Raw genomic sequence first — 111,736 nt, forward strand, 5'->3', positions numbered from 1 at the left:
GCTTTTTGTGTTTAGTTCGTTGTCCTTCCCCCACACCTCCAATTAGCACGGTTGGCTACGTATGGTCCGAAAGAAGTTCAATATACACACATACAAGGCTATATGGGCCTCTTTGTCTTTGTGCATACGGGGTCAAATATCGTTGTCTTTTCACGCTGTGTGTACACAAGCTAAAGCCGAAGATTCCCCATATAGCTTATGGACTGTTGGGGCAAGTGCTTTTAGTGAGAACCTATAAGGGCAGGCACAGCACACGAGGAGATGGGGGGTCAACATCACGCCCGGCCGCCTTTGTCTCCCAAGTGGTAATGTTTACACCGCACCAGGTACTCATTTGAGGCTGAGTCGACCTAGGGGAGGCTCAGGACCGGTTCAGATAATCGTCATTGGTGTTGGCCGTGAGCGGGAATGGAATCTGGGTCGCCAGGTTGATAGCGCAGCGCTAACCACGACACTACACACACACGCACTCAAATAGTCTACGTGTGTGCCACAGTGCCGGCCTTCATAGGCAGTGCTGCTGCTGCTAATTTGCTACTAAAATCAGGGCTCTGTGGAGGCTAAGACTGTTGTGACCCTTTTGTCTCCGTCTGTAAACCCTGTGTCTGCAGATTCTCGGGAAGCCCCCAAGATTCTTGGTGGATGGAGCCCTCCACAGAAATCAATACTTTGGTGAGTTGAAAGATTGGTGGTGGGCGGGAGGGAGCTAAAACTATAAACTTTTTTTTTACCAGGGTAAGGCCCCGACTGAGATTCATAGCTCTTGTTTCAGAAGCGACCTGGCCATCACAAGTGATAGCAGCTCAACGAAGTGGCTGATATCATAATCATCATGGCATGGGAATTTATAGTGGCAGCCAAATACCCTTAAATGCACAGTTATACAGACATATACAGACCCAGAGACCCATACTCATAGACACCTATAGAGATAGAGAGGCATATAGAACCATAGACACCCACAGCAACCCACAGACCCATACTATTGTAGTGACATAGAATGGGTCACTACAGTGCGTAGCGCTGGTTACTGACAGAGAGGAAATATGGGCGTAACAGCCGACTTGCCTGCCGAGCATGGAATGCCACGGAGTGGCTCACTAGGGTGCGTGGCGCTGGCTGCTGGCAGAAAGGGGCATATGAGGACGTAGCACCCCGGCTGGCTGGCGGAGTACTTGATAGGCCGGGGTAAGGGATGTGAGGTAAAGGTGACCAAGGGGACACGTGCGGTATAGCCCAGACCCTTCTGGTGGGTTCCAGAAGGGGGCGTAGCCAAGGGCGGGGCCAGGCAGGGGACACGTGGAAGGTGGCCCAGAACCTTTTGGTAGGTTCCAGAAGGAGGGTGTGGCCGGGGGTGGAGCCAGGCCACTCCGGAGGGCATAAAAGGGAAGACCCGAGGCTGGATAGGGGCTGTCTGTCGGTGGAATGGAACCCAACGTGCTAAGTATTCGTCTCCGGCATCGTGGTTAAAACAGCGTGCCGGCTGCTCTGACCCGTTTGTAGTTATTTTGTGTGAACAGTGTCTAAAAGTGTAGAATAAACGTGTGTTGCCTCCTACTTATTAGTGTCTCAGAAGTGACTCACTACACTAACACTGAACTATTTTTTATTTTAAAAGGTATAAGGCCCCCCTGAGCTATGCAGCTCTTTTTTTAGAAGTGACCAAATTATAATAGCTCGACAGAAGTGGCTGATATCTGTATGTGGGAATTCATAGCAGCAGTCAATTACTCTTAAACGTGTGATGTTGATTATAAATATGGAGGGGAATAAACCGGAGGACCTGGAGAAAAATCAACGCGATCACCAAGGGGAGAGAGAGAGATGCAAACTTAAAATATACAGCAGGCATTGTCAGGGTTGGGATTGAACCAACAACCTCCTCCATACTATGCGAGGTAGTCAACATCTGCTAGCCACCGTGGCGCCCGGATTCAGTTTCACGGGGTGGCACTGGGGCTGTTGTTGTTTGGGCCACTCAGTAACCACCTATGGTCATCAATAACCAGACGGTAGGTGAGTGGGTGAGTAGGTGAGTACTTTGGTGAGTCGGTATGGTCGATGGGTGAGTGGTTGAGTGTGTCCGTAGGTGGGTGAGTGCGTGGGTATATGGGTGAGTGGGTGTTTGAGTGAGTGGTTACGTGGGTGAGTGGGTGTGTCGGTAGGTGTTTGAGTGAGTGGGTGTGTGGGTAGGTGGGTGGGAGCGTGAGTGGGTCTGTAGGCGGATGATTGAGTGAGTGAGTGCCAGCGGGCGTTCGACACTTCACGTGGCCTCAAGGTGCACATAGCCTATTCTAGATTTGAAGCTTGCGTGACTGCAAGGATTCATACTCTTAGGTTTTTTCGGTAAAGTCATGTAAGTGACTTTACCGAAAAAACCTAAGAGTATGCACATAGCCTGGCACAAGCGTCGTGGTGACGTCACCGCCACTTAATGGCGAATGGCGGTTGTTGTTGAGTGCGTGGGTATGTGTGTGAGTAGGTCGGTAGGTGGGTTGGTGAGCGGGTGTGTGGCTAGATGAGTGGGTGAGTCGGTAGGCGGGTGGGTGAGTGAGTCGGTGGGTAAGTGGGTGAATGGGTGGTTGGGTCGGAACATGGGTGGGTGAGTGGGGGAGCGGGTGGCTGAGTGGGGAGTGGGTGGGTGAGTAGGTGAGTGATTAGCTCGGTGGGTGAGTAGGTACGTGGATGGGTGATTAAGTCGGTAATTAGGTCGGTGGATGGGTGGGTGAGTGGGTAGATGGGTTGGTAGATTAGTGGATGGGTGGGTCGGTAGGAGGGTGAGTAAGTGAGGGAGTGGGTGGGTGAGTGGGTGGTGGAGTGGGTGGGGGAGTGGGTGGGTAGGTGGGTGGGTAGGTCGGTAGCTGGGTGGGTTAGTGGGGAGGTGAGTGGTTTGCTGGGTAGGTGAGTGGGTTGGTAGGTAGGTGAGCGAGTGGGTTGGTGGATAGGTGAGCGAGTGGGTTGTTAGGTAGGTGAGTGGGTAGGCAGGTCAGTGGGCGACGTGGTGGTTGTTGACTCTATGTCTCTCTCTGTCTATCTCTTTCTCTGTGCCACCTGCAGACCGTCGGCGCAAACCGTACAGCCCAGAAAAGCGGCGGATACCGGGAAGGTACCCCCTGGAACGCATACTCTGGGGACACAGCCAACAGCTGATAAACTTCATCAGCTGCTGCCTGCGGTAAGAACCACACCCACCAACACCCTGCCACCCTACCATCCCCACCCACACCTACCCACCCCCTCCACCCCCCAACAATTACCCCCCACCCACGCCCATAGAGACCCACAGAGACCCACAGTGACCAATACTCAGAGAGACGCATACGGATCCACAAAGACCCATAGAGACACACATAGAACAAACGTTTAATGAACGTTACCACGCATCTGTCCTTCCCCTTCCTTGATCCCTACCCCCTCCACCCCCATACCCCTTCCCGCGATTCCGCCCCCTCCCTGCATCTCTCAACAGATGGGATCCCAAGATCCGCATGACGCCTGAACAGGCGCTGCGTCACAGCTGGCTGCAGACCACGGCCACGACCACCACCACCAGTGCCACCACCAGCACCACCACCACTAGGATCCCCAGCGCCACCACCAACACTGCCACCACAACCGCCACCACCGCCAGCAGCACCAACGCCACCACCGCCACCACCACCACTGCCAGCGCCACCACCGCCAGTGCCATCGCCGCCAGCACCACCACCAGCAGAAGGATTGCCAGCGCCACCACCAACACCGCTATCACCACCACCACCGCCACTCCTGGCTCTGGAGCTGCCGACCCACGGTAAGCCTCTCTCTCTGCTGTGTGGCATGGAGATGTTGACTTTCTCGCCTGGTATGCAGGGTCGTGGGTTCGATCCCGACCCTGACAATGCATGCTGCTGTATATTTGGAATCCGTGTCTCTCGCTCTCTCTCTCCATGGTGGTTGCGTCCATTTTTCTCCACCTTTAGAATTGACATCACGCGTTTAGAATATTTGGCTGCCACTATAAATATCCAGACGATGATAATGATGATGATATCAGCCACTTCGTTGAGCTGCTATCACTTTTGATAGGCGGGTCACTTCTGAAAAATGTCTACATTGCTCGGTGGGGCATTACCTGGTGAAATAAAAAAAAGTTTACTTTCAGTATGGGACTCTGTGGGTTGCTATGGGTCTGTATTGTTTCATATGAGTCTCTGTATCTCTAAAGGTCTCTGTGAGTATGAGTATTCGTGGGTATATATGTGCCTCTGTGAGTATGGGTCTCTGTGGGTCTGTACGGATCTCTATGAGTATGGGTTTATATGGGTCTCTGAGTCTGTAGAAACATGCATGTAGAGGATTTGGCTGCCGTGATGAATTCACAAGTGACAATGCTGATGATATCAGCCACTCGTTGAGCCGCTATCACTTGTGATGGCTAGGTTGCTTCACTGAAAGATAGCGACATAGCTCAGTGGGGCCTTACCTGGTCAAATAAACTAACATTTTTTCAGTTTTACAGTCAGTCAGTTAGTCCACCCACGGGCGATGGCGGGGGGTGGGGGTGCGAAAGGGACCTCTGTCTGTAGTCGCGGGATGCTCGAGCACTGCTGTGGTGCTACATCTCTCTCCACAGAGCGGAGCCGGAGCAGCCCCCATCATCATCATCATCAACATCCTCACCGCTCGCCCAGAACTCGGGAGAGAGGGCGGAGGATGTGGAGGAGGAGGTGAAGGAGGAGGTGGTGGCGACGGAGGTGGAGAAGAAGACAGGGGATGAGGAGGAGGTGGAGACAGAGAAGGAAGAGTCTGAGGACGAGGAGGGTGACGAGGAAGACGACGAAGATGACGACGAGAAGGAGAAGGATGATGACAAGGAGGATGATAAGGAGGACGAGGAGGACGATGACAAGCAAAAGGATGACGACAAGGAGGAGGACAAGGAGAAGGATGACGACAAGGAGGATGACAAGGAGGAGGATGAGGAGGACGATGACAAGGAGAAGGATGACGATAAGGAGGATGACAAGGAGAAGGATGACGACAAGGAGGAGGAGGGGGAGGACGACAAGGCACAGAAGGATGACAACAAGGAGGACGAGCAGGAGGAGGAGGAGAAGATGGAGGAGGTGCAGCAGCAGCTGGAGAAGAGAAAGCGAGGGGACCTGGAGCGTGTGGGCAGGGCACTCCGCTCACTCCGCTCGCTTCTCCGCCGCATGCTGCGGTATAGTGGCCGGCCCACCACACAGTAGGGGGTGGCGGTGGTGGTGGAGTCGGTGCCAACCACCACCACCACCACGAGCAGTCCACCACCCACCACCCACCCCCGCATGATACCACACACACACCACACACACAGACACACACTACACTCACTCACCACACTGACAACACTCACCACCATGGGACAGGCTGTGGCAGAAGACTGAAGAGCGGACACCAGAAATAGACTGGACACTGCACTCACTGCACTCACCACACGCACCACACACACACCACACGCACACACTACACTCATCACACTGACCACATGCAGCACACACACTACATGCACGAACACCACGCTAACCACTCACACCACACGTACACACACTACATTCACCACATGCACACCACACGGGACTAGCCTAGTAGTGTATCCAGGCACCGTTACCCCAGGCTCCCACCCATGCGGGTTTTCATCCGATGGCAGTCCTCAAGGGGATGACCTCGCCAGCGGTTTCCAGGACATGGAGCGGTGGGGGGAGGGGGGCAGCCGCCCTCCAGAGAGTGAAGACGAAGGGGGAGGCCTGGTGCAGACAATGGCCAGAGCCTGCCTAGCCATGTGATGTGTTAAGAGTTATGATCCATAAAAAGTTACAATGTAATAATATATAATTGTTGTATGTCGTTGCTTGTATCTCACTTTTATAAACCCACGAGGACTCTATAATGTTGCAATGTTTTGCGAGTGCTGCCTGGCTCGTGGGGATTCACGATGGCCGTGTGGGTGGGGTTCACTATGGCCGTGTGGGTGGGGTTCACTATGGCCGTGTGGGTGGGGTTCACGATGGCCGTGTGGGTGTGGTTCATAATGGCTGTATGGGTGGGGGCTTACAATGGTCGTGTGGGTGGGGTTCACGATGGCCTGTTCAGGGGGTTCATAATGGAGAGTAGGATGGTGCGAGGATATATGGTAAAGTGTGTGGGTTGGTCTGTGGCTGGATGTGTTATTAGGTGAGTGAGTGGCTAAGTGAGTGGGCAGGTATCATGATGAATGAATGGGCAAGGGAGTGAATGGGTTGGTGGGGGAGTGAATGGCTTGGTGGGAAAGTGAGTTAGTGGATGAGTGAGAATGTGAGCGGATAAGGGAATAGGTGAGTGAGTGGGTTGGATGAGTGGGTGTGGATGAATGAGCGGCTGTGACGAGAGTCAGACAGAGCAGAGTGGTGGCATTAACATCGTCACTAACACCACCACCATCATCACCATTGACTCACCAGACAGAGACCCACAGACTCACCACACAGATACCCATAGACTCATCACGCAGAGACCCATAGACACCTCACAGAGATACATAGACTCACCACACAGAGCCCATAGCCTGAACACACCGATACACGTAGATTCACACATAGAGACCCACACACCACACAAAGACTCATAGACTCACCACACAGAGACCAATAGACTCACCAGGAAGAGACTCATAGACACAACACAGAGATCCATAGACTCATCAGATACCCATGAATAGAGACCCATAGACTCACCACACAGGGACACAGAGACACAAACTCATACATAGAGGCCCACTGACTCATCACACAGAGACCCATAGGCTCATTACACAGATATCCATAGACTCCACAAAAAGAGATTCATATACTCACCATACAAAGACCCATAGACGCACCACATAGAGACCCATACACTCATCAGTGACCCATAAATAGAGATACATAAACTCACCACACAGAGACTAATAGACGCACCATACAGAAACCCATACATTCATATATAGAGTCCCATAGACTCACCACACAGAGACACCGAGGCCCATAGACTCACACATAGAGACCCACAGACTCACCACAGAGACCCAGACACACAGAGACCCATAGACTCACCACACAAAGACACATAGACTCCGCACATAGAGATGCGTAGACTCACCACACAAAGACCCTTAGACTCAACACACATATACTCATATACTCAGACATAGAGACACACAAACTCACACATAGAGACTCATAGACTAACCACACAGAGAATGATAGAGCCACCTCACAGAGACCCATAGTCTCCTCAAACAGAGATCCATAGACGCACCACACAGACACCTATACACTGCCCAGCGAACCATGATTAGAGATTAAGACTCACCACACATAGAAACACAGACTCGCCACACAGAGATACAGAGACCCATAGACTCACCACAAAGAGACTCATACACTCATCAGAGACCCATAAATATAGATACATAGACTCATTACACAGAGACTAAAGATACTCACCACATAGAAACCCATAGACTCCTCACACAGAGATGCCTAGACTCTACACACAGAGACCCATAGACTCACTACAAAGAGACCCATAGACTTATCACAAAAAAAACATAGACCCATGAATATAGACCCATATACTCACCACACAGAAACCCACAGACTCACCACACAGGGATACACACTCATAGACACACCACACAACAACAACCGCCATTTGCCACGAAGTGGTGGTGACGTCACCACGACGTTTGTGCCAGGCCATGTGCACCTTGAGGCCACGTGAAGTGTCGAACGCCCGCTGGCAGGAGCTCACGGGGCAGACCCAGGTGCCACGGGTCGACTGACTGAGATGACTGAGATGACTGGCTGATGCACCACCTGTGCCCCTTACTGTGCCAACTTTCTGTGCTTTAGCCACTCGGCGCTCCGCTCGTTGTTGTGAGCGTCGCTTCTCTGCCCTCCGTTGTTGTTGGAGGGCGACTGCCTCCAACTGCGCAGTAGCGTCCTTCACGAGCCTCCTCCACTGAGGCCGATCTTGACACCGCTGCTACCGGGCATCGGCAAGTCCACTCAGCTCCACGTCCTCCTGTACCACATCACTCCATCTCTTCTCTAGCCCGTGCTGCGCCCGTTTAGCCCCCTCGATCCGGCCAAACAAAAGCTGTTTAGGTATGCGGTTGCTGAAACACCACACAGAGACCAACAGAGACATCACACAGGGACACAAAAAAACCCACAGACTCATCACACAGAGACCCATAGACTCACCACAAAGATACTCATAGACTCATGGCACAGAGACCAATAGACGTGTGGTGGGTAATTGTCAGGAGTAATCCACCGCCACCACTACTGGAAAATATGTAGCTCCAGTCAGGGCCCAACAGGGGGCAATAGAGGGTCCGGCCTGTACCAAATAGGACTGGTGGGTCAGGCAATCTGGAGGGTGGTTAGGAACTGGAGGTGAAAACCCCAGGCCTCCAGTTGGGGATGGAGGATTGCGCAACAATCTAGGTCCCTCCAGAAGGTTCCAGAGAGTGGGCGTGGCCAGGGGCGGAGTGACCCTGGGAGCCTCATAAAAGCAGGACCCCAGAGCGGCTCCGGCAATCAGCGTCAAGCCGAAGATCGAAGAGCTCGCCTGAAGACTAGGACCCTGAAGATCCCTGGACCCGACATCCTTATTCGGGCCGGGTCTGAGTGGGCCAGTGGTCGAGACCCGAGGACCTTGGCTGGGTCGGGTCAGCCTCCCCTAGATCCCGTTAGCCGGAGGGCTAAGTTTAGGTGGTCCAAGTGACTAGGCACGTTCGCCCGGAGGCTATACCTTCTCAGGTCGTCGGGTAGAAAGGGCTATTACCCCTTCGTGTTAGGGACCCCATGTGTTATTAGTTTTTGGTAAATTAATATGTTGCCGCCTTAAGAAAACTCCGTCTCCATACAACCCACTACAACTGGCGACAGAATTGGCTAAATAATTCGCCAGTATGGAGACCAGAAGAAAAACACTTGCCAGGGCTCCGGACAAGGACGAAGACGAGGCGATGGCTCCAGAGGACCCTGAATATCCCCGGACCCGATGTCCTTATCAGACTCATCAGATACCCATAAATAAGAGACCCATAGACTCTATGTATGAGTCTATGTGTCTCTGTGTCCCTGTGTGGTGAGTCTGTGGGTTTCTATTTATGGGTCTCTGATGAGTCTATGGATCTCTGTGTGATGCGTCCATGGGTCGCTGTGTCATGAGTCTGAGTCTCTTTGTGACGAGTCTATGGGTCTCTGTATGGTGAGTCTATGGGTCTTTGTGTGGTGAATATGTGGGTCTCTATGTGTGAATATGTTTATCTGTGTGTTGAGTGTATGGGGCTCTGTGTGATGAGTCCATTAATCTCTGTGTGAGGTATCTATGAATCTCTGTGTGGTGAGTCTGCGGGTCTCTACGTGTGAGTCTGTGTGTCTCTATGTATGAGTATATGTGTATCTGTGTGTTGAGTCCGTGGGTCTCTGTCTGGTGAGTCTACGCATCAATTCGTGAGGAGTGTATGTGTCTCTATGTGGTGAGTGTATGGGTCTCTGTGTGTCTGGGTCACTGCGTGGTGAGTCTGTGGGTCTCTATGTATGAGTCTATGGTTCTCTATGTATGGGCCTATGGGTCTCTGTGTTTCTGTGCGGTGAGTCTGTGAGTCTCTGTGTGGGGAGTCTATGTATCTCTATTTATGTGTTTCTGATGAGTGTAGGGATCTTTTTGTGGTGCGTCTATGGCTTTCTGTGTGATGCGCCTTTGCGTCTCTGTGTGGTTAGTCAGTGGGTCTCTGTGTGGTGAGTCTATGAGTTTCTGTGTCCCTGTGTGGTGAGTTGATGAGAATCTGTGTGGTGAGTCTGTGGGTCTATATGTGTGAATCTGTGGGTCTCTATAAATTAGTATATGGGTATCTGTGTATTGAGTCAATTGGTCTTTTTGTGAGTCAGTGGGTCTCGGTGTCTCTCTGTGAATAGTCTGTGGGGATCTATGTATGAGTGTATGAGTCAATGGGTCTCTATGTCTCTGTGTGATGAGTCTATGAATCTCTGTGCGGTGAGTCTATGTATCTCTATTTATGGGTCTCTGATGAGTCTATGGATCTCTGTGTGATGGGTCAATGGGTTTCTGTGTGATAAGTCTATCGGTCTCTTTGTAGTGCGCCGATGGGTCTCTGTGTGGTGAGTCTATGAGTCTCTGTCTGGTGAGTCTGGCTCTCTGTGTGGTGAGTCTGCGGGTCTCTGTGTGAGTCTATGGGTCTTTGTGTGGTGAGTCTGTGGGTCCCTATGTGTTGAGTTTATGGGTCTCGCTGTCTCTGTGTGGTGAGTCTGTGGGTCTCTGTGTGGTGAATCTATGGGTCTCTGTCTATGGGTGTCTGATGAGTGTATGGATCTCTGCATGGTGAGTCAGTGGGACTCTATGTATGAGTTTATGTATCTCTGGGTGGTGCGTCTATAAGTCTCTGTGTGGTGAGTCTATGGATCTCTATGTATGGGTCTCTGACGGGTGTATCGTTCTCTATGTGGTACGTCGATGGGTCTCTGTGTGGTGAGTTTATGATTCTCTGTGTGGTGAGTATATGGATGTCTGTTTGAGGAGACTATGGATCTCTATGTGTGAGTTTGTGGGTCTCTATGTGTGAGTATATGAGTATCTGTGTGTTGAGTCTATGTGTCTCTGTGTGGTGAGTCTAGAGACCCATAGGCCCATTACACAGAGACGAATAGACTCCTCAAAAAAGATCTATATACTAACCACAACGAGAACCATAAAATCACCATACAGAGACCCATAGACGCACCACATAGAGACCATACATTCACCAGAGACCTATAATCACATTCCTGCGGAGGGAACTGGTAGTAACGTTGGGTTGCTCGGTCACTGGCCGGGGTCAACGGCGGCTTGGTGTATTCCGCAAATATGCCCGACTGTGAGGGCGGGCACAAAAGCCGGCATGAGTAGGTTACACGTTCCTTCGGAGTGAATAGGTCGGAACTTGGTTGGACAGCGTGGCGTTCAGGGGGGGGGGGCAGTTGGATGAATGGCCATGTTTACCCTTCCCCCCCACACTCCCCGACATCGTCAACCAATCGCGGCGTAGCTCGGTGTTCGGTGGGGAGGTGCATGGGTGGGCGGAATTCCGGATATGCACGACAGACAGACAGACAAATAATCCCTGGTGTGCAGTGTGGAACCTGTTGTTCCTACCTGTATACCACTCTAGGTAACTAAGACTCACACACACATAAACTCACTCTCAGACTCTTAGACACACACACACACTCACACTCTCAGACTCACACACACACTCACTCTCAGACTCACACACATACACTCACGCTCACACTCTCAGACTCACACACAAACTTACATCTCACACTCTCATACTCACACACACATACTCACTCTCAGACTCACACACATACACTCACTCTCACACTCCCAGACTCACACATACACACACTCACTCTCAGACTCACACACACATACACTCACTCTCAAACTCCCAGACTCACACACACACACTCACTCTCACACTCTCAGACTCACACACACACTCACTCTCAGACTCACACACACACTCACTCTCACACTCTCAGACTCACATACACACACTCACTCTCACACTCTCAGACCCACACACACACTCACTCTCAGACTCTCACACTCACTCTCACACACTCACTCTCACACACACACTCACTGTCACACTCTCAGACCCACACACACACTCACTCTCAGACTCACACACACACACACTCTCACACTCTCAGACTCACACACACAAACTCACTCTCACACTCTCAGACTCACACACACTCACACTCTCAGACTCACACACACACTCACTCTCACACTCTCAGACCCACACACACACTCACTCTCAGACAACAACCGCCATTCGCCACTAAGTGGCGGTGACGTCACCACGACGCTTGTGCCAGGCCATGTGCACCTTGAGGCCACGTGAAGTGTCGAACGCCCGCTGGCAGGAGGTCACGGGGCAGACCCATGTGCCACGGGTCGACTGACCGAGATGACCGAGATGACTGGCTGATGCACCACCTGTGCCCCCTACTGTACCAACTTGCTGTGCTTTAGCCACCCGGCGCTCCGCTCGTTGTTGTGAGCGTCGCTCCTCCGCCCTCCGTTGTTGTAGGAGGGCGACTGCCTCCAACTGCCCAGTAGCGTCCTTCACGAGCCTCCTCCACTGAGGCCGATCTTGACACCGCTGGTACCAGTCATCGGCAAGTCCACTCAGCTCCACGTCCTCCTGTACCACATCACTCCATCTCTTCTCTAGCCCGTGCCGCGCCCGTTTAGCCCCCTCGATCCGGCCGAACAAAAGCTGTTTAGGCATGCGGTGGCTGGGCATACGGGCTACATTACCCAGCCAAAGCAGCCTTGCCTGCCGGAGGAGCTCACCGATGGGACTTTGCCCAGATCTTTCAAGGATTTGTGAGCTCCTCACACAATCCAGACTCACACACACAAACTCACTCTCACACTCTCAGACTCACACACACAAACTCACTCTCACACTCTCAGACTCACACACATTCACACTCTCAGACTCACACACACACTCACTCTCACACACTCAGACTCACACATACACTCACTCTCACACTCTCAGACTCACACAACAACAACAACCGCCATTCGCCACTAAGTGGCGGTGACGTCACCACGACGCTTGTGCCAGGCCATGTGCACCTTGAGGCCACGTGAAGTGTCGAACGCCCGCTGGCAGGAGGTCACGGGGCAGACCCAGGTGCCACGGGTCGACTGACCGAGATGACCGAGATGACTGGCTGATGCACCACCTGTGCCCCCTACTGTGCCAACTTGCTGTGCTTTAGCCACCCGGCGCTCCGCTCGTTGTTGTGAGCGTCGCTCCTCCGCCCTCCGTTGTTGTTGGAGGGCGACTGCCTCCAACTGCCCAGTAGCGTCCTTCACGAGCCTCCTCCACTGAGGCCGATCTTGACACCGCTGGTACCAGTCATCGGCAAGTCCACTCAGCTCCACGTCCTCCTGTACCACATCACTCCATCTCTTCTCTAGCCCGTGCCGCGCCCGTTTAGCCCCCTCGATCCGGCCGAACAAAAGCTGTTTAGGCATGCGGTGGCTGGGCATGCGGGCTACATGACCCAGCCAACGCAGCCTTGCCTGCCGGAGGAGCTCACTGATGGGACTTTGCCCAGATCTTTCAAGGACTTGTGAGCTCCTCACACAATCCAGCCTGGTTAAACCCAGGATGGATCGTAGGCAGGCCAGCCTAAATGTTTCCAACCGGCGAAGATGCTCCACTAGGGGGGTCCACGTTTCGCAAGCGTAGAGAAGGGAGGGAATGACCGTGGCCGAGAAGACCTGAAGCTTCGTGCGGAGCGACAGACCAGGTAGCTTCCACACAGCGTTACGCAACCGATGAAAAGATATTGCCGCTCGACTGATTCGGAGTGAGACCTCTGCTGATAAACTGGAGCCGGTCATGAGCACACTGCCCAGGTATGGGAAACTCTCTACTCTCTCCACAACTGCCCCATCACCGATTGGAAAATGTGGGGGCGGAGTGCCCGATGGTACAAAATACCCAGGCAGGTGCTCAGTTTTGGTGGGGCTGATGGTAAGGCCCCACCTCTTAGTGGCACACTCCAGTCTCAGCAGCAGCGTCTCCAACTCCTCTTCTGAATGAGCAGCTATTACCAAATCATCGGCATACATAACGTGGTTGACCAATAGGGAGCCATCCCTTGATCGCACCCGGGCGTCGATCAGCCTCCCATTATATCTGTACCAAATGGTAATTCCCCCGGTACAGCTATTGAAGGCTTCACGAACTACGCAGTCGAAATAGATGTTAAATAATGTGGGAGCCAGAGGACATCCCTGTCGCACCCCAAGGTGTACAGGGAAAGGCTCCGACTCCCGGCCACGTAGTTTTACCCGGGCCCGCTCACCATCATGAAGGTCCTTAATGATCGTGAGCAGAGGGTCAGGGACTCCGAAAGCACGAAGAACAACCCAGAGCCCAGTCCTACACTCACTCACTCTCACACTCTCAGACTAACACACACTCACCCTCACACTCTCAGACTCACACACACATACACTCACTCTCACACTCTCAGACTCACACACATACACTCACTCTCACACTCTCAGACTCACACACTCACACTTTCAGACTCACACACACAACAACAACAACCGCCATTCGCCACTATATGGCGGTGACGTCATCACGACGCTTGTGCCAGGCCATGTGCACCTTGAGGCCACGTGAAGTGTTGAACGCCCGCTGGCAGGAGATGACGGGCAGACCCAGGTGCCACGGGTCGACTGACCGAGATGACCGAGATGACTGGCTGATGCACCACCTGTGCCCCCTACTGTACCAACTTGCTGTGCTTTAGCCACCCGGCGCTACGCTCGTTGTTGTGAGCGTCGCTCCTCCGCCCTCCGTTGTTGTTGGAGGGCGACTGCCTCCAACTGCCCAGTAGCGTCCTTCACGAGCCTCCTCCACAGAGGCCGATCTTGACACCGCTGGTACCAGTCATCTGCAAGTCCACTCAGCTCCACGTCCTCCTGCACCACATCACTCCATCTCTTCTCTAGCCCGTGCCGCGCCCGTTTAGCCCCCTCGATCCGGCCGAACAAAAGCTGTTTAGGCATGCGGTGGCTGGGCATACGGGCTACATTACCCAGCCAACGCAGCCTTGCCTGCCGGAGGAGCTCACCGATGGGACTTTGCCCAGATCTTTCAAGGATTTGTGAGCTCCTCACACAATCCAGACTCACACACACAAACTCACTCTCACACTCTCAGACTCACACACACAAACTCACTCTCACACTCTCAGACTCACACACACTCACACTTTCAGACTCACACACACACTCACTCTCACACACTCAGACTCACACATACACTCACTCTCAGACTCACACACACACTCACTCACTCTCACACTCTCAGACTAACACACACTCACCCTCACACTCTCAGACTCACACACACACACATACACTCACTCTCACACTCTCAGACTCACACACATACACTCACTCTCACACTCTCAGACTCACACACTCACACTTTCAGACTCACACACACAACAACAACAACCGCCATTCGCCACTAAGTGGCGGTGACGTCATCACGACGCTTGTGCCAGGCCATGTGCACCTTGAGGCCACGTGAAGTGTTGAACGCCCGCTGGCAGGAGATGACGGGCAGACCCAGGTGCCACGGGTCGACTGACCGAGATGACCGAGATGACTGGCTGATGCACCACCTGTGCCCCCTACTGTACCAACTTGCTGTGCTTTAGCCACCCGGCGCTACGCTCGTTGTTGTGAGCGTCGCTCCTCCGCCCTCCGTTGTTGTTGGAGGGCGACTGCCTCCAACTGCCCAGTAGCGTCCTTCACGAGCCTCCTCCACAGAGGCCGATCTTGACACCGCTGGTATCAGTCATCTGCAAGTCCACTCAGCTCCACGTCCTCCTGCACCACATCACTCCATCTCTTCTCTAGCCCGTGCCGCGCCCGTTTAGCCCCCTCGATCCGGCCGAACAAAAGCTGTTTAGGCATGCGGTGGCTGGGCATACGGGCTACATTACCCAGCCAACGCAGCCTTGCCTGCCGGAGGAGCTCACCGATGGGACTTTGCCCAGATCTTTCAAGGATTTGTGAGCTCCTCACACAATCCAGCCTGGTTAAACCCAGGATGGATCGTAGGCAGGCCAGCCTAAATGTTTCCAACCGGCGAAGATGCTCCATTAGGGGGGTCCACGTTTCGCAAGCGTAGAGAAGGGAGGGAATGACCGTGGCCGAGAAGACCTGAAGCTACGTGCGGAGCCACAGACCAGGTAGCTTCCACACAGCGTTACGCAACCGATGAAAATATATTGCCGCTCGACTGATTCGGAGTGAGACCTCTGCTGTTAAACTGGAGCCGGTCATAAGCACACTGCCCAGGTATGGGAAACTCTCCACTCTCTCCACTACTGCCCCATCACTGATTGGGACTTGTGGGGGTGGAGTGTCCGATGGTACAAAATACCCAGGTAGGTGCTTAGTTTTGGTGGGGCTGATGGTAAGGCCCCACCTCTTAGTGGCACGCTCCAGTCTCAGTAGCAGTGTCTCCAACTCTTCTTCTGAATGAGCAGCTATTACCAAATCATCAGCATACATAACGTGGTTGACCAATAGGGAGCCATCTCTTGATCGCACCCGGGCGTCGATCAGCCTCCCATTATATCTGTACCAAATTGAAATTCCCCCGGTATGGCTATTGAAGGCTTCACGAACTACGTGGTCAAAATAGATTTTAAATAATGTGGGAGCCAGAGGACATCCCTGTCGCACCCCAAGGTGTACAGGGAATGGCTCTGACTCCCGGCCACGCAGTTTTACCTGGGCCCGCTCACCATCATGAAGGTCCTTAATGATCGTGAGCAGAGGGTCAGGGACTCCGAAAGCACGAAGAACAACCCAGAGCCCAGGCCTACTGATGGTATCATCGGCCTTGACCAAGTCAATAAAGCAGAGATGTAGGTCTTGTTGGAATTCCCTACACCTCTGCTGTAGCAGACGGACATAAAATATGGCATCAAGTGCAGGACCGCCCTTTCCTGAAACCGCCTTGGGGCTCCGCAAGCCTCTCCTCAGCGTGCCTAGCAAGGCGATGTTGAATAATCCTTGCCAGGACCTTTCCCGGCAATCTGAGGAATGGGATGCCCCTGTAGTTGTTACAGTCTGTGCGGTCCCCCTTCTTAAAGAGGAGGACCACCAGGGCATCCTTCCAATCCTGCGGAACCCGTCCAGTGGTCCAGCCTGTTGTTATGATGCCATGTAGGGCAGTCTGTGCACAAACGCCACCCTCCATGAGCATTGCGCTTGGGAGATCATCTCTGCCCAGTTTCCTTTCCTAGTCTCAGACTCCGGATCGGCTTCATTACTTCCTCAACAGATGGCACCTCAGCCAGCCACTCACAAAGGGTGACCTCTTCCAATATTTGAGGCACCGCAGCCTCAGCAGGGTTATCCCCACTTTGTGCCATGATGTTTTCCTGGCTGAGGGATTTCCCCTCCCCCAGGACCTCACAGAAATGCTCAGCAAATCTGCAAACCTGTTCCTGGGGGTCGGAGATTGGATCACCGTTTTTTCCCCTAATTATGTAATAGGTGTGGTGCTGCAGGTTACTTTTTTGATGGAATTAAATAGTGATTTCTGATCGCGGACCACTGAGGCAGACTCCATCTCCTCAGCAACCCGTGACCACGACCCATCCTTGCAGCGCCTTACGGCTCTCCGAACCTCCGAGCGAAGGCTGCGGTAAACCTCCTCATTCTCTGACGTGGGATGCTGTAGCCGATGAGAGTGGGCCTGTCGCTTTTTCTCAATTAACCTGAACACCTCTTCTGTCAGCAAGGAATTCTGGGGAGGTCTGGACCGCGTACCCAAAGCAGCCATTGCCGCTGCATGAGTCACAGTCCTAAACCTCGCCCATTTACCCTCGACATCAGGAGGAGTGGGGGACGATGCCAAACCCAGCTGCAAGCGATGATGAAATTCTCGCTTGCAACTTTCATCAGCTAACTGAGACCAGGCCACTTTAGGTTGGAATGGGGTCCTGGGTGTACACCCACCACTGGAGTGGAAGAATGGCAGGCGCATTTTACAGATGACTAGTCGATGGTCAGAGGGCAGATCAGCTCCACGGTAGGTCCTGGTGTCAAGGACATGGGCTCGCATCCGCTGGTCCGTCACTATGTAGTCCAGCAGATGTTCTTGCTTGGACCCGGCATGCATACATGATGTTGTGTGGATGCGCCGATGCCAGAAGAGCGTGTTGGTAATTACAAGCCCATGGGCTGCACAAAAATCTAGCAGCCTCCTACCTTCTTCTTGGTTCTTTCGGTAAAGTCATGTAGAATGGAAATAATAAAATAATAAAAATAAAACATAATAAAATAATTCTCACGACGTTTCGGCCACAACGCAAGCAGCCGTCCTCAGGTGGAGAACAGGTCTGTCGAGAAGACAGAGTCTGAAAGACACGCCCCAGGCTTGGAGCGACTATTTAAGCTGGGATGGAGGGGCGAAGAGCGCCTTGACAAAATAATTTGCATATCAAGAGGAAATTAGCATATTTATGGGAAATGCAGATATGCGATTAGTACTACTTGTGAAATGCGTAGGAGGTTTGGCGAGGGGTTTAAAGTCATTATGCCCGTGCATTATGCAGGATTAGCAGCATCAAAGGGAGGGGATAGGGATAACATTAATAAAGGGAAAGAATGTTAATAGTATGTAGCTGCAGTAACTAAACCACCACGTAAACAACTAAAGTATAAACTACATAGTATCATCAGTATACTAAATATACTCTCCAATAAGCTGAGCTACTAACAGTAAGTAATACATTACAATTCTACGTCGCAAAAAATATAATATGCTTCCAGCTAAACTTTATTCTCTTACATCACACGAGTCTACACCGTACTATATACTGCCGTAGACAAACCCAACATTAAATTATATACTGTATTGCTATACACCACCCCTATACCTTATACATTGTAATATTACACTATGTATTATTTTACCCACCCTAATGTATATCACATTGCTGTATATTCACTATACAATTACGATACTATATATTACTTTGTACATTGTATTAAGCATTACAATTTTATACTATTTATTATTATACAATCCGCTATACACCGTACCATTGACCGTCGTGTGAAAGATACTAAGAGGAAGCAACGAAATATGTCAATGGGAGAGTAGTGAAAGGAGACTTGCAGCGGAGCAAAGAATCCATTCCCTGCGGAGAATACAAGATATATAGTCAATGCCAGTGAGTGGAACGCGGTCTGTTATTGAGCTGATCTGGCCCATGCCTTCCAATCACTCCAGACCAGGTGCCAGAATCATGACCAACTCGGGCATTGAAGTCACCCAACAAGATGACTCTGTCCCAAATGGCCACTTTAGCCAGCACCTGTGACAGGAGGTCATAGAAGGCATCTGACTCATCGGCTTTGCCTGCATCCCTCCACAGATGTTCGTCTTCGGTGGGGGCATAAGTAACCACGACCACCACTCCTCGCCTCCGGTTGATGGGAAGGCGAGCCCAAAGTATCCTGGGGCTTACAGCTTCCCACACCTCACCGCCACGCTCCCACGCCCCCTTCATTCTTTTGTTCAAAAGAAGAGCCACACCCTGTTGTTTGGCAGTCTCCTGCCCCGAGTAGAGGACTGTCCACCCTCATGGTGGCAGGAGCCAGAACCGGTCCACCGGACCTCCTGAATGCCACAGAGATCCAGGCGGTACCGGTCCAGCTCCCGACAAAGGAGTGGCAGCCTCTCCTCCGCAGTGAGCGTTCAAACATTCCATGTGGCCATCCGTAGTGGCTTTTCATTGTTTCTGAAGGAGCCCCGAGGGTGAAGATTCAATCTCCTGGCTCCGCCAATTGAGTTTTGGTCAGGAGACGTCATAGACGCCTGTCCCACCGGGGCCTCCGGCACAAGCTTATTTGCTACAGATTTATGTTTAATTCGTAGTTTTGTGGTAATAAATTGAGGGTGGAGGGGTTACCAGCCCCTCGCACCCGTCCAGAGCCCCCGTTTAGCCACTGTGGTGGTCACAGAAGCCATGAGGGGAGAGGCCAATGAGGCATTGGCCCTCCCCCCACAGCACTGTCCACTACAGGGTTGCCCGTCCGGCACCGCGAGGAGGTAGGAGGTTGTTTTTCTGGACACACACACACACTCTCAGACTCACACACACATACACTCACTCACACACTGTCAGACTCACACACACACTCACTCTCAGACTCACACACACAATCACTCACTCTCACACTCTCAGCCTAAGATACACTCACTCTCACACTCTCAGACTCACACACACACACTCTCAGACTTACACACACATACACTTACTCTCACACTCTCAGACTCACACACACATACACTCACTCTCACACTCTCAGACTCACACACAGATACACTCACTCTCAGACTCACACACACACTCACCCTCGCACTCTCAGACTCACACACACATACACTCACTCTCATACTCTCAGAATCACACACACACACTCAGCGCGGCGTTCAGGGGGGGGGGGGCAGTTGGATGAGTGGGCATGTTTACCCTTCCCCCCCACCCTCCCCGACATCGTCAACCAATCGCGGCGTTGCTCGGTGTTCGGTGGGGAGGGGATTGCATTGGTGGGCGTGTTTACACCCCACCTCTACCAATGGCGGCCCGCTCGGCGTTTGAGTTTCATAAGGGTACCACGGGGTAACCAGCCCCTCCTCACCCAGCCCCACCCCTCCGTCACCCCACCCAGCCCCACCCTCCCCACCCAGCCCCTCCCCACCCAGCCCCTCCCCACCCTCCCCACCCAGCCCCTCCCCACCCTCCCCTCCCCACGCAGCCCCACCCTCCCCACCACTGGCCCCTCCCCACTCTACCCTCCCAACCAAGCCCCTCCCTCCCTACCCTCCCCTCTCCACCCAGCCCCAGCCACCCCTCGCATATTTGGAATGCATGATGGACAGAATAATCCCCCGTCGGCTGGTGTAACCAGGAGGTTACTACCAGTAATAGAGATACATATACTCACCACACAGATATGAATAGACTAATCACATATAAACCCATAGACTCTCCACACAGAGACCCATAAACTCATACATAGAGACCCACTGACTCACCACGCAGAGATCCATACACTCATCAGAGACCCATAAATTGAGTCCCATAGACTCACCACACAGAGACCCACAGACTAATTACACAGAGACACCGAGACCCATAAACTCACACATAGAAATCCACAGACTGACTACACAGAGAACCAGACTCACACAGAGGCCCACTGACTCACGGCACAAAGACCCACAGACTCACCACACAGGGACACAGAGACTCATAAACTCACCACACAGATACGCAAAGGCTCATCCACAGAAACCCATAGACGCACCACAAAGAGACCTCTACACTCACCAATAAAGAGATACGTAGACGCCCCACACAGGGACTAACAGACTCACCGCACGGAAACATAGAGACCCATAGGCTCATACACAGAGACTCATAGACTCATACATATAGACCCACAGACTCACCACACAGTGACCCATAGTCTCCTCAAACAGAGATCCATTTACTCACCACACAGAGAATCATAAACTCACCACACAGAGACCCATAGACGCACGACATAGTGACCCATACACCCATCAGATACCCATAAATAGAGATCCATAGACTCACCACACAGGAACCCATAGACGCATCACACAGAGATCGATATACTCCTCAATCAGAGATGCGTAGACTCACCACACAGATACCCATAGATTCATACATAGAGACCCACTGACTCACCACACAGATACCCATAGGTTCATCACACAGAGACTCATAGACTCCTCAAACAGAAATCCATATACTTACCACACAGAGACCCATAAACTCACCACACAGAGACCCATAGACGCACCAAACACAGATCCATACACTCATCAGAGACCCATAAAGCGAGATGCATACACTCACCACACAGAGACCCACAGACTCACCAGAAAGAGACCCAAAGACTTATCACACAGGGGTCCATAGACGCACCATACAGAGACCCATACACTCATCAGAGACCCATAAATAAAGATCCATAAACTCACCACGCAGAGACCCATAGACAGACTCACCGCACAGAGGCACAGAGACCCATAAACTCACACGTAGAGACCCACATACTCACCACACATCGATACATAGTCTCACACGTAGATACCCACAGACATACCACATAGAGACCCTTAGACTCGTCAGAGACCCATTCATAGAGACCCATATATTAACCACACTGAGACACAGAGACTCACCAGAAAAAGACCCATAGACCCATTCATAGAGACCCATACATTCACCACACAGAGACCCACAGTCTCACCACACAAAGACACAGAGACCCATATACTCACTTCACAGAGACCAATAGACTCATACACAGAGAACCACAGACTCACCACACAAAGTCCCATAGACTCACACAAAGAGACCCATAGACTCACTGCACAAAGACCCATAGACTCATACATAGAGAACAAGAGATTAACCACTCAAAGACCCATATACTCCTCACACAGAGATGCATAGACTCTTCACACAGAGACACATAGACTTATACATAGAGACCCATAGACTCACCACACAGAGACCCACAGACTAACCAAACAGAGACACTGAGATCCATAAACTCGCACATAGAGACCCACAGAATGACCAAACAGAGACCCAGACTCACACAGAGCCCCACTGACTCACCAGACAGAGACCCACAGACTCACCACACAGGGACACAGAGACTTATAGACTCACCACACAGAGTCCCACTGTCTCACCACACAGAGACGTAAAGGCTCATCCACATAAACCCGTAGACGCACCACAAAGAGATCCCTATACTCATCAGAGACCCATAAATCGAGATACATAGACTCCCCACACAGAGACTCACAGACTCACCGCACAGAAACACAGAGACCCATAGACTCATACATACAGTGAGGGAAAACAGTATTTGACCCCTCTGCAAAACATGACTTAGTACTTGGTGGAAAAACCCTTGTTGGCAATCACAGAGGTCAGACGTTTCTTGTAGTTGGCCACCAGGTTTGCACACATCTCAGGAGGGATTTTGTCCCACTCCTCTTTGCAGATCTTCTTCAAGTCATTAAGGTTTAGAGGCTGACGTTTGGCAACTCGAACCTTCAGCTCCCTCCACAGATTGTCTATGGGATTAAGGTCTAGAGACTGGTTAGGCCACTCCAGGACCTTAATGTGCTCATTCTTGAGCCACTCCTTTGTTGCCTTGGCCGTGTGTTTTGGGTCATTGTCATGCTGGAATACCCATCTACGACCCATTTTCAATGCCCTGGCTGAGGGAAGGAGGTTCTCACCCAAGATTTGACGTTGCATGGCCCCGTCCATCGTCCCTTTGATGCGATTAAGTTGTCCTCTGTGCCCTTAGCAGAAAAACACCCCCAAAGCATAATGTTTCCACCTCCATGTTTGACGGTAGGGATGGTGTTCTTGGGGTCATAAGCAGCATTCCTCCTCCTCCAAACACGGCGAGTTGAGTTGATGCCAAAGAGCTCCATTTTGGTCTCATCTGACCACTACAATTTCACCCAGTTGTCCTCTGAATCATTCAGATGTTCATTGACAAACTTCAGACGGGCATGTATATGTGCTTTTTTAAGCAGGTGGACCTTGCGGGCGCTGCAGGATTTCAGTCCTTTACGGCGTAGTGTGTTACCAACTGTTTTCTTTGGTGACTATGGTCCCAGCTGCCTTGAGATCATTGACAAGATCCTCCCGTGTAGTTCTGGGCTGATTCCTCACAATTCTCATGATCATTGCAACTCCACGAGTTGAGATCTTGCATGGAGCCCCAGGCCGAGGGAGATTGACAGTTATTTTGTGTTTCTTCCATTTGCGAATAATCGCACCAACTGTTGTCACCTTCTCACCAAGCTGTTTGGCGATGGTCTTGTAGCCCCTTCCAGCCTTGTGTAGGTCTACAATCTTGTCCCTGACATCCTTGGAGAGCTCTTTGGTCTTTGCCATAGTGGAGAGTTTGGAATCTGATTTATTGATTGCGTCTGTGAACAGGTGTCTTTTATACAGGTAATAAGCTGAGATTAGGAGCACTCCCTTTAAGCGTTTGCTCCTAATCTTAGCTCATTACCTGTATAAAAGACACCTGGGAGCCAGAAATATTTCTGATTGAGAGGGGGTCAAATACTTATTTCCTTCATTAAAATGCAAATCAATTTATAACATTTTTGACATGCGTCTTTCTGGATGTTGTTGTTGTTATTCTGTCTCTCACTGTTCAAATAAACCTACCATTAAAATTATAGACTGATCATTTATTTGTCAGTGGGCAAATGTACAAAATCAACAGGGGATCAAATACTTTTTTCCCTCACTGTAGAGACCCACGGACTCACCACACAGTGACCCAGACTAACCCAGAGACCCATAAACTCACCACCTAGAGACACATAGACTCCTCACACAGAGATGCGTAGACTCGCCACACATAAACCCATAGACTCAACACATAGAAACTCATATACTCACACATAGAGACCTATACACTCACATATAGAGACCCACAGACTCAACACAAAAAGACCCATAGTCTCCTCAAACAGAGATCCATATACTCACCACACAGAGAATCATAAATTAACCACACAGAGACCCATAGACGCACGATATGAAGACCTATACACCCACCATATACCCATGAAGAGAGATCCATAGACTCACCACACAGGAACTCAAAGACTCATCACACAGAGACCCATAGGCTCCTCAATCAGAGATGCGTAGACTCACCACACAGAGACCCATAGATTCATACATAGAGACCCATTGACTCACCACACAGCTACCCATAGGCTCATCACACAGAACTCATAGACTCCTCCATATACTTACCACACAAAGACCCTTAAACTCACCACACATAGACCCATAGACGCACCCCACACATATCCATACACTCCTGAGAGACCCATAAAGAGAAATGCATACACTCACCGCACAGAGACCCATAGACTCACACGTAGAGAACCACATATATACCATTAAGAGACCCTTAGACTCTTCAAAGACCCATTCATAAAGACCCATAGATTCACCACAGAGAGACAAAGAGACTCACCAGACAGAGACCCATAGACCCATTCCTGGAGACCCATATATTCACCACACAGAGACCCACAGACTCACCACACAGAAACCCAGATTCACACAAAGTCTCACCACACAAAGACACGGAGACCAATATACTCACTACACAGAGACACATAGACTCATACATAGAGAACCACAGACTCACCACACAAAGTCCCATAGACTCGCACATAGAGACCACAGACTCACTGCACAGAGACCCATAGACTCACACATAGAGACTCATTGATTCACCACATAGAGACTGATATACTCACCACACAGAGACCTATAAACTCCTCACACAGAGATCCATAGACTCACCACACAGAGACACAGAGACACATATACTCACTACACATAGACCCATAGTCCCACACATAGAGACCCACAGACTCACCACATCGAGACCCATAGACTCATTACACAGAGACAGCAGCCTTGTCTCTGCCACCAGTATCAGACCAGAGAACAACGTTAAAAGACGAACAGTACAAGGACAATGCACGCATCAGAGCATTTGTAGCTCCGGTCGAGCATCAGCTTTATCTATAAAATCCCTCTATGCAAGTGTAATAAAGGACTCTTGTACTGGGTCTGTCTCCGTTGTCCTTTATTGGTTCGTACAGTTGCCCGCACGGCGTCTCGCTCAGAATCTCCCCCGTCTCCCGCTCGGCAGCCTCACTGCTGCCGTCGCTCCTGCAGCCTCGTTGCTGCTCCCTAGGCAGCCCCGCTGCTGGCTCATACTCAGCCTCTCTGTCTCCGACCTGCAGCCCCACGGCTGCTCGCTGTGCAGCCCCGCTGCTGGCTCGTACTCAGCCTCTCTGTCTCCGACCTGCAGCCCCACGGCTGCTCGCTGTGCAGCCCCGCTGCTGGCTCTCCGTTCCTCCATGCCCGGACACCGCTGGCCAACGGTGCCGAGTCCCGACTGGTGACGACCACGCCACCTTCCTGCTCCTGTCCTGCGTGGCCTCCTCTTGTCCTTATCTCCACACTCTCCTCGAGCCCTTCCGGTTCCCCTCCTTAAAAGCTCTCCCTCTCCCCACGTGACCCTAACTCCTCCCACCTGTTACGTCACATCCCGCGAGGCCGTTTATGCTCGCATTACACCACCCTCCCCCGTAGAGAAAATTCCAGTCGTCCTCGGCTGAAACAGAACAAGCAATGCGAGCGACCTCCCACCATCAGCAATGACCGGACAACGGAGAAATATAACAATACTCAAATAACAACAACACCAAGAACAACAACAATCAACGAAAAGAAAGAGATTTGGAGCGCGTGCGGGTCGCCGGCCCGTCCCGGACGAGCAGCGGCCCCCCTGCAGACCGAGAACGCGACGGGGTTTTAGGAGCGACAGGATCAAAATGGCCTGTCGCTATTGGAGGCCCGCCAACGCCAAGGTCCCGCTCCCCCGAAGGACCAGAGTCCGGAGTGTCCCGCAATCGTGTCTGCGGTGGGGTTGGAGGGGCGGCGGGGTCAGGCGTGCCCGCAGCCGTGGTAGGCCCACCCAGAGCAGAGTCCGCTGCCTCCTGCAGTGTCACGGCCGGTTGGTCTGTAGGAGGCACGACAGGCGCTCTGGCAGGGTCAACAGACACAGGCAAGGGTGCGTCGGCAGCAACAGACACCGGCAAGGCAACCTCAGGAGATGACGCATCCGTTCGAGGGGCCACGTATGGTTTCAACCGCGATGTATGGACGTACCAGCGCCGAGATCCGAACCGAACGCGCGCGGACTGCGGGTTAGGAACCTCAATGAGCCTAACAGGCCCCTGCCATGGCTTATGCAATTTAGGGGAGGTTCCTGCCTGCACCTGCGGGCAATGCAGCCAAGCCATGTCCCCCACCTTCCAGGGGCACTTCCCCCCCCGAGCGTCGAGCACAACGTTCGTTTCGGGCCTGGGTTTTGGCAGTAGCCACCCGGGCCCCCTCCCGCGCCTCAGCGACGCGGCGAACAGCGTCCTGAATATAGTCAGGGAGAGGCTTAGTAGGCCCTCTCACTCCTGTACCCAACTGCACATCCATCGGTGGCACGTTTTCGCGACCGTACATGAGAAAAAACAGAGAATATCCTGTGGACGCGTGAGGCGTCATCTGGTATGCCGAGAGTACCCCAGGGATGTGCAAATCCCAGTCCGCTTGCTTTTCATTAACCGTGTGACACAGCATGGCTGACAGCGTCCGATTCAGCCGTTCCACCATGCCATCCGTCTGCGGGTGGTAGGGGGATGTTCGGATCTTTTTGGTCTCCAGTCCAGCGCACACCTCCCCCAACAATTTAAAAGAAAAATTCCGGCCTTGGTCTGTGAGCAGCCTCTCCGGCGCCCCTTTATCCATGACATATCCAAATAGAAAGGCGTCCGTAATAGACGCCGCCGACTGGTCGGGAAAGGGCCAGGCCATCGGCCAGCGGGAGAGATACTCCACCCCAACTAGCAAGTATTTATTACCCTTAGCGAATGGCAGGAAGGGTCCCAAAATATCCAACGCCACCAACTCGTTAACTCGAGACACCTGTATGGACTGTATCGGCGGCACATATGGCTGTTTAGGCGGCTTCCGCCGGGCACACTCGGGACATGCACAAACGTGCCCGACGACATCCGCCATCATGCCGTGCCAGAAGTAGTCTCGCTGCAACGTCAACAAGGTTTTCTGCACCCCCAGATGTAATAGCGTGTCGCAATGCAGAGTCCTGATCAATTCGTACCGTAACGACGACGGTACAACCAGACGCCAGCGATCATGTAACCCCTCCCTCCACATTAGGAGTCCGTCGCGGAGAGCAGTCCCCGGCGTCCCATCGGAAACCAGTCCGCCCCCTCCCTTTGCAGCCCGACTCCGCAGGGTTCCCAACGAGTCGTCAAGCATTTGTTCACGAATCCACACTGGTCGTGGAAGGTTCAGAACCCCATCGGCCGGTCCCGGGCACACAGGAGCCTCAGGCACTTCGACCGCTAACGCAATAGGCCGAGGGGGCTGCTGGGTCGGCGTACACCTATGCGTACCCGACGCGCAAGCGCAAGGGGATCCCTGCGGCAACCTAGAGAGCGCGTCCGCATCCGCATCCGCGTGACGCGCCCCCTTCCGATGCAGAATTTGGAAGGAAAACTCCTGCAGAGTGTCCAACCATCGTGCCAACTGGCCAGATGGTTGGTCCACCCTCAGAGCATATTGTAAAGCCGCATGATCTGTGCGCACAATAAACGAACGGCCGTAAAGATACGGCCGGAATTGGCGAAGAAAATAGACAATGGCCAAAAGTTTGCGGCGAGTGACGCAGTAGCGGGTTTCCGCGGGGGACAAGACGCGGCTACCGTACGCCACGACGCGTTCCACCCCGCCTTTGGACTGCGACAGAATGGCCCCAATGCCCGTGGCACTCGCGTCCGTGTCCAGAATGAAGGGGTGATCAAAATCGGGATAGTCCAATGTTGGCGCCGTCGCCAAACGATCGCGCAGGCCCTTAAACGCCGCCTCCTCTGGCGGTCCCCAACTGAATTTTCGTCCTTTACCCGTAAGGAGGTGCAGAGGCCTAGCGATCGTTGCAAAATTTGGAACGAATCTACGGTAATATGAGGCAAAGCCCAAGAAGCGACGTACATCCCCCACTGTGGCCGGGGTTGGCCAGTTGCGGACGCACTCCGTCTTCTCCGGATCAGTGGCAACCCCGTCGGCACTGACTATATGTCCCAAATAGCGCACGGACCGTTGCAACAGGTGTCATTTCTTAGGTTTAAATTTAAGATTGGCGGAGCGCATCCTGGCGAACACCGCCTCCAGTCTCTGTAGATGTTCGTCAAATGTACGACTGAATACGATGACATCGTCCAAATATATCAGGCATGTCTCCCACTGCAACCCCGTTAACACCAGCTCCATCAACCTCTGAAATGTGGCGGGGGCAGCATTCAACCCCATCGGAAGACAATTAAATTGAAATAGGCCCTGCGGCGTACGGAAAGCTGTCTTTTCCCGCGAGGACTCATCGAGGGGAAGCTGCCAGAATCCCGAAGAGAGATCCAGCGTCGAAAAGAACTTCGCCCCCGACAAGACATCGAGGGAATCATCCATACGCGGCAGGGGGTACGCATCCGCCACGGACACCTTGTTTAATTTGCGAAAATCGACGCAAAATCACAATTTTCCGTCTTTCTTTTTGACCAAGACTACAGGCGCGCCCCATGGGCTGTTAGACGGAGATATTATATCCGCAGCCAACATGTCCTCCACTGCACCCCGGACATGGTCTCGCTCCGCCGGACTCATCCGATGCGAGTTCAACCGAATCGGAGCAGCGTCCCCCGTGTCAATATGATGGGAGAGCAGGGAGGTGCGTCCCAAGTCCAAATCGTCGGAGCTAAACACATCGGAATAACTCAACAATAACGCACGAAGCGCGGATCGCTGTTCCCCGGTCAGGGAAGAATTTTCCCCGCACAATTCGGCGACCCAGCGATCATCTAGGCCCGCAGGCTCCGAGACTCCGCCAACCACATCCCGGCGGCCCAGATCGTCCTGGGCCGTGAACGCTGTTGTGGCATGTGCACGACCGTTCCGGCCGACACACAAACATTCTCCGTACTCGCGTTGAGCACCTGCCAAAATGGCTGCTGGTCTGGCCAGATAATAGTTTGCGCCTCGTCTAGCGCCGATCCGCCCGTTATGGTTGCGGACGGCGATAACAAACCCCAGCCGCTCCTTCCCGACCAGGCACCGGTTTCCGATATCGCAACGAGATAAGCATCTGTGAAACAGGTGGAATGTCAACAGATACTTCGGACAGCACCTGCAGACAGGAGCGGGTCGCCCCCAGGGCGACGGCAAGAATGATATTTTTCGACCCCCCGGTAGTTCAATGCAATTTTGATTAACTCTTATTAGAACGGGCATTTTGGCCAGAAAGTCAGTTCCCAACAAACACGGAACCGCAAGGGACCTCGAAATCAACACAGTTCCCGAGGCCGACACCCCCCCGATGGAAATATTGGCGTCCACCTGGCCCACAATGCCCATACTTCACCCGTTCGCTGCTACACAGGAATCGTAAACCAGCCGCACTGCGTCTGGCGGAATGCCCAACAGATGGAAAATGACATCCGATATAATTGTCGCGGACGCACCGGAGTCCACCAAAACGCGCACGTCGACTCCTTGTATAGAACCCGGCACAGTGGACGACCCCGTAGCGGCCGCAACAACCCACCATGCCAATTTACGCCACTGCGTTATCGAGCGACATAGGCCTGTCAGCGGCCGCCCGTTGTTAACGACACCCGAATCGCGCGGCAACGGTGATGGATGAGGTCTCAAGCCTTGCCGGGTGTCTGGTTGCACTCCGACTTGCCTTTTCAGGAGGGTCCTTCCGCGGCACGTCTGTGGTCGAGGCCTCCTGCTGGGGCGGCCCTGGAATACGGGCCCAGCAATCCCTGGCAAAGTGGCCTTTGCGACCGCAGTGGAAGCACTCGACGCCGTACGACGCACAGCGCTCCCTCCATCCCGACGCTCCAGCGTCGGCAGCGCAGATCGCGGCCCCGGCCCTCCGCGGGCAGGCCACTGCGCGGAGGTGGCTGACAATTCCTGCGGGCCCCGCTCGTCAGGAACGTACACCGCCTTCTTGGGATCCCAACCCACGGCACCCCCGGGCACGGTGGGTCCCCCCGTTTACGCCGTCATCTGCTTCCAATGGCGCAGATTAAATTGGGCATCCAAGCATTTCGCAGCCACCCGCGACGACAGCTTCTCGTGGCTGCACACCGGCATAGGGATCCCCAAATATCTGGACAGTTCAAGCATTTTTCCCAAGATGAGGGGTTCCAGTAGGTCAGGCTCCGTCTCAGGGTAGGCGGCCATGGCCAATTCCAGGACAGCACCCCTGTATGCCACCGGCGACTCTTCGGGCGCCCGCTGGCGCTGAACGAATCATCAGTGAGCGTCATCTGGTGGCTCGTATGCATCCGCCATCTCGTCAAAAACCCCTCTCAGTGTTTTCTTCTTCTCGGCCTTGATGGAACGGAAGAATCTGACCGACTCATCATCGAGGAGAGTTGGCAGAACTTCCAGGGCCTCTGCGTCAGTCCATCTGGCGGAGCGTACCGCCGCCAAAAATCGGCAGGCGAATGCACTCCAGTCGCTTCCAATCGAAAATTCTTTAACAGTTGTCAAGTGACGGCTGCGGGTTCTCGCTCCGCTGGTCTCCGCAGACGGCGCGTCGCGTGGCATATTTAAGATGGCATCGCACCGCAGCGTGTCAAAGATGGCGGCTTCCCGCTGTGGAGGGCGCAAGATGGCGGCTTCCCGCGGTTCTTCTCCCGCCACGCCCAAGATGGCGTCCTCGTGCCGCGTGGCGGAGGGTGCTGGCGGCGCAGGCAAGGCCCCGCTCCGTTGGTCATCACCGGGCCTCCCCGAACCCATCGCCAGCGTGACGAGGTCGCACAGTTGCGCCAAGACGGTCTTCAAAGTCTCGAGCTGGGCCGCCATCTGACTCCATCGCTGGTCCGCGTCCCCCGTCGCGGGCGAATCCACCGAAGCGGCGACCTCTTGCACCCCCGGGCCATCACTCGTTCCCACGTCGATGTCTCCCTCCATCGTTGGCAGCGCCACTGGTGGAGGAAGGTCTTCGTCGTCGGAAGATGTAGCAGATGATGGTGCGGGGATGTTCTTTCTTCTGAGTTGTTTTGACATGCCGTTGCACTTCTAACACCAGTGTAATAAAGGACTCTTGTACTGGGTCTGTCTCCGTTGTCCTTTATTGGTTCGTACAGTTGCCCTTACGGCGTCTCGCTCAGAATCTCCCCCGTCTCCCGCTCGGCAGCCTCACTGCTGCCGTCGCTCCTGCAGCCTCGTTGCTGCTCCCTAGGCAGCCCCGCTGCTGGCTCGTACTCAGCCTCTCTGTCTCCGACCTGCAGCCCCACGGCTGCTCGCTGTGCAGCCCCTCTGCTGGCTCGTACTCAGCCTCTCTGTCTCCGACCTGCAGCCCCACGGCTGCTCGCTGTGCAGCCCCGCTGCTGGCTCTCCGTTCCTCCGTGCCCAGACACCGCTGGCCAACGGTGCCGAGTCCCGACTGGTGACGACCACGCCACCTTCCTGCTCCTGCCCTGCGTGGCCTCCTCTTGTCCTTATCTCCACACTCTCCTCGAGCCCTTCCGGTTCCCCTCCTTAAAAGCTCTCCCTCTCCCCACGTGACCCTAACTCCTCCCACCTGTTACGTCACATCCCGCGAGGCCGTTTACGCTCGCATTACACAAGTATTACAGATGATGGAAAACAATTACAAGGGTAACTTTTACACTTTCTGGCAATAAAACAGTTTCGAAGACAATGCATATATTAGCAGAGCATGTTTGTTTGCATGTTCACCACAGCATACTTGCATTGCCTAGTCAATGAATGTTTTGGTCTATCTGGTGTTCTGTGTGAATACCACGTGTAAGATATTTTAACAAGTAAAAACTCGCCTCTGTACCTTTCGCAATTTGGCGTTCTTTTCTGGTCTAGCACCGGTGGTTGAGACACGGCCATCAAGAACAAGCCTACATCTTGACTTAAATCTTTCGTGACTGCAGGAATTCATGTTCTTTGGGTCTTTCGGTAAAGTCATCAGGACGATCGCTTGTGTTGTGATCGAAACGTAGTTTTTTTTTTTGAGCCTATCTACGTGACTTTACCAAAAGACCCAGTACAGCACACCGGTGTGTTGGAGAACAAATCCACAACATTTACAGAGGACGACGTTTCGCCAGTAATTACAACCGATGTCATCAAGCGGTAGCCAGATTTATTCAGATTTTTTATATTTTGATACCGGCATAAAAAGGTATCCTACAAGATAACTACTGGACGTTTGTGAAACTAAGCTTCATAGTTCACGGGATTCCTCCGGCGGTATAAATATAGATTGTGATGGTTCTGTGTCCCTGGCATTTAGGGAGGTGGATGCGTCCTGTCACCGTGCTCAAAAACAAGTTTTGGGAAACACTGACACAGAGTACGACAAATAGCAAAAGGGACAACAACCGCAACACAACTAAAATACGCGATACTTGATGTATTAACCGGCACGCCTGACCCGCTGCTGGATGCATGGAAAACTCACTCCGCATGAACTGGTTTAGCGCTGGTATTTAAATACTGTGTTTATCGTTTTGTGTTCAACTATATTTATGCATGTATAATTTAATGTTTTGTATTTTATTCAATCATCCTTATTCATATTAAATGTAATTGTGTTAATTTAATTCAATAACACTCACGCATCGTTTATTTAATTAGATCTACTTGTATTCAAGTTCATTATTTTAACGCATTTTTTCAAATTTAATTTAAATTCAATTTTTAAATTTTGTATTCAATCACACTCACTCGAATTTTTAATTTTTATATTTTATTGAATCATTTAATGTATATTTTACTTAATTATTTATAACTTAATTTTACAATATTTATTTACCTTTATTATTATTATTTTTATCTAATTTGTTTTATTTTATCTCAGCATTTTTTTTTATTTAGATTGTATTTAGCGACTTCTGTTAATATTACATTTAATTATTCTAAATGTATGTTTAATTTCATTACTTGTTTTATCGAAACTGCGACACTGCCACCCACCCCGCGCGTGTGCGCGCGTTACGGCTGAAGGGGAAGTGTGAACTTCCCCTTTTTCGGTTTCGTTTTCGCTGTCGAAAGTGGGCAGGGTGCTGGGCTGGGTGCGGAGTGGATGCGCCAACGTCGTTCCAGTTTCTTCCCGTTACATTTTTACGTCAACACTCGAACGCTCCACCACCGCCTTTAGCCCACCTTGTAGCAGCAGCAGCGCAACATCTCGCGACCAGGGGCTCCTGTTGCAACTGCTGCTGTTTGTTGAACTTTTTTTCGCACCGTGCATAGCCTACCGTGTTAGTCTGAGGTGCTGCTACTGCTGCTGCGATGGAAGGCGGCAGCGGCAGCGAGGTTGACGTGAGAGGCCTCCCAAACCAAGACAAAGCCGAGGAGGTGAAACTCCTCAAATACTTCCAAAGCAAGCGGCTGTCGGGGGGAGGCGAGTGCGAGGAACTCACGCGGCTGCCTGACGGAGGAGTCCGCCTACGCTTCAAGGAGAGAGAAGGTGACCACTCCATTGTCTCTCACTCGAGCCACGGTGGCACGGAGATGTTAACTCCCTCGCCTGGTATGCAGGAGGTCGTGGGTTCGATCCCGAATCCCTGACGCCACGGTGGCTAGGAGATGTTAACTCCCTCGCCTGGCATACAGGAGGTCGTGGGTTCGACGGTGTGATGACTAATCTGCTTTCATTTTGCACTCAATATCATAATAATCATTGTGTTTCTATAAGTGCAGCGGTGGAAGTTATTCCCCACACTGCACGGAAGCCAAGAGGCATCATCACGGACTAAAGAAAATTAAATAATATGATGACAGGTGCTTGAGAGTATTGCTGGATAACGCCTACCTCTACGTATATGCCTCCTCGCTCACCGCCAGGGCCGAATGAAGGTTATTTAAGCTCTATGCACTTCTGTTTCGTGTGACCTTCAGTGATAACCCTACAGTTGGTTAAATCTAGATTTGAAGTTTTCGTGACTGCAGGGATCCATATTCTTTGGTTCTTTTGGTAAAGTCACGTAGGTATAAAATAAAATAAATTAAATCACTTATACCTAGGTGGCTTTACCGAAAGAACCAAAGAGTGTGTCTACAGTTGGTTAGTGCTGCCCCGTGTTACCACCACCGCCGCTGTCACTCCGCTTGTTTTTCGTTTCGTCCAGCCGCTGGGCAGATGTCGCAACTGCAGACACGATGATGAATAATTATCATTAGTATCTAGTCTGTGTCTTCATTCTATGGCAGAGAGCTGTGTGCCGCAGAAAAGCAGATTCCTTGCTCTCTGCGAAGATATTTATTCTGAACGATATCTTTGTGAAAAATTGTAATTATATAAATAACATTTTCTTTTCGTAGGCCCTAGGCACAGTGTCTCCTGTGGCCTTTTGATTAATACGACCCTGGTGAATGGGCGAGTGAGTGAGTTGGGTGCTGAGTGCGTGGGTCAGTGAGTGAGTGGGTGAGTGGGTGAGTTAGTGGGTGAGTGGGTGAGTTAGTGGGTGAGTGGGTGAGTGAGTAGGTGCTGAGTGAGTGGGTGGGTCAGTGAGTGATTTGGTGAGTTGGTGATTGGGTCAGTGAGTGGATGAGTGGGTGAGTTAGTGGGTGAGTGGGTGAGTTAGTGGGTGAGTGAGTGAGTGAGTAGGTGCTGAGTGAGTGGGTGGGTCAGTGAGTGAGTTGGTGAGTGGGTCAGTGAGTGGATGAGTGGGTGAGTTAGTGGGTGAGTGGATGAGTGAGTGAATAGGTGCTGAGTGAGTGGGTCAGTGAGTGGGTGGGTCAGTGAGTGTGTGAGTGAGTGGGTGATGGGGAGTGAGGGGGAGTGGGTGAGTGAGTGAGTGGATGAGTGAGTGAATAAGTGGGTGGGTGAGTTAGTGGGTGGGTGAGTTAGTGGGTGGGTGAGTTAGTGGGTGGGTGAGTTAGTGGGTGGGTGAGTTAGTGGGTGAGTTCGTGGGTGGGTGAGTGAGTAGGCCATATGCACAGTGTCTACTGTGGGAGTTTGCAGCGTCTCTCTCCCCGTGGTCGCGTGGAATTTTCTCGGGGTTTTTTCCGGTTTTTCCCTCTACATTTTACCCTCCACGTGTTCTCTCTCGCTCACACTTATAAGGTCCCTGGCTGATAGTGTTGTAGTGTATGGTAGTGTAGTGTTTAGTTGGGTAGTGTGCAGTAGTGTATAGTGTAGTGTATAGTAGTGGCATGTATAGTGGTGTAGTGTATAGTGTAGTGTATAGCAGGGGCGGTTTCTTCATTAGGGCGATTGGGCGACGCACCACCAATATCATTCAACCACAGAGTCACGCTAGCCGTCACTGTGCCTCTGGATATATACCAATCAGCGTCATGCTACGTTCTGTGGAGTACCGCCTCTTTTTGGGCGATTTCCCTCCAGCTGAGAATCGCCCCGAGTGGTCCCATAGACTTACATTCAAAGATGTTTTTTTTTCGAACGGGGGCGCTGCAATGCATTCTCTATGGCTTCCGGGAGGGCTCGCCCTAACGTGCTTACGTCATCATACGTGCTTACGTCATCATACGTAAGCACGTTTCATCCAACAATATAATTTGTCGCCACCTAGTGGAATCTTTAATAAAATAAACTTGAGTGGTTTGTTTTAATAGTGAGTATAGAAACAAACAAGATGTATTGTAAGAGTCACTTTATTTTTCATTAATATTAAAGAAGTGAAGTTGCCTTTACATGCTTAAGCTGTTAATTTATCCATTGCATGGGTGGACCTTATCCTTATCAATCATCCAGACATTTGCCCCCCCTGAGAGATTTTGCAGGAGCCGCCACTGCTATGCACTACATTACAATAGACTAAACTACCATACACTACACTACTATACATTATACGACGATACACGACACCACAATACACTCCTATACACTAATATACATTACACAATACATTACGATACACTATACTACTTGAAGCTGCTTTTTTTGTTTAGTTTGTTGTCCCTTCCCCGCACCTCCGATCATCACGGCTGGCTACGTACGGTGCCAAAGAAGTTCAAAATACACAGAGACCCACAGACGCCCGGACCCAATGAGACCCATAGAGATATACAGAGACACATAGAGACAACCATAGGATTAGCACGGTGCCAAATAAGTTTAACATACATACATACTACACTATACACTACATTACATACTATACACCAGTGGCGGCTCCTGCAAAATCTCTCAGGGGGGGCAAATGTCTGGATGATTGATAAGGATAAGGTCCACCCATGCAATGGATAAATTAACAGCTTAAGCATGTAAAGGCAACTTCACTTCTTTAATATTAATGAAAAATAAAGTGACTCTTACAATACATCTTGTTTGTTTCTATACTCACTATTAAAACAAACCACTCAAGTTTCTTTTATTAAAGATTCCACTAGGTGGCGACAAATTATATTGTTGGATGAAACGTGCTTACGTATGATGACGTAAGCACGTATGATGACGTAAGCACGTTAGGACGAGCCCTCCCGGAAGCCATAGAGAATGCATTGCAGCGCCCCGTTCGAAAAAAAACATCTTTGAATGTAAGTCTATGGGACCACTCGGGGCAATTCTCAGCTGGAGGGAAATCGCCCAAAAAGAGGCGGTACTCCACAGAACGTAGCATGACGCTGATTGGATTATATCCAGAGGCACAGTGACGGCTAGCGTGACTCTGTGGTTGAATGACATTGGTGGTGCGTCGCCCAATCGCCCTAATGAAGAAACCGCCCCTGGTGTATAGCGTAGTATGTGTAGTGTATAGTATGCAATATAGTGTGTAGTGTAGTATGTTGAACTTCTTTGGCACCGTGCGTAGCCAACCGTATTAATCCCATAGGTGGCTCTATGGGTCTCTTATACACTACACTACGATACACTACACTACTATACACTACACTAGACACAGCACTACTATACACTACAATAATATACACACTATACACTGCTATAGACTACATTATACACAACACTACTATTCACTACACTAAAATACACGCTATACACTATGCCAACTTGGAAACTAATTTCTTTAGAGCTTATTGTTGTCCTTCCCCTGCACCTCCGAATTGCACGGTTGGCTACGCACGGTGCCAAATAAGTTCACCATACACGCAATATAATATCCATTTCAGTGCAACAGTAGATATCTATGCCACACCAGACGCAAGTGAACTTAACTATGAAACTATTTTATTTCACTTTTTTTCAGAAGCAGCCTAGGCAACAGCAAAAACGACAGCGCAACGACGCGGCTTATCATCGTTGTTATAGCAGATGCCAACATAATCTAAACGCTTGATTTTGATTTATAAATGCGGAGGGAAAAACCCAGAGGACCCGGAGAAATATTCACGTGACCACGGAGAGAGAGAGAGACGCAGACTCAAAATCTACAGCAGGCGTCAGGGTCGGGACCAAACCCACGACTTCTTGCGTTCCAGGCGAGGGAGTTAACATCTCATAGCCACCATCAGCTCCACGCGACTAATCTCTTTTTTTCATCTCTCTCTCTCACTCGATACATTGAAGAACGAAACAGGAAGAGGATTTATTCCTGTTTCGGTTGGTTGTTTTTTGCTGTTGTAAATACCGGCGACGCGTCACACCTCGGATTCTAAATGTGTGTAGTGGGTTTACTCTCCAACACACAACTAAATGGCTGTGTCGGGTGGTGGCGGGTTTAACGACACATTTATATTCACACGATCAAACCCAGAAAAAAAACCTTCGTGGATAATATTGGTCGCGAAATCCTTCCAGAACTGCTACTACCTCCACCACCACTACTGAGTGTTAAACTGTATAATATAGGTGTTTTTGGTGTTAGATCGCGTAAATATAAATTCGTTGTTAAACCCGCCACCACCATACACAGCCAAGTAGAAAGGTTTATCACGTAAACAGAACATGCCAATTCGTTACTAGGACAGCACATCGGTTGTGTTGGAGAGGAAATCCACAACATCTATAGATTGTACATCAAGATTGTAAATGTTGCGGATTTGCTCTCCAACACACAGGTGTGCTGTACTCGTAACAAATTGGCATGTTCTTTTTACGTGACAAATCTTACGAATTGGCTGTGTCGGGTGGTGGTGGGTTTAACGGCGCATTCATATTTACGCGATCTAACCCAAAAAAAAACTATTATGGATGATATTTGTCTCGAAAGCCTACGTGTTGAACTGGTGTTAAACTCAATGCCCGATTTAATCTAAGCGCACTAGTCGATGCTTTTGCCACACAGTGAGACGCAAAATCTGAGACAGGCATCATCGTGCCTCTTGCTGAATCGGCGAGACGTGCCGAGACTGGCCACAAATGATAGCTCAACGAAGTGGCTCGTCGTCGTCGTCGTGTGGAAAACGCGTATCGGCAAAATGCTCTCAACGCATGACACCGAATCTTAATATGGTGATGGGGAAAGAATCGGAGGACCCGGATAAAATCCACGCAGTTACTACCACGGGGAGAGAGAGAGAGACATGCAAGGTCCAAATATACTTCCTGAGTAGCAGGCGAGGGAGATAACATCTCCTAGCCACGAAGATGATGCATAGGGGGGTGGAAACCGCATCCCAGACAGAGGGCGTTCATTGTCGGCAACGAGCTCATAAACACAATAAGCTAATCCAGAGACTCGTAGAGTTACATAGCGACTCATAGAGACTCATGGAGATACATAGAGACTCATAGAGATACGTAGACACTCATAGAGACGCATGGAGACTCATAAAGACTCGTATATACTCATAGATATAGATATATACATACTCATAGAGATTCATAGACACACGTAGCGATACATAGAGATTCATAAAGATTCATGGAGACTCAAAGAAATACATAGGGACTCTACATAGAGATACATAGAGATGCGTAGAGACTCATAGAGATACATAGACGTATAAAGACTCATAGAGACTCCTAGAGGCACATAGAGATACATAGATATATGTAAAGATACATAGCGACTCATAAAGAAACATAGAGATACGAAGACATAAGCAGAGACTCATAGAGATGTATAGACTCATAGAGAAACATAGAGATACATAGAGACGCATAGAGATACATTGAACTTAGGTTTGTTCCCAATCCTGGGCATCTGGCTCGAACACATAAGCAGCTAAACTACACGAGCTCGTGACGCACGTGCCCCGTGGGCTGTTAGTGCGTTTGGAGTTCGTGGGAATGGCAACGTCTTAACAGAGGCGTGCATCCAGCAGTGGATTGACCACAGTAAATGGTGCTATTCCGGACGCGCGCGATGCAGCTGCATTCACGAGCCTGGCTGATACCAAATTTCCGCCGTTGGCCAAAGGGGAGGTTAACTTAATATTCGATCGATCATTTGTTGCGATTTCGCTGATGTGGTGTGCGTTTGCTGCATTTTACTTTGGATGTGAATGAGTTTATGAATGCGTATGATGCTTGTTCGACTATTGAGGGGTGGGGTGGGTGGGTTGTATCTAATACCCAAACGATGTTAACTACCTCGCCTGGTATGCGCTCGCCTGGTATGCAGGAGGTCGTGGGTTCGATCCCGACGCTGACGCCTGCATGTGTATTGGAGTTTGCGTCTCTTTCTCATCATCACGGTGGCTAGGAGATGTTAACTACCTTGCCTGGTATGCAGGAGGTCGTGGGTTCGATCCCGACGTTGACGCCTGCTGCTGTATATTTGGACTTTGTGTGTCTCTCTCTCCCTTTAGTGGTGTGGATATTTCTCTGGCTCCCCTGGTTTCTCCCACCACGTTTAGAATCAATTTCATGCGTCTAAGAGTATTTGGCTGCTTTGATAGATATCTGCGTGATGACGACTATAAGCCACTTCGTCGAGCTATCGTTTGTGATGGCCAGGTGACTTCTGAACAAAAGGGCTCAGTTTGGGCCTTACCTGGAAAAATATGAAGAAAACAGTTTATATTATGAGTGCAACTATTCACAGTGTGCCTCTTTAAACATTGGCCATGAGGCCCCACGGTGTAAATAAATGCAGTCGCAAACTCTTATCTATACCGTCTCTCTCTCGGCTTATTCATGGTGTGTGTGTTCTGCAGAAGGGCGATTGCCTAAAACGTCGCCTGTAACGTTAATTATTTGATACCACACACAGTTGTTTTTTGGCGAATGTTTTGAGATGTTGTTGGTGGGCTAAATTGTAGGTGGTATCTATGGGACCTTTTTTGGCCAGTATCAAAGTTATAAAATATTAAAAAATACTTTTTTTAAACACGCTTTAATGAAATGTAATGCCCGAGCTCCCCCTCCTCCTATCGCCCCTCCCTTCCTTCCACATCCTCCGCCCCTCGGCGTGGCTCCCCGTAACGTAAGGGACCGTGGTGATTTACAGCCAACGTGAGTTGAGCGTGGACAATTAGAGCCGTAAAAAAGATTGTTTTAAAATATATATTTTTAATGATGGAATATAGTATTTCCATCAGTATGACATACCTATACCAAGTTTGCAGTCTATACAACATTGGGAAGACGGTTGAAATTGAGTTACAAGATTTGAGGATATGACAACAGGCAGAGTGAGTTAAATAAAAGCGTGTAAAAAATTAACCCGTAAAAACAAAGTTTTTCACTATAAATCCTTTATATGCGTGGCGGCTAGAGTCCTCTCGTCCTCTGGCTTGAGATGGCTGCCACCTATGGGTCAGATGATTGCCTGCCACCATTAAGCAATTGGTAATTAATTTTTTTTTCCCTAAACAGTGTAAAATTTTGTCACGCACAACGAGTCTGTGTGCAAAATGTCAGCTCGATTGGATCACGGGAAGTGGGTTGAAAAACGACCGAAAGATTTGCACGGTCGTAAGCAAGCAAGCAAGCACGCAAGCACGCAAGCAAGCAAGCGAACTTAATATAAAGGATTTAAAAAGGACTTCGGACGAGGTAAGAATAGCTCAACTTTATGGTTCATTCGCAGATAACGTGCAAACAAATAGAGTCCAGAATGTGCCCCGAGCTCTCTCTCTCAGGCCCCTTATATATTCTCTAGCCCCCTTTCGAGTACATTCTCCTCTTTCTTCCAATTCCCTTTCTCCTTTTCCAACGGTTATCAACCGTTCCTTATTAATTATTTTAATCTTACCGCCTCTTCCCTTCGCACAAATCTGATTTGAAGGCTCCGATGCCTTCCAATCAGCTTGGTGTGTGGTGTCACCGACCAAGTCGGTTGTCAGTGGTTCGGCTACTTTTTAACTTGGCCTGCCTGTGAAGTTGTTAAGACTTCTGGCAGGTGACTCCCGACACAGAGACATAGCGTTGGCCGCCAGGCCCAACCCTTACAAAGTATGAAAAATAAGAATGGGTGTTTATCCTTTCTTGCGGTAATAAAACAGGAGTTGTGTTAAGATGTTCAAACACCAAATAGATAGCTTTTGCAAGGAATCATCAAGTACTGCCTTGACCACACGCGGGACTTGTGGTGAACATGCAAACAAACATGGCTCTGATAATAATGTTATGTGCATTGCCTTTGAAACTGATTGGCCTACACCACCAGAGAGAGCAACCCTTGTTCTTCATTGTCTAGTCCAGGCATGTCCAAAGTCCGGCACGCGGGCCATTTACGGCCCGCGGTCAGATTTCATACGGCCCGCAGCTTCGGTCTTATAATGTGTTATTTATGGCTCGCCAGCTCTGTCAGAATAAATAAATCATAAAACTTTAAAGATGTATTTCCTCCTTTCACCACACGGTGGCAGCACCATTATAATGCTCTCTGGCTCTGCATCTGTGCCGCGAACCCTTCTCGAGTCATTTCTGCCATGGTGACTGCAAAAAAAAGAGAAAAGTTGACGTAACTTTTCTCTGCCCTCAAGCCAGACCTGGTCTCTTTACTGAAATCTATATCTCAGTATCACCCTTCTCATTAGTGTCAGCAAGTTATCTGTTCCTTGATCAATCTGAAATTGAGTGTTCTGAATGGTAACATCTGTCACTATTAACAGTGAAAAGCCTAAAGCACACTAATGCACTTGGACTTATGGCACTTGTTTTATTAAACTTGAATAAGATTTGGTTATAACTGTTGATGTTATGTACCTGTAGATCTGAAAGATCTTGCAAAAGACAAGGGCAAAATTCACTTGTTTTAAAGTTTCATGATAACAGACCACTTTGCATTACTTATAACTCCTGTTTAAAATGTTCTTGAGGCAAATATATTTAACTCATGGAAATGTAAGGTATTCTATACAGTTTGTTCAATGTTATCTGACTGAATGAAAGGCAGAATTGTGTTTTTAGAGTTGTTCACGTCTGCCTGAGTGGGTTATATTTGGTTACATTGTCATTTGAAAAATCAAGGTAATTGTGACAATGACAATTGTTTTATAACAGTGTGTGTTTTCACGTAACTTTTGTGGTAAAAAAATGTCATAAGGAACTTTTGGCCCCCGGGCAAATTCACTTGATCAAATTTGGCCCTCTTTGCAAAAAGTTTGGACACCCCTGGTCTAGTCATACCAGAGAACAATGCCAAAAGGTCAACAGTACAAAGACAATGCACGGATCATAGCGTTTGTAGATCGGGTTGAGCAGTAGCTATATCATGGGATACCTTTTTTGTCAGTAACAGAGGGGTTTTTGGGGGGTTAGATCGCGTAAATATATAAATGTGTCGCTAAAACCCGCCACCATCCGACACAGCCAACTAGGACGGGTTGTCATGTAAACAGAACATGTCAATTCGTGACTAGTGTTGGAGAGCCAAGCCACAACATTTACAACCTGAGTACGACTTTTTGCCAGTAATTACAACAAGCTTCTGGATGGTGGTGGCTTTTGACGACACATTAATATGTTTACACGATCTAAAAAAAACCCCTCTATTATGTCCATTTGGTGTTTGAAGATCTTAACACAACTCCTGTTTTATTCACAATGGTTAAACACCTATTTAAAATTTTCATCATCATTAATTATCGGGCTGTTTTATCTTCACGTCGTAGTAGGAGTCCACTTTGAAGGCCACATCCCTGGGCAGCTGGTCAGGATTGTCTGGATGTATTCGTTGCATGTTTATCAGAATTAGCATATCTATTTAGACTGCGGGAGGAATCATATGAGCTATGAAGCTCTTTCTGCACAGATGTCCAGTAGGGGCACGGGGTCAGAACGTCACAACAACAGCAAACACAATACACAGAAACACAATATGAGTTCAAAGTATAGGAAAGGTAAACAAATCACGAAAAAGAAACTACCAATAAACGATACTTATTCTATCAGGAAAAGTCCAACTGAGCTATTCGTTAATTTTATAGAAGCGACCTGGCTACAACTGATGGCTCAACGAAGTGGCTTATCACGTGGAAATTCCCAGGTTTTTGGCAAAAAATATTTTAGCATAATTTGTTTACATGTGGGTGAGTAATGTTCATCCTGTCTCCCAGACACTTCACTTTATTTGCAGATATATAGTATGGGCACGGGGTCAGAACGTTACAACAACAAATACAATAATCACAAACATAATAGGAGTGCAAAGTGTCGGTAAAGTAAATTAATTACTCAAACAATATATGCAAATAAAACGATACTATATTTTTTTCTTGCCATGTAAGGCCCTCTGAGCTACGGAGCTTCCTTTTGAGCAGCGACTTGGCCACAAATGATAGCTCAACGAAGTGGCTTATCACTTGAGAATTTTTAGCAGCACAAATACGGTAATCTAAATAATCTAGACGTATTGTTGTATCGGAAATGCGGGGAGAAGGACAAAACACTAAACACAAAAGCAGTTCTAAAATGAGTTTCCAATTTAGTATAGTGGTGTTGCATATAATAGTGTAGTATAGTTGTGTAGCATATAGTGTAATATACAGTAGTGTATAGTATAATGTGCATAGCGTGTATAGTACAGTATTGTAGTGTATCGTGCAGTTATGTACGTTTAACTTCTTTCCCAGCGTATGTAGCCAACCGTGCTAATCGGAAGCGTGGGGGAATAACAACAAACTAAACACAATTTTGATTTAATATATAGAAATACATTTTCTATTTACAATATATGCCATTTATAGGCCTCTGTGTGATGAGTCTATGGGTCTCTGTGTGGTGGTTAGTCTATGGGTCTAGGTGTAGTGAGTCTATGGGTTTGTGTGTGCTGACTCTATAAGTATCTGTGTGATGAGTCTATGTGTATCTGTGTGGAGAGTCTATGGGTTTCTGTGTGAAGCGTTTATAGGTCTTTGTATGATGAGTCTAATGGTATGTGTGATGAGTCGATGGGTCTCTGTGTGGTGAGTATATGGGTGTCTGTGTGGTGAGCCTATGGGTGTTGTTGAGGCTGGTGAGATGCATGCTCAGGTGTTGAGGCAGAACCACAACTGGCTACTTAGTTCCTCTTTAATGTTCTCGTGTTGACACAGATAACATTCGAACTAATTCTAGGCTGAGTCATCCTCGGCAAGGTCTGGAGGTCAGTTGCCAGAATAGTTGTGTGTGCTCACGAGCCTGTGTTTAGTTTGTTATGGTGCCAAATAAGTTCAACATACACTACACTATACGCAACAATACATACTACACTATTATATACGGTACACTACACCACTATACTAAATTGAAAACGAATTTCTTTAGAACTGCTTTTTGTGTTTAGTTTGCTGTCCTTCTCCCGCACCTTGGCCACGTACGGTGCCAAAGAAGTTCAACACATTCTTTACAGGCGGCTCTGGCGAGGAGAGTCATTTCAGACACTCTGCATTCGCTCGTTGCACGAAAAATGTCTGACGTGCAATGTCGCTCGGATGCGGTGAGCACGTGAGCGTGGTTCACTCGCCCACTCCAAGAAGGGTGGACGCCTGTCGAGGTGTCGAGGTGTAAGGCTCCACGACTGAGCTACATAACTCTTTTTCAGACGCGACCACGTGGCCATCACAAATGATAGCTCGGCATATCGTGTGGACATTTATAGCAGTCAAAAGATAAGCTAATACCTCACTGGGCTTCACCGGGAAATATAAAATTAGTTTAGTTGTATTTGCTTGCAAATTCCATCTCTAGCCCCGCCCACTTACCCTTGGGTTGTACCCACATCAAAACGTATATAACCTTTGGTTGCAGTAGCTCTCTCGCTACATTCCTTAATGCCTCAGCAGTCCGCCTGCTGTATTGTTTCACCTGAAGACGATTGCTTGTGTTGCGATCGAAACGTCGTAATCTATTAGTTATTTTTATATGTACGTGACTTTACCGAAAGAACCAAAGAGTATGAATTCCTGCAGTCACGAAAGCTTCAAATCAAGATTTAGTTGTATTTGTATATTTAGTTTAAGCGATTTTCTTACCATTCCTATACTTTGCACTCCTATCGTGTTTGCATGTATTGTGTTTGTTGTTAGAACGTTCTGACCCCATGCCTGTACTGGACATTTGTGAAAAAATAGCTTTATTGCTCATCGGATTCCTCCTGTAGTATTTAATACAGATTCTGAGTTGGATGGACACACTGCTGTAGATCAATGCTGCGTCTTAACCTGGGTTTCATCTCGCACCCACTGGGGGTGCGAGATTCCCTTTCTGGGGGGTGGTGCAAGACATGGCCAGATTCTTTCTCGAAGGTAAATAATCGAAACCACACATGAAGCACGGGCCACATTAAGTTACAATTTACTTTGTTTTTTTCAAATCCGATGTGTTTATTAACATTGTACACTTTTTGTAACGGTTGCGACCCAGAGGGGTGCCAGGTTGTGGTAAAGGTTAAGGACCACTGCAGTCGATGAACGCGCAGATTCAAAAACACAGATCCATACCGGACTGCTGAAGGGGCTTGGTCACCAGCACCACGTCCGGCCTTCTTTGTTTCTCCAGCACTTATGGCCATACCCCACTGCACATACACATTTAAGGCTGAGTTTACCTAGGGGAGGCCCATGACCAGTTCTGTTATCACTCGTTACTGATGCTGGTCCTAGACAGGAATTTAACTCAGGTTTCATAGTGTGGAGTACTAACCACTACACAGACAAAGATCACCCCGTATAACCTTAACAGGCCGGTACAGTGGCACACGAGGGTGTGGATGGCCAGGACCACGCCCGGCCGCCTTTGTCTCCCTAGTTGTGATGTTTACTACACACTGCTACACCAGGTACTCATTTTAGGTTGCGTTGACCTAGGGGAGGCCCATGACCGATTCAGATAATCGTCGTCACGCACACTCACTGCCCCTAGACTCAATACTGCCCGTAGACTCAGCATTGCCCGAAGACTCAGCACTGCCAGTAGACTCAACACTGCCCATATGGGTCTACGAGTTTCCGTGAGTCTCTGTGGCTCTCTGTGAGTCTTGATGGGTCTCTGGGTCTCTGTGCATCTCTAAGAATATCTGTGCATCTCTTTGGGTCTGTATCGCAATGTGTCTCTATAAGTCTCTTCATTCGGACGGCTGCTGATGTAGATGCAGAGCAACAATCAAAATGTCACATTTAGGTGGTCAAGCCAGATAACAACTGCGTCGGGAGTAGCAGAGTGTATCATCTCTGTGGCGGGTCTATGGATTTTTATGGAATTCTATAGATGTTTATGCGTCTATAGGTCTCTGAGCCTGGGTCTACATGAGTCTCTGGGTCTCCACAGATCTCTGTGAGTCTCAGTGGGTGCCTACGAGTCTCTGTGTGTCTCTATGGGTCTGGATCTCTATGGTTCTCTATGAGTCTCTTCATCTTCGGGACAGTTGATGATGTACATGCAGAAGAACAACTACAACTTCTCATTTAGGTGGGAATTCCAATGTAGCAACCGCATCAGGAGCAGTATTGGTGTAGTGCATCATCATCGCTCTGTCTCCTTCGTATCTGTGGATTGGGACGTTGTGTCATTCTACTACGGTCCTTTCTGGATGACCACAGTTGCACACAACTGCTGAAATGAAATAGCAGTGAGCCCACAGCGCGTTTTCGAACGGATTCTCGCAGTTTTCAAGAGCGTCTGGCCTCGCTGCAGATTTGGCCAACGTCCCGCGGGAAATTATGGCCACCTTTTTTCGAGTGGAATTTCGATTCATTGTTTTTTCGACAGTTTTTTTGTTTTCATTCCGGAGTGTTTTTTTTACGGCATTCGTCTTCGTGTCCGTTTTTTTTGTCTGATATTCGTGTGACGTGCTTCGTGCACCTATCTCCTTGCCACGGAAGGTAATGGTTAAATAGATAAGTATTGGTGAACTTTAATATGAAGGCTTTCACGACCAATATCATCCATAATAGAGATTTTTTGGGTTAGATCGCGTACATATAAATGTGTCGTTAAACCCGCCACCACCCGACACAACCAATTAATAAGGTTTGTCACGTAAACAAAAATACCAATTCGTTACGAGTACAGCAAAAATCTGACTTTCGCCTGATGAAGCTAATGTAATTACTGGCAAAACGTCGTACTCAGATTGTAAATGTAGTGGATTTGCTCTCCAACACACCGGTGTGCTGTACTAGTAACGAATGGGCACGTTCTGTTTACGTGACAAAGCTTAATAATTGTCTGTGTAGGGTGGTGGCAGGTTTAACGACACATTTATACGTACGCGATCTAACCCAAACTTGTTTGTTATTGTTGATGACAATTTGACATCAAAGAGAATTTCACCACAACTCTTTCCCCACGCATTTTGTAACAAAGACCAAACTCCCCCGAAAAACCTCGACAGGCTGTTGGGGCAAGTGCTGTTAGCGAGAAGCAGGACCTATGAAGGCCGGAACTGTGGCACACGAGGGGGTGGGTGGCCACCTGGCCCCCTTTTTTTTACAGTGGCGATGTTGACTACACATCGCACCAGGTTATCATTTGAGGCTGAGTCAACCTAGGGGGGGGCAGGACCGTGCTCAGATAATCCTCACCAGTGGTGGTGGTGACCGTGAGCGGGGAAATCGCACTTGGGTCTCTGCCGGGTTGTTAGCGCAGCACAGCGCTAACAACGACTGAAAGGCCACATTTAGATACACCTATCAGTCACCATCAGCGAAAAGAAGAAAGTAAATTATTGTTTTCACACTTTGATACGAGCAAAAACTTCCATTTTGTATCTGCTCACCCCGAGCTATAAATGCTCTGATACTTGCATTGTCTTTGTACTGTTCGTATTTTGATGTTGTCTGATCTAACAAAGAAGGCTGTCTCTGGTGGAGGCCAATCAGTTTAAAAGACAATGCATATATTATCAGAGCAGGTTTGTTTGCATGTTTAAGTAAGTGTGGTTAATGCGGTACTTGATTCCTTGCAAAAGGTTTCTATTAGGTGTTTGAACATCTTAACACAACTCCTGTTTTATTGCGAGAAAGGGTAAAACACCTATTCTTATTTTATCAAGTTGTGTTGCGCCTGTCTTCTTGTGACTCAGCAATGGAGAGGGTGCTGGCGAGAAGCGAGCACTCGCTGGAGCTCAGCGAGCAGCAGTACCCGCTGGAGGTGCGTCGGGCCGGCCACGAGTGTCTGGTAAAGCCCAAACCCATCGGACCTGCTGCTGTAAAGGTGAAGATGACAATAATCAGAATGAGAATCATCAGAATATTTATGTGTACTGCAGGAGGAGGAATCCGATGAGCCATGAAGCGCTTTGTTCACAGATGTCCAGTAGGGGAGTACGGGGTCAGAATGTTACAACACGCATAACACTCACAAACACAACTGGGGTGCTATTGTGAACCCCACCCACACGGCCATTGTGAACCCCAAACACACGGCCATCCTGAACCCCACCCATACGCCATTGTGAACCCCATCCGCATGGCCGTCGTGACCCCCACAGATATGGTCATCGTGAACCCCACCCACACGGCCATCGTGAACCCCACCCACATGGCCATCGTGAATTCCACCAACACAGCCATTGTGAACCTCACCCACATGGCCATCGTAAACCACACCCACACGGCCATTGTGAACCCCACCCACACGACCATTGTGAACCCCACCCACATGGCCATCGTGAACCCCAGCGATATGGCCATTGTGAATCCCACCTACATAGCCATCGTGAACTCCTCCTACATGGCCATTATGAACCCAACCAACATACACATAAAATTAAACAAATTTTTTTCTTGCCAGATAAAACCTACTAAGGTATTAACTTCGTTTTCAGAAGCGCCTTGGCCGTAAATGATAGCTCAACAAAGTGGCTCATCATCACATGGAAATGTATAGCGGCAAAATAATCTAAATAATCTAAATGTATGGCGCCCGACTGCATGAATGGATTGTGTGACCCGTCATCGTTTTAGTAGTAGTTGAGCTTTCGCTCCCAATGTTATTCACACTAAAAGGCATTTTTTGGGTTAGATTGCGTAAATATAAATGTGTCATGAACCCACCCAAATCGCCTGATGAAGCTGGCGAAATGCCGTTAACTTACATTTTAAATGTTGTAGTGGGTTTACTCTCAAAACACAAGCGGTTAGTCTGCTGAACTAGTAACCAATTGACACGTTTTGTTTATATGACAAGCCCGCACTGATTGGCTGTGTCGGGCGGTGGTGGCGGGTTTAACGACACATTTATATTTACCCGATCTAACCCAACCAAAACAAACCTTCACCACGAGTGAATTGTTCACCTCCTGGTTCGTCACAAGTTCCTATAAGCGTAAGCTTGCGATTGTGAAATAATTGATCAGTTGAACAACCGCCAACTGTTCTCGTTTAGGTGGAGCCGACTTCTACCAAAACGATGACCCCTGACGTGCGTCCAAAATGTAAGTAAAGCCGTAGGAGAACGTTATTGTAATGTGTCTGTTACGTGATTTCTTAAACGTCTGTGTGTGTGAAACACTAGGGATGCGATTTGCGTATTTTTGTCTATCTCTGGTCGATATTCATCTTGTGGGTGTAAACCCTCATCAGGCCCTAGTCAGTTATATTAATCACCCTAATTCAGACCAGGCGTGGCACATCCAGGGCTGTGGGATTTTAATCGGTCTTCTTAGATGTCAACACGTGTCAATTAAAAAAAACTACACATTTAGAATCGACGTCACGCATTTGGATTATTTGGCTGCTACTAGAAATGTCCACGTGATGATGATAAGCCACTTCGTTGACCTATCATTTATGATGATGACCGCTTCTGAAAAGACCTACATAACTCAGTGGGGTCTTACACCTGGAAAAATAGTCAGTTTTAGTTGATATCTTAAGTGCCAAAGCCCCACCATTCAATTAGCAGTGCATTGACAAAGGGAGGGAGCACGTATTATTTACTCTACCTACTTATTAGGATACATATAGAGGGCGGGTGGGACTAATCAGTAAAGTATTTTTTTTTTTTTACAAATGATAGCTCAACGAAGTGGCTTATCGCGTGGAAATTTACAGTAGCAGCCAAATAATCTAAACACTTGATGTGGATTCTAAATGTGGAGGGAAAAAATTGTAGGACCCAGATTTAAAAAAATACACGCGATTCCAGGGAGAGAGACGTGCAAACTCCAAATATGTAGCAGGCGTTGGGGTTGGAATGGAACCCACGATCATCTGTATACCAAAATGTAGAATTACATCTTCACCCCAGTCTTATGTAAATTTGCACCATAGAGGTGTTAGGTTTTCACCTCCACATTTAGAATCAATGTGCATTGAGAGTATTTGTCTGCTGTAAATTTCCATGCAATAAGCCACTTCATTGAGATATCATTTGTGGTCAAGTCGCTTCTGAAAAATAGTTGCACAGCTCAGTGGGGCCTTAGCTGGTAAATACATTTTTTTTGTTAAATAGTCTTGCCGGATGACGGTAGTTTGGAACTGCTGGATTATAATATTTTCAGAAGTGTTGCCATGCCATCCTTTTGGGAGAATTTGCAATGCTGCCGTATGACCAAGCTACATTGCGAGGCTGTCCCCCTGGTGAAATCTGCATCTTACTGAATTGTGTCAATCTTTTATATTTGTAATACCTGTGGAGTGTAGAGGCACCTTCTATATTAACACACACAATCTGGACTGTACACTCGACACTCGCTAGCCTGAGCACAACACTAGCAGCCTACCATTGACAGCGCTAACTGACTAGACAGCTGGCTGACTATCTAGCAGTGGCGACGTCGAGCGATTGCCAAGATGGCAGCGATGACGGCGACGAAGACGACAGCAACAACGAGATGATCCGACTCCCAACAACAGCCCTGAGCCACCGCTCTCAGCTTCTTTTATTCTACCAGCGTGGCCCGGCTTCTCAAACTCTTATTAGCAGGTTCTAGGAACTTCTAGATGGACCCCCTCTATGACCCTTCTTCCACTCTGCCGGCACACCCCTGGAAACTGTCACTCACTTGCGTGTGTGCTGTTTATACACCGCAGTTGCCACTTCTGGTCACCAGCTGGTGCTATTACACTACAGCACCCCCCCCCCCCCCTTATTAAAAACATAGCCATCTCAGCTAACACTTAGCAATAAACCAGGTGATTAGGGCAGAGTAATACTCCGCAGAATCGACAGCAACATGAATAGGGCAGAACAACAATCCGCAGCAACTGACAACGTAAAGTAACAAGGACATATAGGGCAGAGCAAGTCCACAGAATTAACAACAACGTGGTAAATGAAACACTCAATGAGGGTGAGGGAATACATAAAACGACCCGTTGATTAATGAACACAATCCCGACGCACACGCGAATAGACAATGGCAACAGCATTCTAGCTGACTGCAACACAGCACATGCCGCAGGCAAAACCATCGGGCGACACCCAACAACAATTTACGATCCCCCAACACATATTCCCCTTTCAACCGACCATGGCATTAGAACACACAATTTGGGACACGCTCATCGGAATGTAACGCACTTGGACCAAGTCCTGGACGCTGGCCCCCCATCTTGGGCGGGGCCGTGTACTTCTTGCACAAGCGGCCTAAAGGGCCCGGACCCTCCCTGGAATCAACAGAAGAGTTCGACCGGGCTCCAGCTTTTGATTCTTCATGTGAGGTGGCTTCAGGAGGATTCCCAGACGTCAGTGGCTCAGATCCTGTGGGCGGCACAACACACTTTTTCTGAGGCACAGCTCCTGGGGCCGACTGTCCCGGCTCATCGGACACATCAGACACCGGCTGTACAGGATTTGGAGATGAACTGTCTAACTGGGAATGAACATAGGGCTTCAGGCGTGATGGCTGAATGAACCAACGGTGATGCTCTGCCTGTATCCACACACACTGCGGTTGTCGAACTTCCACCACCTCAACGGGCCCCGCCATGGCCAATGTCATTTCGGGGATGTACCTGGTGGCACCTGAGGGCAGTGCAACCAAGCCATTTCCCCAGCCTTCCATGAGAGCACGTACTCCCGCTGCTCGGCGCTCTTTTCGTTAGCACCCTGCGTTTTGGCGTAAATTTCCCTGGCTGCTTCGCGCGCCTCAGACAATCGTGCAAGTTTAACCTGCATGGGCACAGGCATGGCAGCCTTCTTTTGCCATGGGGGTTCGTTCTCTCACCCATACATAAGATAGAATGGGAAAAATCCCGTCGAGGTGTGTGGGGCCATCCTGTATGCCGCTAGGTCCCCTGGGATGTGCAAATCCCAGTCCTTCTGCGCCTTATTAACCGCCTGACAGAGCATCTATGTTAGGGTCCTGTGCAGGCGTTCTACCATACCGTCCATTTGAGGATGGCATGGTGACGTTCTAATTTTTTGGTGCCCGAAGCATCGCATACCTCCCGCAGCAGTTTTGACGAGAAATTATGCCCCTGATCCGTGAAAAGCTGCGCAGGTGCTCCCTTGTCCATCACATAGCCATGCAAAAATGCATCAGCAATGGCTGCTGCAGATTGGTCTGGTAGTGGCCAAGTAATTGGCCACGTGAGAAAAATATTCCACACTAACCAGGAGGAATTTGTTTCCCCTTTGGGTAGCCGGAATATCAAGTGCAACCAGCTCATTAATTCGGGACACCGTGATGGGCTGCAATGGAGGCTGAGCCATTCTCAACAGTGGTTTCCGGCGTGCACAATCAATACAGCCCTTGACCAGATGGTACACATTGTCTGACATACCTGGCCAATAAAAATCTTTCTGTAGCGTCAACAACGTTTTCTGGACTCCGAGGTGCAGTAATTTATTTTCGTGCACCATCCTCGTCACCCTTCTGCGCAAAGCGGTGGGAACCACTATACAATGGCGCTGCAGCTCCTCATCCCACCTCATTGAAAGTCCCTCACGAAGGACTATGTGGGAGACTCCCACTGGGGCAGAATCGTCGTGGTTCACCTCAGCATGATGCCGCAAGTTCATTAGTGACATGTCCTCCACCTGCAGCCGTCCCCACTCGGCATGCATGAGGCCCAATGTACTGTCCCCAGGCGTGACCACCTCAGTTGGCAATCCATCGCTCGATGCCACTACAACTTGTGGCGATCCAGCCGCAGGTGGTTTACACCTGGCAGCACCCGCTCAGTGGCAGGCGGGACTGTGCATCTGCGTTGCAGTGCCTTAGACGCTTGCGGTAGATTACCGTAAACGAGTACTCTTGCTGCATTTTCAGGCAGCGTGAAAGCTGCCCGGACGGCTGGTCAATTCGAAAGGAGTACTGGAGAGCCGCATGGTCCGTGTGCACTACTAAGTCCCTGCCATAAAGATATGGCCTATACTGCTGGTAGAGGGGCAAATCATGTCAGCGGCCAACATTTCCTCAAACGCCTGTTGAACATGTTCTTTCTCCCTCAGGCTCAGCCTGTACGAGTTTTGCCTAATGGGAGTTGCGCCACCCATATAATTTCATTGCGGTGTTGCAGCAATGAGGTGCGGCCAATATCAAATTTCCTTTGGGTGAAATTATAAATTAACTCCCGCAGCAAAGCACGCAACTTGTCCCGTTGATTACGAGACAGGTCCGGATTCTCGGTGCACAATTTATCAGCCCATGTCTCGTTTGACTCGCCTCTCTCTTCCACCGTGCCCACGACCTCTGCTGCAGCTGTATCGACATACTCGCAACACGCAGCTGCCGCGTGAGCTAAGACCGTACCAGCCTGGACAACCGCTGTAATCAATCCAACATTTAACACCTAAAGGAACGGCTCCTTGTCTGTCCTAACTATCGACTGAGCACCCACCAGCGTGAGGCCCCGAGTTGCCGTGTTGGATGGGGTTAAGAGGACCCCCACCTCGGAATTTGTAAACTGCAGCCATTTTAGGTTGCGCAGGGGAACTAACATTTGCGCACCTGTCGGAATCTCAACTGATTCCTTCACAAAGGCCTGTACCGTGGTGTTAGCCACAGTAAGCCTGTGGCTAACACCACGGTACAGGTGTGGATCGGTACATCGCTCGCTCGTACAAAATGGCGGCTGTCGGCCGCGCCGCACCGAATTGGATAATAGCTCTGCTATTATACAATTAGTGGACAGAGTTTGATTGATTTTGATTGCCTGTGACGCTGCTATAATCAACTCAGTAGGCTGAGTTTGATTGATGTTGATTGGCTGTAGCTCTATTATCATCTACTTAGTGAGCAGAGTTTGATTGATGTTGAATGGCTGTGACGTTGCTATCATCCGTTCAGTGGGCCAAGTCTTCCGCTGGGCGGGAGCAGGAAAGTATTATTATCACTGAGTGCGAGGATCATCAATCGTTAGTTTTTGGCATAGAGAGATCCGCGGAAAATTAATATTTTTTAAATTATCCGCGAACGTCCTCCCCTTCATTACAGCGGACATTCGAGAGTCTCCTGTAGATAATCGATTATACAGTAGATTATTGATTAATTATACAGCGGCTTCTCATATGACATTACATTTTTCGTCATCATTTTTTTTTAGTCTTTGACATGTGTTTACCCTATGAAATTGGCATGAATAAACATACAAATAGACACAAACACCCTACCGTAAGATGTGACCGTATTTACTGTACCGTACTTACTGCTTCAATCTAGAAGACTCTGCATCATGGGGTGATGTATATTATGTGCAGTACTTTTCATTGTTTAAGTTGAGTGTTTTGTCCATAATACAGGTGTTTGGGTTAGATCCCATAAATATAAATGTGTCGTTAAACCCGCCACCACCCAACACAACCAATTAGTAAGATTTGTCACCTTAATTTTAGTTTACTAACACATTTATATTTATGCGATCTAACAAAAAAATACCCTATTATGAATAATATTGGTCGCAAAAGCATCCTTAGTGTTAAACTATGTGTAGTGTATAATGTAGTGCATGTAATATTTCACACTGAAATCAAGCGTAGCTACTTTGTTCGCGAAAACGGTGCTGATCACCGGACTGCGTTGCAGCCTTTGAAGTGGTGTTTGCCTGTTTCGCTGGATTGGCCCGGGACCAGCTGGATAATGTTTGAAGCTGCCGGATAATCCATGATAAACTGTACTTATATATACAGTAAACCTTTGTTAATTTGAGACATATGGGGCTCTGGCCTTGCCAAATTATCCAATATTCCGAATTATGTACAATGGTATTCCCCAGTGCCTCCTGCCCCTAAAAAAAACAAAATCCTATTTTTTCCAAACTCTTCACATACCACACGCATTGACACACTTTCTGCATCAATTCCATCCAAAATGTTGTATTTGTCACGCAGACTAAGGTATTTATGCTTCAATCCCTTTCTATTATCTCTTGATGTAGGTGTAGACAACACTTCTGAGAGGGTTGGCTTGCCCAGAGTGCACAAACAAGGTAAAGTCCAAAGCAACAGGTCTGCACTAATGCTCACCATGCACTTCACCACTAGACTGAGTCGTTGTTTTGGTCGTGGTGCACGGCGTTGCTCCACGTGTATGCCGAAATTGGACCATTCGGTACAGCAATTCAGCTCATGGCAAATTACGAATACTGTCTAAAGCACAGCTGTGCTGAATTATCTCCAATTACAAAGGATCAAATATCGAAATAACGAGGTTTTACAGTATATGTATAATTGAGATATCTTTTGGTTGTTCGTTTCAGTGCCCCCGTCTGGAATTAAAGTGGACAAAGTAGCGCATCTGGACAAGGATTTTGTGTCTATGTATTTTGAAAGTGAAAAGCGGTCTGGTGGGGGAGACATCGCAAGTATGGAGGAGGAGGCCGCATGTTGGATCATCATCTTCGAAGACCCCACAGGTGAATTACAGGACACTCACGCCATGTCTTCATATTGTTTTCTTTTTGCTTACAAAAAAAATTAAATCCTGTTACAAAGATAACAATTTACCGCTTTTGTGCGATGGCGAGCGGTCTCAAAATATATACTTCTGATGTTTACGGCACTCCAGGATAGATGCTGTGAGCAACTGTTGCACATCGAGCAGTGCAACTCACGTGGCTGTTCAACGGCGGGCATCTAGAGATGGAATTTGCATGTAAATGTAAGATCAGAGAGCTGATATACCTCCACGATAACGAAGATGTGGGTGAGAGATTAGCATGTCAAACTGTTAATGTAAGATTAGCATGTCAATGTAAGAAAACCACCGCAACGGTGGCTGTGTTGAGAGATTTAGACCGGGAGCCGCCACATCGAGGGAAAGGAGCAGCAGTGGCTGTGTTAGTGAAATATTTAGCCTGTTAATGTAAAGACATTTAACATGTTTATATATCTCGATGGCTTCATGAACGAATCTATGTTGATAGCCAGTGGGTTTGCAGAGTACCTTCGTCTTGGAAAAATCCATTTCGTGTGTGCCCACAGCGTTGAAACAATTGATTTTTCCAAGACGAAGGTACTCTGCATCGATAAATTTGGCACGAACGATGAAATCTGCGATGGAAAAACCCGCGACGGGCAAGGTTTTGATGTAACAATACATGGAGCATAAACTACCATCACGCAAACTCCGATCATCCTCGCAGCAGAAGAGGATTTTGGCTGGCCATTGAACAAAGATGGTCACCGCATCGCGCGCTTTCAGATGCACTTCTGTGGCCATCTGGAATGCTTTTTTTACGTTTAGTTTGTTGTCCTTCCCCCACACCTCAGATTAGCCTGGTTAGCTATGTACGGTTGCAAAAAGTTAAACAAACATACATATCTAGTGTCAGTGCGCTGACTGGTGGCCATAAGGACTAATCGCGGGTGGCAAAACAGCACATAGTCTAATTATATGAGAGTGACCACAAGAGGGGAAAAACTAGGCCAAGGGCCAACGAGCGGGTCTATCAGGAATCTCCCAGAATCCGAGAAAGACTTCACGAAGAGGGGCATGGCCAGGGGTGGGGCATGGCCGCGCTAGGGGCATATAAGGGAGAGTGTAACGGGGTTCTGGGCGCTCGGGGAGTTCGGGGTCCTCGCCGTCGCCACTGTCATCATCGTTGTCGCTACTGTCTCTTCGTCATTGTCGCTATGTAGCTGTCTCACTATATAGTTCAACATCGTCGTCATCGTTATATAGTCGACCAGCTGTATAATCAGACATCGCCACTGTCACTGTATAGTCAGCCAGTTATATAGTCAGTCAGGGATAAGAATTAGTGACTGTGTCATTAAAGTAATAACTGTATGCCAACGAGAAATAAATGAGAAGCCATCTACAGTCCGTGTCTGAAGTCGCTACATTACACATACATACTACCCAATACACTACACTACACACTGTACACACTACCCTATACACTACGCGACTACACCTTACACTGTACATTACTATACACTACAATACCTTACACTACATTACCATACACTACACTATACATTACTATGCACGACACTACAATACACAACACTACACTACCGTACACTAGACTATACACTACTATACACTACCATACACTACACCGCTATACCAAATTGACAACCAATTTCTTTAGAACTGTTCTTTGTGTGTTGTTTGTTGTCAAGACCCCCATGCCTGCCGATTAGCACGGTTGGCTACGTACGGTGCCAAAGAAGTTCAACGTACACACGTATGTACGTACAACAAGTTGATGATGTTCGCTGTGTGGTCGATGTCTCTGTGATTTGCCAGTGGCGGAGCGGGTGCTGAAAAGGAAGCATGCCTTGAGGGGCCACGAGCTCATGTGCGTCAGCTTTGTGGGTGGGCCCATGGCGGCGGTGCAGAGATCGTCAGAGTATCTGGACCCATGGAGGGTTCTGCTGAGTGGCTTCACGGCTCCCATGAACGTGGACATACTGAGGATGTTCGTCGAGAACTGCAGTGGCACCCAAAGATTTCAACTTCACGAGACGGACGACGAGCACTGCCGAATCGTCACTTTCTTCGATGATATCAGTAAGTCGGACAAACGCCGAATGCCGGCAGGGTGGGCGTTTTTTTTGTCTGTCGTTCTAAAGCTCCCTCCTGTGCATTTGACTCCAAGGCATTTGACTCCCTAAAAACGGGAAGCCTTATGCCGTGTCCTCCACTGTCTTGTATGTCCAGAGAAGTTGGTCACCATCCTGAGGCTCCTGCACGACGACACGACCACCACCGTGGCGAGTTGGGGAATCTGAAATAGACGCCTTTCAGATCCGAACGGGTGTCAGACTGGGTTGTGTGATCGCCCCACCTCATTCACCAGACAGAATAAAGTGAGGGCATCAGCATCCAGTACCGTCTGGATCGGAAGCTCACTGAAGGCACTTAATGACGTGGCTTAGAATGGAACGGTGGAGTTGCTACGAGGGTTGAGGAAGGAGTGACAGCGGTGATAGAGGGGTGCTTAGAGGGGATCATGGGAAGGCAATCAGGGAAGGAGTGGAGGGGTGAGGGGAGGGAAGAGGAAGGGAAAGGGTGATGGAGAAGCAGTGGTGAGGCTTAGAGAGAGGAACGGTAAGAGACGAAGGAGGGGGATTGCTTCAAGTCCAGGGGCAATGTTGGGTCATAATGTTGGGTCAATGGGCAGTGTTGAGTCTATGGGCAGTATTGAGTCTACGTACAATATTGAGTCTATTGGTAGTATTTAGTCGATGGTGCAGTACTGAGTCTATTGACAATGTTGAGTCTATGGTGCAGTGCTGAGTCTATGGGTAGTGGTGAGTCTATTGGCAGTGCTGAGTCTATGGGTAGTGTTGAGTCTATGGGCAGTGGTGAGTCTATGGGCAGTGCTGAGTATATGGGTAGTGTTGAGTCTATGGGCAGTGTTCAGTCTATGGGCAGTGTTGAGTCTATGGTGCAGTGCTGAGTCTATAGGCAGTGCTGAGTCTATGGGCAGTGTTGAGTCTATGGGCAGTGCTGAGTCTATAGTGCAGTGTTGAGTCTATGGTGCAGTGTTGAGTCTATAGTGCAGTGTTGAGTCTATGGTGCACTGCTGAGTCTTAAAAAAAAAAAAACCTAATTTCATGGTTGGCAGTCGGTTATATATAATTAAATACACACTCTTTCATGCTCACATAATAAAGGCAAAAACCTGTGAGTGTTTCATTGGTCATGGCCTCATATCTACCAGGCAAGATATAAACTAAAAGTAAAATATTGGACAGATCTGCTAGTGGAGAGCGTTACGTTTTTTAGAGCAATTAAATCTCCGCTATGCTAAACATCGCCTTTACAACGTGTAAGAAAGCAGACAATGGAAGACCTTGGTTCTTAAACGTCGAACAGTGGATTGGAGAAACACTGTCCAGGCTGGTGATAATAATACAAGAATAGGCTGTACCCTTTCTGAGAATAGAACAGGTGTATTAAGATGGTCAAACACCAAATAGATGATACCACACACACTACTTGTGGTCATCATGCAAACAACACAAGCTCTGACAATAATGTTACATGCGTTGTCTTTGAAACTGATGGGCCTACACCAGAGACAGCAGCCTTGTTCTTCATAGCCTTGTCTCACCACCGGCGTTAGAGAACAACGCCAAATGCCAACAGTACAAATGCTATTTTGATTTAGAGAATGCTTTTACAAGAAACATAAATAAATAAACAATTGCTTTTTTATTATTAAACAGCCAATGAAAGCATCAAAGTAATAATACAATTAAACTAAAGTATTTTTATATTCTTAGGTTTTTTCGGTAAAGTCACGTAGGTAAAACATCAAAATTAATTAAAAAAAAATCACGACGTTTCGGAGGCAACACAAGTCTCCGTCATCAGGTGGGACCGTCACAGCCAGATTAGCTGCATCAAGTGAGGCAATGATTCAAGATGTAGCCATTCATTGGCTACCACATTCTGATGAGCTCCCCCCCCCTCTCCTCCCCCCTCAACTTGCTTTTAAGGGATTACATCTTGAATCATTGCCTCACTTGATGCAGCTAATCTGGCTGTGACGGTCCCACCTGATGACGGAGACTTGTGTTGCCTCCGAAACGTCGTGATTTTTATTTTATTTTATTTTTATTAATTTTGATGTTTTACCTACGTGACTTTACCGAAAAAACCTAAGAATATGAATCCTTGCAGTCACGAAAGCTTCAAATCTAGAATTAAAGTATTTTTTTTACTAGGTAAGGCCCACTGAGCTACGAAGCTCTTTGTTGAGAAGCGACCTGGCGATTATAAATGATAGCTCAACGAAGTGGCTTATTATCATGTATACATTTATAGCAGACAATTATAGCTCATGTTGAGCAGCTATATCTACGGGACCTTTTATTTCCCAGTATCAAAATGCTGAAAACTAAAAAAAGATTCAGCCTTCCCTGACTGCTTTTGGAGTCCCAAGATAGCGACGATCGAGTCATCCTGACAATCGAATCGGTCACGAGGGCAGTCGCAGACTCTATGATTCGGTTTTGTACTCCTCTAAAGAGACTCAGCAGCATACGCGAACCAGAATAAGTCGTTTGATTTGCTGACCTTTCCTGCTTTGCCACTCCTATCGTGTTTGTGAGTATTTGTGTGTTTGTTGTTGTAACGTTCTGACCCCGTGCCCCTACTGGACATCTGTAACGAAAGCGAGGTGTCTTGGCGACATACTCACCCACATGTAAACAAATGGTGCTCAAATATTTTTTGCCAAGTCGCTTCTGTAAAATAAACGAATAGCTTAGTGGACTTTTCCTGGTCGACTAAATATAGTTTATTGGTAGTTTATTTGTCATTATTTGTTTACCTTTCCTATAGTTTACACTCCTATCGTGTTTGTGAATGCTGTATTTGCTATGTTCTGACCCCGTGCCCCTACTGGCCATTTGTTCAAAAAGAGCTTCATAGCTCATCAAATTCCTCCTGCAGCTTAAATATTGATTCTGATTAAAGAGCCTCGGCACCATACTCGACCAGAATATGTATATTGATCACCAAGTGCAAAATGTAGTCAGGTTCTGCAATTTTCATATCAGGGCTCTACGACACATTCGGCTACTAATGAGTTGTGATGTAGGAAACACGGTTGCGTGTAGCGTGGTATATTTATAAGGCTCGATTATTGCAACTCATTAGCAAGCTGCAGCGTGTACAACATTATCTGGTGCGTGTCTTGATGGGTACTGCAAGATCCGACCATGTTCGTCTGGTGCTCGTCGAGCTGCATTGGCTTACGGTTGCCAAATTAATAAATTATAAAGTCGTGCTCATTACAAACAAAGTGCTTGCCACAAATGAACCACAATACGTTGTTGATCTTGTCAAGGAGCATAAATCATCATCATACAAACTCCGGTCATCCTGCCAGCAGCGGCTTTTGGATGGCCATCCTGCGCTTTCAAATGTGCTTCCGTGGCCGTCCGGAACGCTCTTCCTTCCGATATTAGGAAGCCGCTGGAGCCATGCACTTTTACATCATTATGGAGATTGACAAAATAATTTCTATAGAACTGATTTTTGTGTTTAGTTTGTTGTCCTTCCCCCGAACCTCCGATTAGCATGGTTGGCTATGTACAGTGCGAAATAAGTTCAACATACATACACGATTCACTACAATACATACTATACACTACATACATTATACTACTGTAGTGGCGTCACACACGAGGTTTGCAAACAGCGGGTACATTTGAGGGCGAGCAAGTGCAAGTGTCAAGACATGGAGTAGCCTCTAGAGAAGCGCCAGCAATTAGGGGGAGAAGCGGTAATTAAGCGGGTGCATTTGAGGACAGGCAAGTGCGAGTGTGAGAACACAGGGTAGACGTCGGAGAGGCGGGAGATGATAAGAGAGAGAGAACACGTGCAGGAGCCGCCGCTGAGGCGCCAGCTTAATGGGGGGTAACTGAGGACCCTTAATGAGAAGGGGGATATAAGGGTGTGCGCGGAGTAACACGGGGAGGTTGTTGGTTGGAGCTCAAGGGATGAAGAGGACAAGAGTCGGGGAGAAGCCTGGGATCTCGCCCTCCGCACCTCGTCCTCAGCAGTGTTGGCTGATCCCCTGCTGGGGGCAAGGACGAGAGTGGAGGTGTGAGGGAAGCAGGACAGGCTTGCAGAGTATAGGGTAACAGGCTAGCGGAGTACAGAGTGACAGGCGCGGAGTATAGAGTGACAGGCTAGCAGAGCATAAAGTGACAGGCTATCGGAGTATAGAATGACAGGCTAGCAGAGGATAGAGAGGGAGTTCGGAGCAAGGGTGTGTTGTGTTTGTGTGAGGAGCATCCCCACGGGATATGAGGTAATCAAGTGAAACAGGAAAAAATCTTAAAGTGTCCGTGTGAATACACGACTACACTACTATAAACTGCACCACGATACTAACATTTAAAAATAATTTCTTTAGAACTGCTTTTTGTGTGTTAGATTGTCGTCCTTCCCTACAACTCCGATCGGCGCAGTTGGCTACGTACTGTGCGATGTAGGAAGGAGATGACTGCGGGTTTTGTGAGCAATGGCAAAAAACTGCGCCCCACTTTCTGCAGACATGGGGTGTTTCATCAATCGCTGCAAAGCGAGTGGATTCGCAAACATCGTCATCGGGGCGGAGCAGCTTCCCATCACGAAGGTGGTGCGCGTCGAGAACCTTAAAGAGGAGGGGAGCGAGGATCACCTCATGCTTTATTTAGAGAACAGAAGCGGGCCGAACGTTCAGGTGGAGGCGGCAGAACGTGGATCGACGGCCGACACGGCACTTATACACCTGTCCAGTGTGCAAGGTAACGTGATGCACTGATTTTGTCTGTGTTGGGTTAGATCGCCTAAGTCTCCTATGCACTTTTAAATCTAAATTGAAAACGAATTTCTTTTTGTGTTTAGTTCATTGTCCTTCCCCTCGCACCCCCGATTTACATGGTTGGCTATGTACGGAAGGATAGAAGTTCATCATACATTCAACTACAGAGACCTACAGACACTCATACTCATAGAAACTTACAGAGACCCACAGATTAGCACGGTTGGCTACGTACGGTGTGAAAGAAGTTCAACATACATTCGACTATAAACTACAATGCACACTATACACTACACACACTATGCTGTACACTACACTACACTAAATTGGTTCTTTCGGTAATGTCACGTAGGTAGAAATGATTAACCAATCAAAGTCTTAAATTGCTGTGGTGCTTCCGTTATTCCCTGCCGTTTCGCTGTTATCTCCGATTCTCTGAGTTGCATTGCCCTGTTAGGTGCCTCTGCATTAACGGGCTGGGGTCTCACTAACATGGCCACCTCTGCTCTTTTAGCCTCGATGTATCGATGGTTCTGGCTGCGTGATGGGCTGTGTGTCTCACTGGCGCGACCACCATTGCGGTGGTTCTCTTGCGTGGACGCACTTGCCTCACAGCGCAGGTGGCAGCGCAGCAGCTTGTGTTACACATAGACGTGACATTAACTTGCTAATCTCCCTAATCTCCCTGCATAATCTCTCCCATCAACATAGTGCTAATCTCTTATACGGCCACGGAAGCTCATTTCATGCTAATCTCTCTCCCTAATCTCCCCCATTAACACAACTGACGTGCTTGCGTCCGGGGATGGAATTCCTTTCCAGCTCAGACCCTGCTTGCTTGCCCATCGCCACATAAATAACCTCTTGTTGTAACAGCTCTCTCGCTGGTTCAGCAGTTTTACTGCTGGATTATTTTTTCCGCCTGAGGACAACCGTTTGTCTTGCGATCGAAACGTCGTGATATATTATTTTGGTTTTATTTTCTTTTTCTACCTACGTGACTTTACCGAAAGAACCAAAGAGTATGGATTCCTGCAGTCACGAAAGCTTCAAATCACTTCTTTTTGTGTTTAGTTTGTTGTCCTTCCTCTGCACCTCCAATGAGCGAGGTTGGGTACGTATAGTGCCTAAGAAGTTCAACGTGCACGGCACATTTGAATGTAAATGTGTCATCAACCCACCTCTAGCCGACACGGCCTATCAGTGACGTTCATCACGTGGACAAAACATGCCAATTTTTCCATAGTACAGTTTTTTTGGGTTAGATCGCGTAAATATAAACGTGTCGCTAAACATGCCACCACCCAACGCAGCCAACCAGTAAGGCTTGTCCCGCAAGCAGAACATGCTCAGATTGTTTATCTTGTGGTTTTGGTCCCCAACACACCGGTGTGCTGATTTGTGATATGGCTGCCGCCTGACGATGCTAGTTGTAATTCCTGGTGAAACATCATGCTCGGATCGTGGATGTTGTGGATTTTCTCTCCAACACACCGGTGTGCTGTACTACTTACTGATTGGCATATTCAGTTTGCGTGACAGGACTTACTGGTTGGCTGTTTCGGGTGGTGGCGGGTTTGGCAACAGATTGATATTTATTAGATTTAACCCAAAAAAAACTGTTTTGTGGATATTGGTCACAAAAGCTTCTGTGTTAAACATGACAATTTATTTGTCACTTGAGCACGCAGGTTGCGCGTTGGAGAACCGGCAACATATTTTCAGTTTTGAGTTCACAACGCTTGATTACATCAACCAACTGCATTACCAATGAGAGCCATCACAAAGCAAGGACTCTACCGTGACCGCAGACATATAATGTCAGCTTGTTTTCAACAACAATAATGATTGTCACCATTTTGCACGGGTCTATGTGTCAAAAACAACTTATAGGTACAAATTAGTGTTTAACTTAATACAATAAAAATTGTTAATTAACATTTGTAACAGAGAATGTATTAAATACAAAAGTCAATAAAAAACACACACTCACACTTAAACGGGTTTTAAATTCCTAAAATCGGTTTCAATGAACTGGCTTCATAAGTTAAAACTCACGAAATAAATTATCGGATGAATCGCTCAAATCTAAATACAACTGACAATATCCATTGTTATTCTTTCGATTTCGAGCGAATAATAACGATCAACCGATTGATGATGCACATGCTCAGTGATAACACTTTCCTGGCTGCCGCCAAGCAGAACACTCGGCCCACTGAGTAGATGAAAGCAGCGTCACAGCCAATCAACATCAAACTCTGCCCACTAAATGGATAGCAGAGCCACAGGCAATCAACATAAATCAAACTCAGCCCACTGAGTGGATGATAGCAGAGCCACAGCCAATCAACATCAATCAAACTACGCCCAACTGTTGTAAATATATGGCAACTACTGTACTGTAGAGCGATCACGCAGATTTCAGATTAAAGTGGAGCCACATATTTTTGGGGTTTAAGCACCGTGTGACTTGTAATAAACATTTCCAAGAATAACAATTTGTATAACTGATTTTAGATGATTAATTTGGACTTAAGGGGAAATTCATGAGTTTTTTAACTTGTCAAAATCTCAGATGCACGGTTAATCCACAAATTTAATAAACCGCACGTGGATAATTGAGAGTCCATTTATATCATTTTGTGGCAGATATAGGGCAGCCTTACTGTATATGCAAAAAGGAGGAAGATCTTGAGTTTGCGTTGGGCAGAAATTGACGGCTAATCACATTTGTTCGTGAAAGTCATAGTTTAATGTGTTTGATTTCAAGACAACACCCACCTTATCGATTTTCCTCACCTCCGGTTGGCTACATGCAGTGCAAAAGAAGTTCAACATACATACATTTTGTATATGTTGGAATGAATCAATCACCAGCATGCCAACAAGCAAAAACTTTTTATTACTGGAATGATCTTCTCGTTTACACTAAGCAGTCCCCCTCTTTAAACTCCTTATATGTTGAACTTCCTTTGCACAAACTACAACCTCACATTCAGGTGGTCAAGCCCAGATAGCCATGTCAGGAGCAGTAGCAGAGTAGTGTATCATCATCATCATCGATGTGATGACTATTAGCCTATGGATCTATGCGTTCTGTAGGTTTCTATAGATCCTATATGAATCTTTGGGTTTCTGATCCTGGGTCTCCATGAGTATCTGGGTCTGAGTCTCCACGGATCTCCGCGAGTCTCTGTGGGTGCCTATACATCTCTGTGAATCTGTATGGGTCTTCGAGTCTCTGTGCGTCTCTGTGGATCTCTATGTTATTGGTTCTTTCGGTAAAGTCACGTCGATAGACAATACAAATAAAATGAAAAGTAAAGTAAAAATAATAAAAGCAAAAAACCCATAACGTTTCGATCGCAACACCAGTGCATTTGGGGCAAGCCTCCAAATGCAAGTGCTTATAAGGGTTTCCAAAGTGAGTGGGCGGGGGGACTAGAGTTGTGAGGAGGAGAGCTGTGTGTCATAAACAGCGTGGCCGGGGCAGCCACTGCTAATGTAGGAATAAAGCGCGGGATCGAGATGGAGCTGAAGGCGAGGGGCGCAGTCCAAGTCTGTTAGACAATGGGGGGAGGGAGGGGCTAGAGATAGGAGTAGAGATAGGGGGAGAGAGAGGGGGGTAGAGATAGGTAGAGAGAGGGGGAGTAGAGATAGGGAGAGAGGGGGAGTAAAGCGCGAGATAGAGGTGGAGCTAAAGGCGAGGGGCACAGTCCAAGTGTGTTAGACAATGGGGGAAGGGAGGGTGTAGAGATAGGGGGAGAGAGAGGGGGGTAGAGATAGGGGGAGAGAAAGGGGAGTAAAGCACGAGATAGAATTGTGTCTCTATGGGTCTCTTCTTCTTCCGTACTGCTGTTGATGTAGATGCAGAGCAACAATTACAATGTCACATTTAGGTGGTCAAGCCAAGACAGCCGCGTCAGGAGTAGTAGCGGAGTAGTGTATTATTATCATCGCTGTGATGTCTCCTTCATGTTTGTGGATTGGGCCGTTGTGTCGTTATATGTTGTATTGCCTGTTCTGGATGACCACAGTCGCACACTGGAGAGTTTTTAATTTTACATTTTTGCATCATCATCAGGTATCCTCATCTACTTCTGCCATGGTTTGTGCAGTGGATGATGTGGTTTAGGGTGGACCATGAGCAGCTTCGTGGAAGATGAAATCCAATGTATGACCATTACCTATGCTTTGAATGTCTAATATTTGTACATCGATGTATTTTGTGCGTATGTGTTTTACATACTATGATCATAACAATTCGATCGTGCACCTGCCTTTGCAGATGTTGAGAAGGTCCTGGATGGAAAGTGGACTTTCAAAGGGAAAGTTCTCATGGCCCACCGTTACTATGAGAAGCATCGGTTGGCATTGATCTCTTTGGGCGCGGGAGAAATTGAGCTTCCGGATCCTCAGACCATTCTGGTGGAACCGCGCTTCATGGAATTCATTCTGAAACGCCCTGACGAGTTCTATGAGCTGTTGGCGCAGAACAAAGCGACATTTCAGTGGGATAACCGAGGTTCCCCTCAGGTCCTGCGAGTCGCACCAGCCTTGTCTCTCCACACATCGAGTTATGTTTCGCGTAAAAAATGGCCGCAAGATATTTGTGAACAAATCCAATTATTTCTCGGCAGATATTCCCAGCACTCTGAGCGAGTGAATGCACACATATTCGACGACCTGGCTTCGAAGATTTTCCGATGCCAAACGGACACCGTTGAGATTACTTTGGATGAGAGAGACAGTCGGGTTAATGTCGTCGGTCCAAAGTCCGAGGTGGAAGCTGTCGTTAAGCAGTTGTCCACACTCAAAGAGAGCCTGATGGCAGAGTTGGACAAAATACAAAACCTTGCGCAGTTCGAATTAACCATGAAACAGGGATACCTGGATCTGATGAGACAGAGCACATTCGACACCAAACTACCACAACAATTCCCAGAAGTTGACATACGCCGGGACCTGCAAAAGAACACCGTGGCTCTCAAAGGACCCAAGGAAGTTTGTACGGCAATGTACACCAGGCTTGTCCAGTTGTGTATGCAGTTTTCTTCTACGCAATTGAATGTTTCCCAAGAACTTAAGTCCTTCATTCTGGGCCTAAACCATGACGATTTCGTTCAAAATACATTCATCAGGGAAGGGATAAAGGCCACGATTGACGACAGGGATGGTGACGTCATGGTGATTGGAGCAAGCATTGAAGATATGACCAAAGCGGTTGAGGCGATTGGTAAAGCGCTCGTGGACACTAAAGTCCAATTCACACAGGATTTTGACATAAAACAGCACGGCAGTGATTGGGAAGAATTCCTGGGAAGTCTGAGAAGCAGTGATGCCCACGATGGTCTTACCGGAGCTGCTGAAGTCTCTTTTGAAGTGCATTGTGATAAACAGGTTGGCAGGGAAGTAGTTATTGTGGGACTGAGAAACGTCACTGATGGGGTCGTACAAAAAGTAAAAAAATTCATCGCTGATCACTCAACCGAAACCGTGTTTATTCCAATCAAATCAAAGGGGGTCCTGAAATACATCGATAAATTTGGTGACCTACCCAGCCAACTACCAGCAGTTAGCAAGATCATAAAAGAAGAGAAAAGCGATCAAAAGATCGGATACACGGTTACTCTGATGGATAAAGACAAGGATGAGGTGGTCAAATATTTTAACAGTCTCTCTAAGAGCATCGTCTCGAAAAGGAAGTGCATTCAAAAGCCAGGAGGTGCCAATTTTTTACATGACAGGGGTACCATATTCTTGGAATTCTTGGAGTTGAGAAACAAATCCATTATTATGATAGAGCCACGAGAAGAACAAAAGGAGACCTGGCAGAATGCCTTCTGGGCTGAAACACCACATGGTGTTTCAGCCGTGAATGGAATCGCGGTGTCTGTAGAGAAGGGGGAGATGCAGTATCGACATGCAGACGCGATGGTCAATACAGTGGATAAAAACCTGAAGATCGTCGGTCACCTGTCCAAGACGCTGGTGGACGTGGGTGGCCAAATCATTCAGAGCGAAAGAGATAAGAAAGTCGCTTCAAACAGAGGTCCATTCAAAGCAGGAGACGTGGTGCTCACGGGCCCGGGGACGCTGCCGTGCAAGTTCCTGATCAACGTGGTTGGCGTCAAGTGGGATGTCCATCAGCCACCGACTCCGATGCTGAACGCCCTGAAGCACTCGGTCAGCCAGAGCCTGAAGCTCGCTGCGGAAAGGAATTGCCAGTCCATCATCATCCCCGCCCTTGGCACCGAGAGGCGCTTTGGCTTCCCACTCGCGCTGTGCTGCGAGGCAATCGCTGCAGCGGTGGGAGGTTTCTGCGAGAGGCATTTGGAGGAGCCAACGTCGGTACGGCGTGTGGAGTTGATGAGCATCGACAACGCCACGGTGATGGAATTCAAGAAGTGCTTGAGGAGTATTCACGATGGGGGTGAGCGCAGACCCGTTGCCAAAGGCGAACTGCCGCTGAATGCTGCAGAGAGCGAGCAATCGTCGGCCAAACCTCGTCATGGGCGCGAAGCGAGTGCCAGTCGCGTGCCTCACGACGCTCAGCAATCACCACCTGGACTCGATTACAAACAACAGCAACGAACAAATACGGTAAGACGAAACATTACCAATAAATAATGCTGTTTAACACCTACTGCTTCTCCCGCTGCCCTGTTACGGTATGCAGTTATGTTTCCCAGTAGAATGTAGCATTGCAAAGCATCTAGATACAAAAAACCGAATAAGACAAAAAACCTAATAATACATTGCCAAGACTCTGTGCAAACACAATTCACTTTGGCTTTATGGAGAGTGTGAATGCTGACTGCATCATCTCAAAACGTTGTGCGAAAGTAATGCGACGTGGGTAATGCACAAAGAAGATTATGGTATGTTTTATGGGTGTTTTTGAATTCATGTTCGTGTATGTTTAACTAATCTCGCACCGTGCATAGCCAACTGTGCTGATCGGAGGGTGCGGAGGGGAAGGACAGCAAACTAACACACAACAAGCATGAAAAAATAAGAAAAGGTCTGAAAAAAATAAGAATAGGTTTTACCCGTTCTGGCAATAAAAAGGTGTTAAGATGTTCAGATACCAAATAGAAACATTTTGCAAGGAATCACGTCTGTATTAACCACACACATTACCTGTTGTGAACATGCAAACAAACATGGCTCTGATAACATGGCATTGTCTATGAAACTGATGGGCCCACACCAGAGACAACCTTCTTAGTGTCTAGTCTCAACCAGTGTTAGACCAGTGGACGCAAAAAGACGAACAGCACAAAGACAACGCACTATCAGAGCATGTATAGCTCAGGGTGAGCATTGCGGGCTGAACACAACAAGCAGCTCTAAAGAAATGTGTTTTTAATTTAGTCTAGTGGTGCAGTGTATGGTAGTGGTATAGTAGTGGAGTGTATAGTCTAGTGTGTAGAGTAGTGTTGTAGTAGCGTATCGTAGTGTATAGTAGTGTAGGGTATACTCTTTGGTTCTTTCGGTAAAGTCACGTAGATAGAAAATTTTACTGAAAGAACCAAAGAGTATGGATTCCTGCAGTCACGAAAGCTTCAAATAAAGATTATATAGTAGTGCAGTTTATAGTAGTGTATAGTATAGTATAGTAGTGTTGTTTATAGTAGTGTGTAGTAGTGCGGTGTATAGTAGTGTACAGTATGGTAGTTTATAGTATAGTAGTGTATCGTAGTGTAGTGTATACAGGCGACCCCGGCACCTACGGCGTAATTGGTTGCTGGACGTTGGTCGCAATTCGAGCCGTCGTAAGTCGAACCTTCGTTTCCCATAGGCCCAATGCTATACGTTGGAGTTCCGTTCATGGAAACCCATTACATACCATACAAATACCAATACAGGTAGTCCTCGACTTACGATGGAGATGCGTTACGACGACCCCATCGCAAGTCGAAAATATCGTAAGTCGAAAATGGCCTAGCCTACCCAGGAGTCTTAAAGAATGGTGATAATTTAGCAAAACAGAGAAATTTACAGTACCGTACTGTATAAACTATATACTGTGTATTTATTTTATTACAATACTGTATTGCACAGTAAAATGTAAACTAAAAAAAACAAGGTAAATTCTTAGCCTACCTATATGAACTGCAATTTCATAGAAAGTTTCTTCAGGAAACAATCCTATCTGCTATAAAAACTTTTAACATGCATTGAACACCGAGACAACTTAACTGTCGACCGCTGGTGAGAGTGAGGCATCACACAAGGCGGGAGATGCGTGCAGTACATCCCGTAAGCGTCCCAACGTACAGCATCGTACCTCGTACGCTGCTGCGTTTGCCTGCCGCGCGAAATGTAAAATATTTAACAATTTTTGTCATATCGCCATCGTAAGATCGAAATATCGTAAGTCGGACCATCGTAAGTCGGGGACTACCTGTATTGACCACGAAAATAAATTAAATAACCCTAACAAACATTTATTGTAACTTAACATAACCTTTACCAACATTTATTGAGTAAAAACAAACACTTACATTTGAAAACCGTTAAGTACTTTTATGCACGTGCATCACATTTCCTCTTCTCAGACGTAGCGAAAATTGAAAATTTGTAGCATATTTACAAAAAAAGTGAAGAACGTTGAGAAAGAGACACTGCTGCGTTCGCTCTCGGTGCAGCTGCAGGCAGAAGAGCAAATCATCGCCATCTGGTGATGAGTGTGCGCGTAACATGTCGCCTGTACAATGCACTTTGCACTACTATACGCTACTACTATACAGTACACTATACACTGCATGATACACTGCTATGCACTACACTATGCATTACACTACGAGTCTGTAGTATATGCGCAGACTCGTCGGTAATAAACTCGGCGTTGGTAGCAGTCGTTAAACGGTTGTAGATACGAGTTTTTGTTTTTTAACGAGTTTTGTTTGTTACTCTGTGGGTCTTAATTACTATAAGGTCGTAGAAGCGGGGCGTCGCAAGTCGAGCTGTCGTAAGGCTGGGGTCACCTGACATTTAGAGTGACCAAATGTTCTAAACGCGTGATGTTGATTCTCATTGTGGAGGGGAAAATCCGGAGGACCCGGAGAGAAAATTCCATGCAATTTTTCTCCGGGTCTACACGACTTTTCTTCGCCCATGTATATTTTGAGTTTGCGGAGACATGGAAATTCCAAACATACAGCAGGAGGCATCAGGGTCGGGATTGGAACCGAATCCATGACCTCCTGCATACCGGGAAGTCGTATTGTGTAAATACCACGCGCTAATACTTCCTCCACGCACCTTCATATTTTAGTCACTTGTAGAACCATTCCTCTCTTTTGACACAGCCTCTGATGTTCCTCATACGAGAGCTCCACAGTCAGTGCTTATGATGCTAACAGCAGCCTTTAAAATATCCTTAAAGATTTCCTTCATATTTCCAAGTCAAATTGATTCACAAAAGCCACATCCGTGTGTGTCTGTTGGATTGTGTACAGAGACTCCTCTACTTACGAACGAATTAGGTTCCAGATGTCTGTGTTCGTAAGTCGATTTGTCCGTGAGTCCAACTTTACTCTCAATTCCATACATGCTGTACAGCATATACACTAAACATGGGGAAAGGCTTTAAAAGTTGTATCATCTCTTGTAGATGTTCTGCAGATGTAAATGCCGCTGGTTCTTCATGTCATGTAGACGTAGATGCCATTGGTTCTTCATATTCTGCAGATGTAGATGCCACTAGTTCATGTTCTGCAGATGTAGGTGCCACCACCACCATATATTTCGCGGCTGTTGAACTTCCGAATCTCGGTCCGAACAGGCAACTGGATGCATGGACGGGTTTGTTCGTATTTCTGAAAGTTCGTAAGTCGAATGCTCATATGTAGAGGAGCCCCTGTATTGTTATGTTTTGTAATAGGTACAATATAAGATTATGAACCCAGTCTGGTCAGCTTGGTCAATATCTACACTTGTGTATAAATATATTTATTTCCACAATGTGTTTTCATTCCTGTTTAACAGATGACACACCTGCAGTCGAATGTGTATAAAACCAAGTCTGGACTGAGCATGAACGTTGTGAAAGGAAATATAGAGAACGAAATGGTAAGTTCACATTTTTTTAAAACATAAACTTTTCATTCACTCGTCCTTGCATTCTATACCAAAGACAAATATCCCCCGTATAACCTTTAACAGACTCATCTTCTTGGTTCTTTCGGTAAATTCATGTAGAAGGGAAATAATAAAATAATAAAAATAAAACAATGAAATCATTCTCACGACGTTTCGGCCACAACGCAAGCAGCCGTCCTCAGGTGAAGAACAGGTCTGTCGGAAAGACAGCGTCTGAATGGGCACCACCAGGCTTGGTAGCATATATTTAAGCTGGGTTGGAGGGGGGAAGGGGCGCCTTGACAAATGAATTTGCATATCAAGAGGAATTTAGCATATTTATGGGAAATGCAGATATGGGATTAGTCACTAGTTGTGGAATGCGTAGGAGGTGGGGGGGGGGTTTCAAAGTCATATTATGCCCGTGCATTATGCAGTATGCAGGATTAGCAGCATCAAAGGAAGGGAGTAGGGTTAGCAGTAATAGAGGGAAGGAATATTAATAGTAAGGAGCTGCAGCAGCTAAACCACCACGTAAATAAACTAAAATATAAACTACATCAGTATAATATACTAAATATACTCTCCAATAAGCTGAGCTACTAACAATAAGTCATACATTACATTTCTATGTCGCAAAAAATATAATATGCCTCCAGCTAAACTTTTTTCTCTTACATCACACGTGTCTACCCCGTACTATATGCTGCCATAGACAAACCCAACATTAAATTATATACTCCATTACTATACCCCACCCTATATCGTAGACTATACATTGTAATATTACACTGTTGGGGCAAGTGCTGTTAGTGTGCACCTATGAAGGTGGCACAGCACACGAGGGGGACAGTGGCCAGCACCACGCCCAGGCGACCTTTGTTTCCCTAGTGGCGATATTTACACTTCGCACCAGGTACTCATTTGAGGCTGAGTCGACCTAAGGGAGGTCCAGGACCAGTTCAGATAATCGTCACCGGTGTTGGTCGTGAGTGGGAATCAAATGTTGGGACGTTGGGTTTGTAGCGCGGTGGCGCACTAACTCCCACACCACCGCTCCCCTACCACCATCACCACCACTGCCACCATCATCATCTATCCACTGCTGGATAAAGCCTTCAACAAGCCGGTGCCATTTCTCATTGTCTTGCAATCAGACCACGCATATAGTTCCTGCAAATGAGAGGAGTTCACCTCCATATCCCCCCCAATTCTCATAAACGTGCACATTCCATTCGTGGCTTGGGGATATTAACTACGTCGCCTGGTTTGCAAGGAGGTCGTGAGTTCGATCCCAACCACTGACACCTGTTGTGTATTTCGAGTCTACGTGTCTCTCTATCTCGTGTGGATTTTTCTCCAGAGTTTCCCCTCCACATTTATAAACGACGTTACGCGTTCAGAGTATTCTGCTACTGCTCTAAATTACCAAGTGATGAGCCACTTCGTTGAGCTATCATTTGCGATGGTGACCAGGTCTCTTCTGAAAAGAGAGCTACATAGCTCAGTGCGACCTTACCTAGTAAAATTAAAACATAGTTTGGTTTTGAGAGTTTGGCTGCCGTTCCATCAATAGATCTGATCATTGGCGGCTGCCATTACTTCTCGCGATGCATTCTGTCCAAGCCCACTCACTTTTATCAAGAGTCAATAGAATGTGATGAAACATAAAATTAGTTTACCCTTCATGGCAATAATACAGGAAGGTCTATAAGACATTAAAACACCAAATAGACACACCTGTTATCGCAAGGCATCACCAACGTTGCATTAACCACACATCATGATGGGCCTGCACCAGAGCTGCAACCTCTTTCGTGGCCTCGTCTCTGCACCAGTGTGAGACCAGAGAACAACGCCACACAGGGACCCCTACAAAGGTGACGCAAATTTCAAAACATGAATAGCTTGGCTTTAGCAATGCCTCTAGTTTACCACCTGCATTTACTGATCCATAATTTATAATATATGATATTATCTTACATAGCTCCCCACGCATATATATAATAAATTCTTCCATATTATATAGAAAATATATTTTATAATATATATTATTATAAAATATATATGCATGAAGGGCTACATTATATATACTACATATAGTCAGTTTAACACGTAGACTTTCGCGACCAATATTATTCATAATCAACGTTTTTGGGTTTAGATCGCGTTATTTATAAATGTGTCGTAACCCTCCACCACCCGACACGGCCAATCAGTAAAAAAGTGTCACGTTGACAAAAGACAAATAGTTCACTGCTTTAGCCCACCGGTGTGTTGAAGCGTGAAACCACAACATTTACAATTTGAGTACGACGTTTCGCTGGTAATTGCATCCAGCATCATCGGGCAATTCGCCAGAATGGTGAGGCTCTGCACTAAAGACGAATTACCTAAATTATCAACAGAAGGTGTATATCGGATTAATTGTGTATGTGGCAGATGCTATATTGGACAGACAGGGCATAACGTTAGTGTAAGACTAAAAGAACACCAGAGAAATATTAAACTATCGCAAACACAACTGTCGGCAGTGGCAGAACATGCTTGCCAACAGGGACACTCAATTGATTTTGACAACGTTGAAGTGTTGTGTAAAACTAGTTACTACTGGCAAAGACTAATTAGAGAATCCATTGAAATTGAGAGAAACAGAAATAACTTTAATCGCTCAGACAGCTACAGGCTTAGTGCGGCCTGGAAGCGTATTATTAAATAAGATACATTACAGTTCCTTATAAGGGAAACAAACACTAACTGATTATTAATGTAGCATAATCACAATAGAACACATTCCAAATGATTTCTAATCTACAACTCGCATCGTAACAATAGCCTTATTACTAATCAAGTATATAATTACAATAACCCCCCCCTCAAATCTTTGCACCTGATGAGTTAATGAGTTAATGATGACGTCACCCTGCTGCTGCTCTATATAAGAACGGGAGACACAGCAGAGCCTCACCATTCTGGCGAATTGCCCGATGATGCTGGATGCAATTACCGGCGAAACGTCGTACTCAAATTGTAAATGTTGTGGTTTCACGCTTCAACACACCGGTGGGCTAAAGCAGTGAACTATTTGTCTTTTGTCAACGTGACACTTTTTTACTGATTGGCCGTGTCGGGTGGTGGAGGGTTACGACACATTTATAAATAACGCGATCTAAACCCAAAAACGTTGATTATGAACTATATATAGTATACACATAATGTATATATATATGCATGACGGGCTATGCAAGATCCTTCTTTCTCCCGACTCACTTTTACTGAATTAACGACTACGGATGGGTTTTAACCCCGTATTTTCAATACTATGTTAGGCTATAACTACATTTTATGAATGTTACTTGAGTTACTGCACCTTGTATTGGGTGTAGAGGAAGACCGTCTCACAGTGACAGTCAATAATACAAATATTTAAAGCTTAAAATTACTCACAATTACGTTATCGTGCGTCTGGATTTCATGCCACTCTCATCGGTCTAGGATTTGCTCAAAGGGGTTGGTGGATCACGCTACATTACGCTGCTCTATATATATGGTAGGCAGATGCCTGAATCGGGTGTGGTCCATTGGTAGACTGCAGGTTATTTTTATGAATACATTTGTTTAGTTATTTTTTATTAACATTGTTGTCCATAATCGAGGTTTTTGGGTTAGATCATGTGCATTTAAATGTCGTTAAACCCGCCACAACCCGCCACAGCAAACTAGTAAGGATTGTCACGTAGACAGAACATGCTAGTTCGTTACTAGTATAGCACACCGGTGTGTTGGAGAGAAAATCCACAACATTTACAATTGTGGCATGTTTAACGACACATTCATATTTACGCGACCCAAAAAACCCTATATTATGGAGGTAAACATCCACACAAAAATAACAACAAACAAAGTGAAAATGACAGCTCCACACCAAGTCACGTCGGGAAGCCAGACAGACCCACTCTGCTCAAGCCCGTCTGGGGGTCGTGTCGGAAGATGCGTCGTGGATCGAGTTTCAAGCGTCGTAAACCGATCCACATTCTGGTGTTTCCTCGTCATTCGCGATGAGGACATGCTTTGGAGATGCTCATGAACAGCAACATTTCGCTATTAATAATATTGGCCTATGACAACGTATCTTTTACATGCATTGCATTAAATAAATACGTTAATGAACCTTTACATTTATGGAAATATCATATTTAAAAAAATTGGTTACAATAAAACATTAAGTAAATAATACGTGTTAAAGTATAAATAATAGGTTATTAATGAACTTACCTTAAATTATAATGATGCTGTGCATCATCACTTTCTCTCAACCACCTTATTTCTCATAGCATTATCTCATTACTTTATCTCTCATAAGTTTATCTCATAAGTTTATCTGTCATAACTATATCTCTCATCACTGTATCTCTCATCACTTGATCTCTTCACTTTATATCACTTCACTTCATTTTTCATCAATTTACCTCTCATCACTTTATCTCATCACTTAATCTCTCATCACTTTTTTTCATCGCTTTATCTGTTGTCACATTATCTCTCATTACTTTATCTCTCATCATTTTATCTTTCATCACTTCATCTCTCATCTCTCGTCACTTTATCACTTTCTTTCTCTCTCTATCGATGACAGTCGTGCAGAGTTCCAGGTGTAATATGCGCATCGCAGACAAGTTCGTGAATAACGAGGGAACACTGTGAACAAACGTCGTAAATGTGGATCGTCGTGAATTGGTCGCAAACACTTACCTACTAGAGCCGTGAAAAGCATTTGCCTGTTACTGCGTCGTGGCATAATTCCCAGTATGCGCCCTGCCGCGCTTCTCCACGCACTCGTCAGACGTTGTTCCGCTTTTCACAACGGGTCCCGTGTATTGGACGTCTTGAGCGAACTGATAATCTCATGAACAGGCGGACGTGATCGTCAACACGGTCTCCAACAACCTCGACCTGTCCCAAGGCGCCGTTTCTGCAGCGCTCCTCAAGAAGGCTGGGCAACGCCTGCAAGATCTCACCTGGGAGGTTTCACAAAAGAAAACGCTCGCGGATGGAGACGCCATGGCTGTGAAATGGAGTCAGCCCACCCTGTCCTGCAAAGAGGTCTACCACACCGCCTGCTGTAGATGGAACTCGAAAAATGCCACGAAGGTAAACTATTATTGGGTATCGCAAAAGAAGGGCATGAGAACCACATGTATGTGCATACGTTGAACTTCTTTCACACCGCATGTAGCCAACTGTGCTCATCGGAGGTGTGGGGGTAAGGACAGCAAACTAAACACAAAAAGCAGTTGTAAATAAATGAGTTTGTCAAGCTAGATGAAGATTTAAAAGTGCATAGCTCCAGTGGCTTCCTAATATCGGAAGGGAATAGCGTTCCAGACGACCGCAGAAGCGCACCCGAAAGTGCCGTGCGATGATACGGTGACCGCCGTCTTAGTTCGGTGGTTAACGAAAAGCCGCTGCCACTGCTGCTGTGAGGATGATGTTTTATACTCCTTGACAAGATCAGCAAGGTATTGTGGTTCATGCAGTTTCAAAATATCCCATTGTTTTATACCTCTCTTGAATGGGATCTTTATTACTGTAGTATGTATATATCCACAATAGAGGTTTTTGGGTTATATCGCATATATAAATGTGTTGTTAAACCTGCCACCACCCGACAGCCACCTAGTGAAGGTTTGTCACGTAAACACAAATGTGGCCAATTTACTTGTACAGCACTAATCGGTGTGTTGGGGAGTAAACCCACAACGTTTCGCCAGAAATTGCGAAGGCCTATGTGCTAAACAGTATGTATGTTGAACTTCTTTCAAATCGTACATAGCCAAATGTGCTCATCGGCAGTGCGGGAACTAATGAACGTTAGACTAAACACTGGACCACTACGTAAACGCGAGACAACGACATCACTATCTACACAAACAGACATTTGTCACACTCTCTCTACCTTCCATTCATCGAACATTATACATCTGCAATGTAGTTGACTTGTACATCACAACACTAATGTTAATGTAACCATTAAAAGTGAAGTTCAATAGAGAAAGGCAGTTTAAAACGTAGGCTTTCGCGACCAATATTATTCATAATAAAAGTTTTATTATTTTCTCTTTCTACGTGACTTTACCGAAAGAACCAAAGAGTAATTCCTGTAGTCACGAAAGCTCCAAATTAAGTTTCAGTCAATTGTTATGATTAGTAATCAGCGAAACGTCGTACTCAAAAATTGTAAATGTTGTGGATTCACTCTTCAGCACACCGGTGGGCTAAAGTAATGAACTATTTGTCTTTTAGGTGTCAGTTTTGTGCCAGATTAAAGGGTAAAAAAACTATTATTATGTTTTGCTACTAGCAAAGGAGGTCTCATGATGTAAATGCTTACCCCGAGCTCTCAATACTCTCATGGGGCGTTGTCTTTGAGTTGTGCGCCTTTTGGCGTCACCTGATTGAACACCATATGAGACTGGGCTCTAAAAAAAAGCTGTCTCTGGTGTGGACCAATCAATTTCAAGGACAATGCATACATTATCAGAGTGCTGTTTTTTGTTTGCATTTTGACCGAAGGTATTGTGGTTAATGTAAACATAATCCCTTGTAAAAAGGTGTCAGTTTTGTGCCAGATAAAAGGGTTAAAAACCTATTATTATATTTTGCTACTGGCGAAGGAGGTGTCATGATGTATTTGTCTTTTGTTAACGTGACACCATTTTTTACTGATTGGCCGTGTCGGGTGGTGGAGGGTTGCGACACATTTATAAATAACGCGATCTAACCCAAAAACCTTTATTAGAGGAAGGCAACTACCCCACCACACTGTTTTATGCTCGCAGTTGTGAAGTTGCAAACGTAAAATAAACGCCTTTGTTTTCCCTCATCCCTAAGGTTTTGGAGCAAATAATATCAACTTGCCTCAACATGGCCAGCAAATCAAACTACGGCACCATTGCCTTCCCGGTCATCGGCACCGGTGTCCTGCAATTCCCCAAGGAGGTCACCGCTGAAGTGTTTTTCTCCGAAGTGAAACGCTTCGGCAAACGCAACCCCCGGTCGTCACTTACGGCAGTGAGGATCATCGTGCATGGGCAGGATGAGGAGGTGTTCAGAGTGAGTGTGCACCACCGGGGCCTGCTATTCCCCCTCCCCTGTATTCCGACACAAGAATGATAAAAAATAACCGAATAACGGATAACCCCACGGACTGGCTCGACTTGCGACCCCTTCTCCCCCGCTTTTATGACCTTTATTTTAGTGAGTAAGACGCCACCCCCCATCCCAAAATTACAAAACAAAACTCGTATCTACGACCGCCTAATGACTGCTGCTCGTATTTTAAAAAGCCTCAGCCAGTCCAGGCCCATGTAAAAAAGCACTTAAGATTTTTCAAATGTAAGCGTTAATTTTTACTCAATGTTTGTGGAAGTTACGTCAGGTGACAAATGTTTGTTAGGGTAATTTTTATAATTTTTCGTGGTTCATTTTGGAATTTTATGGTACGTAATGGGCTTGCAAGAACGGAACTCCCAATTTATAACATTGTGCCGTATGGGAAACAAGGGTTCGACTTATGACAGGAACCAAATAGGGTGCAGGTGGGTTTGTCGCGTGTATTGCATTGGTTCACACCGTTTTCATTGTCCGAGAAAGGCCTTTCATTAGATGCACTTTCTTCTCGAAAAATGTCATGGATACCCAATGTTATTCAGTTAAATGTGTGTCCATGTTTGGTTTAGGTCGATGAAGTGATATGATTCTCACAGACTCTATGCAATTGTTGCTGCCCATAAACTAACACTACCCATAGACTCAACACTGCCCATAGACTCAACACTGCCCATAGACTCAACACTATCCAAAGACTCAGCACTGCCCATAGACTCGACACTACCAATATACTTAATACTGCCGATAGACTCAACACTGTCCATTAGTCCCAACACTGTCCATAGATTCAACACTGCCCAAATACTCAACACTGCCCGTAGACTCAAAACTACACGTAGATTGAACACTGCCCATGGATCCAACACTGCCCATAGATTCACCACTGCCCTTAGACTCAAAACGGCTCTTAGCCTGAACACTGCATCATAGACTAACACTGCCCGTAGACTCACACTGTCCACAGACTCAACACTGCCCATTAGTCCCAACACTGCCCATAGATGCAACACTGCCCAAAGACTCAACCCTGCCCATAGACTCAAACTGCACATAGACTCAACAGTGCGCTGAGACTCAACACTGCATCATAGACTAACACTGCTCATTGACTCAACACTGCATCCTAGATCCAACACTCCTCATCGGCTCAACACTGCTCTTAGACTAAACACTCCATCATAGACTAACACTGCACATAGACTCAACACTGCCTACATACTCAACACTGCCAACAGCCTGAACATTGCCCATAGACTAATACTGCCCAAAGACTCAACACTGCCCATAGACTAACACTACCCATAGACTGAACAGTGCCCATACATTGAATACTGTCCATAGGCTCAACACTGACCATACACCAAACACTGCCCATAGATCCAACACTAATCATAGACTCAACACTGCCCATAGACTAACCCTGACCATAGACTAACACTGCTCATAGGCTCAACACTGCCCATAGATAAAGAAATGTATTAACATTTCTTTATCTCTCATCACTTTATCTCTCACCACTTTATCTCTCATCACTTTATCTCTCATTGCCTTATTTCTCACCACTTAATCTCATCGCTTGATCTCTCATCGCTTTATCTCTCATCGCTTTATCTCTCATCACTTTATGTCACATCACTTTATCTCACATCACTGTATCTCTCATCACTTTATATCTCATTACTATATCTCATCACTTGATCTCTCACACTTAATCTCTCTATCTCGTTGCAGCAGTTGTGTAGACTTCCCGATACGATTCGCGGATAGCCACAATAACTGATTGCGAGTTCGTGAATAACGAGGGAATGCCTTATTGAAGGCCATTGTCTGGCCGAAAATTTACTTAAAGCTTTTAAATCTGAGTTTTTTTTTTATTGCTCACGATTTCCGTTTGTAACTCTGTCCACGCCAGGCGTTCATGGCAGAACTGCAAAAGGAAAAAGATAAAAGTGCGAGCAAGACAGCATCGGCAGCAAGCGGCGAGGCCCTCCATGTGCCGAGCCCACAAGATGCAGCGCAGTCGAGAGACAGCCAACAGGATGGTGAGTACACACACAACAACCGCCATTCACCACTAAGTGGCGGTGAAGTCAGCACGACGCTTGTGCCAGGCCATGTGCACCTTGAGGTCACGTGAAGTGTCGAACGCCCGCTAGCAGGAATCGAACTCGGGTCGCCGGGTTCGGAGCGCAGCGCGCTAACCACTGCACCACCGCTCCCCACACATCCACACCAATTGAAAGAGGTCATGCAGCAGTGAGCTCAACTGATTTTTTATATCACAATTTGGACATCTTCTGTGAGTCATATCTGTTACTTTCTCGTTAGTGGAGGTCTTGTGAGTACCGATGTGTCTTCTTCTTGTATGTATTTTTTTTATAGTTCTGCTATAATTGTTTCTTGTAGTGAAGCCTTGTCACCCTGTTGTAAAGGCAAGGCCTGACTAGCCTAGATCGGCCTAGCCTAGGACGGCCTAGTGTAGGCAAGCCTTCCTTTGTAAGCCTCGCTCCTTCTGAGTAATTTTTCCATCACTGTTTCCACTGCCATTGATAATTTTCTGATGTGTTTGTTGCTCTCTAATTTTTGGCTTCACTACAGTGCCCTGACCCATAAACACATCAGCATAACTGCAGTAGCGATGAATACATCTAGTGTTAGGTATTGTTACAATGCTCTAAAGCTTTAGCATTGATAGGGTAGCATTGATGTTAGTGTAGCACCGTGTTATAGTTTTAATAATTGTAATGGTCATGTAAAGCTGCTGGAAAGTCGACTCAACGACGGCTATGCCTCATCGAATGTAACCATCGAGGCATACGCGGATGCACATGCAGACATCGTCCCAGCTCGTGAAATCACATGCGCTGCCACGGTTAGCGGCAAGGCGGTTTTCTACATCTCAACCGAATCTGCAGTGAACCGTGCTGTGGAGACAGGACTCGCCAACCACGAGGATCGCTCTCTCCAATATCTCCCCATACACCCATGATGAAATGCTGAGAGAGCATATTGCCAAGCCTGGCACGATCATGTCGCCTCTCTCACCGGTCCCTATTGGGACCAAGACTCCCAGGATAAGAAACGTGCTTTCCTTTCAACACCATGTGCAAGTGCTGCTCAATCCTCAAGATCAGTGCGAAGGGAGCTTAATTGTGAATTTTTTTTAGGATATTGCTCACAGAGTTTACTACGGTGCCGACATGGTCATATCCACAAGAACTGTCCTACTCCCAGGGTGATCAATAATATGAGGGAAATACATAGAAAAAAAGACTGGAGCATGGTGAAACTGGTACAGCCTGCAAGCAGGCACAGAGCAAGCAAGGAAGCAGTGCTGCATCATCAGGCCGCGACTCCCATTGCCAAATGTCGGTTCCCACTCCAAAATTGAGTGTATTGATGCAGGATTAAGCATGTCCCTGCCCTGTGCTGTCTTACAAGAGGAAGCTCAACAGATCTGGTTCCAGCTCACAAGAAACAGAGATGGAGGTGGTGGACACCGACAGCGACATCCCTCCACTGTAGTCAAGGGAGTGATGAGGTCATTGCTCAGAAGACAGCAGACATGCACATGCCTCAGTGGAAAAAGGCATGAGGGGGACACAAATAAGCACCAACAAACAGAAGTGCATGATTCAGATTAAATGGAGTCCTCAATCACTCAAGCTGAACAGCCAACATGTGTGAAGGAACCAATGCCGGATGTGCAAGATGACGAGGCCACATCAAAAAGAGGGAATTATGAAAGTCAGGCTATTGGCGTCTTTAAATGTAAATGGTTGCAGGAGTGCACTTCGCAGATTCTACGTAATTGATTTGGCAAAGTAGCAAAAGTGCTCACTCTTCCTACAAGAGACACATCTCGTGGAGGAGGGGTGAGGTATGCTGGAAGGTAGACTTGGATTAGAAGATTTTCTTCAATCGCCTTTCTAACAAAACTGCAGGGGTGGCAACTCTGGTGCTCCCAGGGTTGGCATCAGGGGGTCCAATGCAAAAAACGGAGTAAATGGTAGATTCCTTCACGTTGTTGCAAAATGCCAGGGAACTATAATTCACCTCATCAATGTCTATGCACCTACCTCTGATAGGGATGTTTCCATATTTAAGCATGTAGCTGCATATTTGGCAGGTATATGGACGAATGTGTAGTTGTAGGTAACAATTTCAACTGCACCATTGGACCAATGGATAGGTCTGAGATAGAGCCCTTATGCCAGTGTGCAACTCATGTGGCTGCTAAAAGACAGTGCTCTGATAGACATATGGAGAGAACACCACCTCAATATAGCCGCATTCACCGTTGTTGGTACAAGACATGATGGAACTTTCATACGGTCTAGGTTGGACAGGATCTACTTATCACAGCATCGTCTCTCCAATGCACTACTAACAGACGTTTGGCCAACACCTTTTTCTGATCACCACCTGGTAACATTCAAGATAAATCTGTGGCGAGGAACAACTGGATTGGCGTACTGGAATTTCTGCAACCTTCTACTGCAGGACCTTGTTTTCAAGCTGCATATCACTGACTTTTGACAGTGGTGGAGGGCTGAAAAGCCACACTTTTACTCTCTAGGGCAATGGTGGGATGTCGGGAAAGTTAAACTAAAGCTTCTATGCCAACACAACTCAAAATGGAGTTCAGAGAAGACAACTCTGATGTTGCTGTACTTAAAAGGGAGGCAGTAAAACTGGAGGCTGAACTTAGCCCAGGTGATGTTGCTGCAGTACACAGATATGACGAAGCAAAAGAGTTACTTCGAAAAGTCCAGCTGCACAAGGCTGAAGGGGCTTACGTTCCATCAAGAATCAGCTTTCTCCAGGTGGCTGATGCAGGCTGCATATTCTTTGCCAGCTTTGAAAAGAGGAGCGGCCAGTCAAGCCACATACCGTGCCTGTAAAATGGAGGTGGGTCAGCTGGTTAGCGGACAAAGCCTGAGCGGAGTGATGAGGGAGTTCTACTCAGATCTGTTCTTCCCTGAATCTGCGTCTCCTGCTGCTTAACAAGAACTTTGGCAAGAGTTATCGAAATTAAGCCCGGGATGACTAGACCTTCACGAATGAGATACTGGAAGAAGGAGAAATAACAGCAGCCCTCAAAGGACCGGTTCGAAATTAGTTCCCCCGACTAGATGGCCTTACGATGGAGTTTTACTGTAGTTTCTGGGAGCTCTTTATCTACAAGTGCTAACCAAAGCAACGGACAAAGGCGAGATGCCAAAATCCTGGAGGCGGGCAGTAATTGCCCTCATACCAAAAAATGTTTATCTGTGGCATCTTAGGAACTGGTGCCCCATGTCTTTGCTTTGCACGGACTATAGGATTCTAGCAATAGTACTATGAAATCGGCTTAAAGTCGTTCTGGCACACATAATTCACTCGAACCAGTCATACATTGTTCCGGGATGCACAATTCAAGTACCATATATTCATCATAACGGGATCTAATCACCTTGTCCGGATACTTTAATATCTCACTAGTTTTTTTGTCTCTAGATCAGGAGAAGGCTTTTGATCGTGTGGACCATTCATACCTCCTGGGTAATTTGAGCGTATTTGGTCTGGAAGGAAACTTGCTTGGGCACGTTGTATTGCTCTATAGCAGTGCAGAGTGTTTGATATAGGTGAACGGATCTCTATGTGCACCCATTCCTTTCAGCAGAAGAATTAGTCAAGGCTGTCCCCTGTCAGGGCAGCTTTATTCAGTTGTCCTGGAATTTTTTCTGTGCCTGCTAAGGAGAAGGCTTTCAGAGCTCGTAGTTAATGGGCCAGAAATGAGAATAACTATGTCTGCTTAAGCAGATGATATAGTCCTAATGATGTGTATAGTAGTGTAGTGTATAGTAGTGTATAGTGTAGTGTACAGGCGACATGTCATGTGCAGACTCGTCGCCAGATGCCGCTACTTTGCTCTTCCACCGTATGCATATGTACATGGTTGCCCGATAGTCTCCAGCTGCGCCGAGAGCTAACGCAGCAGTGTCTTTCTCAACGCTCTTCACTTTTTTTGTAAATTTTCTTCTAATTTAGAAAAATGTTCTCCTTTTGCTTCGTCTGAGAAGAGTAAATGTGATGTACATGCAGAAAAGTACTGAAGGTTTTTCAAATGTAAGTGTTTGCTTTTACTTGTAAACGTAAATGTTTGTAAACGTAATGTTGAGTTACAATAAATGTTTGTTCGGGTTATTTTCATGAAAATTTGTGGTCAATTTTGGTATTTTTATGGTACGTAACGGGTTTCCAGGAACAGAACCCCCAATTTATAACGTCGCTTCCTATGGGAAACGAGGGTTCGACTCAACTTGCTGACTGTTATCCGGGAACCAATTAGGGCATAGGTGCTCAGGTTGCCTGTATTTCAATCGCCTAGAAGATGTCAATCTAGGCAATAATACTCGTGTATTCTTGTCTGGATAATTCTAACTTATTTGAAATTTTGCGACGAAACATTTCAGTTTAACAGGAAGAGGTCAAGGATCGGCGGGACCTGGATCCAGTTCTTTAAATGAAATCTTGAATTGTCACGCCAGACGACGAATCTGTAGAAAATTTCTGCTCAGTAGGCTTTGTAGATCGGAAAATAGTAAGAGCGGCAAAGATTTGAAAGGATATCAACGGACAGACGGGTAAACTTAAAATAAAAGTACGTAAAAAAGGGGCTAATGTTTTCTGGCGTAAATGCAATGTGCGAGGGTGTTCAAACATCAAATTGATTGACTCCGTGGTAAGAGAAATTGCCAGCGAACACGCTTCAATTCGTGTGCGCACCTGGCCTGCACCGGAGGCAGCCTCCTCCGTATCCCTGTCTCACCACCAGTGCTGGGCCAGAGGCTGCTGACAGGTGACTAGCGCACGGACGAAGCAAACACCAGCAACGTGCTCATGGCTTGGATTGAGAAGCCATTGTAACTGTGGGAGCTTTTTGCCAGTATCGAGATATTGAAATAGAAGAAGAATATGCTTTATCATTTCTAATTATAATAATACTTTAATTTCACATAGCGGCGTCATTCATGCCAACGGCATCCCACAATGCTGTACATTAATGATATATATACACACACAAGGACCTTGTTAGGATGCTGGAACATCCTAACGCATGTATTTATGCCAGACTTCATGGTGTTGGTCTTGAACTATACATTTTTATACGTATATTAGATGGACTTTAGCAGATTTGTCTTCGAAGTGAATGCATTGCTTTCAGAGAGTTGTATAGAGATAAAAAAACAGTTCAACATGTACCGATATTATCCATATTAGACCGACACATGAGGAAGATTTCTCCACAACTCTCTATCTGTCGCCTGATGATGCTGCTGCTTGTTGCAATTACTGTAGAAATGTCACGGCTACTCGAATTGTAAATGTGTGCAGTGGGTTTACTCTCCAACAAACGAGCAGTGAGTGCTGTACTTGTAACGTTTTGTTTACGTGACTAAATCTTACTGATTAACTGTGTCGGGTAACGCTGGCGGGTTTAATGGCACATGTATATTTCCATGATCTAACCCAAAAACAAACCTGTGTCATGGAAGAAAAAAAGGTTGTGCACGAATCAACACTCCGATATTTGACTTTCCGCAGACTTCTACACAAATCTGATAGATCCCGGACTGGGATCGCTGCAGATGAATTTCGGGAAGGTGAAAGTGCTTATAAAGCACGGGAACATCGTCAAGGAGAACACCGAGGCCATCATGAACGTGACCAACAGCTCGTGCAGCATCAAAACGGGTACTACGGACGGAAACATGTTCACGTAGCGCATCGCGACGTGTCAATTTCAATTGGCGATGACATCAAGACACACGACCTTTTAGTTCCACACTGTATGTAGCTAACCGTGCTCATCGGAGGTGCAGTGTTGAGTCTATGGACAGTGTTGAGTCTATGGGCAGTGTTGAGTCTACAGGCAGTGTGTATGTTGAACCTCTGTCGCACCGTATGTAGTCAATTGTGCTAATCGGAGGTGCGGGAGAAGGAAAACAAACTAAACACATGAAAGCAGTTGAACCCGTAGGTTTTTGTGACCAATATGAAGAGAGCTATTTAGAGACACGTGTCTTTAAATAGCTCTAAATAGCTCTCTTCATACGCTACGGTAATTTTGCTGGAGCAGTCACACCTGATGACGGATGCTTTTGTTGCTTCCGAAACGTCGTGATTTAATTTAGTTTTATTTTATTTTGTGTTCACCTACGTGACTTTACCGAAAAAACCAAAGAGTATTTTCGGAAATGTTGAGAAATGTAGTATAATTCATATTACCTCCGTACGTGCACGGGGATTGAAATGATGACATCTTCGTTATTTTATTTTTATTTTTTTCACTCAAATTTGGTGCCCCCCCACTTAACTTGGCACCCTGGGCAACCACCTAGTTGGTTTATACGGACGCGCCGCCCTTGTCTGTACTTGAGCTCTTTTTCAGAAGCGACCTGGCTGTCGCAAACGATAGCTCAACATAAGCGGTTTATCGTCGTTGTCGCGTGGACATTTGAACATTATAGCGGGACCCCGGGGTCCCATAAGCCCCTGGCTCTTGCATAAACTGCTTTGCGACGTTATTTCATGTCTGTTGAAGGCGAACGTTACGGCAAGTTATTCCTCTCGACGATCTCTACACGATGCGCTAATAAAAGTTTCAGGTTTTTTTATGACTACGGCAATGTTGGCAACAACGGGTGCTTGGTGAAGAACGAGAGGATTGATTTCTGGTGGGTCGCGGCATTTATGTGCGTGGTGGGACGGAGTCGCCAAATATATATGAATTAATTACGATTTTGACTCATTCGGGACCCCAGGTTCCCGCCATAAGGTTCATTTATAGCAGCAGGCAAATGATCCGAACGCGTGACGTCGATCCTAAACCTCGGAGGGAAAACCCACGGGGAGAGAGACACCGCAAACTATGTCATCAGCCATAAGCAATTGCAGATTGGTGCTGTAATAATAATACGTCCATTTCATAGAACATAATTCATGCTAATAGCATCCCATAATGATGTAGAGTAATTATACATGAGGACCAAGTCCTATATACAGCCACCACTGTTAAGCAGATGAAAAGCACCTCTATACGACTACCGAGCAAAATTACAAATGCATCAATAAATTTAAGAAGTGACACCAAAGCAAAAAAAAGGCACAAACAGCCAACAAGTTATTGGAACAAAGACGTCATCATTACATCCTGTAATAGGACATAATTGATTCGCGACACAATTAATGGTAAATTTAGTTGGATATGGCCCTTATATATGAACTCAACTACTTTTTTTACATACCAGGTAAGGCCCACTGAGATATGTATATATATGTGGGTCTTTTTTTTTTCAGAAGCGACCTGGCTATCGCAAATTATAGCCGAAAGGAAGTGGCGTATGATGGTCACGTGTATAGCAGCAGCCAAATACCCGCAGGTGGTTCATCGTTAATTTTATCGGTAACCAACCACGGATGGATTATCTGTTGAGCTACAGACAGCAGCAGACAGCAGCACCATGCAGCAGCAGTAGACAGCAGCAGCAGACAGCAGCAGCGGGCAGCAGCAGACAAACAGCAGCACCATGCAGTAGACAACAGCAGCAGCAGACAGCAGTAGACAGTAGCAGCATACAGCAGGAGGCAGCAGCAGGCAGCAGACAGCAGCAGACAGCAGCAGCAGACAGCAGTAGCAGACAGTAGCAGTAGCACACAGCACAGCAGCAGATGCCTCCTCTTGAGGAGGGGCTGTTACAGAGACAGAATGAATACCGAGACAGAATTAATGATAAGATTGCGTAATTGTTTCAGGCCCATATGTGGAGCAATTAGGCAGTGACTTTGGCTAATTAAGTATTTGTTTTTTCTAAATGAACAATACTGGAATGGGAATCTCCTCGAATTCCCTGAGCGTTAACATAATATTATTAATTACATTTTACATAGCATAGAGTGTGAAATAAGTTCACCATACATCAAAATATAGTATGTTCTAATTGCATCCCAGAACGCTGTACATGAATTATATGCCAACCAATTAATATGCAACACCGTGCTGGTGAGATGTTACCTATCTCGCCTGGTATGCAGGAGGTCGTGGCTTTTATGCCAACCCTCATGCCTCTGCTGTATGTTTGTAGTCTGCGTGTCTTTCTCTCTCTCCCCCCGTGGTCGCGTGGAGAGTAGTCTGGATCCTCCGGGTTTTCCTTCCACATTTCGAATCAACATCACCATGTGCTTAGAGTATTTGCATACCTATCATACCATACGGTTGACCTGTATTCTTGTACAAGGAAATTGAGTTTTCAGGTCCACACAGTGTAAGCCGTTTCCATGTGGGAAATTGTTTTCTTCTATTTTTTGTTTTTCCCCCTTGTGATGGGACTTTATAGGATGAACGTTGAGATTTATAAGGCCACAGGGTGACCAATAAGGTCTGAATTAGTCTTTAATAAGGTAGGCACTAATAAGGAGTTGATAGGTATGTATTTTGCTCCTATAAATGTCCACGTGATAAGCAACTTCGTTGAGCTATAATTTGCGATAGCAAGGTCGCGTCTGACAAAGAGCTGTGTAGCTCAGTGGGGGTCCTTACCTGGTGAAATAAAAAAAAGTTTAGTTTTAGTTAATTTGATTTGTGAGGGAGTATCCCTGAGCCTGGATCCGTACCTCCAAAGTCACGACAGGGCAAATCGTGTTTACTTTTGTGACAATGTTTTAAATCTCTTCATTTCTTTGATCTTCCCCCTTCCCCCTCTCTTCCGATATCGTGAAGGCCGCGCGACGTCGTCGGTGCTGCTGCCGTTGGCGTTCCCGTAATGTCGCGGGCTTTCACTACAAAATGGGACCCTTTTGCCAGAATCAAAATATGAAAAAAATAAAATAGGTGTTTACCATTTCTGGCAATAAAATAGGATTTAAAACAAGATTTATTGCCAGAAAGGGTAAAACCTATTCTTATTTTTTAATACTTTGATACTGGCAAAACAGTCCCATTTTGTAGCTGCTCAAACCGAAGCTATAGTGCATTGCCCTTGTACTGTTCGCTTCTTGCCATTCTCTGGTTTGACACTGGTGAAACTAGGCTGTAAAGAAGGATGTATCTGGTGTAGGCCAATCCGTTTCAAAGACAATGCATATATTTTGATTTAAAGCTTTCGTGGCTGCAGGGATGCATATTATTGTTTTTTTTGGTAAAGTCACGTAGAAGGGAAATAATAAAATAATAGAAATATATTTATTATTTCCCTTCTACGTGACTTTACCGAAAGAACCAAGAAAAATGCATATTATCAGAGCATGTTTGTTTGCATGTTCGTGGTTAATGCAGTACTTGATTCCTTGCAAAAGGTTTCTATTTGGTTTAACACATAGGCTTTCGTGACCAATATTATCCATAATATAGGTTTTATTTTTGGGTTAGATCGCCACCACCTGACACAGCCAATTAGTAATCTGGCTGTCGTCTGATGAAGCTAGTTATATTTACTGGCGAAATGTTGTACTCAGATTGTAAATGTTGTGGATTTGTTATCCAACACACCGGTGTGCTGTACTAGTAACGAATTGGCATGTTCTGTTTGCGTAAAAAACCTTACTAATTTGCTGTGTCGGTTGGTGGCGGGTTTAGCGACATGTTTATATTTACGCGAACCAACCCCAATTTTTTTAATATTATCTATTTGGTATTTGAACATCTTAACACCTCCTGTTGTATTGCCAGGAAGGGTAAAACACCTAGTCTTATTTTTCATAGCTTTCGCTCTGTTTGGGACTTCACTCTTTCAGGTGTCTGCGGCGAAATTCTGAAGGCGGCTGGAGAGGGAGTACGGGAAGAGTTTTTGCGAAAATGTAAGCGATTATTATTGTACCGCATCACTGCTGCGCATTCGTTTGAATTCGTTTTCAATTTCAAATTGTGTTTACGGGGCGTGCATCTGTGCATGTGTGCGTGTTGGGAGCCTCCCAAGTGTGGAGCAGCAGTGTAGCGGTCAGCGCGCTGCGCTATGAACCCGGCGACCCGAGTTCGATTCCCACTCACGGCCAACAGCCGGTGACAATTATCTGAACCGGTCCTGGGCTTCCTCCCCTATGTCGACTCAGCCTCAAATGAGTACCTGGTGCAGTGTGTAAACATCGCCACTGGGGAGACAAAGGCGGCTGGGCGTGGTGTTTTCCACCCACTCCCTCGTGAGCCGTTTCTGGCCTTCATAGGTGCTCGGTAACAGCACTTGCCCCAACAGTCTGTTGAAGGCTATACGGGGGGTTTTGTTTTTGTGGGGAGCCTCCAACTGCCCAGTAGCGTCCTTCACGAGCATCCTCCATAGACTGGTCAAGGACGCTACTACTGGGCAGTTGGAGGCAGTCGCCCTCCAGCAACAACGGAGGGCAGAGGAGTGATGCTCACAACAACAAGCAGAGTGCCGGGTGGCTAAAATGCAGCAAGTTGGCACAGTAGGGGGTACAGCTGGTGCATCTACCGGTCATCTCAGTCAATCAACCCACGGCACCTGGGTCTGTCTCGAGACCTCCTGTCAACGAGCCTGAGACCTCCTGTCAACGAGCCTTCGACACTTCACGTGGCCTCAAAGTGCACCTGGCTTGGCACAGGCGCCGTGGTGACGTCACCGTCATTGAGTGGCGAATGTCAGGTGTTGGTATTATTGGTATTGGGAAGCGTTTGCGCAGTGGTTAGCACTACGCTGTGCTACGAGCCCGGCAACCCGAGTTCGATTCCTGATCATGGTCAACAACAGTGACCGATAGCTGAACCGGTCCTGGGCCTCCCCTAGGTAGACTCGGCCTCAAATGAGTACCTGATGCGGTGTGTAAACATTGCCACTGGTGAGACAAAGACGGTTGGGCGTGGTGCTGGCCGCCCCCACCACACCCCCCCTCGTGTGCGACGGGGCGGCCTTCATAGGCACTGCTGCTCGCTAACAGCACTTGCCCCAACAGTCTGCTAATGCTATACGGGTGATCTTTGTGTATGTGTGTGCGTTTTATTCAGGTCAGGGAGCCTATAACGGGGTGGTCGTGACCGACGCTGGAGATTTGAATTTGAAAAAAATCATCCACCTTGTTTTTGCCAAGAATCTCTTCGCGAAACAAGTCTACAATGCATTGGTTGTGTGTGAAGACGTCCAACTGAAGTCCATTGCTCTGCCAGCTGTTGGAACAGGTGAATGCTATCTAGCATTGTAGTGTATAGTAGTGTAGTGTATAGTGTAGCATATAGTATAGTGTGTAGTGTATAGAACTCAGTTTAACATGTAGGCTTTCGCGACCAATATCATCCATAATAGAGATTTTTGGGTTAGATCGTGTAAATATATAAATGTGTCGTTAAAACCCGCCACCCGACACAGCCAACTAGTAAGGGTTGTCACGTAACAGAACATGCCAATTCGTCACTAGTGCAGCACACCGGTGTGTTGGAGAGCCAAGCCACAACATTTTATACGTGTATATGTTGTGGCTTGGCTCTCCAACACATTTACAATGTTGTGGCTTGGCTCTCCAACACACCGGTGTGCTGTACGTGTGACGAATTGGCACGTTCTGTTTACATGACAACCCTTACTAGTTGGCTGTGTCAGGTGGTGGTGGGTTTTAACGACACATTTATATATTTACGCGATCTAACCCAAAAACCTCTATTATGGAGTATAGTACTCAGTTTAACACAGAGGCTTTCGCAACCAATATTATTAATAATAAACGTTTTGGGTTAGATCGCATCAGTACAAATGTGTCGTATTCCTCCACCAACCGAAACAGTCAGTAAGGTTTGTCACGTAAACAACGCACCAATTACTTACTACTTCAGCCCACCGGTGTGTTGGAGAGTAAATGCACAACCTTTACAATTTGAGTACGACGTTTCACTGGTAATTACATTCAGCATCATCGGGCGATTTGGCAGAATAGTGAAGCAGTGCACCTGCTTCCGGTCTTAAATAAAGCAAGATGACATCATCACTGTTAATCAATCAGTGTAGTATATAGTAGTGTATGGGAGTGTAGTGTATAGTGCAGGGCATGGTAATGTAGTGTATTGTGGAGTGTTTAGTGTAGTGTAAAGTGTAGTTTATAGTGTGTATTGTAGTGTATAGTGTAGTATGTACAGTATATATGTTGAACTTCTTTGGCACCGTACGTAGCCAACCACACTAATCGGAGTTGAGGGGGAATGGTAAACACAGAAAGCAGTTCTAAAGAAATTAGTTTTCAATCTAGATCATAACAATTACCAGTGGCACACAATGCAAAAAACATCCCCCCCCTATCGCCTTCAACAGGCTGTCGGGGCAAGCGCCGTGAGTTAGTTGTGCTGTAACAGGATAAAATTAATCCGCGGCAGAATGAGTGATAAATTATGTTAATGTGGAAGGGATGCCAATCAGCGTCAAGGGGTGGGCTTCTAATGTGGGGCTTTTTAGATCCACAACTCGTCTCTTTAGATCCATAAATCATGTGACAGGAATCACCATGCTTGATCCACGCTCGATCCAGCTTGATTCCCGTTTATTCCAGCATTGAATCGTATTCCTTGTATGAGCAAAGCCACACCCCACTACTCCATATATGCGCTTCCTGCATTAACATAATTTATCATTCATATTGTTAATAGATTCATTTTATCTTGTTAGAGTGCCTCTAATTTGTCGTAAAAGCCCCTTGAAGTAAGGCGCTGTGCAAATCTACACTGGGCAAGACGAGGCGTGAGCGCGTCTGACGCTTGTTGACCTGCGTTCATGTTGTTGTTGTTGTCCAGGCGTGGGCGGCTTAAACCCGCACGAATCAGCGACCATCATCCTGGACGCCATCGCGGAGTTTTTCGTCCAGAAGAAGCCCAAGAGTCTCATGGAAGTGAGAGTTGTGGTGTTCATGGAGGAGATGCTGCAGGACTTCCATCGGGAGCTGCTCAACAGACAGTCCAAACCCGCACCATTGGAAAAGGGAATTATGTCCACTGTGACAAGTACGTAACCATGATGTATTATTGTTTTATATATTTGTTTATATATTTAACATTGACGATCATGAAAGGACTAGATGCAGTTATGAGAATAATCGCCAACAGAGAAGCAATGGGAGTCAGGAGGACCAGCGGTGGATCTTCGTAGGCAACGGTGTACATAGGAATCCTGTGTCATCACTAAGTGTGTTTTGTTTAGCCTCAATGAAAATCGCTAAAGTTTAAGGTGTGAATGTAATTTCACAACATAACTGGTATTGTTTTTGTTTAACTGTACAGTAAAGCCTCTCTGCATGGGCGTTACGTTTTTGCAGAATTCGCGAAAGCAGAAACCTCGTTTCAATGGGAACAATTGACTTGGGTTCCTGGTACGAGTGAACATAGGGGGAAAATGGTAAATGCTTAATAACAATGACTACAACATATAATGCGTTATAAAGAACGATGTGTTTTTCAATTACCTTTGATGATGGCGGTGATGATGATGATTTGACGACTATGGATGAGGTGATTAGTGATTGTGGTGATGGTGAGGAATGCAGGAGGATGACTTTTTCGGGAGATGCAGGCGTTTGATAACAATGCCATACAGTTGTCATCAGTTTTGCACTCTGACGGAGCGCTCGCCACAACACTGATTGCAGTCGCCTTTTTAACGGACCTCACATTCGACTCGTTTATACCAAGACGAATAAACGAGTTGACTATGTATACCGTATATAAAGTAAAAAATCCACAGTAGCGACTTCGGAATGGCATTAATGATAGACTGAGGACTAAGCGGGCAGCCGAGATGGCGTGCCTGATCTTCGCAGACCGTTTCAAATTTAACGACATTCTGCACACACCTCCCCGGTATCAGTGGTCTGGCGCTACGCACACTCGAGGAATACCGGAGTCGCGAAGAGCGAACTGGTACACAATTTAGTAACTCGCGAACACGCGAAAACTCGCGAATTAAGAACCTACGCATTTTGTGGAATGCTTGAAGAAGAGATTCTCAGCTCATTGGGCTTTACTCGGGAAGTGAGCCTTATTATGATTCGGAGAACTCAGGAGACCAGGATAGGTCTCATTTGCAAAGAGTGGCCTGGAACGACGTCTCGATGTTAGGGTCACCTTGCTTTACATCATAAGGGTGCAGTGCATGCCAAATAGAGCACACTGTGTCTTCGCAGCTGCTCGCAAAAAGATAGACATCAGTGAAATACTGATTGACATCGATGGTTATTTCAGTCTTTATATGCACAGGCATTCCTCCGATAGCTCTCAGGAGGTGTTGGTGGTATACGGAGCATTGTGCGAAACAGTGATATAGGAGGTCCTAATAACACAGTTCCTATGGAGATGCGTTACCTATGGCGCAATAGCAAACAGTGCTATGGGAGGTCACTATAACATGGTTCCTACAGAGATGCGTTACTGTCAGTGCTATAGGTAGCACTATAGGAGGTCAATATAACAAGATTCCTATAGAGATGCATTACCCACAGCGCTGTAGGAGGTCACTATAACACAGTTTCAATGGAGATGCGTCCCCACAGCGTAATAGGAAATAGTGCTATAGGTCACTATAACATGGTTCCAATGGAGATGTGTACCCATAGCGTAATAGTAAATAGCGCTACAGGAACGGAGCGGCACGCTCGGTGCTTTGTTCCAGAATGGAGTGGCACACTAGGAGCTCCATTCCGGATGTTCCCGTGGCAGCCAGCGCTGAGTTCCAGATTGATTTGGGCTGCGCTCGGGAATGTTTCGTCCACCTGAGGGTCGTCGTCGGGTGAACGCTCAATCCTAGGCTGTCCTAAGTGTGGCCCTTCCTGCGGAATGGAGTTGAGGAGTGTTGAGTGTGCCCGAGGATTGGAGGGAGATGCGGTGTTGCAGGTAGAGAGGGGGCCAAGCAATGCAGTGCTGCCAAATGAAGAAAAACTAAGAAATCAAGACAAGAATGCCATTGCATCTCACACTGCTGCTATATATTCCCCAGGCCTCAGTATCCATTTGCCATTCCTTTAGAGAATTGTACACTGATATGTAGGGCGTTGAATTGGCTCGGAGATGTTAACTACCTTGCCCGGTATACAGGAGGTTGTGGGTTTTATCCCGACCCTGAGGTTTGAATATTTGAAATTTATGTCTCTCTTTCTCCCCGCGGTCGCGTCAATTTTTTTTTCTCCGGGTCCTCTGGTTTTTCTCTCTACACCATTGCGTGTTTACAGTATTTGACTGCCGCTATGAATTTCCACCTGATAATCCACTTCGCTGAGCTATCATTAGCTCAGTTGTGGGGGGCCTTACGCCTGGTTAAAGAAAATAAATAGTTTCATAATATAATTGTTTGAATTGCCATTTACCGCTGTTGCATGATCCGCAGGAAATTTTCAGTACATGACATCGCTGATGTCCAGGGGGGGCAGCGAAGCCCAACGGGAAATTCAGCCGGTGTCATTTGAGATCGAGCCAGTGCATGTGCAGGTGTACTCTGCCACACTGGAGAACGTGGAGAACGTGTTCATGGAGATTGAAAAGAAAATGACGACCGAGGAGAGCAAGCTGGAGTTGAGGGACGCTATCATCGGAGAGATTTACGCCAAGGCGGGGGACGAGATCAACGCGCTGCAGAAGAAGCACCAGGTCATGATCCGGGCGGTCGCGGGCGACTGCTTGAAAATCCACGGCAACATCACGGACGTGAGCCAAGTGGCGCTGGAGCTGCAGGCGATGATCAACAAGGCGAGGGAGAGGAGGCAGCACGCCGAGGAGGAAGATAAGCTGGCGGAGGCTGTGACGTGGATGTTCCTTGGCGAGGACGAGGAGTTCACCCCCTTCTCGAAAGCCGACAATGTCGCTCTGGAGAAGGCCCTGCGCAGGGACGAGCGGCGCGTTTCAGTTCGAGGCCAAGAGGTGCTCGTCGACTTCAGTAGAATGAATCTGACCTTTGAACGTGGGAAGACGTTCAGGATTAAGCGGGTGACGCCTGCAGGTAAGTCAGTAAAATTGTGTGGAAGTTGAGCATGTGTACCGCTACGAAATTACCGTTGTCGTCGCGGTCAATTGTATTACGCACACGATTGTCATTCAGATGAGCCGTTTTTGAAGTGCATCTACGTCCTTCGCAAGGCGTCACTGCATTTCGTATTCACACTCGACAAGCTACGAACCAGAATTCCAGCCAGACAATTAACTCGCAGTCATAACAAAAGTTATCTTCGGGGTTAGATCGCGTGAGTATAAATACGTCGTTAAACCCTCCACCACCCGACACAGCCAATCAGTAGGGTTTGGTCACGTAAACAAAATGCGCCAATCAATTAGTGACTACTTCAGTAACCCACCGGTTGTGTGTTGGAGAGTAAATCCACTACAACATTTACAAATGGAGTAGCCATGACGTTCTGCTGGTGATTACAACTACCACCTTCCTTTATGAAAAACAATGCATGCATTATCAGAGCATGTTTGTTTGCATGTTCACCACAGGTACCATGTGTGGTTAACGCAGACTTTCTTCCTTGCAAAATGTTTCTATTTGGTGTTTTAACATATTAACACAACTCGTGTTTTATTGCCATACTTTGAACCTGGCAAAAAGGTCCCATTTTGCACCTTCATTTATATTTACGCGATCTAACCCATAATAACTTTTTTTGTGATGACTCATATTGGTCGCTAAAGCCTACGCGTTTAAAGTAACTCGGACTCTCATCCTATTGGATGTTGATTTATTTCTAAAATGAACAACATTTTATGAACGCTCAATCGTCGGTTCCCTGTGAAGGGACGGGCTCTTGCCAAGAGGAGTTTAGGGATGAGACTTTGAATGCTATTGCTCAATCTGACACGTTGGTATATATATGTTTTGTATGAAGATTAAAATTAGGGGAAGGCGTTCCCTGAAAGTTTGCATGGGTAGAGAGTTAAACCCCAATTGCAATTCCACGTCAGAATGACATTTGAGATGGATATTTTTGGCATTCTCTAGTCTGATCCTGGTCGTGAGACTAGGCCCTAAAGAGGGCTGTCTCTGGTGTAGGCCAATCAGTTTCAAAGACCATGCACCTAACATTATCAGAGCATGTTTGTTTGCATGTTCACGACAAGTACTGTGTGTGTTTAATGCAGTACTTGATTCCTTGAAAAAGGATTCTATTTTGTGTTTGAACATCTTAACACAACCGTTTTCTTGCCAGAAAGGGTAACACCTATTATAATTTTTTCATACTTTTATATTGGCAAAAAAGTCCCATTTTGTTGCTGCTCACCCCGTGTTATAAATGCTCCAATTCTTGCATTGTCTTTGTACTTTTCGCCTTTTGACGTTCTCTGGTCTGACACTGGAGGCTCTCAGACACCTTTGTCCTCTCATCTCCACTGAAATTGGCAACACATTGGCATGTTGCATAGTTGGGTCTCGCCTTGACTATTGCAACTCCGTCCTAGTCCGGACCTCCACTGGCAACCTAAAAAAACTTCAAAGACTACAAAACAACCTCCTGGCACGCGTGGTCATTGGCCACACTCATCCCCGTCTCGACTCACTAGCCTGTCTCCGTGCCCTCAACTGGCTCCCCATCGCCAGTAGGGTCACATACAAGATCGCTTGCCTCTGCCACCATGCCTTCACATACCTTTCTTCATTATTGACAACTTGCAGCTCAGCACACGGCAGATGCCTGTGCAGCGCGACTCACGACCTCCTCTTGATACCAAGATCCAGGATGGTCATGTCTATGCGCTGCTTCTCGGTGGCAGCCCCAACAGTCTGGAACGCTATCCCCCTGCACATTCGCAGCATCACCTCAATCGCCTCCTTCAAGAGAGACTTAAAAACTCACCTCTATAACCAAGCTTTCGAGCGACTCTGAGCTTGGCTCCGCGCCTCTGAGTTGCGGCCGTTATGTCCGCAAATTTGCGCGCATTATAAATTGAATTATTATTATTAGTGAGACAAGGCCAACAAGAAGGTTGTCTCTGGTCTAGGCCAATCAGTTTCAAATACAATGTATATCATATTATCAGAGCGTGTTTGTTTGCATGTTCACCACAAGTACTGTGTGTGGTTAATGCCGTACTTGATTCCTTGCAAAAGGTTTCTATTTCGTGTTTAAACATCTTAACGCAACTGTTTTATTGCCAGAAAGGGTACTGTCCAGGAAGTCCCCGCTCGGCGCACGGTGTTCACACAATAACACTCACCCTCACGGCGCTCATCCTCACGGCGCTCGCCCTCACGACGCACGCCCTTACGACGCTCGCCCTCACGACGCTCACCCTCACGACGGTCACGCTCACGACGGTCACCCTCACGACGGTCACCCTCACGACGGTCACCCTCACGATGCACGCCCTCACGACGCTCGCCCTCACGATGCTCGCCCTCATGACGCTCGCCCTCACGACGCTCGCCCTCACGACGCTTGCCCTCACAACGCTTGCCCTTACAATGTTCACCCTCACAACACACATTCCGTTACAACGACCTGACGAACCTCTACTTTAAACTCTTATCGCTAACTTATTATTTATGGGGGAATTGTTTTTTGCTTAACGCGGCACTGTTCAGCAACGCATATGCTGTACGCTAAACTTGTTTCACACCATGTGTAGCCAACCGCGCTAATCTGAGCTGATATTTTATTTGATTTCTGACTAAATGTTACGTTTAAGATTGATAACAAAAACATTTGATTGATTATTTAATCACTACCCAACCCCTATCACTACCCTTATCTCTACCCCTTTCACTACCCCAACCCCTATCACTACCCCAACCCCTATCACTACCCCTATCACTACCCCAACCCCTATCACTACCCCTATCACTACCCCAACACATATCACTACCCCTATCACGACCCCAACACCTATCACTACCCCTATCACTAACCGAACACCTATCACTACCCCTATTACTACCCCAACCCCTATCACTACCCGAACACCTATCACTACCCCTATTACTACCCCAACCCCTATCACTAACCCTACCACTATCACTACTCCAACGCCTATCACTACTCCAACCCCTATCACTACCCCTATCACTACCCCAACACCAATCACTACCCCTATTACTACCGCAATCCCTATCACTAACCTCTACCACTATCACTACTCCAACCCCTATCACTAGCATTATCACTACCCCTATTACTATCACTACCCCTATTACTACCCCAACCTCTATCATTACCCAAACCCCTATCACTACGCCTACCCCTACCACAACCCCTATCACAACCCCTATCACTACCCGAACTCCTATCATTAGCCCTATTACTACCCCAACCCCTATCACTAACCCTACCACTATCACTACTCCAACCCCTATCCTACTCCAACCCCTTCCCCTATCACTATTACTACCCCTATTGCTGCCACTATCACTACACCTACCCCTATCACTACACACACAGTGAGTAAACTTATTTTAGCTCTGTTTTTTAAACTGCATATTTAAGCTGCACATGCATACAAACAAATAATTAGAATTATTTATCTTCAATTCAAACCTCTCGGTGCACAGGCAAGCAGGGGCTAAGGCTGTAGAAATGCGTGCCATACTCTCGTTTTCTCTTTTCAGATGAGATTCCTCTTCACTGGGCAGACCAGAACGAGTTGGTGAATCAGCGAGTCCTCGTCGAAGTCTTAAAATGCTCCTCCAAAGCATACCAGAAAATCGAAAAGGACTTCAGAACGTCCCTGGGAAAAGTTTCTCAACAGCCAGGATTTAAAATTGTACAGGTAACGCAACACTTTTTATTCTTTCATCATTAAAAGGGACAGCAGTCCCCTGTCTCGGTTAACATTCGCTCACTTGGGGGGGGGGGGGGCGCGGTATGGTAAAGACACCTCTAAGAGGGAATTGACAACGCAAATCTGACCGGGGAAAGTGGTCTGACAGCGCAACCGCCATGGACTGCAAGTTGTAGTTTTGTCAAGATGGGGAGCGGGGGAGCAGAGGGGTAAGGAGGGGAGAGGGGGAGAGGAGGGGGATAGAGGAGGGGGAGAGGAGGTAGAGAGGGGGAGCAGGTGTAGGCCAGTCGTTTCAAAGACAGTGCATATCACAGCATGTTTGTTTGCATGTTCACCACAAGTTCGTGTGGTTAATGCAGTACTTCATTCCTTGCAGAAGGTTTCTATTTTGTGTTTCAACATCTTAACACAACTGTTTTATTGCTAGAAAGGGTAAAACCTATTCTTATTTTTTCATACTATATACATGCTTGCATTGTCCTTTGGTCCTCTTCCATCCACAGCACTGCTTAGCTCCTTTCATGCCTTCGTCTGCCTCTGGTGCAGGCCGATGGGCAGCAATAGGCTGTCCGTTTGGCGTTTGAACATCGGAACGCCGCATCGTCCAGTCGTGCTGGACAGAGTAAAGCGTTCTTTTGTTCATCACCGATTGTCTGAACAGTTGCCGTCGATGTGCTGTCATCGCTTGTGCTGATGGACTTGAAAGCATAGTTCTCGACCATAGACTAACACTGCCCATAGACTAACATCACCCATAGACTAACACTGTCCATAGACTAACGTCGTCCATAGACTAACATCACCCATAGACTAACACTGTCCATAGACTAACATCACACATAGACTAACACTGAGATGACACACAAGACAAAAATCCCACACATAGCCTGAGAAGACTGTTGGGGCAAGTGCTGTTTGCGAGCACCTATGACGGCCGGCACGGTACACGAGGGGGTGGGTGGCCAGCACCATGCCCGGCCGCCTTTGTCTCTCCAGTGTCAATGTTTTTACACACCGCACCAGGTACTCATTAGAGGCTGAGTCGACAGACACACACACGCGCTGTTGTACTCGCACGCCCCGGACCTCGGGGTTTAACATGAACCTTTATTTATTACGTGTACAAGATTTTATCGGTGCAGAATCGCGAGCTGTGGAATCTGTACACGACGAAGAAAAGGGACATGGAAAACGCGGACAAAGCGTATCCGTTGAAAACGCCCGTGGAGAAGATTCTCTTCCACGGGACGACCCTCGAGACCTGCGAGAAAATTAACGCCAACGGCTTCAACAGAAGCTACTGCGGCAAAAACGGTACGGGACCGTGCACGCAGTACACCTGCAATAGATGACGACAAATAAGAATTGGCGTTAACCCTTTCTGGAGTCGTGTGAAGATGTCCAAACACCAAATAGATACAGCTTTTGCCAAGGCGTTTGAACATCTTGACACCTCCTGTTGTATTGCCAGAAAGGGGAAAGTCTATCCTAATTTTCCGTACGTTGATGCTGATAGTTGCATTGTCTTTGCACTCTAAATTTGAAGTTTTCGTGACTGCAGGGATCCATACTCTTTGGTTCTTTCGGTAAAGTCACGTAGGTATAAAATAAAATAAATAAAATCACGACGTTTCGATTGCAACACAAGCATTCATCATCAGGTGGGAAAACCACGGCAAGAAAAATATGTTTTTCCCTCTCCTAGCGTCCACGCAACGCTTCTCTCCCCCCCCCCCTCTCTCTTCCCCCTTGCTCCTTCTCCCTCTCTTACCTATATAACCTCTTACTACGGCATCTCTCTCCCACTTCAGCAAAAAAAAAAAAATTCTTGCTGTGGTTTTCCCACCTGATGATGATTGCTTGTGTTGCAATCGAAACGTCGTGATTTAATGTATATACCTACGTGACTTTACCGAAAGAACCAAAGAGTATGTCTTTGCACTGTTTGCCTTTTGTTGTTTTCTGGTCGAACACTGGTGGTGCAGAGACAAGACCATAACGAAGGCTGCTGTCTCTGGTGTAGGACAATCAGTTTCAAATACAATGCATGTAACATTATTATCAGAGGGTGTTTGTTTGTATGTTTTACCACAAGGACGTGTGGTTAATGCGGCAATTGATTCCTTGCAAAAGCTATCGATTTGGTGTTTGAACATCTTAACACAACTCCTGGGGTCATCGGATATTGACTGGGGTGGTGCCCCAGGTGTGGAACTCTCTCCTGCTGGTGCCCCAGGTGTGGGACTCTCTCCTGGTCGTGCCCCAGGTGTGGGACTCTCTCCTGGTGGTGCCCCAGGTGTGGACCTCTCTCCTGGTGGTGCCCCAGGTGTGGGACTCTCTCCTGGTCGTGCCCCAGGTGTGGGGCTCTCTCCTGGTGGTGCCCCAGGTGTGGGACTCTCTCCTGGTGGTGCCCCAGGTGTGGGACTCTCTCCTGGTGGTGCCCCAGGTGTGGACCTCTCTCCTGGTGGTGACCCAGGTGTGGGACTCTCTCCTGGTCGTGCCCCTGGTGTGGGGCTCTCTCATGGTGGTGCCCCAGGTGTGGGACTCTCTCCTGGTGGTGCCCCAGGTGTGGGACTCTCTCCTGGTCGTGCCCCAGGTGTGGGGCTCTCTCCTGGTGGTGCCCCAGGTGTGGGACTCTCTCCTAGTGGTGCCCCAGGTGTGGGGCTCTCTCCTGGTGGTGCCCCAGGTGTGGAACTTTCTCCTGCTGGTGCCCCAGGTGTGGGGCTCTCTCCTGGTATTGCCCCAGGTGTGGGGCTCTCTCCTGGTGGTGCCCCAGGTGTGGGGCTCTCTCCTGGTGGTGCACCAGGTGTGCGACTCTCTCCTGATCGTGCCCCAGGTCAGGGACTTTCTCCTGGTAGTGCCCCAGGTGTGGGGTTCTCTCCTGCTGGTGCCCCAGGTGTGGGGCTCTCTCCTGGTGGTGCCCCAGGTGTGGGACTCTCTCCTGGTGGTGCCCCAGGTGTGGGACTCTCTCCTGGTGGTGCCCCAGGTGTGGACCTCTCTCCTGGTGGTGCCCCAGGTGTGGGACTCTCTCCTGGTCGTGCCCCAGGTGTGGGGCTCTCTCCTGGTGGTGCCCCAGGTGTGGGACTCTCTCCTGGTGGTGCCCCAGGTGTGGAACTTTCTCCTGCTGGTGCCCCAGGTGTGGGACTCTCTCCTGGTATTGCCCCAGGTGTGGGGCTCTCTCCTGGTGGTGCCCCAGGTGTGGGGCTCTCTCCTGGTGGTGCACCAGGTGTGCGACTCTCTCCTGATCGTGCCCCAGGTCAGGGACTCTCTCCTGCTGGTGCCCCAGGTGTGGAACTCTCTCCTGGTGGTGCCCCAGGTATGGGACTCTCTCCTGGTATTGCCCCAGGTGTGGGGCTCTCTCCTGGTCGTGCCCCAGGTGTGGGACTCTCTCCTGGTGGTACCCCAGGTGTGGGGCTCTCTCCTGGTGGTGCCCCAGGTGTGTTTATACCTTTAATTCCCCATTTAAAACCGACTGTTTAATCATAATAGAAGTTTTCTGGGTTAGATTGCATACATTTAAATGCCGTTAAACCCGCCACCACCTGACAGCCAATTCGTTACTCGTTCATTACACACTGGTTGTGTGCTGAAGAGGAAACTCACTACACACATTTACAATTCGACTAGCCGTGACGTTTTGCCGGTAATTACAACAACAACAACCAGCAGCAGCAGCAGCATCAGGCGACAGTCACAGAGGTGTGGAAAAATCCCTCCTCCTTTTTCAGTCTCAAGTAGTGTGACGGTTACGCGGGCCTCCTCTCACCCTCGCCGTTCCACTTTTTCATTTTTCAGCTGTGGCCTATGGCAACGGAGTCTACTTTGCGGTGAGCGCGATGTACTCTGCGCGCGCCGCGTACTCCCCACCGGACTCAGACGGCATCAAATACATCTACCGGGCACGCGTGCTCACGGGCAACTACACGGCGGGCAGCGTGGGCATGCTCGAGCCTCCGCCTAAGGATCCCAGTGTCAACTCGGTGCTGCTGTACGACAGCGTGACTGACAACACCAGCCGGCCGTCGATGTTCGTCATTTTCAATGACAATCAAGCTTACCCTGAACATATTATTAAGTTCAAGGTACCGTTGTCGTCATCATGAATCCATAACGGGGAGTTTTTTTGTTGCTGTTGTTGGGTTAAACCGCTTGCGTATAAATGCGCCGTTAAGCCCGCCACCACCGCCCAACACGGCCAATCAGTCAGGTTTAGACACGTAAACAATACGTGCCAATTGGTTACTAGTTCAGCACTAACTGGTTGTGTGTTGGAGAGTAAACCCACTACACAATTTATTCTCCAACACAACTGGTTAGTGCTGAACTCTTCACTAATCGGCACGTTTTTCAGTTTAACACGTAGACTTTCGCGACCAATATCCATAACAGGTTTATTGGGTTAGATCGGGTTGATATATAAATTTGTCATTAAACCCGCCACCATCCGACACAACCAATTAGTAAGGTTTGTTGCGTAAACAGAACGTGCCAATTCGTTATGGGTACAGCACATCGATTGTTTGTTGGAGAACAAAGCCACACCATTTACAATCTGAGAACTCTACAACACACTGGTGTACTGTACTAGTAAGGAATTGGTATGTTCTGTTTACGTGATAAACCTTACTAATTGCCTGTGTTGGGTGGTGGCAGGTTTGAGGACACATTTATATATTCACGCGATCTAATCCTACTATGGATAATATTGGTCAGAAAGCCTCCTACTACTACGTGTTAAACGGATCATCATCAAGACCGCCATCAACTTTCCCATCGCCAGCATTAAAAATCACCATCTCCAACATCAACATCATCAACGTCAGCACCGTTATCAGCACCACCTGCATCATCATAATCAAAATAACAGGGCCTTATTTCAAGGCGATTACAATAATAGATAAAAATGAATTTTACGACAACAGTGGTGGTGTAGCTATGGTGACAAGAGATGGGGTGGTTAAGGACAGTGCATATCATTATCAGAGTTGTTTCTTTTTGTTTGCATTTTGACTACTTGTGTTGTGGTTATTGCAAACATGATTCCTTGTATAAAGGTGTCAGTTTTTATACCAGTTGAAAGGGTAAAAACCTATCACTATTTTGCCACTGGTAAAGGAGGTCTCATAGTGTAAATGCTTACCCCGAGCTCTCAATACTCTGATAGTGCGCTGTTTTTGAGTTGTACGCCTTTTGGCTTCATCTGGTCCAACACCAATGGAGACTAGGCTCTAAGAAAAGCTGTCTCGGGTGTGGACCAATCAACTTCAAGGACAGTGCATATCATTATCAGAGTTGTTTCTTTTTGTTTGCATTGAAAACTGCTTGTGTTGTGGTTATTGCAAACATGATGCCTTGTATAAAGGTGTCAGTTTTTATACCAGTTGAAAGGGTAAAAACCTATCACTATATTCTTAGGTTTTTTCGGTAAAGTCACGTAGGTAAAACATCAAAATTAATTAAAAAAAATGATGCAGCTAATCCGGCTGTGACGGTCCCACCTGATGACGGAGACTTGTGTTGCCTCCGAAACGTCGTGATTTTTTCTTATTTTTTTTTATTTTGATTAATTTTGATGTTTTACCTACGTGACTTTACCGAAAAAACCTAAGAATATGAATCCTTGCAGTCACGAAAGCTTCAAATCTAGAACCTATCACTATATTTTGCCACTGGTAAAGGAGGTCTCATAGTGTAAAAAACCATCATAATCAACGACATGATTGTCAAAGCCTGTACCAACGACATCATCAACAGCATAGCCACACAGACTCACAGCCAAGAAACCCATGCACTGAAGATTCGGCACAGCATCATCATGAGCATCGTCATCAACCTAAAGATCATGCCCTCTGCTGAAGGTGGCGCTGCAGCTTCCATGCGCCCAGCGTGGGCGCATATAGCGGTGGCTCGGAGATATGAATTACCTCACCAAGATGCTGGCTGTATATTTGGAGTTTGCCTGTCTCTCTCTCCGTGATAATTTTTCCTCCAGGTCCTCCGGGTTTTACCATCCACATTTGGAGTCAACGTCCGTTCATATTATTTGGTTACTGCTATACATAGTTTAGTTTATCGAATACTTTTACACGTAACTATACCTGGTAAAATTAAACTAGTTGAGTTATTATTATGCTTTTGCACTTGACTTGCACGCAGTTAGAGCACCTGATACACAAATTGAAAGTCATTTATTACATTATTATGCATGTCAGCGTTACATTGTGTGTGAATGGATGTTAGCCCCACGTCGTCAAAGCCACTTGACGACCTCCTCCAGCAGGGGGCAACAAATCCTGGTCCGCCCGGCACTCCGTGACAGACGTCGTAGTGGCTTGGAGATGTTAACTACCTCACTCGGTGTACAGGACGTTGTGGGTTCGATCCCAAAACACCGTTCAATCCCGATACACCGACTCATTTTTTACAAGAGGTCGTGTATTACCGTGGAAGACGTAAGAAGGGTAGAGGTAACTTGAGAGTGAGGCATCTGGGTAATCATTACCCACAGGTAAACATTGTGCTCAATACATTTTTGCCAAAAGCTGTTAATTTCCTCGTGATGAGCCACTTCGTTGGGCTATCATTTCCGAGAGCCAGGTGGTCGCTTCTGAAAAAAGAGCTATGTAGCTCAGTGGGACCTTATCTGGTCAAATAAAAATGTTAGTTTAGTTTTTTCTCCTGGCTCCCCGCGTTCACACGGTTACGTAGTGGTGGTACGCTCCCATTGGTGTGGGAAGGGGCACAACCACATCCTGCTCTGGTCGCACCGGACGGGGCACACACCTGGCCATATCAACCAGCTTCTGAGGTAAAAACCAAAGCTGCGGCCCGTTGGCTGACTTGTCTCGATTCTGGCTGATTCGTCACAATGCCGGCCATTTCGTCACGATTTCGGCTGACTCCTCACGATGCTGGCCGACTCGTCATGATGCTGGCCGAATCATCACAATGCCTGCCGACTTGCTACGATTCCGGCCGACTCGGCCGACTCATCATGATGACGGCCGACTTTGTCACGATGCCGGTTGACTCGTCACGATGCTGGCCGACTCATCACGAGGACGGCTGACTCGTCATGATGACGGCCGACTTGCCACGATTCCAGCCGACTCGGCTGAATCGTCATGATTCCGGCCGAATCGTCACGATACCGGCCCACTCGTCACGATTCTAGCCTCCACGGTGGCTCACAGCCCCCCGCGGGTTGTCCGCTGCTCTGGCACCGTTGACATCGTCACTGCTGTCAGCACCACTGCTGCTGGCTTTCATCAATGTGTAGTGGCATAGCGCTAGCTACTGGCGAAAAAGGGGATCTGCGGTGTACAGCAGTACAGACGTCAGCAGACCATGATAGACACGAGAGGGGGTCGTCTAGGGGAAACGTCAGAGAGGGGTCTATCGGGAAGCCTCTGGAACCTGCTAGTAGGTTCCAGAGAGGTGGCCGGGGCGTAGCGAGGCCACGTGGAGAGTCGAAGAGGGGCCCCTATGGGGGACCTCAGGGCTGTTGCTGGAAGTTGGATCCCCGTCGTGTTGTTCAAGATCGTCGTCGTCACCATCCCCTCGTCGTCACCATCCCCTCGTCGTCGTCTCCGTCTTCACCATGCCAGGTTGCTATTAGTCAGACAGCCTACCAACTGTTCTAAGTAGTGCCGCCGACAATAGACGATCTTAAGTACAATAGTGTGCAACCGCGTAGGGTGTGTATTTATCCCGATTATGCTCGTTCAATAAAATAAGTGCCTCTAAGTATTACTGTCTCCGAGTTGAGTCACTACATATACGTGTGTATGTATGTAAGTGTCTGTGTACGTATGGTGGGGAGCGGTAGTGTAGCGGCTAGCGCTACGAACTCGGCAACACGGGTTCGATTTCCGCTCGCGGCCAACACGAGTGGCGATTATCTGAACCTGTCCTGGGCCTTAGCCTCAAATGAGTTATTGGTGCAGTGTGTAAAAACATCGCCGCAGGGGAGACAAAGGCGGTCGGGCGTGGTGTGGGCCATCCACTCGTTTGCCGTACCGGCCTTCATAGGTGCTCGCTAACAGCACTTGCCAAAACAGTCTTGTTAATGCTATATGTGGGATTTTTGTCTTTTTGTACATATGTGTGTGTGTTGAACATCTTTCGCACTGTACGTAGCCAACTGTGCTAATCGGTGGTGCAGGGAGGGACGACAACAAACTAAACACCAGATGAAGCTGGTGTTTAGTTTTGCAGAGGAGACATATCAATGCAGGCAATCAATACTCCCTGGGATTCCCTGTCAGAGGAGACATCTTCACTGCAGGGCTATTTTCATTTCCAAAGCTTTTTTGTCCGTAGAGCTGCTCTTTATTTGTGACCTGCTATTACCAGCGGACAATCCTTAAAAAACATCTGCAACGTGCATCTGTCCATTTATAGTTCCACATTTCGCACACAAGGCAGATGATCCCGGGGTTTGATCTTCCACGAAGCTGCTCATGGTCCACCCTAAACCACATCCACCCGCACAAACCATGGAAGAAGTAGATGCGAATACCTGATGATGCATAAATGGAAAATTAAGAAACTCTCCAGGAGAATGCGACTGTGGCCATCCAGAACAGACCGTTCCACGTATAGTGACACGACGCCCCGATCCACAAATACTAAGGAGACATCAAGCGATGATGATAATTCACTACTCCGCTACTGCTCCTGACGCGGTTATTATCTCGGCTTGACCATCCTGAATGTGACATTGTGGTTGTTGCTCTGCATTCACATCAGCAGCCGTATTGGAAACACATGAGACTCGTAGAGATCCATAGAGACGCACAGAGAACTCACAGATACCCATAGAGACTCGCAGAGACGCAATGAGACTCAAAGAGACGCACAGCAACTTGGAGACCCATATAGACTCACAGCCACTCGTAGACACACAGAGACTCACAGGGATCCGTGGAGACTCAGACCCACAGACTCATGTAGACCAGGGTCAGAGACCCATAGAAACCCATAGTAAGGCATAGACACATAGACTAATAGAGGAATCACAGATATGATACACTCCTGACCACTTTAATGTTACATTGTCGTTGTTGCTCTGCATCGACATCAGCAGCCCTACGACAGGAAGAATGGCAAGGCTTTTGTCCATATATCTGCTATGTATTTGTCTGACCTGTTCTTGTTGTTACCGTTGGACAATCAAAAAAAAATCCGCGACGCGCGTCTCCTCGTATGTGAACACTGCCTCAGGTTACTCAGACAATTTGTCGCAAAAGCATTCAAGGCAGCCGCCCCAGAGAATCTGGAACCACCTCCAGTGAGTTCCATGTCTTGGAATCCCCATTCTGCCATCTCTGGCCTCGTGTAAACTGGGCTTCTGTTATTAAAATCACTCAAGTTTAAGTTGCGAATGTAATTTTACAACATTACTGCGCTTATTTTGTTC

General features: G+C 47.3%; 3 protein-coding genes across 4 annotated transcripts in view; all 3 read left to right on the forward strand.

Moving 5' to 3' along the window:
* LOC144737969 (dual specificity tyrosine-phosphorylation-regulated kinase 2-like) overlaps positions 1-5,713 on the forward strand; it is a 21,777-nt gene extending 16,064 nt beyond the window's left edge. Inside the window, exons 8-10 of the mRNA XM_078620884.1 lie at positions 612-672; positions 3,058-3,175; positions 4,616-5,713. Coding sequence (XP_078477010.1) covers positions 612-672; positions 3,058-3,175; positions 4,616-5,231 — 795 coding nt within the window. The 3' untranslated portion in view covers positions 5,232-5,713. The remainder of the gene's footprint in view (positions 1-611; positions 673-3,057; positions 3,176-4,615) is intronic.
* A 27,741-nt stretch (positions 5,714-33,454) lies between these two features.
* On the forward strand, positions 33,455-110,064 carry LOC144737979 (protein mono-ADP-ribosyltransferase PARP14-like). Of its 2 annotated transcripts, XM_078620898.1 has the most exons (20): positions 33,455-33,894; positions 48,746-48,876; positions 50,050-50,098; positions 55,989-56,039; positions 56,310-56,465; positions 58,307-58,570; positions 63,076-63,309; positions 67,618-69,932; positions 73,326-73,409; positions 78,333-78,569; positions 80,310-80,531; positions 82,501-82,630; positions 88,179-88,328; positions 92,367-92,429; positions 93,589-93,759; positions 95,356-95,562; positions 97,934-98,542; positions 102,143-102,303; positions 103,443-103,629; positions 106,111-110,064. In XM_078620898.1, exons 1-20 carry the CDS (start codon positions 33,717-33,719, stop codon positions 106,416-106,418), a joined length of 5,907 nt encoding a protein of 1,968 aa, XP_078477024.1. In that variant the 5' UTR covers positions 33,455-33,716; the 3' UTR covers positions 106,419-110,064. The 2 variants fall into 2 exon arrangements, with proteins under 2 accessions (XP_078477024.1, XP_078477025.1); XM_078620899.1 differs by lacking the exon at positions 55,989-56,039.
* LOC144737942 (uncharacterized) lies at positions 103,639-105,769 on the forward strand. Its single transcript, XM_078620842.1, has 2 exons — positions 103,639-105,243; positions 105,332-105,769. The coding sequence occupies exons 1-2, from the start codon at positions 104,359-104,361 to the stop codon at positions 105,767-105,769; spliced, it is 1,323 nt and encodes a 440-aa protein (XP_078476968.1). The 5' UTR covers positions 103,639-104,358.
* Positions 110,065-111,736: the final 1,672 nt, after the last annotated feature.

Source organism: Lampetra planeri, chromosome 76, assembly GCF_965212315.1.
Source record: "Lampetra planeri chromosome 76, kcLamPlan1.2.h2, whole genome shotgun sequence".
NCBI classification, from domain to species: domain Eukaryota; kingdom Metazoa; phylum Chordata; class Hyperoartia; order Petromyzontiformes; family Petromyzontidae; genus Lampetra; species Lampetra planeri.

Bases quoted from the DNA above. Each gene is read 5' to 3' on its own strand.
- LOC144737979 (XM_078620898.1), top strand. From the start codon at position 33,717: ATGGAAGGCGGCAGCGGCAGCGAGGTTGACGTGAGAGGCCTCCCAAAC. The intron at 48,877-50,049 runs GTGAAGATGACA...GTTCTCGTTTAG, and splicing joins TCGGACCTGCTGCTGTAAAG to GTGGAGCCGACTTCTACCAA. The intron at 88,329-92,366 runs GTACTACGGACG...TCACTCTTTCAG, and splicing joins CTCGTGCAGCATCAAAACGG to GTGTCTGCGGCGAAATTCTG.
- LOC144737942 (XM_078620842.1), top strand. From the start codon at position 104,359: ATGCATGTAACATTATTATCAGAGGGTGTTTGTTTGTATGTTTTACCA. The intron at 105,244-105,331 runs GTGGGACTCTCT...GTGGTGCCCCAG, and splicing joins CTCCTGGTGGTGCCCCAGGT to GTGTGGGACTCTCTCCTGGT.